The sequence below is a fragment of the Triticum aestivum genome, chromosome 7A (genome assembly GCF_018294505.1).
Source record: "Triticum aestivum cultivar Chinese Spring chromosome 7A, IWGSC CS RefSeq v2.1, whole genome shotgun sequence".
NCBI classification, from domain to species: Eukaryota; Viridiplantae; Streptophyta; class Magnoliopsida; order Poales; family Poaceae; genus Triticum; species Triticum aestivum.
Window position 1 is genome coordinate 386460339 of NC_057812.1, and position 144179 is coordinate 386604517.

Consider the following 144179-nt stretch of genomic DNA (forward strand, 5'->3'; position numbering starts at 1 on the left):
GACTCAGCTCTTCCACCTCGATATGCACCGAGGCCATCCTATGTGGCGCCTCACCCAACTCAGCAACGTGCTCCACCCAGGCCTATTAGTGGACCACTTGCCAATGTAGGTCCACGTCCTACCTCAGGAACTTGCTTCACCTACAGAGAACCAGGGCACTATGCACGTGACTGCCCTCAGTCCAGTTATACCCCACCCCAGTCTGAGAGGTCTGTTGGCCGTGAAAAGCCATCAGTCAAGATGATCAGTACCAATCCAGCCTCCATTGAACGAGCATGTGTGCACCATGTCTCAGCTACAGAAGTCCAAGATAATCCCGACGTCGTACTAGGTACGCTTCTTGTCAATTGTCACCAAGCTTCAGTTCTGTTCGATACTGGAGCATCCCACTCCTTCATATCCGAAGGTTATGCTCGGTTGCACGACATGTCATTTTGTGATATGCCAACTCCACTAATAATCCAGACTCCCGGTTCCAAAAGGCAAACCTCCAAGGTAAGCCATGGTAATGAAATCCTTGTTGACAGACTGGTATTCCTTGCTTATTTGATATCTCTCAAGTCTTCAGATATTAACATCATCTTGGGTATGGACTGGATGACAGCTCATCATGCCAAGATCGATTATTACACCAGATCTGTTCAACTTACACATCCATCTAGCAAAATAGTCATTGTCTCCACTAGAGTTGCAAGGCGTCAACTCTATTCTCTTAATGCCAGCCCTCTTCTAGACCTTGAAGATATTCCGGTAGTCCGTGACTTCCCGGATGTTTTTCCAGAAGAACTGCCAGGTGTCCCACCTGACAGAGATGTAGAGTTTGTCATAGAACTTATCCCAGGAACTGTTTCAATCTCTAGGAGACCATACAAGATGGCACCTTTGGAGTTAGCCGAGCTTAAGATACAACTTGATGAGTCCTTGCAAAAGGGTTTCATCTGTCCCAGTTCTTCTCCTTGGGCTTGTCCTGTCCTCTTCGTCAAGAAGAAGGATGGTACGGATCGGATGGTTGTAGATTATTGTCCCGTTAATTTGGTCACGATAAAGAACAAGTATCCGCTCCCCAGGATCAATGACCTGTATGATCAGCTCGCTGGATCCTCAGTCTTTTCCAAGATGGATTTGAGGTTAGGCTACCACCAAATCAAGATCAGAAACGGGGACATCCCCAAAACGGCCTTTGTTACTCGTTATGGTCAATACGAGTACACGGTGATGTCTTTCGGCCTAACCAATGCTCCAGCTACTTTCTCCCGCTTGATGAACTCGATCTTTATGGAGTACTTAGATAAGTTTGTTGTGGTTTATCTCGAGGATATTCTTATTTACTCGAAGAACGAGGAAGAGCATGCTGAACATCTTAGGCTTGTATTAGAAAAACTCAGAGTGCATCACCTTTATGCCAAGTTCTCCAAGTGTGAATTTTGGTTCCCAGAAGTGACCTATCTGGGCCACGTGATCTCTGGTAAGGGCATTGCTATCAATCCCGAGAGAGTCAAAGCCGTTCTCGATTGGACTCCACCCGAAACGGTCAAACAAGTTAGGAGTTTCCTTGGTCTAGCCAGTTATTGTCGCCGCTTCGTTGAAAACTTCTACAAAGTGGCCAAACCCCTCACGGAGCTTCTCAAGAAAGATAAAAGGTTTGAGTGGACCCCACAGTGTGAGCACAGTTTTCAGGAACTGAAAAGACGCCTGACTTCTGCGCCCATACTCGTGCCACCGGATTTCACTAAAGACTTTGTTATCTATTGCGACGCTTCCTGTCAAGGACTAGGTTGCATTCTTATGCAGGATCATCATGTGATTGCCTATGCATCTCGACAGTTGCATCCACATGAGGAGAATTGTCCTACACATGATCTAGAGCTTGCAGCCATAGTCTATGCACTTAAGACTTGGCGACATTACCTTCTTGGTAACCGTGAAATCTACACTGACCATCAGAGTCTCAAGTATATCTTCATCCAACCGGATCTGAATCTCAGACAGAGACGTTGGTTGGAGTTGATCTCGGATTACGACTTAGGAATCACCTACACCCCAGGCAAAGCCAATGTCATGGCTGATGCTTTAAGTCGTAAATCCTATTGCAACGACCTCATGTTGCAACAATGTCAACCACCCCTCCATGAGGAATTCTGTAACCTTAACCTTCACATAGGTCCTCGTGGTTCCCTTTCTACCTTGGTGGTGAAACCTACCCTTACGGATCAGATCATAGAGGCTCAGAAGCATGATACGAGAATTTCCCAAATCAAGAAGAATATTTCCAAGGGAGTTGCTGGCTATTTCTCTATGGATGAATGAGGTGTTGTTTACTTTGGTAACCGTTTGGTGGTTCCCAAATGTCAACAGATGCAGCAACTGATCCTTAAGGAGGCCCATGACTCCCCTCTCACCATTCATCCCGGTAGTACAAAGATGTATCAGGACCTACGCCAGAGGTTCTGGTGGACTAGGATGAAGAGAGAAATCGCTCAGTATATTGCCAACTGTGATGTTTGTCGTCGCGTTAAGGCAGAGCATCAGAGACCTGCTAGCACCCTTCAACCTTTAGCTATTCCTGAGTGGAAATGGGACAAAGTTGGTATGGACTTCATCACCGGCTTTTGCAGGAACAAGAAAGGAAATAATGCTATCTTCGTAGTCATTGACCATCTCTCCAAAGTGGCTCACTTCCTACCTGTTTGAGAGAGTATCACTGCTAGTCAGCTCGCTGACTTATATATCTCCCGAATAGTGTCACTCCATGGTGTTCCACTAGAGATCAATTCAGACCGTGGCAGTCCTTTCACCTCTCATTTCTGGGAAAGTTTCCAAACTTCCATGGGCACCCATCTTTCCTTCAGTACTGCTTTCCACCCCCAGACAAGTGGTCAGGTGGAAAGGGTCAACCAAATTCTCGAAGACGTGCTTAGAGCCTGCGTTATCTCATTTGGTATGGATTGGGAGAAATGTCTTCCCTTTGCCGAGTTTGCTTATAACAATAGCTACCAATCCAGTCTTAAGAAAGCACCCTTGGAGATTTTGTATGGACGAAGATGTCGAACACCTTTGGACTGGTCAGAAACCGGTGAAAGACAATTCTTTGGACCGGATATGATCCAAGAGGCAGAAGAGCAAGTTCGCATCATTCGTGAGAATTTGAAAACAGCCCAATCTCGTTAAAAGAGCCAGTATGACCGTCATCATAAGGAAGTGGCTTATGAAGTTGGCGACAAGGCTTACCTACGGGTTACTCCTTTGAAGGGTACCCATCGTTTCGGTATCAAGGGCAAGTTGGCTCCTCGTTACATTTGTCCTTTTCGCATTCTCCCTAAACGAGGAGAGGTTGCCTACCAGTTGGAACTACCCCCACATCTTTCTCGAGTTCATGATGTCTTCCACCTCTCTCAACTCAGGCGTTGCTTCTCGGATCCCATCCGCGGAGTGGACCACGAAACACTTGATCTCCAAGATAACCTCAATTATCAAGAGTACCCCGTTCGCATTCTGGATCAAGCAGAGCGTGTCACTCGACGTCATAATATCAAGTTTCTCAAGGTTCAGTGGTCTCATCATGCCGAGAGAGAAGCTACTTGGGAGCGAGAAGATCGTCTTTGACTTGAGTACCCCGCTTTCTTTCCTCCAACTCCTGAATCTCGGGACGAGATTTTTTTGAGTGGGGGCGAGTTGTCACATCCCTAGTTCTGGTATGGTCCTAGGCTTGCTTTGTGCATCATGTTTAAATTCAAATGAAATTGAAATGGGGATGTTGCAAACCCTAGCACCAAAGTTTTTTTCCCAATAGGTTCAACTTTAAAATGGATTTTCAATGAACCCAAAATGCTATTAAAAAATGTTCATGCTCTTTGGATAATGTTGGGAACAACAACCAGAGGTGATGCACATTTTTTCTACACATTTTGGATTTTTGAATCAATGCATAAATATTTGAATTGGAGCTGTTTAAATTATATAAATATTTTAATGGCTCCAAAAATGTTGGGAATTGGTGAGGGCCTCTGGAATATTATATCTAGATTCCATAAATATTTTCAGCATTTATGGAAGTGTTTTAACATTTCTTTTGGATTCAAAACAAATGTCAGAAATAGAAAAAGAAAACAGGAAATAACAAAACACTTACCTAGCGCTTACCTGGAGGCCCAACAGGACCGGCCCAGCTAGGCCCAACCCACCACCGCAGCTTCGCTGTCGTCTTCCTCCCTGGAGAGAAGGACGAGCGCGTGCTTGCCGCGCGCTGGCCACGCGCCTCGCCAACTCCTGCTTGCCGCTCCCCGTCGACGCCCTGGCCTTCTATGGAGACGCCACGCAAGCCCCGACCACCTCTCACTCTCCTTCGTGCTTCTCCTCTCCTCTGTCTCGCTCCCCCCCTCTGTTCCGAGTGCATCGGAGAGCACCGCCATGCGCCACCACGACCACTGCCTTCACCTCGCCTCTCAGACATGCCCAGAGCTCCGCCTCGCCGCCTGCTACGTCCTCAACGAGCCAGATGACCCGGGAAGCTCTGCATCGACGCCACCATCTTTGTTTCCATCACCGGCCGCCGGAGATCCTCCTCGTGGCCCCGCTCGCTCCGACACCTCCCCAGCCCCGCCGTCTGCACCGGAAGACTCGCCGTGAGAAACTGGACCGCTCCCCTCCGCCTTTTTCTTCACGCACGCCCCGTAGGAGCTGCCCCGCGAGCACCCGAAGCCACCGTCCGCCATGGCCGGCGAGCTCCGTGCCCCTGAGCCCCTCCGCTCCTGCTAGTTGCTCCGGTGGGCTCCTATTGCCCTTTAGGTGCTGCCTAGCACCCTCCGTTCGCTCGCCATGAGCTGCAGGACCCCGCCCGCGCATAGCTGAGCTCCGGTCGCCGCCGCAAGCCCTGCTCCGGCGAGCTCCGTCCACCCCACGGCCTCCCACCTGCTCTGTTAGATGCGCGCGAGGGCCAGCCACCCTCAGCACCCATCCGCGCGTTGAATGGACGCCGGGGCAGCGTTTCCGGTGAGCGTCCGCCGCGGTTTTTGTCGTCACCGACCGAACTCCGGCGAGGCTGATGTGGCGGCTCAATTAGCGCTAATCCAACAGCCTAATCCCCCCCTAAGACTGATAGTGGGCCCCAGAGCCAAGTCAAACCCTGGTCAGTGCGGGTTTGACCCGGGGTTAACCCCAGTGTCACTGACGTGTGGCCCCCACACGTCAGGTTTGACCTGGTCAACCTTGCCGACACCTCTGTGACGTAACGCTGACGCAGTAATTGATTTCTGGATTTTAAATAATTCAGAGAATTCCAGAAAATAGTTAAAACTTCTAAAATTCATAGTAATTCAACCGTAACTCCAAATCAAATAAATTATATATGAAAAATTATCAGAAAAATGCAAGGAATCCATTTATGCCAGTTTCATGCATGGAAAACCAACTTATACTTGCTGTATAAGTGAAAACATAATAATGGCATGTTATCAACTTAATTTGGGGTTTGCATATGAACCCTTGGTTCATATGGACTCCAACCAAATTGATGCTAGATGCATTAGGGAAAATCATAGCATCTTTGAAATGTCATCTTCATGCATCATATTGTCGCATATGGTTGTTTATTGATTGCCGGCAACTTCCCCTCTCGATAGGTTCTACTCCGGAAGGTGTCCCGAGTACCTGTCTGAGGAGCAGTGCTTCTTCGTCGATCTATCAGGCAAGCAACCCTCTTGAGCATTTAGATAAATCCCACTCTCTCGCTCCTGCTCCTTTTACTTCATTAGGACAACAGCGATTCAAACTGCTACTTTCTGCTGCGGTAGCTGAACCCATTCCTTTGCATGACCTGTCATTTCCACAGTAAATAGCTGAAACCCACTAGCATGAGTAGGAGTTGCTTGAGCCTTGATGTGCCTACTCATCCAAGCTTGATTTCTTTATGCCAGCTATGCTTAGAGTTGTGTCAGGTCTGATTTATCGGAAATGAATCGGAGTGGTGAACATGTCCTATCGATAAAGGCTAAGTGTGTGAACACGTTTTGGTAAAGGTAGCGATGAGAGGCCATGTAGGAGTACATGGTGGGTTGTCTCATTGGAACCGTCCCTAAGCATTGAGTTCTGTGTATGTTATCCAAGTCAAGTTACTAGCACACATTGGGTTCCGGTCATCCTGCCCCTCTCGGCTTATTAATCCACTTGATCTCTATACAGGAGTTGCAACTAGTTTCTGGCATTTGTAGGTAGTGCTACTTCTCTACCAGGTGGTGTTCGATGGGACGGGCTTGGGACAGACTAGGCATCATGGCACGGTGTACCAAGTGACACCTGGATGGTGGGCTTGGGAACCCTGCACACATCATTTGGGGCCATGAGCGACACCCCGGCCGGATCTCCTTGCGGATGGAACCTGAATAGGCGATAAACCTGGACGAGAGACTTGTGTGGTTAGTCAGGTCGTGGCCGACACCATCGCCCGGCTTCCGCTTGAAGGTTGTCGAGGTACATGATGTGTACATGGCTATAAGTGGCGAGAGCGTGTGTGAAGAAGTACACCCCTGTAGGGTCAACATTATCTATTCGAATAGCCATTTTCCTCGGATATGGAAACTTGAAGGACTTATGTAGTACATAGACAACTTGAAGTGGATACTCTAAAATCCGCAAGATAAGCGTGAGTGCTATGGATGGCCTTCTCGTAGGGAGACGGGAACGGATCCATAGTGGAGTATTGATATGGTGAATATGTGGACTCGTGTGCGCCTTCTCACCTCAAAGAAGTTTCTGATACTCGTAGTATAGGTTAGCCACTGAGTCAAAGCTTGCTTGCTGCTGTTCAAACTCCACCACCCCCCTTGTTGATAATGTCGCATATGTAGATAGTTCTGATATAAGACTAGCTGAGTACCTTCGTACTCACGTTTGCTTATTTATGTTTTGAAGTTGGTTAAACTAGTGACTTCGATGAGTAGCTTGTATCCCAGCTACGATCTCATACCCTTGGGAGGGTCGTGTATAGTCGGGCTTCTTAGTCTTTTCCTTTTGTAGTTGTCTATACTCAGACATGTAATGCTTCCGTTGCTTGTATGCTCTGAATGATGGGTCATGAGACCCATGTTTGTATTGATGCTATGTGGCTCTTCTGGGCCCTTATCTATATGAGTTTGAGTTATGTTGTGATGCCATGTTATACAGCACATACTTGCATGTTATGCGTACGTGTAACGTGTATTGCTATGTGTGGGATCCTTCAACCTAGTTGTTCACCTCTAGTAGCCCCTCTTATGGGGAAATGTAGTCTTGTGCTTCCATGTGCCATAGTAGTCCGCTACAGCCCGGTTCACCGGAGTCCTGCTAGCCCAGCACTACTGCTTCGGAACAGTTGACTGGCCGGCATGTGATTCACTTCATTCTAGTGTCTGTCCCTTCAGGGAATTGTCACGCGGTGACATCCGGAGTCCTGCCTAGCCTGCTACAGCCCGGGTTCGCGGAGTCCTCTTAGCCCAGTGCTACAGCCCGGATTCATACGCTGTTGACCGACATACTCGTGGTTAATTCATGTATGCCTGTCCCTGTAAGTTAGTGCCACTTTGGGTTCACGACTAGTCATGTCGGCCCGGGTTCTCTGTCATATGGATGCTAGTGACACTATCATATACGTGAGCCAAAAGGCGCAAATGGTCCCAGGCCAGGTAAGGTGGCACCCGTGGGAATACCGTGCGTGAGGCCGCAAAGTTATATGAAGTCTTACATGCTAGATTGGTGTGACTTAGGATCAGGGTCCCGACAGCGTTGGTATCAGACCCTGACTGACTGTAGGATTACCAAGCCAAACTGGTCGAAGTTGAGTCTAGAAATGCTTTAGTTATATAAGGGAATTGATTGTGGAAGGGAACGTAAGGCTCTTTTTACTCCGTTACCTCATGTCATTCTTTTTGAGTCAGCCTCTTCTGTTCTACGAGGATTAAGGCCTAGGCTTCTCCTCTATCTCTCAGGATGACGTGTTACTAAACCGTAAGGTCTTAGGATTGTTGGGTTGTGTCTCCGTACAGTTCTACTACTTCCGTGTGTCCTCAGTTTGACCCAGAACCTTGATATTATGATGCTGATTGATTATGCTATTCCTTTGATGAATGTCTCAAAAATCCTTTTGAGCATTTACAGCCGTTATGCTGCCGAAATTGTCCCAGGATTTCAAGAACTTCCAATGCTTTTGCATTACATTTCGCATCCTTATGTCGATGCTAATTCCATCCATGTTTCCTTGGTTTCTGTGCCAGGATGTCGTCTGCTAACCGAGGTTCAGTTGCTCATAGCAAGAACCACGGAGATGGTAGGGATGAGGATCGTCCTGACCAGCCTTTGATGACAGAGTTCTTGTTAGCATTCAAGAGGAACAAGCGTGAGACTAACCGCTTGCTAGCACAGATTGAGCAGAACACCGCACATCAGCGTAAGAAGTTGGTTTCCATCACCGACTTCATTGGTCTGAAACCACCCAACTTCCATCATTCCATTGAGCCACTCGATGTAGATGACTGGCTCCCAAGCATCACTCACAAGTTGTATTCTGTGAACGTAGCTGAAGGTGACAAGGTCACCTATGCTACCTATCTCCTGGAAGGTCCTGCTAGTATTTGGTGGCAGAGCTATGAGGCTATGCTTCCAGCTGGTCAGATTCCTACCTGGAGGGATTTCACCGAGGCTTTTCGTGAGCACCACATTCCTTAGGCTCTCATTGACCGCAAGAGGGAAGAGTTCTGTAGTTTTACCCAGGGTAAGCTGCCTGTTGATGCTTACAGTAGAGAGTTTGGAATCCTCGCCCGCTATGCTACAGAAGAAGTGTCCACGGACACTAAGAAGCAGGCTAGGTTCTGAAAGGGTCTCAACCCTAAGTTGCGTCGTGATCTCCACCTGCACCATTGTGATACTTTCCAGGCTCTTGTGAACAAGGCCATTAATGCAGAGATAGCTCAACTCACTTACGAGGTGTCTCGAAAGCACAACCGTGATCTGGGTTCTTCCTCCCGCTCTAGCTCTCAGAAGCGACGGATTTGGATTCCGAACTCAGCTCTTCCACCTCGATATGCACTGAGGCCATCCTATGTGGCGCCTCACCCAACTCAGCAACGTGCTCCACCCAGGCCTATTAGTGGACCACTTGCCAATGTAGGTCCACGTCCTACCTCAGGAACTTGCTTCACCTACAGAGAACCAAGGCACTATGCACGTGACTGCCCTCAGTCCAGTTATACCCCACCCCAGTCCGAGAGGTCTGTTGGCCGTGAAAAGCCATCAGTCAAGATGATCAGTACCAAGCCAGCCTCCATTGAACGAGCATGTGTGCACCATGTCTCAGCTACAGAAGTCCAAGATGATCCCGATGTCGTACTGGGTACGCTTCTTGTCAATTGTCACCAAGCTTCAGTTCTGTTCGATACTGGAGCATCCCACTCCTTCATATCCGGTTATGCTCGGTTGCACGACATGTCATTTTGTGATATGCCAACTCCACTAATAATCCAGACTCCCGGTTCCAAATGGCAAACCTCCAAGGTAAGCCATGGTAATGAAATCCTTGTTAACAGACTGGTATTCCTTGCTTCTTTGATATCTCTCAAGTCTTCAGATATTAACATCATCTTGGGTATGGACTGGATGACAGCTCATCATGCCAAGATCGGTTGTTACACCAGATCTGTTCAACTTACACATCCATCTAGCAAAATAGTCACTGTCTCCACTAGAGTTGCAAGGCGTCAACTCTATTCTCTTAATGCCAGCCCTCTTCCAGACCTTGAAGATATTCCGGTAGTCCGTGACTTCCCGGATGTTTTTCCAGAAGAACTGCCAGGTGTCCCACCTGACAGAGATGTAGAGTTTGTCATAGAACTTATCCCAGGAACTGTTCCAATCTCTAGGAGACCATACAAGATGGCACCTTTGGAGTTAGCCGAGCTTAAGATACAACTTGATGAGTCCTTGCAAAAGGGTTTCATCCGTCCCAGTTCTTCTCCTTGGGCTTGTCCTGTCCTCTTCGTCAAGAAGAAGGATGGTACGGATCGGATGGTTGTAGATTATTGTCCCGTTAATTTGGTCACGATAAAGAACAAGTATCCGCTCCCCAGGATCAATGACCTGTATGATCAGCTCGCTGGATCCTCAGTCTTTTCCAAGATGGATTTGAGGTTAGGCTACCACCAAATCAAGATCAGAAATGGGGACATCCCCAAAACGGCCTTTGTTACTCGTTATGGTCAATACGAGTACACTGTGATGTCTTTCGGCCTAACCAATGCTCCAGCTACTTTCTCCTGCTTGATGAACTCGATCTTTATGGAGTACTTAGATAAGTTCATTGTGGTTTATCTCGAGGATATTCTTATTTACTCGAAGAACGAGGAAGAGCATGCCAAACATCTTAGGCTTGTATTAGAAAAACTCAGAGTGCATCGCCTTTATGCCAAGTTCTCCAAGTGTGAATTTTGGTTGCCAGAAGTGACCTATCTGGGCCACGTGATCTCTGGTAAGGGCATTGCTATCAATCCCGAGAGAGTCAAAGCCGTTCTCGATTGGACTCCATCCGAAACGGTCAAACAAGTTAGGAGTTTCCTTGGTCTAGCCAGTTATTGTCGCCACTTCGTTGAAAACTTCTACAAAGTGGCCAAACCCCTCACGGAGCTTCTCAAGAAAGATAAAAGGTTTGAGTGGACCCCACAGTGTGAGCACAGTTTTCAGGAACTGAAAAGACGCCTGACTTCTGCGCCCATACTCGTGCCACCGGATTTCACTAAAGACTTTGTTATCTATTGCGACGCTTCGTGTCAAGGACTAGGTTGCATTCTTACGCAGGATCGTCATGTGATTGCCTATGCATCTCGACAGTTGCATCAACATGAGGAGAATTATCCTACACATGATCTAGAGCTTGCAGCCATAGTCTATGCACTTAAGACTTGGCGACATTACCTTCTTGGTAACCGTGAAATCTACACTGACCATCAAAGTCTCAAGTATATCTTCATCCAACCGGATCTGAATCTCAGACAGAGACGTTGGTTGGAGTTGATCTCGGATTACGACTTAGGAATCACCTACACCCCAAGCAAAGCCAATGTCATGGCTGATGCTTTAAGTCGTAAATCCTATTGCAACAACCTCATGTTGCAACAATGTCAACCACCCCTCCATGAGGAATTCTGTAAGCTTAACCTTCACATAGCTCCTCATGGTTCCCTTTCTACCTTGGTGGCGAAACCTACCCTTACGGATCAGATCATAGAGGCTCAGAAGCATGATACGGGAATTTCCCGAATCAAGAAGAATATTTCCAAGGGAGTTGCTGGCTGTTTCTCTATGGATGAATGAGGTGTTGTTTACTTTGGTAACCGTTTGGTGGTTCCCAAATGTCAACAGATGCAACAACTGATCCTTAAGGAGGCCCATGACTCCCCTCTCACCATTCATCCCAGTAGTACAAAGATGTATCAGGACCTACGCCAGAGGTTCTGGTGGACTAGGATGAAGAGAGAAATCGCTCAGTATATTGCCAACTGTGATGTTTGTCGTCGCGTTAAGGCAGAGCATCAGAGACCTGCTGGCACCCTTCAACCGTTAGCTATTCCCGAGTGGAAATGGGACAAAGTTGGTATGGACTTCATCACCGGCTTTCCCAGGACCAAGAAAGGAAATAATGCTATCTTCGTAGTCATTGACCGTCTCTCCAAAGTGGCTCGCTTCCTACCTGTTCGAGAGAGTATCACTGCTAGTTAGCTCGCTGACTTATATATCTCCCGAATAGTGTCACTCCATGGTGTTCCACTAGAGATCAATTCAGACCGTGGCAGTCCTTTCACCTCTCATTTCTGGGAAAGTTTCCAAACTTCCATGGGCACCCATCTTTCCTTCAGTACTGCTTTCCACCCCCAGACAAGTGGTCAGGTGGAAAGGGTCAACCAAATTCTCGAAGACATGCTTAGAGCTTGCGTTATCTCATTCGGTATGGATTGGGAGAAATGTCTTCCCTTTGCCGAGTTTGCTTATAACAATAGCTACCAATCCAGTCTTAAGAAAGCACCCTTGGAGATTCTGTATGGACGAAGATGTCGAACACCTTTGAACTGGTCAGAAACCGGTGAAAGACAATTCTTTGGACCGGATATGATCCAAGAGGCAGAAGAGCAAGTTCGCATCATTCGTGAGAATTTGAAAACAACCCAATCTCGTTAAAAGAGCCAGTATGACCGTCGTCATAAGGAAGTGGCTTATGAAGTTGGTGACAAGGCTTACCTTCGGGTTACTCCTTTGAAGGGTACCCATCGTTTCGGTATCAAGGGCAAGTTGGCTCCTCGTTACATTGGTCCTTTTCGCATTCTCGCTAAACGAGGAGAGGTTGCCTACCAGTTGGAACTACCCGCACATCTTTCTCGAGTTCATGATGTCTTCCACGTCTCTCAACTCAGGCGTTGCTTCTCGGATCCCATCCGCGGAGTGGACCACGAAACACTTGATCTCCAAGATAACCTCACTTATCGAGAGTACCCCGTTCGCATTCTGGATCAAGAAGAGCGTGTCACTCGATGTCATAACATCAAGTTTCTCAAGGTTCAGTGGTCTCATCATGCCGAGAGAGAAGCTACTTGGGAGCGAGAAGACCGTCTTCGACTTGAGTACCCCGCTTTCTTTCCTCCAACTCCTGAATCTCAGGACGAGATTTTTTTCGAGTGGGGGCGAGTTGTCACATCCCTAGTTCTGGTATGGTCCTAGGCTTGCTTTGTGCATCATGTTTAAATTCAAATGAAATTGAAATGGGGATGTTGCAAACCCTAGAACCAAAGTTTTTTTCCCAATAGGTTCAACTTTAAAATGGATTTTCAATGAACCCAAAATGCTATTCAAAAATGTTCATGCTCTTTGGATAATGTTGCGAACAACAACCAGAGGTGATGCACTTTGCTACACATTTTGGATTTTTGAATCAATGCATAAATATTTGATTTGGAGCTGTTTAAATTATATAAATATTTTAATGGCTCCAAAAATGTTGGGAATTGGTGAGGGCCTCTGGAATATTATATCTAGATGCCACAAATATTTTCAGCATTTATGGAAGTGTTTTAACATTTCTTTTGTATTCAAAACAAATGTCAGAAATAGAAAAAGAAAACAGGAAATAAGAAAACACTTACCTGGCGCATACCTGGTGGCCCAACAGGATCGGCCCAGCTAGGCCCAACCCACCACCGCAGCTTCGCTGTCGTCCTCCTCCCCGGACAGAAGGACGAGCGCGTGCTCGCCGTGCGCTGGCCACGCGCCTCGCCAGCTCCTGCTTGCCGCTCCCTGTCGATGCTCTGGCCTTCTATGGAGACGCCACGCAAGCCCCGACCCCCTCTCACTCCCCCCCGTGCTTCTCCTCTCCTCTGTCTTGCTCTCCCCCTCTGTTCCGAGCGCATCGGAGAGCACCACCGTGCGCCACCATGACCACTGCCTTCCCCTCGCCTCTCAGACGTGCACAGAGCTCTGCCTCGCCGCCTGCTACGTCCTCAACGAGCCAGATGACCCGGGAAGCTCTGCATCGATGCCACCGTCTTCGTTTCCATCGCCGGCCGCCGGAGATCCTCCTCATCGCCCCACTCGCTTTGACACCTCCCCGGCCCCGCCGTCTGCACCGGAAGACTCACCGTGAGCCACTGAATCGCTCCCCTCCGCCTTTTTCTTCACGCACGCCCCGTAGCCGCTGCCCCATGAGCACCCGAAGCAGCCATCCGCCATGGCCGGCGAGCTCCGTGCCCCTGAGCCCCTCCGCTCCTGCTAGTTGCTTTGGCGGGCTCCTGTTGCCCTTTAGGTGCTGCCTAGCACCCCCGTTCACTTGCCTCCAGCTGCAGCACCCCGCCCGCGCATAGCCGAGCTTCGGTCACCGCCGCGAGCCCTGCTCCGGCGAGCTTCGTCCACCCCATGGCCTCCCACCTTCTCTGTTAGATGCGCGTGAGCGCCAGCCACCCTCAGCACCCATCCGCGCGTCGAATGGACACCGGAGCAGCGTTTCCGATGAGCGTCCGCCGCGGTTTTGGTCGTCGCCGGCCGAACTCCGGCGAGGCTGACGTGGCGGCTCAATTAGCGCTAATCCCACAGCCTAATCCCCCCTGAGACTGACAGTGGGCCCCAGAGCCAAGTCAAACCCTGGTCAGTGCGGGTTTGACCTGGGGTTAACCCCAGTGTCACTGACGTGTGGCCCCCACACCTCAGGTTTGACATGGTCAGCCCTGCTGACGCCTCTGTGACATCACGCTAACACAGTAATTGATTTCTGGATTTTAAATAATTCAGAGAATTCCAGAAAATAGTTAAAACTTCTAAAATTCATAGTAATTCAACGGTAACTCCAAATGAAATAAATTATATATGAAAAATTATCAAAAAATGCAAGGAATCCATTTATGGCAGTTTCATGCATGAAAACCCAACTTATACTTGCTGTATAAGTGAAAACGTAATAATGGCATGTTATCTACTTAATTTGGGGTTTGCATATGAACCCTTGGTTCATATGGACTCCAACCAAATTGATGCTAGATGCATTAGGGCAAATCATAGCATCTTTGAAATGTCATCTTCATGCATCATATTGTCCCATATGGTTGTTTATTGATTGCCGGCATCGTCCCCTCTCAATAGGTTCTACTCCGGAAGGTGTCCCGAGTACCTGTCTGAGGAGCAATGCTTCTTTGTTGATCTATCAGGCAAGCAACCCTCTTGAGCATTTCAATAAATCCCACTCTCTCTCTCCTACTCCTTTTACTGCATTAGGACAACAATGATTCAAACTGCTACTTTCTGCTGCGGTATCTGAACCCATTCCTTTGCATGACCTGTCATTTCCACAGTAAATAGCTGAAACCCACTAGCATGAGTAGGAGTTGCTTGAGCCTTGATGTGCCTACTCATCCATGATTGATTTCTTTATGCCAGCTAAGCTTAGAGTTGTGTCAGGTCTGATTTATCGGAAATGAATCGGAGTGGTGAACATGTCCTACCAATAAAGGCTAAGTGTGTGAACACATTTTGGTAAAGGTAGAGATGAGAGGCCATGTAGGAGTACATGGTGGGTTGTCTCATTGGAACCGTCCCTAAGCACTAAGTTCTGTGTATGTTATCCATGTCCAGTTACTACCACACGTTGGGTTCCGGTCATCCGGCCCCTCTCGGCTTATTAATCCACTTGATCTCTATCCAGGAGTTGCAACTAGTTTCTGGCGTTTGCAGGTAGTGCTACTTGTCTACCAGGTGGTGTCCGACGGGACGGGCTTGGGACAGACTAGGCACCGTGGCATGGTGTACCAAGTGACACCCGGATGGTGGGCTTGGGAACCCTACACACATCGTTTGGGGCCGTGAGTGACACCCCGGGCGGATCTCCTTGCGGATGGAACCCGAATAGGCGATAAACCTGGATGAGAGACTTGTGTGGTTAGTCAGGTCATGGCCGACACCCTCGCCCGGCTTCCGCTTGAAGGTTGTCAAGGTACATGATGTGTACATGGCTATAAGTGGCGAGAGCGTGTGTGAAGAAGTACACCCCTGCAGGGTCAACATTATCTATTCAAATAGCCATTTTCCTCGGATATGGAAACTTGGAGGACTTATGTAGTACATAGACAACTTGAAGTGGATACTCTAAAATCCGCAAGATAAGCGTGAGTGCTATGGATGGCCTTCTCGTAGGGAGACGGGAACGGATCCATAGTGGAGTATTGATATGGTGAATATGTGGACTCGTGTGCGCCTTCTCACCTCAAAGAAGTTTCTGATACTCGTAGTATAGGTTAGCCACTAAGTCGAAGCTGGCTTGCTGCTGTTAAAACTCCACCACCCCCCTTGTTGATAATGTCGCATATGTAGATAGTTCTGATATAAGACTTGCTGAGTACCTTCGTACTCACGTTTGCTTATTTATGTTTTGCAGTTGGTTAAACTAGTAACTTTGATGAGTAGCTTGTATCCCAGCTACGATCCCATACCCTTGGGAGGGTCGTGTATAGTCAGCCTTCTTAGTCTTTTCCTTTTGTAGTTGTCTGTACTCAGACATGTAATGCTGTTGTTGCTTGTATGCTCTGAATGATGGGTCATGAGACCCCTGTTTGTATTGATGCTATGTGGCTCTTCTGGGCCCTTATCTATATGAGTTTGAGTTATGTTGTGATGCCATGTTGTACAACACATACTTGCATGTTATGCGTACGTGTAACATGTATTGCTATGTGTGGGATCCTTCAACCTAGTTGTTCACCTCTAGTAGCCTCTCTTATGGGGAAATGTAGTCTTGTGCTTCCATGTGCCATAGTAGTCCGCTATAGCCCGGTTCACCGGAGTCCTGCTAGCCCAGCACTACTGCTTCGGAACACTTGACTGGCCGGCATGTGATTCACTTCGTTCTTGTGTCTGTCCCTTCGGGGAATTGTCACGCGGTGACATCCTGAGTCCTGCCTAGCCTGCTATAGCCCGGGTTCGCGGAGTCCTGTTAGCCCAGTGCTACAGCTCGGATTCATATGCTGTTGACCGACATACTCGTGGTTGATTCATGTATGCCTGTCCCTGTAAGTTAGTGCCACTTTGGGTTCACGACTAGTCATGTCGGCCCGGGTTCTTTGTCATATGGATGCTAGCAACACTATCATATACGTGAGCCAAAAGGCGCAAACGGTCCCGGGCCAGGTAAGGTGGCACCCATGGGAATACCGTGCGTGAGGCCGCAAAGTGATATGAAGTGTTACATGCTAGATTGGTGTGACATAGGATCAGGGTCCCGACATCTTAGTTATTCTTTCAAAGCAAACATCGGTTGCTAACTACTTTTTGTGCAGTTTGCAGCTTCAAATCTGCCATCCCACTGCCACGGTCAACAATGTACTCATCATGCTTACAGTTTCCCCATTTTATGATGCCCACGATCAGCCTACGTGGTTCGTGTTGTAATAGCACTGCTCCACCCATCGAGCTAAACAAGCTTAGTTGTAGAAATTCAAATATGGTTTTATGCTGATATTAGTAAAACTGGGACATGTTTAATTGGTCAGCTAAATGTTACTACTTTAGTTTTGAAATGCATGTGAGCCACATATGGAGAGACCGGAAGGAATACTATTTCTCTATGCACTCTGGTTCATCATGGGTGGGCAATGGACATTGTTTAAAAACAATTGTAATATCTTCAATCTTCTTGCTCTTCTGCTTTTCTTTAACATGATCCTCTTCTCTTCTTTAATGAGTATGTTCCTTGTTGGGAAGAGTAGCAGAGACATTTGCGGTCGACTGGTCAGGTCGAGTTGTTCTCCCTTATTATATTTTGAATCTATCAGGCCATGTCAACTTGTTCTTCTTTACTATATGTTGAAGTTGTCATCTGCGAAGTATCATCACTTATGGAGCTCTCATATTTTGAGTAGTAGGCCACATTATATTAATGCACACACCAAATTACACATGCATGTCATCTCTAAGAAGAATTGCAGAGATAGCACAAAGGGGTTTACAGGGAGGTGATATTTGATTAGAATCACTTCTACATTACAAAGATAACCTGACTTGTTTTTATGTTTTCATGCATGCCAGGTATTGAACATGATCAAAATGAATATGATAATGGGCACATGAGAGGAATATTGCGGAACAATTCACTGGCTAACTAACTTGGCATGGTGGAGGATGGCCTATCTTATTCACCCATCAAGGTGCTTGCTCTAACATGGCAAGGTTGTATTGGTCGCACATATTTTGCATATGACCTCTTGCATCACTTCTACTTTGTTACACCACCATCTGCTCAGTTTAAGCATCATATATGAGTATATACCGTACCTATCCGTTTTCTGTACCTATTCCATGTGTCAACATACTTTGTTTTCCAGTCAAATGTTGTTCTTTCATAATATATTTCCAAAAGGAAGAGGGTGAGTGCAGATCCTCAAGGAGTACAAACTAAGTATTTGGAAAAGGTAGTGATACATGTTAAATCAGATAGATCATCATCCACAGAAAACACAGGCCCAACTGTACCACACTTTACCCCCTACTCCACTGGCCAAACCCCTATTAGAATTGCATAGAGCCCAACATCTGGTACTGTCTATGATATCAATTCAAAATTTGAACTCCTAAATTTCTGCATGTGCCTTACCTTCTCTCTTGTATGAAAACAAATTTCACATGAATCTCCTTGCTCAAAGGATCATAGGATCTCACAACAATACTGGGCACTGCATTACTCTTGTCAGTACCTCTGCCCTTTGTCAGCATACTTACCCTCATTGCTGTTTGATTATATAGCATCATTGTAAATGTTCGCTTCTTTATCCTCCCTTTGCTCAGAATTATAAGATTTATATTTACTCTTAGATACATGTAGAATTAACACAATGGTCATGAAGTTTTGTATTGCTCATGTAAGTACCTATTGTCATATACTCCCTCTATATCGAATTAATTGTTGCTCAATTGGATGTATTTAGAACTTAATAGTGCTAGATACATCCATTTGAGCGACAAGTAATAACAGACGGTGGTAGTATTAATGTACATGCATTGTGAGATAGTTAATTTTCTAGCATTATCCTGCATCTTATCTTCCCCGCCCTCAACTTTCCCCAAATTATCATATCTACATTTACTCTTACCAAAATGTTGAATAAAGCCAATGCCACTGCACATGTTGATGTCTGCATTCCTCTTGTCAGTACCTTTTTGCCTTGTAACGTTGTACTTAATTAATTGCTATTTGATTATGTATCATCACTCTGCACCTGAGCTTCATTATCCTCTATTTCTTCCAATATTATTTGATCTATATTTACTCTTTACAAAATGTAGAATAATGGCAACGCTTAAAAAGAAGTTTCATTGGGGAATTTATTGAATTATCCTTCCATCGACATGGAGAAGGGCTTTGTCCAGCCCGTGTTAACATGTAATGTAAGTTCATCCTTTTCAAGCCTTCAAAATTTGTTCCAGTATAGATTTGGATAGGCATCATTTCCTCCACTATTGTTTACTTTGGTGTTTACATCTGATTGGATGTTTGCAACAACTACCAGTTTTAAATTGTAGCTGTAAAAACATGTTCCTTATGCAGAACAGGTACATTTATTTGCTTATATAATTGTGAAACCTGTTACGTGTCTCCTTGTTTCTCTTTTAGAGTCGTATCTCTCATGCTAGGCAGAACTTTAGGGAAGATAGTGAGCCAAACCATCTTGAAGAGAGCGAGATGACCCCAAGGTCATGTCATGATGAAGACAGTGAGTTGAAGCTACTCACTAGCAGCTGTGATACAACCTCTGTGTAGTTCCTGCCTCAATCAGTTCGACTTCTTCAGTCTGAACTTAAAGCGGAAAGGCTTGCTTCAGCTCAACTCCGACTTGATGTCAATGATGCAAAGAAGATCTCAAAGGGTTGCCTTGCGGCCTCTGGTGCTATATGATACATCTCCAACGTATCTACTTTTCCAAACACTTTTAACCTTGTTTCTGGCATCATTGCCGGGGGAGCATAGCTCTATTCTTTGAGTCACTTAGGACTTATATCTGTTGATCACTATGAGGAACTTGAAAGATGAAAGAACCAAGATTTTTCCCTCAACTATGAGGGGAGGTAAGGAACTGCCTTCTAGCTCTGCACTTGATTCACCTTCTGTTTTGAGTAAACATGTGACACCTACTCCTACTATTGATTCTGATATGTCGCATGTTATTGATGATGTCATTTCTGCTATAGATTATGCTTATGATGAAACTACTTCTATGCTTGATAATACTGTGCCATTAGATGAATTTCTTGATGAACAACTTGCTAGGGTTAGAGAGAATGAAATTATTTAAACTGATAATATTGATGAAAGTGATGATGAAGATTCTCCCCTAGATACGAATTGCATGATGTGCATGAGGGTTATGTTATGGATGAAGAAACTTCTAGAGATCTTTTAGCTTGCAAAGGTAGATATGATCTTAAGAAACTGTTAGCTAAGCTAAAAGAAAAGTCTTTGAATGTCAGAATGAAATATGACCCTGCTTTTGCTACTTCACCTATCTGTATTTCTGATAAGGATTATGATTTCTCTGTCGATCCCGAGTTAATTACTTTGGCTGAATCTGATCCTTTTGGCTATGAATCTGAAACTGTTGTGGCACATCTTACTAAACTGAATGATATAGCCACCCTATTCACTCATGAGGAAAAAATTCGTTACTACTATATCCTTAGGTTATTTCCATTCTCATTAAAGGGTGATGCTAAAACATGGTTTAATTCTCTTGATCCTGGTTGTGTGCGTAGTCCCCAGGATATGATTTATTACTTCTCTGCTAAATATTTCCCCGCTCATAAGAAACAAGATGCCTTAAGGGAAATATATAATTTTGTGCAAATTGAATAAGGGAGTCTCCCACGAGCTTGGGGGAGGCTTCTCCGATTACTTAATGCTTTTCCTGATCATCCTCTCAAGAAAAATGAAATACTTGATATCTTTTATAATGGACTAATCGATGCTTCCAAAGACCACCTGGATAGCTGTGATGGTTGTGTTTTCAGGGAAAGAACTGTTGAGCAAGCCGAATTGCTATTGAATAATATATTGAGTAATGATAATGATTGGACACTTCCTAAACTAACTCCTAAGCCAACTCCAAAAAAAGGGGTATTCTATTTCTCAGTCCTGAAGAAATGCAAGAGGCAAAGAAATCTGTGAAAGAAAAAGGTATTAAAGATGAAGATGCTAAGAATTTACCACCTATTGAAGAATACATGGTCTTAATAACCCGACACAGGTAGTAAAGGTAAATTCTCTCTATAGATTTGATGAAGGTGATATTCCCCGTAATAAGTCTGCCAGCCAATGCTTGGATGAGTTTGATAATTTTATTGTTAAACAAGAAAACTTCAATGCTTATGTTGGTAGACAATGGAGACGCAATGCTTATATGATTGAACGCTTGAGTGATTATATGTCTAGAGTTAAAGGTGAACTTAAACTTATTTGTAAACATGCTTCTATGGTCACCACTCAAGTAGAACAAGTGCTTAAAGCACAAGATGATTTTCTCAATGAATTAAATAAAAACAAAAATGATAATGCTGTTAGAGTTGTGACTAGAGGGGTTAAAATGACTCTGGAACCTCTGTATCTTGAGGGCCACCCTAAGAGAGTTGAGCAAGATTCTCAGAGAACTAATGTTGATGCACCTAGTTCCTCTAAGAAGAAGAAAAAGGAAAATGATATGACTTTGCATGCTTCCAGTGAACCTGTTGTTGACACACCTGAGAATCCCAATGATATATCTGATGCTGAAACACAATCTGGTAATGAACATGAACCTAGTGATAATGTTAGTGATGATGTTCATGTTGATGCTCAACCTAGCAATAACAACGATGTAGAGATTGAACCTGCTGTTGATCTTGATAACCCACAATCAAAGAATCAACCTTATGATAAGAGAGACTTCGTTGCTAGGAAGCACAGTAAAAAAGAGAACCATGGGTTCAGAAACCCATGAATTTTCCTCCTAAACCATCCAAGAAAAAGGATGATGAGGATTTTGAGCACTTTGTTGAAATGATTAGACCTATCTTTTTGCGTATGCATTTGACTGATATGCTTAAAATGAATCCTTATGCTAAGTATATGAAAGATACTGTTGCAAATAAAAGAAAGATACCAGAAGCTGAAATTTCCACCATGCTTGCCAATTAGACTTTTAAAGGTGGAATACCAAAGAAACTAGGAGATCCAGGAGTACCAACTATACCATGCTCCATTAAAAGAAACTATGTTAATACTGCTTTATGTGATCTTGGAGCCGGTGTTAGTGTCATGCCTTTCTCTTTATATCATAGACTTGATTTCAATAAGTTGACACCTACTGAACTATCTTTGCAAATGGCTAATAAATCAACTGCTATACCTGTCGGTATTTGTGAGGACATGCCTGTTGTGGTTGCAAACGTTACTATTTTAACAGACCTTGTTATTCTTGATATTCCCGAGGATGATAGTATGTCGATTATCCTTGGTAGACCCTTTTTGAATATTGTAGGGGCTGTTATTGATTGCAACAAAGGCAATGTCACTTTTCATGTGAATGGTAATGAGCATATGGTACACTTTCCAAGGAAACAAATTCAAGTCCACAATATTAATTCTATTGGAAAAATTTCAGCGATAACTGTTGGAGGTTTTGAATTTCCTCTCCCTACTGTCAAGAAGAAATATGATATTCTTATTGTTGGGGACATGCATATCCCCGTTGAGGTAACTTAGTGTTATTAAAAAATTCTCCGGTTTCATGTTATTCGAAAAGAGTTTGTTAAAAAGACTTGATCAACCTTGTTAGTGGATTCCTTTTGATGAGCATGAGATGGATGAAATTAGAAAGCACAACTCTCTATACCTTCTTTTTACTTGTTGTTATTTAGATTAAATAAAGAAAAAATAGTATTTTTTGTCTGTTTTCTGAATTATCCTTGCAATAAAATAATACCTCGAAAATAAAAGTTCTCCAAATGTCCTAAAAATGAAGTATGAATTTTTGTAGAATATTTAAGAATATCTCACACTGAGAACACACCAGGGGGCCCCACCATCTGGCCACGAGGGTGAAGGGCGTGCCCACCCCCTAGGGCGCGCCCCCTACCTCGTGGACCCCACGTGGACCCCCTCCACTACTAGGAAAAGGGCTAAAGATAGGATTGACACTAATGGCGCACCAGAGAAGTGGTGCGCCACTACTATATTCTAATGGCGCACCAGGTAGAGATACACCATTAGTGTGGAAGACACTAATGGCGCACCAGGAAAAAGGTGCGCCACTAGTAAAACAAATTATTTTTTTTCATTTTTTCAAACATACTAATGGCGCATCCTGGCAAAGTGCGCCATTAGTAGTTAGAACTACTAATGGCGCACCGGCGAGAGAGTGCGCCAGTAAATTTTTGTTACTTTTTGGCAAAAAAACATTCTAATGGCGCACCGCTGCTGGGTGCGCCATTAGTAAGCCTCCCCCACACTCCACCTATTCCCCTCCCTCCCTTCCTCCCCACTCGACCTAACCGTACGCCCCCTCCGCCCCAACCGTACGCCGCCGCCGCGCCTGCACGCCCCCTCCGTCCCCTCCGTCCACTACCGCCGCCGCCCCGACCCCCGCCCCCGCGCCCCTCCGCCCCCTCCGTCCCCTCCGTCCCCTGTCGCCGCCACCCCGACCCCCGCGCCCCCACGCCCCCCACCACTGCAGCTCCCCCGCGCCGCCACCCCCATGCCCCGCGTCCCCCACCACTGCAGCTCCCCCGCGCCGCCGCCCCCACGCCCCCGTGCCCCCACCACTTCAGCTCCCCCGCGCCGTGTCTCATGTCTGCCTCTTCAATGCCACCACCGGCCAGCCCTTCATATCGACCCTCGAGCTCTGGCCGCTCAACGGGTCGCTGTACCGCACCAACGCGGAGGCCCGCGCCTTCCTCGCCCTCGCCGCCCGCATCAACTTCAGCGCCCCCTCGCCAGATCCAGTCAGGTCTGCCTCTTCTTTCTTTTCCCCCATTTCTTTATTCTTCTTCCTCTTCTGTTGATTTGAACATGTAATCATTCAGTTACTGGATTCGTACAGTATACGTCCATACCAAATGGTGAATTATTTTTTTAACCCGAATTTTGTCACCTCCAGCAAATTTAACCCGAATCAAGATAAGATTAATAGCCTACTCGTACTTAAGATTTGGAATGCCTAGGCCACCAGAATCCTTGCTCTTACAAACCATGCCCCAATTTGTCAAGTGATGTTTTTGGTTTACCATCCACATCCCCCCCCCAAATAAATATGACAAACATCACTTTTAACCACTGTATTCCCTCAAACACTTCAGTTTTAACCACTGTAAACTCCCTGTGGCATGAATTTCCCTAGCAGCGAGTTTCATAACAGACAGCAAGGAACAAGGGATTGAAAAACTGCTAGCCTGAAAAAGAACTCATATTTCTCATCTTTTCCTCAGAGAAAGGTTCCCTTTTAACCACTGTGACAACACAGAATTCACCATTTTTACTCCAAAAGATAGCCTGCAGAAGAATTCATCTCTGGATCAGAGAGCAGATAGAGTTTGTTTCTAAAAGGTTGAACCAAGATGGATGTTGGTCTTTCTTAGGGTCATAACCAAACAAACTCACCCATTTTCCCTTTTAACCGCTGTATAATTTATGTCGAGAAACCGGTAAGGGTTCAAACTTTTCCTTGTTCAACCCCAACCAAGGTTCCACCATCAGAATCTGTTTTTCCAAATCCTCTTAACACTCCAACTACACTGGAGGGATTTGATTTCTATGTAGGAAGTCACAAGCCTTTCTGTTTGTAATTATACTTATCCAGTTACCATCAGGCAGTTGGCTGGGATTCATCCATAACAGAAACATCAATATTGCCAGGCAGGGAAATCTCAGGGTGTTCATTACCAAAAGCAGCACTGTCTAGTTCACGTGCACCAAAACATCTTTTATTTTCATTTTTATGTTACCAAGCTGGTGGTGGCTGACCAAGGGCAAGAGATGGTGGTGGCTGACCAAGGGCAAGAGATGGTGGTGGCTGACCATGGGCAAGAGATGGAGGTGGCCGAGGATGACCTAGCGATGGTCGTGCCTGAAGGTGGCCTCGCGATGGTGGTGGTGCCTGACAATGACCACGCACCGGTGGTGGCACCGACGATCCCACAGCTGGGCGACATGACCACGCCAATTGATGTAGAATACTACATCCCACTTCCTCCACCGCCTCCACCGCCTCGCCACTCTTGGCGCATCAGGCTAAGGAAGGAGAAGGAGAAGAACAATGCATGAGAACTGAACTTTGTCAGGTATGTCAGATCTCCAAAATTATATATATATATATACTTAGTTACCTATGTTATCTCTAATATGCTTAGTTTCCTATAGGTTAGCTTCATTTTACCTAAGTTGGCTCTAATATGCTAACTTAGAGCTTATATGCTTAGTTTCCTACAGGTTAGCTCCAAAATAACTTATGTTAGCACAAAATGATCAAGTTTAAATAATAAGCTTATAGTCTTTTTCTTATTCTTCTTCTTTTCCAAAATGACATAGGTTAGCTTCATTTTACCTAAGTTGGCTCTAATATGCTAACTTAGAGCTTATATGCTTAGTTTCCTATAGGTTAGCTCCAAAATAACTTGTGTCAGCACAAAATGATCAAGTTTACATAATAAGCTTATAGTCTTTTTCTTATTCTTCTTCTTTTCCAAAATGACATAGGTTAGCTTCATTTTACCTAAGTTGGCTCTAATATACTAACTTAGAGCTTATATGCTTAGTTTCCTATAGGTTAGCTCCAAAATAACTTATGTTAGCACAAAATGATCAAGTTTACATAATAAGCTTATAGTCTTCTTCTTATTTCTTTTCCAAAATTCTTCTTATTCTTCTTCTAGTGTTATTCTTCTTCTAGTATTCTTCTAGTCTTCTTCTTTTTCTTCTTCTAACTTCTTGTTTATCATTTTGCAGATTTGATTTAATTCACGGAAGCTTGCATGGATGGAGTGCTTCTTTTCCATTTGTGTTTTTATTTTGTATCAATGTGAAACTTTTGTGAATTGATGGATAACGGTGTTGGATGAACAATGTGAAACTTTTGTAATATGTAACGATGGAACTATGTGTTGGCTATGTATGTATATATGATGGAACTTGTGTGTTGGCTATGTATGTATATATGATGGAACTTGTGTGTTGGCTATGATTGTTATATGGATTCTTGTTGTATATATATGTGTTGGATATCTCATAGGTGAAATAGTGACCTGAGATTAAGAAAAAAAATTAAAAAAAATGTTACTAATGGCACACTACCGTGTGGTGCGCCATTAGTATAGCAGACACTAGTGGCGCACCATGGGCAAAACTAATGGCGCACCACTGGTGCGCCATTAGTATACCAGATACTAATGGCGCACCACTGGTGCACCATTAGTAAAAAATTCTAGTGGCGTGATACTAATGGCGCACCAGTGATGCGCCATTAGTAGGCAAAACTGGTGCGCCATTAGTAGCCCTTTTCCTAGTAGTGCTCCACTTATTCCAGCACCCACACACTTCGTCTTCCTCCAGAAAAAATCCTCCCATAGCTCAAACACGTGTTCTAGCTCGTCTTGCTGCCATTTTCGATCTCCTTGCTCAAAGCCCCATTCACAAAACTGCTTTGGGGGATTGTTCTTCGGTATGTGACTCCTCCAATGGTCCAATTAGTTTTTATTCTAGTGCTTTATTTATTGCAAATTGTTGCTGCTTAGATGACCCTATTCTTGAGCTTGCATGTCAAATTTATATGGTCAAAAGTAGTTTTAATGCATGATATAGCCTGTAGGCACTTGTGGGAGTAGTTGCTATCAATCTTGTTGAGTTTGGTTCACCTTTATTTTGAGTCACTAAATTTTTTTCAGAAATTTTTCAGAGAAAGAAAATGTTTAGGAAAATGTACCAAGGTGGTTCCTCAAGGAAGCAAGGACCAAGGCTCGCAATACGTGTGCTGGACGATGAACCACCAAGGGAAGCACAAGTGTGGCCTTGTGATTGACCATCAGAGTTTATGGTCCAAGTAGGCATCAAGGATGAATTTGACGTGTATCTATGTAACACTGAGCTTGAGGGCTTTGTGTCAGATAAGTGCCCACAATACTACTATTTAACTGATTCCTTTGTGAGAAGGTTTAAATTTACACCCTCACGCAATTCCCACACTGTTTTATTTGATCTTTATGATAAATCATATACCATGGACCTAGAAGATTTTAACACTGCTTGTAAATTCCCGCACTGAGGCAATGTTAGTGAACCTTGCAAATCTGAATATAAAGACTTTCCTGCTAGTATCACTATGGGGGAATCTAGGGAAATCACACAAGCTACCATAGGGAGCATTCATTTCCCTTCGATACATTATTTTGCTCTCTTCATTGGTAGATGCATTAACGGTAAAGATGAGGTTTGTCACATGTGCGTTCCAGATCTTAGTGTCCTCAAGAGCGCGGTATTAGGTGATAAACAATATAACTTGGGGGGCATTGTTGCACGAAGGTTGTATCTTAATGGTATAAGTGGAGATTTGTTTGGTGGAATTTGTGCAACTCGTGTAGCTAATTATCTTAATATACCCATACATGGAAATGATATGGAGTCGCCTCCTGCTTATCTAGATTATGATGCTATGGTTCGCCATCAGCTTATTGAGAGGAATGAATAGTTCCTCCAGTACCGACTAATATTTTACAGACGGCCACTGTCCATGTTGCCCTCCCTACTCCTACTTTCTTTGACTTTCAGGCAAAAAGGAGATATGTTCTAACCAGGGAGGAAGCGAACGAATATGAGAGGAGGACGAAGGCAGCTCGCCTCCAAGCTACAGCTCGTCAGGCAGTAGCTGCTACATCTCAGTACGATCCTAGCTCCAACTTTGGATATCCATCAGGCCAACAGTGGCCATAGACCAACTTACGCCAAAAGCCTAAGCTTGGGGGAGTACGTATTTCTCACCGACATTACATTCATGTTCACACACTCATTTGAGTTGTCGATGCTCATACTTTTTCATTGTACTATCCATGCTAGTTTATTTTGCTTTTTAAGCCATCTTCTTGTGTGTTTGAAAAAGCATAAGAAAAACAAAAAAAATGAGTTGTAGCTTTTAGCTAGCTTACTTTCCATGCCTGTAGTAGTAGTAATTAAAGGGAAACCCAAAAAGATTTCTCGTTCCTCTTTTGCTTGTTGGGAGCTTTCTCGTGTAAATAGTTTCAATTCTTTTCTTTGGGGGTTGAGAGGAGAAGACCATGATGAAAATGTTGAGTGGCTCTCAGATGCCTTATTGTTGATCTAACTAATAGCCCATGTTACCTTGTCTTCTCCCTTGTATTAAATGCTTGCAGATTTCAGCTTAGTCCAATGCATGTGCACTATTATTATTATCCACACCGTTCGGTTGTGCAAGTGAAAGGCAATAATGATGATATATGATGGACCGATTGTGATGAGCAAAGCTGGTATGAACTCGACCAATCTTGTTTGCACATTTTTTCCAAGTGTTTGTTATCCTTGCTCCTTTTTAAGGAATCACTAGACGGTGCGACATTGGAGAGTGCCCATTTCGAGCTTCAAGACGACAAGTACTTGGTGAACGTCCACATCTACACAATGACCCCATCTCTTTCCCATGGTGATTTGGTATTCGATCCTAGGTCGGATCTTTCCCAAGGGGGGGGGGAGATGATGCGGAGCATCCTATGGACATCACCATGTCAAGAGTCCGTTTGGCGAGTGACACGTGCGACATCTACTTGACATACCCAAAGGTGAATCATCTCCTTTGCACATGCTCACTTGACCTCTTCGAGGATGGTATACTACTTGACACCACTCTCGTGTGCATGCATAGGTATTGTCGAAACACTACGGACGACAAGGAGGAGTGCAAGCACCAAGGAACAACTACACCAACTACGAGGGAAGCATGGAAGCGGTGATTGAAGAAGACAGAGACAGCTCCCAGGACCCGGACATCCGGCCCTGGCCCGGACATCTGGCCCCTAGAAGTGTCACCAGCAGCAAGGAGCCAACGGCTAAGTCTGCAGGGCCCGGACATCGGGCGACCAACCCGGACATCCGGGGCGTCCCGAGCCCCCGGACATCCGGCCTCCAGCCCGTAAATCCGGACCCCACCATTACAAGAAGCAACAAGGCTGGACCCTGCCAGCCCGGACATCCGGCCCCAGTGCCCGGACATCTGGCGTCTCGGGAAGGCCCGGACATCCGGCCCGACGGCCGGACATCCGCCCCCCTGCCTGCGTGCAGCGCATCTGGGCCGTGGCCCTGTACCCCTTCGCCCCTTAGACTCCCCCTCCACCTACGTTTTTAGGGTTAGCATTGTGATAACTGATTTTGGAGATAGAGCTTCGCTCATCCATATCAGATCTACTCCTCGAGAGAGACTGCCGGCGTTCTGGGAACGGGGGTCCCCAGACTTGCCTGCCTGCGGCCTGTGGCGTGGCTCAAGTGGGGGCCCAGCGCAGCCCATCTTCATAAGCTCAAGCTCAAGACCCTCACGAGGGGCCAAGCCTCGATGGGGCGGACGACCGGAAGCTTCTTCAGAGGCAGCCTCATTAGGCAGGCTCGCGAGGAGGCGGAGAGATCAAGGCGAGGATACCTCACGAGGAGCCCGTGACGCAAGCCATGACGATCGAGACCAGGCGGGCGCCGGCCTGCGCAGTGTCCTTGTTTCCCCTTCGGTGCAAAGGGGGCAAGCACAGGCCAGGGCACCGGGCAAAGGTTACCATTCCGGTGCAACGAGACCAAGACCAGCAGAGCGGCAGGACGGAGGTCACCGTGGAGCCCAAGACGGCGTCATCACCAGTACTTTTGGCAGCCGAAGACCACCTTTGGTCAGGATAACTTGTACTAGATGTTCCCCTTCAAAATGGCCAATTGTTGGTGCCCTTCCCTCTCATTATTTGGGGAGAGGCCCAAGGCCTCTATAAATAGAGCGAGCCACCACAGAGATAGAGAGGGAAGAAGGGACCGAAAAAGAGAGATAGAGAGAGAGAGAGGCGATTGAACTCATCAAAGTAGTTCATCGCACCAGCTCAAGAACACCTCTCGCGAGGCTGTTCTTCCCTTGTACTGTTCCTCATCAGCCCCTGAGGCAATCCACCACACCAAACACTGGAGTAGGGTATTACACCACAACGGTGGCCCGAACCAGTATAAACCTTGTGTCCCTCGTGTTGTTCGTTGTTTCCAGCTTAGAACATGCGAGGAGATTGGACGCAGATCGGTAGGGGAGGGATCTCCGCGTGCACCCTAGTGTTTGAACCTCAAGGGTCTGCCGGAACCCGAAATACGACATTTGGCACGCCAGGTAGGGGTGCGCCGGAATCTTTCTTCCGCTGTTCGCGTACGATCTTCTGTCGTGTCCATGGCTGACGCTCGTCCGGCTCGCGCCGAGCGCCAGGCTGCTCTCGCCACCCGCGTCTCCCAGACGGCGCCCGTCGGCGGACGTCGTCGTCGTTCCCCGTCGCCTGCCGCCAACGCCGCCACCGGCCCGTCGGGGAACGAGTAGCAGGCCTCCTTTCAGCATCCTTCGGTGCGGCGGGAGGGCCGCACCGCCACACCGTCGCTGACTCCAGCCGCTTTGTCGTCCCACGTCCGTCGCGCCCCCATGGATGCGCACGCCGTGCTGCTTGTCGCAAGAGAGCTCTTGCACTACCGCCCCGTCGACGACCTCTACAAGGACTGGCTCGCCCACATCACCGAGCTCGTCAGCGCCGCAGGGGGCTCCCCCTTGCCGTCCCTCTCGCTGCCTCGCCCTCCATTCCGTGCAGGAGGTGGGGATCAGGAGGCGCCTCCACCACCTCCTCCCCAAGAAGGCGCCCTGGCTTCAAGGCGTGCAGCCCCAGGGCGAGACCCTCAGCGTCCGGCTCCTGCGCAGCAAGAAAGGAGCTGCCAAGAGATCCCTCGTCCCCAAGAAGGTGCTCGCGCGCTCCCATCATCGACGCGCCAAGATCGCGTCCCCACACTTCCACGCCATGACCCTGCACTGCTCCAAGCGGTGGCGCGCGGTAATCCCCAAGGACAAGCCCAGCAGCATCAAAAGGCACCGGTGGCCACGGTAGGCTGCCGCGCCCTCACCCTTGAGCTACGCGGCATCGCATAGCCAGGCAAATTCAAGCCTGACCTGCCCCCTCGCTATGATGGCACGACGAACCCCTCTGAGTTCCTACAACTCTACGAGCTATGCATCGAAGCCGCCAACGGAGACGAAAGGGTCATGGTGAACTAGTTTCCCATGGCGCTCAAGGACGAGGCCCGAACCTGGCTCCTGAACCTGTCTCCTAGCACAATCTCCTCCTAGGACGAGATGCGCACTCGTTTCATCGCCAACTTCCAGGGCACTCGCGACCGGCCCCCGGCCGTGAGCGATCTGCGCCGCATCAAGCAGTAGCAAGGGGAAACCCTGCAGAAATACATCCAGCGCTACAATAATGCTCGCCTCAAGATCCCCAAGGTGACTGAAGAAGCCATCATCTTGGCTGTCAGGACCCCGATTCCAAGTCACATCGATCTAGCCGGTAACACGTCATATCACTTTGCGGCCTCACGCACAGTATTCCCATGGGTGTCGCCTTACCATGGCCCGGGACCGTTTGCGCCTTTTGGCTCACGTATATGATAGTGTCGCTAGCATCCATATGACAGGGAACCCGGGCCGACATTGCTAGTCGTGAACCCAAAGCGGCACTAACCTATGGGGATAGGCATACATGAATCACATCGAGCATGTCGGTCAGCAGCGTGTGAATCCGGGCTGTAGCACTGGGCTAACAGGACTCCGGGAACCCGGGCTGTAGCAGGCTAGGCAGGACTCCGGATGTCACCACGTGACATTTCCCCAAAGGGACAGACACAGGAACGAAGTGAAACACATGCCGGCCAGTCAAGTGTCCTAAGCAGTAGTGCTGGGCGAACAGGACTCCGGTGAACCGGGCTGTAGCGGACTACTATGGCTCATGGGAGCACTAGACTACATTTCCCCATAAGAGAGGCTGCCAAGGATAAACAACTAGATTGTCGGATCCCACACATATCAAGCATTTCAATCATACACACAATATGCTCGATACGTGTAAATACAACATGGCATCACAACATAACTCTACAACTCAAGTATTATTCATTAGGCTCCGAGGAGCGAGAAATACAAACATGGGTCTCATGACCCAACATTCAGAGCATACAAACCAAAGCACATGCGGAATCTTAACATGTCTGAGTACAGACATCTATAAATGAAAAAGGCTGAGAAGCCTGACTATCTACCAGATCCTGCCGAGGGCACAAGATCGAAGCTGAGGTATTAGGCTAAACGTCGAAGTCCGTGCGGAACTACTAGTGAGACTGAAATCTCTCTGCAAAACATAAATTAAGCAAACATGAGTAAAAAGGTACTCAGCAAGACTTACATCAGAACTAGCTACATATGTATCAGTATCAACAGGGGGGGTCTAGTTTAACTGCAGCAAGCCAACTTTGACTTAGTAGCTAACCTGAACTACGACTGCAAGCAACTCTTTTGAGGTGGCGCACACGAGTCCACATATTCACCATTCAATACACCACTATGGATCCGCTCCCGTCTCTCCACTCACACTTATCTTGCGAGTTTTAGAGTATCCACTTTCACTTGTCTATGAACTGTTATAGGCAAACTAGAAGTCCTTCACCGCGGACACGGCTATTCAAATAGATCATTTATAACCCTGCAGGGGTTTACTTCGTCACACATGTTTCCACCACTTAGCGTCTGCACACGACATGTGCTCGGCAGACTTCAAGCGATAGCCGACGTGGGTGTACACCACGACCTGACTAACGACACAAGTCTCTAGTCCAGGTTTATCGCCTATTCGGGTTCCATCCGCAAGGAAATCCGGCCTGGGTGTCCTCAACGGCCCCAAACGATGTGTACAGGGTCCCGAGACACCAAACGGGTGCCCGACATACCTGGCCATAGTGTATCTACTGCATCATAGCCCACCCCTAGGGTCAACGCTACGCACGGCCGCCAACACAAAACCTACAAACACCAGAAACTAGTTGAAACTCCTGGACAGAGGACGAGAGGGGTCAATAAGTCGAGCGGGGTCATATTTCAGGGCCCAATGTGTGCTAGTAGCTGTTTCATGGATCACAAACACAGAACTCAGTTCCTGAGGACGGTTTCAATGAGACAACCCACCATGTAATCCTACATGGCCTCTCACCGCTACCTTTACCAAATCGTGTTCACACACTTAGCTCACACACCGTAGGACATGTTTACACACCTCCGATTCATCCCCGATGAACCAGACCTGACACGACTCTATGTAATAGCAGGCATGACAAACAAGCATGAATGAGTAGGCACATCAGGGCTCAAACAACTCCTACTCATGCTAGTGGGTTTCATCTATTTACTGTGGCAATGACAGGTCATGCAGAGGAAAGGGGTTCAACTGCCGCAACATGTAATAGTTGAATCGTTGTTGTCCTAATGCAATAAAAGAGAGCAGGAGCGAGAGAGTGGGATTGTATTGGAATGAACAAGGGGTTTTTGCTTGCCTGGCAGTTCTGAAGATATCATTGGGTCTTCATCAGTGTCAACGATCACAGCGTCGGTACCACGTCTATCGAGAGGGGACAAATACCGGCAACAGAGAAAGAAACACAATCAATGCAATGCACAATATGCTGCATGATCATGACATGTCAATATGCCGCGGTTTGAGCTAATGCAACTAGCAACATGTTAAATGGAGTTGGTTTGAACCCTAGGTTTAATCAAACTCCATATGTGAGAGTTTAAATTGTATTTATGTGAATTGGCCTAAACAGCATCCATAAGTTGTTCTAACATGCATGAAAATGCCATAAACTGATTCCTTGAATTTTTCTGATATTCATATATAAATTATTTCATTTGGAGTTACGGTTTAATTTCTATGATTTTTTGAAGTTTAAGTCATTTTCTGGAATTCCTAGATTATTTTAAAATATAGAAAATCACTTACTACGTCAGCATGACGACAACACGACGTCAGCAAGGTCAATAGGGTCAAAACTGACCCGTGGGGTCCATTGACCAGTGAGTCAGACACTAATCCCGCGTTGACTTGGGCTTTGACCCGCTGCGACGACGAGCTCCGCTCGGGTGTGCTCGGGAGAGGGATTAGAGGGCGAGGGGGAGAGCAAAGAGTGAGGGAGAGGAGCGAGGGGCCACGGGGCGTCTCCGTGGCGTCACTAGAAGGCCCGGGGAGGAAGCAGGAGGTGGCCAAGGCAGCGTCAGCGCGCTCCAGCGAGCTGCTTCGTGCGCTGGCGCGGGGAAGAAGACGCCCGTGCCCCTGGTGGGCTGGCTGGGCCAGCTGGGCCGCCAGGTGGCGCCAGGTAAGGAAACTCTCTCTCTCCTTCTATTAGTTTTTCTGTTTTCTATTTATTTGATATGGTAGGAGTTAGTAATAATACTAACTCATTTCCATAAATCCTGGGATATATTTTGGGCTCTATTTGAAATATTTACGACTGCCCAAAATTGTTTCCAAGATTATTCGAGCATTTAAAATGTTTATATTGATTAAATGCCCAAATTCAAATACCTAGTGATTTAATTCAAAGCCCAAATGTGTCCAGCAAAAATGCAAATCATCTTGGGTAGATGCTTCCACCTTAAACCAGAGATGATGAACATTTTTAAAAGGAATCTTGAGTTCATTGAAAATATTTTTATTTGAAACTATTTGAATTGCATTTGTGCTAGGGCTTGACCATCCCCATTTCAGAGTTTCATAAAACTTAAACATGATGACATGATGATCATGCAAGGTCAAGCAAAGGCTAAGGCTAGGGCTGTGACAACTCACCCCTACTAAACAAGAATCTCGTCCCGAGATTCAAGCCGTGAGGTAAGAAGACAGAGGGACACAAGCTAACACAATCTTCACAATCCAGATGTCTTTCTCGAGGATGTTGATTCATTGCATCACCTTGATCTCGACGTCTTGCTTTGAGAACTACATCCAACATGACAACGAGTAGAAAGGGAGAATTTAAGAAGAATCGACCTTCCTGAGATTCAAGCAACTTAGGATCATCTTAATGATCACAAGATCAACTAATGGAATGAGACATAGTAACATCTCTCGAGCTGAGACACGAAGCATACACCTAAAGGGATGGAGTGAAACGGTTGGCGAAGGTTCACTAGGTAGGCAACCATTCCATACTCGAATAAGATGGAGCATGAATTTCAAAGTAGCAAGGAGATATTTGCCATGATTTCGTAACGTGATACCTCAGAGAAGGTGACTCGTAGAATTATTCCCTTAAGTGGCAAAAATAATTACTTTTGATTCGGAGATCATTGAAACTCTTTATACCAGCCTAAGGCAATCACAATCGATCATTTCAAGGAGTTCGAAAGAATGACATACTCGGACTAGAATGGATGATGTGGACTACCTTGTTGAAGACAACACAATGGATGATTTTTGCTTATCACCGGAAATGGATGGGACCCATGACAAGTCCACTTTTGAAGATGATCCTGAACAACAACTACTAAGGTGCAAGCTGGGAACAAAATGCAAATGTTGGGAATGATTCTGGTAACTGGGGAAGAACTCAACAGTCGAGAGTGAGTCCACTGTTTGAAAAGGTTATAGCATAACCGAGGAAACTGGAAGAAAATCCCAGTTAACGTCAATGGTAAAACCTGGTGCTTGCGCATGCCCTCAAGAACTTGAGCATCTCCATATTCATCAAGGTTTTACAAATATCCGTGTCAAGGATCCCGGCAACACAACATACCACCATGATGAATGGTGATGGGTGATGCAGATGCAAAGGAAGATAACACTTTCTCAGATTTCACCTTAGCGAGGCCAAGGGAACAAAATCTGGATGATCGACCGAGAGACATATAGCACTCCGCTTCTAATGTTATCCTTGATGTGCTAGTGTATCCCATTCAGAGATATGGTTTGATATATAGAACATCAAGTAAAAGATCGGACTTCGGGAGCACAAGAATCCATAAGCATTAACTATAGAGATAAATCCTACGAAATCCTCATGGGAAGGTGGCCAACTTTCTTCAATCGAGATACTACAATAATAGGTCTTCCGGCTGGATGTGTTGGCCACGACATCCACTTTACCGGTTATCGAGAGACCAATATTATAGTTCTTGGAAAATGCTCCAACCATCATATCTGCTAAGATTCAGATCTGGTTGGTGTCAGGATATTCCAGACTCATCAAGTCTAGAAAGGAAAATGAAGGTTTGCAACACAAATCGACGAGACGACGTTGCGAGATTCTCGGGGGAATGAACTACGGTAGTAAGCTCCAAAACATGAGCCAATTCTGCAACAAGCATGTGAACACGCTGTCCTAGACAAGCATGGTCACCTGGTAGTCTTAAAATGAAACACTGCCGAGTTCAGGGGGAACCATCAACGAGGATATTGAAGTCCTTGCGTAGGTCTAACTCTTAAGAAGAAACTTCTTCTCCTTGTACAAATCAATCAGTGGCTTGGTGTGCTAGGGATACATATAGAATGTAGATGATCAGTCTATCAGACCATAGAATACTTCGCACATGCATGACTGACTTGGGATGATTCCAGAGGAAGCGAAAACAAACTTTCTCGAATTCACGGCGGCAACTTACATCAGATGCACATGAATTAGAGGAAGTCACATCTTTCAACCGGACATATGCTTCATGATCGGGACATGAGGGCAATGCTTACAAAGTTTCCAACACTAGTGTAATGTTCAACGTGAATCATGGGGGAGACAAAATGCTGCTGATGGGCTCAACAGCAACTCATCGGAATCTCCATATCACTGGACTTCCACCATCATGTGAACACGATGATAGCATTGGTCAGACCAAAAGATGTAATGGTGTATGCTCGAGGGATCAACCAAGAGTAAGACAACATTACGAACATCGTTGGTTCTGATTTGATTTGATGATAGCCCACACTCAAATCAAGGGATTGATAAGGCAATAGCGCCGACAATTGATCACGTGGATCAATCGATGAAGATATTATCTTTCTTCAACACAGATACAAGATATCCCTTAGGGATGAGCGTGGTAGGACAAGCTTTTATCTTCTAACTCTCCAAGTTGTGGTTAAGCTTAACCAACTAGCTCAGGGGTATCCAACACAGATTCCTAGAGAAGAGGGTGGCTACAAGAAACCAACTTGATCACGAACTCAACATAGCGATCAGGTGACAGCCGGGTGATACCTCCGAGAAGATATTCGGAAAATCACGAACCACCGATATGTTATTAAGCTCAAGAACAATCTTGCTTTTCAGGGCAAGACGATATGATCAAGGAGCGAGGGATTATCACAGTCCTAACTCATTGGTCGATGAGTGCACCTGGAAATATGGACTGGGTAGCACGATCAATCTTAGGATGGTGATTTAGTTACCAGCACGCTAAGAATGAGACTATTGTCCATTAACTACCAAGCAACAGAGTTGCTAGGAATATTGCTTTCACACATCACGGTTCACTTGTCGGCATTCCGGTTATAATAACACGGAACTGAGGAATGAACAATGATGGCAAGAAGTATTACTGCGTCAAGAATTCATAAGAGGTGGTGCAATTCTCATGACAGTCCTGACATAAAAGGGGTAATACTCTAGGGTAGAACAGAGCAAAAGCTCGATGGCATTTGATCTGCAGAACACAACTACTTTGACCCAATCCTGGATATGGATGAGGTACTGGAGTTTGTTTCTCCTAGTCATTCTAAAATAGAATGGCTTGACGGACCACAAGAATAATAGGCATCGATGAACACGAATGCACAACTATTCCTGACTAACAATTTATAGATGATCGTCGGAATACAACTGAGAATGGACAACTCAAGGAGCATATAACATTTTGAGTTGTGGATTTATGGGTTAGTATGTCGAACGAGTTCAACATTTTTCTTCCGGATAACCCATGCAGAAAGGTAGAACTGGCAGAATCACAATTATGAATGGAGAACTCCTCAGGAGTACTCTAATAGTGATCTTTTGGTTCAAAGAACTTCTGCCTTAATGGTTCATGGTATTTGGAAGAAGGAAATACCACGGACCTCGAGGTCTATCGCCAAGGTTACTAATATCTTAAGGGAACTAGAAAATACTAACGACATGAAGTAGGGTGAATCTCGGGTTCAAAAACCGAGGAATAGAATATCTACTACTAAATGGCATCCCGGGATGCTTTCAAGAATGATGGCCAGAATCATCACACTGGGGATACAAAGCATTGCTAGATTACTAGGTGACTCCCTAGAACACCTACGGTCATAATAATAGCTCCGGCATATATGTCGAGAAAATAAATTACCTCAACGCACCGGTTAGTGTGCTTATTCTGACCATAAAGGACATCGGGAACGGAAAGAAAGGATTGCAAATGCATCAGATTATCTAGAAACCTGGGATGACTCGGACAACATAACGGTTGTAAATGCTCAAAAGATTTGAGACATCCTTCAAAATTGTGGCATAACCACTCAACAACACAATATCAAGGTTCTGAGGCCAGCTATGAGCATATGGAAGTAGTAGGAACTGAACTGAGGCTTGAAACTATCAATTATATAATTCTATGGATTAGTAACATGTCATCCTGATAGATAGATGAGAAGGCCTAGTTCTTAATCCCGGTAGAAAAGAAGAGGTTGACTCAGATCAGAAGGCATAGGGTAAAGGAGTAAACAGAGCCTTACCTTCCCTTCCACAATCAATTCCCTTACATAACTAAAGAATTTCTAGACTCGACTTCGACTAGTTTGGCTTGGTAATCCTACAGGCAGTCAGGCTCTGATACCAACGCTGTCAGGACCCCGATTCCAAGTCACATCGATCTAGCCGGTAACACGTCATATCACTTTGCAGCCTCACGCACGGTATTCCCATGGGTGTCGCCTTACCATGGCCCGGGACCGTTTGCGCCTTTTGGCTCACGTATATGATAGTGTCGCTAGCATCCATATGACAGGGAACCCGGGCTGACATGGCTAGTCGTGAACCCAAAGCGGCACTAACCTATGGGGACAGGCATACATGAATCACATCGAGCATGTCGGTCAGCAGCGTGTGAATCTGTGCTGTAGCACTGGGCTAACATGACTCCAGGAACCCGGGCTGTAGCAGGCTAGGTAGGACTCCGGATGTCACCGCGTGACATTTCCTCGAAGGGACAGACACAAGAACGAAGTGAAACACATGCCGGCCAGTCAAGTGTCCTGAGCAGTTGTGCTGGGTTAACAGGACTCCGGTGAACCGGGTTGTAGCGGACTACTATGGCTCATGGAAGCACTAGACTACATTTCCCCATAAGAGAGGCTGCCAAGGATAAACAACTATATTGTCGGATCCCACACATACCAAGCATTTCAGTCATACACACAATATGCTCGATATGTGTAAATACAACATGGCATCACAACATAACTCTACAACTCAAGTATTATTCATTAGGCTCCGAGGAGCGAGAAATACAAACATGGGTCTCATGACCCAACATTCAGAGCATACAAACCAAAGCACATGCGGAAGCTTAACATGTCTGAGTACAGACATCTATAAATGAAAAAGGCTGAGAAGCCTGACTATCTACCAGATCCTGCCGAGGGCACAAGATCGAAGATGAGGTATCAGGCTAAACATCGAAGTCCACGCGGAACTACTAGCGATATTGAAATCTCTCTGCAAAACATAAATTAAGCAAACGTGAGTACAAAGGTACTCAGCAAGACTTACATCAGAACTAACCAGCTTTGACTTAGTAGCTAACCTGAACTATGACTGCAAGAAACTCTTTTGAGGTGGCGCACACGAGTCCACATATTCACCATTCAATACACCACTATGGATCCGCTCCCGTCTCCCTACGAGAAGGCCATCCATAGAACTCACACTTATCTTGCGAGTTTTAGAGTATCCACTTTCACTTGTCTATGAACTGTTATAGGCAACCCAGAAGTCCTTCACCGCGGACACGGCTATTCAAATAGATCATTTATAACCCTGCAGGGGTGTACTTCGTCACACATGTTTCCACCACTTAGCGTCTGCACATGACATGTGCTCGGCAGACTTCAAGCGAAAGCCGACGTGGGTGTAGACCATGACCTGACTAACCACACAAGTCTCTAGTCCAGGTTTATCCCCTATTCGGGTTCCATCCACAAGGAAATTCGGCCGGGGTGTCCTCAACGGCCCCAAACGATGTCTATAGGGTCCCGAGACACCAAACGGGCGCCCGACATACCCGGCCACAGTGTATCTACCGCATCATAGCCCACCCCTAGGGTCAGCGCTACGCACGGCCGCCAACACATAACCTACAAACACCAGAAACTAGTTGCAACTCTTGGACAGAGGACGAGAGGGGTCAATAAGTCAAGCGGGGTCATATTTCAGGGCCCAATGTGTGGTAGTAGCTGTTTCATGGATCACAAACACAGAACTCAGTTCCTGAGGAAGGTTTCAGTGAGACAACCCACCATGTACTCCTACATGGCCTCTCACCGCTACCTTTACCAAATCGTGTTCACACACTTAGATCACACACCGTAGGACATGTTTACACACCTCCGATTCATCCCCGATGAACTAGATCTGACACGACTCTATGCAATAGCAGGCATGACAAACAAGCATGAATGAGTAACCACATAAGGGCTCAAACAACTCCTACTCAGGCTAGTGGGTTTCATCTATTTACTGTGGCAATGACAGGTCATGTAGAGGAAAGGGGTTCAACTACCGCAACATGTAACGGTTGAATCGTTGTTGTCCTAATGCAGTAAAAGAGAGTAGGAGCGAGAGAGTGGGATTGTATCGGAATGAACAAGGGGTTTTTGCTTGCCTGGCACTTCTGAAGATATCATTGGGTCTTCATCAGTGTCAACGATCACAGCGTCGGTACAACGTCTATCGAGAGGGGACAAATACCGGCAACAAAGAAAGAAACACAATCAATGCAATGCACAATATGATGCATGATCATGACATGTCAATATGCTGTGGTTTGAGCTAATGCAACTAGCAACATGTTAAATGGAGTTGGTTTGAACCCTAGGTTCAATCAAACTCCATATGTGAGACTTTAAATTCTATTTATGTGAATTGGCCTAAACAGCAGCCATAAGTTGTTCTAACATGCATGAAAATTCCATAAACAGATTCCTTGAATTTTTCTGATAATTTTTCATATATAAATTATTTCATTTGGAGTTACGGTTTAATTTCTATGACTTTTTGAAGTTTAAGTCATATTCTAGAATTCCTGGATTATTTTAAAATCCAGAAAATCACTTACTGCGTCAGCATGATGACAGCACGATGTCAGCAAGGTCAATAGGGTCAAAACTCCCCCGAGGGGTCCATTGGCCAGTGAGTCAGACACTAATCCCGCGTTGACTTGGGCTTTGACCCGCTGCGGGGCCCGTTATCAACGTCTAAAAGTGGTTTAGCTGGCGGTGATTAGCACTAATTACGCAGACAAGTCAGCACGCCGGAGTTTGGCCGGCGGCGACCTCAAGCCGCGGCGGAGTCCACTCGGAGTTGAGCTACGGGCGACGGTTTCGGGCGAGGTTTGCGGCTATGGGTTGCTGGCACACACGCGCATCCAGTGGTGGCAGCGACTGGAGCTGCGGTGGCCTGTAGCGGCGACAGCGGTGAGTTGGGCGGCGGTCGGAGTTCGGCCGGCAATCGTTTGGGCGATGCCGAGCAAGGGAGGAGCCGTGGTTAGTCGTGTTCGACTCACGGAAGTGCGGTGAGTGCAATGGTGAGCTCGAACGCCAGGTTGCACGGCCGTAGCTACGATGGCGACATGGCCGGCGGCGGGGAGCTTCGGGCTCGATCGGAAGACGGGGCTAGGGAATAGGAACGGAGGGGGAGAGCGAGCCGGAAACAACAGGAGGTCACAGGGAGGTCAAAGAATGGCTCAGCGGTCTTGGGGACGTCCTCGGTGGTGCGAATCGACTGGCGGTGACCCACGGGTCCGAGGAGGAAGAAGAGCTCGGGGTCGTCGTCACGGAGCTCCTGGCGGTGCCTGGATTGGTGCAGAGGACGCGGGGGTCGAGGCGGTTCCTCTAGACCCATCGGGGAGGCATGGGATGGACGGTGGCCATGGTAAATTGCCTCGGCGATGACGAGCTCCGCTCGGGTGTGCTCGGGAGAGGGAGAAGAGGGCGAGGGGGAGAGCAGAGAGTGAGGGAGAGGAGCGACGGGCCACGGGGCGTCTCCGTGGCGTCGCTAGGAGGCCCGGGGAGGAAGCAAGAGGTGGCCAAGGCGGCGTCGGCGCGCTCCAGCGAGCTGCTTCATGCGCTGGCGCGGGGAAGAAGACGACCGTGCCCCTGGTGGGCTGGCTGGACCAGCTGGGCCGCCAGGTGGCGCCAGGTAAGGAAACTATCTCTCTCCTTCTATTAGTTTTTCTGTTTTCTATTTATTTGATATGTTAGGAGTTAGTAATAATACTAACTCATTTCGATAAATCCTGGGATATATTTTGGGCTCTATTTGAAATATTTACGACTGCCCAAAATTGTTTCCAGGATTATTCGAGCATTTAAAATATTTATATTGATTAAATGCCCAAATTCAAATACCTAGTGATTTAATTCAAAGCCCAAATGTGTCCAGCAAAAATGCAAATCATCTTGGGTAGATGCTTCCACCTTAAACCAAAGATGATGAACATTTTTAAAAGGCATCTTGAGTTCATTGAAAATATTTTTATTTGAAACTATTTGAATTGCATTTGTGCTAGGGCTTGACCATCCCCATTTCAGAGTTTCATAAAACTTAAGCATGATGACATGATGATCATGCAAGGTCAATCAAAGGCTAAGGCTAGGGTTGTGACATCGGCCTTCTCCAATGGCGTACGCGACATCAAGATGAAGGAGGAGCTAGCAATCCATGAAGACCTGTGCACATCCCTGGAGCTGTTCAACTTGGTGACCAAGTGCGCCAGGGCTGAGGAAGGGCACCTTTCCCTCCTCGAACTCCCGGCTGCCGACCCAGAAGAGAACAAGCCCAAGGCCAAGGACATGAAGCGCAAGGGGGCTTCCGTGCTTGCAGCTGAACTAGACACCAAGCGAGGCATGGATCAGCCTGAGTCATCCAAGGGCAGCCGGTACTGCGTGTACCATGACCTCCACACCCACAACACCAACGAATGTCAAGAGCTCAGGCCCGTGAGAGATGGACTTGTCGGCCGACGCCCCGAGCGCAACGACAGGGGCTATGGCCGAGGAGGAGGAAGAGGTGGCAGACGATGGGAAGACCTTGGCCCTCGGCAAGGGTGGCGTGACCGACCTCGCGAGGATCGCTGGCAGGACCAGCCTCGCAAGGGAGGCTAGAGAGATCAGCCTCGTGAGGATCACCCATACGGCAATGCATGCCTTCCTCCTCTGCCGCCACCGCCAAGGAGGAACGAAGACCAACATCAAGACAAGGGGGCTGGGGGCTTCCAGGAGCCGTGCACGATCACTTGCATCTTGGGTGGCGCGCAGGCCGCAGCCTCACAGCGCATCCTCAAGAAGTTTGCTCGCGAGGTGAATGCAGTCCTCCCCAAGCTTGAGGCCACACGCCCTCTCAGGTGGTCTGCGTGCGCTATCACATTCAGCTCAGCGGATCAGCTCAAGTGCGCGGCAACGGCCAGAGTCCTCCCGATGCTTTGCTCCCCAGTCATCAGCAACGTGCAGGTCACCAGGACCCTCATTGACGGCGGAGCAGGACTCAACGTCCTGTCCGTCGAGACGTTCGGCAATCTCCAAGTGATGTATGATCAGCTCCAGCCGACCAAGCCCTTCTCCTGTGTCACTGATGGTTCCACTGTTCCCATAGGGTAGGTTCGCCTTCCAGTCACCTTCGGATAGCACAACAACTACCGCACGGAGCTCATCGACTTCGACGTCGCCCACATCCGTCTGCCATACAACGCCATTCTCGGGTACCCAGCCCAGGCCAAGTTCATGGCGGTGACTCACCATGGATACAATGTCCTCAAGATGTCAGGAAGCGGTGGAGTCATCACCGTACCCTGTGAAGAAAGGGACGCAATGTGTTCACTTGAGCGCGCGTTCCAAGCCGCAGCAATCAAAGACCCGGACCACAGGAACGGAAGGCTTCCCGAGGTGACCCTTAAGAAGAAGGTTTCGCCTGACCCAAGCCATAAGGAGGCAGGCGCCTCCGGAGGTGTTGCATCAGGATCTATGCCCAATCAGGGAGCGCCACCCTCTCTCGCATAGGAAGGCGCGCCCGGCTCCCTCCTCAGGCAGGGCTCGGGGGCCCTTTCTTGGAGATCCACGGACCTTGCTGAGGTCGCGAGGGAGGCGCTCGGGCACCACTTGGAGGGGTACTTCCAGGCACATTTCCCTCAGGAAGGTACAAAGCAAGGAAAACCAAACCCTCAGGAGTTCATCGCAAGAAACACCCAGGAGCTACAGGAATCGAGAGTTATGCGCGGCAACCGCCGCCTGCCCACCATAACCCCACATCCAGGCGAGGATGGTGGGCTGCGCGTCTACATTGACGTGCCAGGGCTCAACCGAGCCGCATCTCTGGAGCACCTCTGGCCTTCGCGCGCGGGGAGTTGCGAGTGTCCCCCTCATAGCTATGTTCGCATGCCTTTCGGCCTGCCGAACGTGGTCGCCGCTCATCAGCGCTTGCTGAGGAGCATTCTGGAGGCTCAGGAGGTCAGGCATCGTGCGTCTTGGCAGAGGTGGAGATGGCCCTCGGGAACCCACCTGTGCCCCTGGAGCCTCCCGAGGCTCCTGGGCCTGGGGGCTCGTGAGGATCGACGTCTTCATCGCGCATCGCCTGCTTCTTCGGCATCACTTCATCTTCAACGGCACCAGGTGACATCTTTCTAAGTCCAGTTTTTAGCTGGGAGCGCCCACAGGGCCGCATCATTCCCAGGTCGCGTGGGTCCGTCCCTGCGGCATGTATCCGTTTTTCCTATGCTCTTTACTTACCTTGTTGGGGGCGCCCCTCGGGCTGCATCATCCCCGAGCTGGTCGGGCCTGGCCCAGTGGCGTTTGCTTTTCCCGCGTCTACTTAAAATGAATTTGCTCTTTCGCACTTAATTGTCACCTGTTGCTTATCGCGGACTTCTCTGCCTTCATGCAAAGCGCTTGCACGTTAAAAGGGGGGTACCTGAGCATCGCGACTCATGGGCTCCTACTGGCTCTCCAGCCCTCACCCCCTGGCCTTGACCGACGGCATCGCAACCTATCATACCAGCGACGGCTGAGCTAGCTCGAGGGCCGGGACCTGAGGACGTAGAGCATTTGCATTCTAACCACCCTGTAGGAACACACCATTGATAAAGGCCCGGAGCCAGGCGCAACCCGCCTCGAGGTAGGGCCTCGTGAGTCCCACGCTGGCTCACGAGTGACCAAATACACCTCTCCTAGCCCTACCGTGACGGCCACGTGTCAGGGTGGGGCTGTACACGCCCCGAGGGCTCCTCCCGGAGGGGAGCCCCCTCCCACGTACCAGTAGAAGCACCATGCTCCGTGCTGGCTGACGACGCTGCCGAGGAGCGGCTATGCCCGTACACATACGGAAGCGCTATGCTCCGCGCTGGTGATAAACAACTGAGGGCGGCCTACGGCCGTACCAACCTCAGGGAGCCCAGAGCTCAGTGTCCGGCACCATTACAATGCCTCCCCTCGGGAGCGCCGCGCGAGGGGGCTGGACACGGGGGCTACACCCGGGTCTTGCCCGAGCACACGCCACCCAGCCAGGTCCCTCGGACCTGGTCGTCACGCGCCCCTCCCCGAGCGGATCCAAGGTATGGAAACCCGTTTGAACGTCAAGGGGGACTCCTGAGCATCGCGACTCAGGAGCCTAACTTGCCTCGTAGCCCCTCACTCCTTAGTCCCGTCCTGGTTTCTGGTCGGGGCTAACACTGGGTGAGGTATGCGCGGGGCCGGGCCCTGCCGACGCAGAACGATCAATCTGCTCCTCGTTCCCCCCTTTCCTACTTGTTGCTCTTGCGTCAAGGGGGACTCCTGAGCATCGCGACTCGGGAGCCTAACTTGCCACGTAGCCCCTCACTCCTTAGTCCCGTCCTGATTTCCGGTAGGGGCAAACGCTGGGTGAGGTACACGCGGTGCCGGGCCCTGCCGACGTAGAGCGCGAGCAAGTAGCGGAGAAAATGCAAATTCTAGGAAATTCAAAGCAAATATTACAAGCCATAGATTGTTTCACGACGTCAAACACAAGTTTAAACGCCTCCGTGAGGCATGGTGCATGTTGCAGGAATAAAAACATGACATAAGCCGCGAAGGGATCACTCTCTAGTGGCGCCGCCTCCTGTGGTGGAGTCGCGCTGGGCGACCCCACCTCCTGGGGCTGCGGAGCTAGCGGCACCGCGCCCGGGCAATATGCTAAAGCCGCGGACCCTCCCGAGCAGAGCTTCAGATCGGCCTTTCACGGCCTCAGCGGCAGCGGCGGCAATGTCGCCGCTCACGGGTTCTAGCAGGCTATCGAAGTCGACGTCGGGGTCGTGCAGGTAGACGTGGATGAGGACATGCGTCAGTGCCGTAGAAGACAGGGCACGCGCCTCGGCCTAGGCCTTGGAGCCAAGGCCATCTACGACATCTTCAAGCGCACGGACCAGGAAGGGAAGCAGCTCGGCGGGGACGTCTTCTGCACCGGCTAGCGGCTCCTCCAAGCCGCTCTCGTAAAGCGTCTTCAGCACGGCACGAGCCCTCTTCTCCATCTTCGCGAAGGCCACCCGATCCTCCGCCAGGACCTTCGTGTTGGCGTCTAGCTCGGTCCTCTCCGCCTTCAGCGACCGCTCCAGCGTCTCCAACCGGCCGTGACGGTCATCAAGCTTGACGTCCCGGTCGTTGACGGCAGCCTCCCGAGCCTTCATCTCCTTCTCTTTATCCTGGCGGTTGTGGACCTCCTTGGCGAGCTCGTCGCGCAGGCCTTGCAGCTCGGTCTCCAGCGCCTCGCAGCGAGCCTTGGCAGCCTCGGCATCGCCCAGGGCAGCGTCGCGAGCGGCCTTGGCTTGGTTGGCGGCCTGTTTCACCCCCTCGGAGGCCGCCACGGCCTGGCTCAGCGCTGCTCGGAAGAAGGCAGCGGAACGGGCCCAGCCAGAAGCTAACTCCAGGCGCCCGGCCACTAGGCGGGGGTCCGTGCTCAGAAGATCCTCCCACAACTGGCTTAGTTCGATGGTGACCTGGTCCAGGACGGTGGCAGAGGGAACAGAAGAAGCGGGAACCGGCGGAGCAGGCGAAGAAGACGGCTGCGTGAGCACGGCTTGGCAGGAAGGGACCCCCTGGGCCTTGGCTGCCCCGGCTGCAGCATCGAGCGCAGTCGACTCCAGGGTCAGCCTCCAGGGCTGACTCCTCGCCGAGGCGTCCCAGTCGGCCTCGCGAGGATCACCAGGCAGGGGAGGCGCGAGCCGTGCCGTCTTTCCCCTCAATGGACGAAGGCGCCATCCCGGCAGGTGGACTCGCCCCAAGCTGGGCCACAAAAGCCCCTTTCAATCTCTTCGCCGCAGGAACCAGCCTGACAAAAGAATATGGACGTCAAGCATCGGCGGCAAAACCAAGCAAAGCACGAATCGAGCACTTACTGGTCGTCGCTCACGGACCTAAGCAACCTCCGGCCGAACTTGAAGCCCAAGAGCCTGCTGCTGGGGTCAGCCTCGGGAGGCTCGGAAGCAGAAGGCACGTCAGGAGGGCTGGAGCTGGCCTCGGATCGCTCAGGGACCAGAGAAGACCCTGGGGGAACCAGCCTCGACCTGCTCTTCCTCCCGACCAAGGGAGAGTCCTCCCCTCCTTTCCTGGCGCCGGCCTCGTCGTCGTCCGGCATGGAGCGGAGGACCTGGGACCTGCGTCAAGGGAAAGACTCCCTCGACTCCTCGCCAGTCGACTCAGAGTCAGACTCTTCTTCCTCCGCCTCTCCTTCCCCCTCGCTCTCGCTGGAGCTGTCGGAGGACACGTTCACCATCGCCAACACCGCAAGACCCTCGGGAGCTTCCATGGGCACCAGCCCATCGCCATTAAAGGTGGGCATGGCGTTCACCACCTGCTCCCAGTCGTTGCGAAGGAACAAGGGGACGGGGGCGCCCACCGGCTTCGCCACGTCTCCCCCAACCAAGGAATGGAGGGCCGCGACCAGATTCTCATTGGTCAGGGCCTCAGAGCTTAGGCGCAAGGCGGCGTCCGCTTCACCAAGCCTCCACAACGGGAGCGAGTGCTCCTGGAGTGGAGCCACCCGGTGCTCCAAGAACTCCCTCAGGAGCGTGGCTCCAATCAGCTTCGCCGTCCCCAAGTTGCTCGGCCTTAGGTCCGCGTTCATCCTCTTCAACACCGCCCTCGTGTGGGGGTCGGCGAGCTCCTCACGGGACCACGCGTCAACAGCCTTGGGCTGCCCCGTAGGCAACACCAGACGGGGGTGGAGGCGCCCGACGTCCACCATGACCCACTTGCTCCGGAAGCCTTCGATTCTCTTCCCAGGCTTCGAGATAGCATTGGAATTGGAGTATGCGTTGAAGCTCGCACATGCGGAGACATGGTCACCAGAAACCCGGAGGAAAAAATAGTGGCGCAACAAAGCCACCGAGGGCTTTACCCCGACATGGGCCTCACAGTAGTAAGCAAAAATCGCCAGGAGGAGAACAGAGTTGGGGTGGAGATGCAGAGCCTGCAAGTTGTACTGGCGGAGAACAGCAAAGAAGAACTCAGAGAAAGGAGGCACCAGACCGGCAAAGATGGCGCTCACAAAAGGCGGATAGAAGGTGCTCCCCCTACTTTCAGGCTGGTCGGAGCCGGCCTTGAGCACAGTTGCCCCCTTGCTGCCCTGCGCCACCGTCATCAGGCGCGTCAGGGCGCGGTTCTTCTCTGGCAAGTTCGGGGAATCCAAGGCCGGCGAGTACCAGAACTCGGTCAGGGACTTGCGAGGCGCCATGGCATGCCGGGCGAGAAGGATTGAGACAGATCTGGAGGATTTTGGAAGCAAGAAGAAGGAGAGCGAGAAAGGGGATCTGGGGCAAGGCGTACGAGAACAAAGCAGGTAAGTCTGGCCCGGGCACCTCTTTTGTCAGATGGACAGTTGGCGAAGCATCGTGGGAAGCGCAGATGCCCACGTCCAATCAATCACCACACGACACCCAAGGCCGCAGGCTATTAGGGCCCGCTAGGCCAAGCCCGGGTGCGCCTTGGGCCCGGGGGCTACTGTCGGCATTCTGGGAATGGCGGTCCCTAGACTTGCCTGCCTGTGGCCTGCGGCGTGGCTCAAGTGGGGGGCCAGCGCGGCCCATCTTCATCAGCTCAAGCTCAAGACCCTCACGAGGGGCCAAGCCTCGCGGGGCGGACGACCGGAAGCTTCCTCAGAGGCAGCCTCATCAGGCAGGCTCGTGAGGAGGCGGAGAGATCAAGGCGGGGATACCTCACGAGGAGCCTGTGATGCAAGCCATGACGATCGAGACAAGGCTGGCGCCAGGCGGGCACCGACCTGCGCAGTGTCCTTGTTTCCCCTTTGGTGCAAAGGGGGCAAGCACAGGACAGGGCACCGGACAAAGGTTACCATTCCGGTGAAACGAGACCAAGACCAGCAGAGCGGCAGGACGGAGGTCACCGTGGAGCCCAAGATGGCGTCATCACAAGTACTTTTGGCAGCCGAAGACCACCTTTGGTCAGGATAACTTGTACTAGATGTTCCCCTTCAAAATGGCCAATTGTTGGCGCCCTTCCCGCTCATTATTTGGGGAGAGGCCCAGGGCCTCTATAAATAGAGCTAGCCACCACAGAGATAGAGAGGGAAGAAGGGACCGAAAAAGAGAGATAGAGAGAGAGAGGCGATTGAACTCACCAAAGCAGTTCATCGCACCAGCTCAAGAACATCTCTCGCGAGGCTGTTCTTCCCTTGTACTGTTCCTCATCAGCCCCTGAGGCAATCCACCACACCACACACTGGAGTAGGGTATTACACCACAACGGTGGCCCGAACCAGTATAAACCTTGTGTCCCTCGTGTTGTTCATTGTTTCCAACTTAGATCACGCGAGGAGATTGGACGCAGATTGGTAGGGGAGAGATCTCCGCACGCACCCCAGTGTTCGAACCTCAAGGGTCTGCCGGAACCCGAAATCCGACAGAGACCGTGGCCCCTCTATGGAGAAGAGCCACCTTGGATTCAAGACCCCTCACGGGAAGATCCCCTCGTGGATTCAAGACCTCCTCACGGAGAAGAACCGGCTACCCTTTCTATCGTCCGTTGTTGATCATGGATCTTGTATCTCCCTTTGTATTCATGGAACTAGTGCATGTGCGATCATTCTTGTTGGTTTTAGTGTTTCTCTCGTGTTTCCCCTTGTTTTCCCCTCGTGTTCTTCGTGTTCTTCGCGGGATCCGCTCCTTTCGTGAAAGATCGGCCGTATAGGGTTCCAGCCTACATCAGCGCCCCCTGGGCTCACCTAGAGGGCTTGTGGGCCCCCTGGACCTCCTCTAACCTCAACTCCAACTCTAAATAAACCTATTTGGGGAGGAAAATCAAGGAGAAGGATTCATCGTGTTTTATGATATGGAGACGTTGCCGCCTCCTATTCTTCATCGGGAGGGCTGATCTGGAGTCCGTTCGTGGCTCCAGAGAGGGGGATTCGTTGCCATCATCATCACCAACCTTCCTCCATCACCAATTTCATGATGCTCACCGTCAGCAGTGAGTAACTACATTGTAGGCTTGCTGGACGGTGATGGGTTGGATGAGATTTACCATGTAATTGAGTTAGTTTTGTTAGGGTTTGATCCCTAGTATCCACTATGTTCCTAGATTGATGTTGCTATGACTTTTCTATGCTTAATGCTTGTCACTAGGGCCCAAGTGCCATGATTTCAGATCCGAACCTATTATGTTTTCATGAATATATTTGTGTTCTTGATCCTATCTTGCAAGTTGTAGACACCTATTACGAGTTAGGATCTGCATACCCCAAGGTGACAATAATTGGGATTCTTTCCGGTGATTACCTTAGTTTGAGGAGTTCATGTATTCCCTAAGTGCTAATGCTTTGGTCCGGTTCTCTATTAAAACGAGGCCTTAATATCCCTTAGTTTCCATTAGGACCCCGCTACCACGGGGAGGGCAGGACAAAATATGTCATGCAAGTTCTTTTCCATAAGCATGTACAACTATATACGGAATACATGCCTACATCATATAGATGAATTGCAGCTAGTTCTATGTCACCCTAGGTTAGGACTGCTACATGATGAATATCATCCAACATGATTATCATTGCCGATACATTACGTACGATCTTTTCACATATTGATCTTTGCTAAGTTACTTTCGTTACTACTGCTATTACAATCACTAGAAAACTGCTACTGTTACTTTTGCCACCATTACCGTTACTTCCATATTACTTTGCTGGTAAACACTTTGCTGCAGATATTAAGTCTTTCAGGTGTGGTTGAATTGACAACTCAGCTGCAAATACTCATGAATATTCTTTGGCTCCCCTTGTGTCGAATCAATAAATTTGGGTTGAATACTCTACCCTCAGAAACTGTTGCGATCCCCTATACTTGCGGGTTATCGTACCTGATGAGGGCATCAATACCATTGTTACACCCATAGCCCCTACTGCTACATATACTGGACCAATTACTAGAGCTCGCGGATGCCAATTAAATTATTAGGTACTTCCGTTTCTTGGTAATGATTCTAATGTTCATGAGAATATGATGATGTCTAAATTGGATACATTTATTTTGCTTACAAATGAAGGGCCTAGCATGGATAAGAGGGATGAACACTAGAGCAAGACCAAGCATGGAGATGATGGCATGCACAAGGGGAACAAGAACGGAGTTACAAGTGATGATTTCAGGACTTTGAAGCCACCATAAGGAGTGCATGAAGCCTTGGAAGAAATATACAAGATCCCACTCTTTCCAGAGGCTATTCTAGGTGCGCGTCACCTTATTTTTGGGCCAGGCCCATGTAATTTCGAAATACTTGATTATAGGTTGTTTTCAGAGTCCGTATATGTGGGGAAACAAGAGTTAGGGTTGGTTTCGGACCCCTCCTCCAAGGGCCACAAAATTCCCCCCTCTTTCCTCCATAAATACAGCCCTTAGGGCATCGTTTAGACTTTGGGTTTTGTTTAGATTAAAAGTTCTCCATAGCTACAACTTCGCGTACTTCGTTTGTGTTCAACGACCAGACCAAGATGTCACAGAACCCCACCTTGATCAATAAAGCTTTCATCTTATATTCGCAATATCCAGATTGCAATCTTAGTTTCTTGCTTGTTCTTTGTTTGCTTGCACGAAATAGACCCTCATGGTCAGGTTGATCATGCTCCGGCGTGGTCAATAACCCCTCGGAAGTTGGTTTAGTGATTGCTAAGGCACGACGTCTCGCACGTTCGTAGTCGGATCGTCAAGGTCGACTCCCATAGAAAATGATAGCTACCATCTCATCGAAACATTAGGACACCTTCGCCTCTATCAATACCCCTGGCCGCAGCGGCAGAGGGCGGTGACGACCCGTCTCCTCGAGCCGCTTGACAACACACCCTTGTACCAGCGGGCGCTGGTAGCATCACCCCGCCCGAGTGCGGGGCCACCACTCCTGGTGCGACGAGTAGCTTGCAGAGTCTAAGGTCGGTGATCCCCGGGCCACATGCCCCTGCGAGGAGGGCCTGGCCGGAGAGCGGCGCGAGCACACTGCCAGTGGCGCTGAAGAAGAGGAAATAGGTCACCATGGACGAGTAAGCGCCTTGCCCACCTCGCCTCCAACGCGGCAAGCATCGCTAAGCTATTTCTCCTTGCAGGTCCTCTTTGGGCAAGAAGGTGAAGGAGCCCCCGAGCCGAGCGGCCGTCTCCTTGCAGCTCGCTGTGACCGTGGGGTGCGACGAAGGTGTGGCCCACCAGGGCACCGCGATCACGCCCGGGCAAAGGGCGGCTTCTCCGCCGCCCGCTGGAGGGGCGGTACGTTGGATGACCGCGTGCTCCTTGACCCCGTAGGCGACCCTGTGTACGTGGGGGTGACAGTGGTTCTTCCCAGGGATCCTTCGGCGAGCTGCTCCCTGGCCTCCCGGGCGTCCACCGTCTAGACAAGCACTGAGCCGGCGAAGGCGGGGCTGTCGGCTACTGCGCCCGCCCGCGCTGGCGCCCAGGGAAACCATGGGCTGACAACCGCCTGCGAGAAGGCACCAGGCTTGCGGGGTGCGTCACCCCGCCCAAGAGGGATAGAAGTGGCGTCGACCAGCTTTTAGCTTGCGACGGGCACAAACAGGGCTTATCGCGCCGCGGCGGCGGGAGAGGGCGCAGGGCTCAGCCCAGGCCAGGCCTTGGTGCTCGCCAGCGGGAGGGCCGGAGTCAGGCCTGATCTTTTGTAGAACGTGAAGGGCGCGCTGAACCAGATCGAGGCGGAGCATCATGATGTTGACGTGTGCCTTGCGGATGAGCACCTGCACCTGGCGCGCTGGTGGCACCAACTTGTGGTTGTTGTTAAGTTCGGCCACCTGCAGCATGATCCTCCCGCTCAAAGGACGAGGAGTCCAAAGCAAGCTTGTGAGTGCACTATCCAGGAGGCCAAGGCAACGCACCAGTGACGTGAGGCGGCGGAGGCTCGTGAGCAAGAGCTGCTGGCCTCAAACGCCATCCTGGAGCAGCAAATGCAAGCATGTAGAGACGCCCTCTCTCCTTTTCATGGAAGGGCTGGTGATGCAAGAGGTGAACCTCAAGGCCCTCGAGCAGGAGCTAGCGCTGACTTCGTCCGAGCAGAGTCCGGAGCGCAAGCAACTGGAGGTGCTGGACTGCCAGGTGGCAGCCGCTGAAGCTTCTCTAGATCAACACGTGGAGAAGGATAATACCTCCCCGGCATCCAAGAAAGTGATGATCTAGGCCGAGGCTAACAAGAAGATTGCGGACACCAGTCGGGCTCTCACCAAGGAGCACCACAGGAAGCTGAAGCTTCAGGAAACCCGCTTCTATGCCCAGTGCGGGTAGCTAAAGGGCGCGATAGATGACCTCAGGAAGAAGCGGGCTGAAGCAGACGAGCAGTGAGAAACCATGCTGGGTCCTCAAGCCGTCGCTGAGGCTGAGCTAGCATCGCTCAAGGAGCAGGCGGGGGCATTATGTCCCTTGTGGAACGGGCGTCGAGTGAAGCGAATCAGGCTTGGGGGCTGCAGCACACGCGCTCCGAGATGTTCTAGGACCTCGAGCTGAGGGCTCGCCGTGCGTTGGGCTCCATCTGCAAGAAGAACGTCCCCAGCCCGCTCGTGCCTGATGTCGTCGGCTACCTTGCCTTTTTCACCAAGGTCGTGGAGCAGCTCGAAGGGAGCATGAAGAAGGTGGGTAAACTCATTGAAGAGGAAAGTCGTGACCTCCTTGCCCAGGCGTTGATGTGCGTCTTCAGCCATCTCTTTCGCTCCGACCCCTGCTTCGACTTCGAGACCATGATAGCCCCCATCCCAGAGGTTATCCGCGATGCCCTTGCAGAGTGGGTGGAGGATCACCTGGATGTGCTGAGCTCATGGTTCGCCCCTAATAGTCGCAAAGACCGATGTGGAGCTGAGGAACACGAGGGCGATGATGGCGACGACAGCGGCGTCACGTCTCCTTAGGCTGCCCCTCTTTCTTACCTGCTGATACTTAATTGTGATCACGTGGGGGCATGAGGAACCTTTGATGGAATCCTTAATGATGTATCAAACCACATTTGTGTTCTCATGGGGCTTGTTTTTCCTTCACACTTTACTTTTGTGCCTTATGTCGTTAGAACACAACCCCCAAGCGGGGCTCGACCAGCGCTGGTATGCCATGCCGCGATGCCTGGGAAAGGCCAGGAGGTGAGAGCGCCAGGGCCAACGAGTGCTTCTGAGGCAAAAAGCCCGGGGGGCAACGTGCGCTCATGTGAGCAGGCCCGCAGCGCAGAGCCCGACCGCTTGGGCTCTTAATGCTGTCGCGACTGACCCAAGCGTAAGCACCATACCCAGACCCTCCTCACGTGAGGCTCATGAGGGAGCCCATGATCGTGCATGGATCATGAAAAGAATGAAACCAGCAAAAACACTGCAAAGAAAACTAAATTCTTTTCTTGGAGAAGGTGCAAAAACTACAGTCTTTACTTACAGAGGCCGCAACTCATTTACAAGCAGAAAACGAAAATGGCTACCGTGTCCGGCACCATCATTTATACTCCCACCAGCACGGAGCATGGGGCTTCCACTTGGGCGTGGGCATGATCGTTGTTTGATCATTCTGCTAGCACGGACCATGGGGCTTTCACTTGGGCGTGGGTGGGAGCTCCCACAAGGCCGTGGGGCAGCGCATCGGGAGGCTTCGGGGCGTGTGAAACCCCACCACATTCTTACGTGAGAGGGTCATGGGTAGAACTTGTGGAGGTGCTCGATGTTCCAAGAATTTTGCACGGGCACTCCATCCTCCGTCTCCAAGCGTGCAGTGCTTGGCCTAGAGATGTGGGAGACCCTGAAAGTGCCTTCCCACATGGGCAAGAGCTTGTGGAGGCCCTACCTAGAGAGGATCCACCGTAGGACGAGGTCGCCGACCTCGAGAGTGCGAGGGCGGATATTACGGCTATGGTAGCGCCGTAAGGCCTGCTGGTACCTTGCGACACGAAGGGAGGCCTAGCGGCAGGCCTCCTCTAGGAGCACTAGGTCGGCTCCTCGTCAAATGCCTGGACTCACGGGGAACCATGCTTGAGCTCTGAGGGGAGGACTGCCTCGGCTCCGTAGACGAGGAAGAAGGGGATCTCTCCGATGGGCTTCATCACGGTTGTGCGGATGGACCAGAGCATGAACTATAGGTCATCCAACTAGCCCTTGCCGCGTGCCTCAAGCTTCTTCTTGAAGCTCCTGGTCTTGAGGCCCTTGAGGACCTCAGTAGTGGCATGCTCGCCCTGACCGTTGCTTAGTGGGTGCTCCATCGAAGCATTGCATATCTACGTTCCAAGGTTACCATAGTATGATCTGACGAGGACGCTCGTAAACTGGGAGTCATTCTCAGTGATGATACGGTTGGGGATGCCAAATCGTCTCACGAGGCCCTTGATGAACTTGACGGCTAAGCCCGCTGAGATAGTGCGTACGGGTTCCACCTCCGCCCACTTGGTGAACTTCTCGATGGCGATGTAGAGGTAGCGGTAAACACCAACCACTCGGGGGAAGGGGCGCGTATGTCCAGCCCCAATACCGCGAAGGGCCACGAGAGTGGGATTGTCTGGTGTCCTTGAATGGGCTGATGGATTTTCTTGGCATGGAACTGGTGGGCTTCGCATGACTAGAGCAGCTCGGTGGCATCGCTGAGCGCCATGGGCCAGTAGAACTCACTATGGAACACCTTACCCGCGAGGGTGCGCGATGAGGAGTGGTGCCCGTAGTCTCCTCCATGGACGTCATCTAGCAACTCGTGCCCTTGCTTCTCCAAAATGCACCGTAGCAAGACGCCATCGGGGCTCTTGCGGTACAGCTCACTGTCTCATAAGCAATAAGCGGCGGCCTGCCGGGCCACATGCTCTGCTTCTGCATCTTCTTCCGGAAGGGTGCCCTGGAGCAGGTAGGCCTTGAACTCCACGACCCAGCTATCCTCTGGAGGCTCCAGTGCCAACAGCGGGCGGGTCCCACAGGTCGGGCCACAGTTGGGTGCACCCACGGATGGTGCGAGCGGGAGTTCCTTGAGGAGCAGCGTTATGCCAGAAGTGGGGGGCATGGCTGATGGCCTGAAGAGCCTTTCTTCGAAGATGCTAGGGCTTTGCGGATCGCGACAGGACGCTCGCTTGGTGATGTCATCAGCTTCCTTGTTGATGCCGCATAGCATATGCTACAACTCTAAACCTAGAAAATGCTTCTCGACCTTACGTACCTCTTCTAGATATGCCACCATGTGCTCGTCTTTTCGCTTGTACTTTTTGTTGGAGAAGTTAACGAGGAGCCGAGAATCGCCCTTGATGGTGAGGCACTTGACTCCCAAGGCTGTAGTGTCCTTGAGGCCAGTGATCAATCCCTCATACTCTGCGATGTTGTTGGAGACCTTCTCGCCATGCTAGAAGCATAGTTGGACAACGTAGTAAAGTTTTTCCTCCGCTGGGGACATGAGCACGACTCCAGGCCCCGCGCCCTACCTGGAGAAGGCACCATCAAAGTGCATGATCCACCTGGCAGGCGCCTCATCTCCAGGTAGGAGGGACTCGTCCTTACACTACAAAAAAGACACATCTGTGACATTTTGGGCTGAATGAATTTTTTTCCTGTCATGCTTATGACACTTCTATGATGATAATTATGACAAAACCCGGTATCATCAAAGATGTGGTGGGCTCCTACTTCTATGACAGAAAATCATGAAAAAATGGGATTTTCGTCCTGGGCGGGCCGGAGACGCAGCTGCATGACATTCTTTGCGTCGTCCATGACGGAAAAAACATGGTAGAAGCAAGGGCGAGGAAATTATCAGGGAGTTCCCGATTACGGTGGGTGGTCGAGGCCGAGCGATGCACGGAGGTTTGCGCGTTTCTCTCATACAAGTACGCACGTGTGTGTGAGGCGTTGCGCTCTAACTGAAACAGAGCGAGGCGTTGGGCTCTAACGGAACCGGAGCGATTGCACTAGCTACGTTACTGAACCCTGATCAATCCCTTGCTGTTAACTGAACCCGAGTGATTCCTTCACTATTGCTGCTAACTTAAGCCGATCGAACCCGCTGCCTCCTTCCCTTAAGGAATAGTGAGTGTTGTTAGGGGGGCTGGATGAACAGTTCCTGGGGGGTGGATGAACAGGACCCAGTGGTAGTAGAGGCCATTGCCGCTGGATGAATAGGACCCTGTGGAGGGATGGATGAACAGGACGACCCCGTGGAGGGCTGGTTGAACGGTAGCCGGTGGAGGGTTGGATGAGCAGTAACCTTTGGAGGGTTGGTTGAATAGGACACCATGGAGAGGGCTGGTTGAACAGTAGCCGGTGGAGGAGAAGTGGAGGCTGGATGAACAGTGGCTGGTGGAGGCAGGAGGGAAGACACCATGGATGAACAGTCGCAGGTGGAGGCTGGAGGAGGTCGACGGTGGATCAACAGTAGCCCGTGGAGTCAGTTGACGTTGGAGATGAACAATTGCCCGTGGAGTCCTGTTTTGTGCTACGCCACACCCCTCCAGAGGAACAGGACCCCCGTTTCGACCGTATTGAACTATACAAGTCAGATCTCGAGGAGAGTTACAATCACTTCAAGACCAGAAAGTGGATCCGAAGATATTGGGCTGAACAGTGGTTCAATTATAACTTTGTCACTCCTAAATATGGTGAAAAGAATGCTATCAAGTGCCCATGGGGCGATATTCTTTACAAGAATCTGCAACCCGAGTCGAAGCCTGAAGCTATTGCCCAAGGCTTCTATCCTTGCATGGTCCGAGAACCTCAGCCAAAAAATGCTGACCAATCGTCTCTTCTATGGTGTCGTGATGACAATAGCTTCAATCGCAACTTTCAGTTCACAAAGGAGTCGGCAGCCAAGAACTGGAAGGAACTTGGACTACACTTCAACCTTGATACGTCTGCTCCAAGGCCTGATGGCACGTGTGACACCAATCCTAATGTCATCAGCCCCTTCAACAGCTTCGATGGGATCCTCTCCCACATTGCTACTCAGAGGGCCACGGTGGAAAATCTGCTGATGATGCAGACTCTAAAGATGCATCTGCACCACCGAAGCAGAAGAAGAAGTCAAAAGCTTTAAAGCCCTTTGCCGCACAAAAAGCTTTGACTGTGAAGCCATTGAAGATTGCACCTCCTGAACTAGTGTGCAGTCTGAAGACTTGTCTCATGTCTCCAAGAAGACCAAGAAGCCCAAGAAGATTTCTGGGCATGATCTGACTCCTGCTGCCGTTCTGCGCAATGAGGAAAACACCATTGATCTGTCAAGTGATGAAGATCAAGGATATGAAGCTCTGGAGATGTTGATCAAGAGCAAGCAAGAGGCTGAGATCTTCCATGATCTGCCTCTCTTCGATGCTGATATTCTGAACAACTTCATTGATGAATGGTTTCTGGGCCAAGGCATGTTCATTGGCATTGGCTCCGTGAAATGTGATGCTGATGTCCACAGGTAGTGATATTCTGAACAATATTTCACGGAGCCATTGCCAATGAACATGCCTTGGCCCAGAAAATTGTTGAGCTCAAGAAGAAGATTGATTATGAGAAGGAACATTTCTTTACGTAATAGTAAAGCAAATTGCATTTCTTTCGTCCATCATGGCATTTTTCAAAAAAGTCCCTTTATTTCAGAGAATTCAACCCGCAGTCCTGTTTTAAGTTAAAATGAATCGTTGTTTTCGTATTTTACACAAAAGTCCCTTTCTTTTCTTGAAATCAACCTGCCGTCCAGATTTAAGTCACACCCGAACCGTTATTTTACATTTTTCGAACCCCCCCTGATGTTTTATGTAATTCATCCGCGGATCATATTGTAACATCCCAAATTTTCAATTTGGAATGTTATACATTAGATATCACTGAATATCATACTTTTATCTTCTTTTGGCCTGATCCAGAAATTCTAAGCAACTCAAGGACCCACAGGGAGAGTTGGGGATTTCATTATTTTCATATTTGGGCTTTCTCAAATTTTGAAAATAGGATCATTTGATTTTATTGTCGATGCTGAAGGTGGGCCGTACCAGGCCGTTGGTGGAGCCACGTCGTGGGCCGCAAGCAGGCAAGTATGGGTACCCCCGTTCCCAGAATGCCGACAAGGTCATGTGGGCATGCGAAATCATGATAAGCATAAAGCGGATCATATCCATAGTGTTAAAGATGTTACATTTGACAATGATAGACTTTGTAGTGCTTGTCAAGCAGGAAAACAAGTTGAAGGAACTCATCCCATGAAAAACATTATGACCATAATAAGACCGCTCGATCTACTTCATATGGATCTTTTTTGTCCCAACGCCTACAAGAGTCTCGGTGGTAACTCGTTCGGATTGGTCATTGCTGATGATTTTTCAAGATTTATGTATGTGTTCTTTCTTGATGATAAATCTTAGGTGAAAAAGATCTTCAAGAACTTCTCTAGGAAGGCCCAAAATCAATTTGAAGTGAATATCAAGAAGGTTTGTAGCGACAAAGCAATAGAGTTCAAGAACGCCAATGTGGATACCTTTCTTGATGAAGAAGGGATCTCACATGAGTTCTCGGCTACGTACACGCCTCAATAAAACGGAGTTATTGAGAGGAAGAACCGGACATTTATTGAGATGGCAAGGACGATGCTTGATGAATACAAGACGCCAAAACACATTTGGGTGGAAGCGGTTCAGACAGCTTGTCATGCAACAAGTCGACTATATCTCCACAAGCTTATCGGCAAGACAACATCTGAGCTTATTACCGGTAACAAACCCCAAGTTGGATACTTTCGACTATTTGGCTCAAAGTGCTACATTCTTGAGAAGCATCGTCATTCGAAATTTGACCCTAAATCTCATGAAGGTTTCCTACTCGGTAATGGCTCAAACTCTAACACTTACCATGTCTACAACATTTTCAATCGAATGGTTGAAGAGACGGTAGTTGTGAAGTTTGATGAATCTAACGGCTCAAAAGTAGAGCAATTGAGAATTAATGTAGGAGATAAAGATACCTCAGAAGCAATTCAAGACTTGTCTATTGGCAAGATTCGCCCAACAGAGGTGAAGGAGAGTACCTCGTCTGTTGAAGTGGAAGCCTCAACTTCACACCAAGGTGAACCACAAGTTGACACGGAGGCATCCACAAGTGCAACATGTCAAGACGAAGGAAACGAGGAAGTACAACAAGATGAACTTCATCGACCTCCTTCTCCACCTCCACAAAACAACAACAACAACACCAACAACAATGAAGAAAGACAAGAGGAAGAACAAGACAATGAAGAGGATGTTCCACCCCGACCCAAACAAAAGCTCTCACGAGTTAGAGCAAGAGTCTCAAGAGATCATCTCGTCGAACAAATCTTTGATGATATTCAAAACGGGAGAATTAGTCGCTCTAAAACTCGTTTGGCTAACTTTTGTGAACATTACTCATTCATTTCTAGTATTCAACCTATGAAGGTTGAAGAAGCTCTTGATGATCCGGGTTGGGTGAACTCTATGCATGAAGAGCTACACATTTCGAGAGGAATAAAGTGTGGACTTTAGTAGAAAAGCCGTACGACAAAACAAAATGTCATTGGAACCAAGTGGGTGTTTCATTATAAGCAAGATGAGGATGGACAAGTTATACACAACAAGGCCCATCTCGTCACCTAAGGATACACTCAAGTCGAAGGTATGGACTATGTGAAAAGTTTGGAAGGCTAATGTCGCAGAAGTTTGAGATGTCTATGATTAGTGAACTCAAGTTCTTTCTTGGTTTGCAAATCAAGCAAACTAAGGAGGGTATCATTGTTTCCCAAACAAAGTATACCAAGGAGTTATTAAAGATGTTCAACATGCAAGAAAGCAAAGGTATGAAAACACCCAGGCCTACTAGTGTACATCTTGACTTGACTAAGGATGGAAAACCATTGACCAAAAGGTTTACCGCTCTATGATTGGTTCATTGTTATATCTATGTGCCTCCTGTCCTGATATTATGCTATGTGTGTGCATGTGTGTATGATATCATGTGGCCCCTAAAGAATGTCATCTTAAGGTTGTGAAAAGGATAGTGAGATAGTTAACTCATACAACAAAAATTTGGCATTTGGTATCCTAAGTGGTCTTCTTTTCATCTTGTTGGCTACTCTGACTCGGACTATGCCGGTGACAAGGTTGATAGAAAGTCCACTTCGGGTACTTGTCAATTTCTTGGTAGATCTCTTGTATCTTGGTCCTCCAAGAAAAAAAAACTCGGTATCCTTATCTACCATCGAAGCGGCATACATTGCTGCCGGATCATGTTGTGCTCAGTTACTTTGGATGACCCAAACCCTTAAGGATTATGGGATATATGTGAAACATGTTCCATTGCTTTGAGATAAGGAAAGTGCTATTAAATTGCCGACAATCCCGTGCAACGTTCTCGGACTAAGAATATTGAAGTTCGTCCTCATTTTTGTCAGATTCGGGATTCCGCAGACCCTTGAAAGGTTCAAACTCTGGGGTGCATGCGAAGAACTCGTCCTCCCCAGTCTGCTTGCCCACCGATCCCACAGCCTAGCTCGACGGACCTAATGGACAAGAGACACATCAGTTTACCCAGGTTCGGGCCACCCTGCAGTGTAAAACCCTACTCCTGCTTTGTGGTGGATTGGCCTCGAGGGGCTGCGGATGAACAAGTACAAGGGAAGAACAGCCCGAGGAGGTGAGGTGTTCTTGTGCTCGATGAGCTTGTGGGTGAGAGGATGATCTCAATGCTCCGTGCTCCTCTATGGTGGTGGCTAAGTCCTATTTATAGTGGCCTTGGTCCTCTTCCCAAATGCCCGGTGTTGGTGTACAAAAGCAGGGGCCCTTATGTACCCCTTTACTTGTGCACGGGCAGTCATAGCCATGCCTGCGGTTGGGCTCGGCAGGGCAGTGGAAGCGAAGATACAAGGCCGCCGAAGTAGCACCCAAGAAAAAAGCATAAAGAGCGAAGAGACAAGATGGGCTTCCCCCGGCAAGAGCCTTGTCGGGGCCTCCCACATGGCCCTCGCAAGAGCCTTGCCGGGGCAACTTGCCCAACACCAGCATGACCGCCACCCTTGAGGTTGAGAGTCATGATGTTGTTGACAACGTCAAGACCGAGGCTCAGGAGCGCCTGCACGGTGGCATGCAGATCGTTGCGGAAACCAAAGGCCTCCAAGCCTAGGTGAGCACCAGAAGACGAAAGCCCCCGGCAAGATCTTGCCCGGGACGACTGAAGACCCCTGGCAAGACCCTTGTCGGGGACGCTCGCAAGCCCCCGCCAAGACCCTTGCCGGGGATGCCCACGAGATCCCGGCAAGGGCCTTGCCGGGGGCATATACGGAGCCAAAGCCAGGCCCTCACTTACCAAAGCTTCGCTTCCCCGCACCCGTTCTCACGTGGCAACCAACCTACCAACTAGGCACACACCCATGTGGTAGCATGTGGCCTCTAGGCCATCCAGCCAAGCACCTGCGTGGTGGCATGCAGATTTTCATGAAGACCCTGCCACCGCACCAGCTCAGCAGCCAGCCAGCATGGCGCTGCATGCCTCGTCACTTGGGACGCTCGTCGAAGCAAGGCGAGGAGGCAATGGACGGGACGGGCCTCTTTACCATTCTCGATAAAGCAAGAGGACACATAGGCGGCGCATTAAATGCGTTTGTCCTAGGCTGTCTGGAGATAAACTTGTACATTGTACATACTTTCCAGCTCCTGTGTGCCACTGTGGCGACCCCTTTGGAATGTAAAAGGAGGCCCGAGGCGTACTAATGGAGGATTCAAAAATTTTGGACTGGGCATGCACGACAGCTATTCAAGAACTCAAGAACACTAAATACACACAAAGCAAGACTAGGGTTTTACGCATCGCTTGCAGCCCGATCCTGGGTAAAAATCCCACCGAGTTGATCTTCTAGACCCGCTCTTTGCGCAGACCCATGCCCCACAAGCGTACAAGGGATTCCGTCGAGGGATCCCATAGGTGTCGTTCTAGAACACCGACATCTTTGGCGCGCCAGGTAGGGGGCAACTGAAGCTGTGAAAATCTGGTTTAGAAGTTAGCGCATCGACTTCATCATCGCCCTAGCCCCCAAGAAGAAGGGGATCACAACAATCGGATCGTCCGGAGCCGGCCCATCCGCGCCAGCGCGGGCAAGTGATGGGGTGGCCGCGGATGGTGTCGGAGGCACGGCCCGTGAGCATCCACAACACTCTGCCAATCGGAGCCAGGGAAGCGGCATTGTTTGGATCCAAGACGACGAGCCACATGCCGCTGGGTCCGGGGGCGGGGCCGTGCTACAAATAGGTTGCGCGGCAGCCTCTATAACACCCTAGCCGGTGCCCGCGCCATGGATTTCCCTGGCCGCGCGCGATTAGCAACACCGAGACATTGATGCCCCGGGGTGCCGCCGCGGGAAGAGCCATTTGCTTCACTCCCAGGACGCACCGGGCCGGCGTGCGCACCAAGACGCTGGCGGAAGCGGCGTGCGACCAAGAGACCGTGATAGAGCTCCTTCAAACATGGTTAGGATTCGCAGAGCGTCATGGTCCACACAGCTTTCACCGCCACCCACGCCAGCAGAAGCGTTGGCGCGCGTGCAATTGCTCCTCGACTTCCCTCCTGCTGCGAAGAAGCTCAACGAGTGGAGGGCCACCATCCGGAGCCTCATCAGCTTTTCCAACAAAGATGAATCGAGGTGCACGCCGGAGGAGGGAGCACTGGGGGTGCTGCGACCACCATGCACTCCCCTCCCCCACACCAACAACAGCAGCCGCCGGCTTGTCGGGCCGACGCTTGTGACAGCATTTTAATAGCGTCGTCCGACCCGCGGGCCCGCTGCGACCAACATCAAGCCCTTCGAGAGCGAGCTCACGAGGATGCTCGGACTACCATCGAGCACCGGCGGGAAACGCGCCATCAGTCAGATAGGCGTGTGGGGTCCACTATGGTTGACCTAGCGCCGGGGGATTCCGACGACCTACCTTACGAGGTGGGTTGTCTGGCCTTTACCCGTGAGCTGCGGCAGTTCCAGTGGCCCTCCCACAGCACGTTCAAGCCTGATGTTGGGGAAAAGTACAATGGCAAGACTCACCCGTGGGAGTTCCTCAGCGTCTACACCATCGCGATGCAGGCCACCGGGGCTCGCGACGACAAGGTGCTTGCCAATTACTTTCTGTTGGCACTTAAGCCCAACGTCATGTCATGTTTGATGCACCTGCTAGTGGATTCCATCTCTTCTTGGTTGGATTTGTGTCACGAGTTTGTTGGCGCCTTTACTGGAGGCCACCAAGCTCCTGGCCAGGCGAGTGATTTACATGTCATCCCCTAGAAGGACGGCGAGTCCCTGCGCAAGTACATACAGAGGTTCAACTGTGTGCAGTACAACATCCCAGATGTTCATCCCGCCGTTGTCATCAATGCATTGCATCAGAATTTGCGCAATTGCGAGATGCGGGAGGAGCTAGCAATGGAAAAGGTTAAGGATGTGGCCGAGCTGTATGTCCTGGCCGATAGGTGCGCTCGGGCTGAAGAAGGAAGGAAGTACCCCGGCGAATATGCCGGTGCGGAAACCTACTCCAGAGATGAAGACGTTGTCCCCCCAGCAAAGAAGGGCCGACGCCGCAACAGGAAGTGTAAGGGCCAGACCGTGCTTGCCGTTAAGGGCTTCGGCGACCCCGACACTGCCAAGAAGGCCAAGGTTGACGACCCCGGTAAGGAAGTTGCTGGTTGCATTGCCTGCCGAGCCTTGGCAGCTGTCGAAAAGCCAGGAGGCTCCGACAAGCAGTACTGCAAGATCCACCACACCAAAGGCCATGACCTCCAGAATTAGCGGCAAGTTGAGCTGCTTGCAGAGAAGCAGAAAGCTGAATATGAAAGGTGCGACAAGGAGAAGGGCTAGGATGGTGCTGAGGGGTCCGACAAGAAGCGTGGCAGACGAGGAAGCCGCTGCGACAAGGACAATCAACAAGAGAGGCCCGCTTGGGGCCGCGACAAGAAGGAGGAAGATTATGGTCATGATGAGGATGACGAGTCCCGCGAGCACGAGTTCCAGAAAGCTACGAAGGCCATGTGCGTCGACGGTGGTGCCTTGCTGCATACCTCTCAACGTCAATTGAAGCAGTGGGCATGAGAAGTCACTGCAGCAGAATCATTGTTCGGCGCCCAGAGGCCACTGAAGTGGTCCAGCACGCCTATTATTTTTGCCACCGAGGATAACCCTGACCACACAACTGCGGTCGGGTGTTTGCCGTTGTTGGTTTCCCCAACAATGTGCATCCTCAAGGTGACGAAGATACTAGTTGACGGCGGGGCCGGTCTGAACTTGATCTCGCCCGCTGTGATCGAAAGTCTACAGATCCCTGATGGAGAACTCGAGGAGACGAGCATGTTTCAAGGGGTCAATCCAGGGAGGAGTCAACCGAAGGGAAAAGTCACGTTGCCCGTCATGTTTGGGGGCGAGCTGAACTATTGGACAATAAGATCTTTTTTGATGTTGCTAAGATCCCCTTGCCATATAATGGGATCCTCGGCCGCCCACCACTGGCCAAGTTTATGGCGGCATCACATTACGCTTACAACATGTTAAGATGCCTGGGCCAATGAGCATCATCACTATCCCGTCGACAAGAAGCACGTGCTTATCTGCGCCAACCAACTCTACCGGGAGGCAGTTGCAGCGGCTGCCACCAAGACGCATGTTCCTGCCGCTGAGGCCCAAGGCGGGAAGAAAACTAGCAAGGCCCCTTCCGGCAAGGCTTCCTACCCCCGCAAGGACTCCTACACCTCGTCCGGCAAACGTGCCTCTTCGGACCGCCGCATTAACATTGAGGACTTTGCCAGAGGGTTCTGCCAGCGGGGGCAAGAGGTCCAAGGCGGCCCCGCCAGAAACCAAGAAGGTGCCCGTCAAGGAGGATGGCACGGGTGGAGCTTTTACCATAAGCTCCACCCTCGACAGCAAATAGGAAACGGCGCTCGTCGCCTTCCTGTGGGCGAATGTCGACGTGTTTGCATGGCAAGCATCCGACATCCCCGGTGTTCCCAGGGACGTGATTGAGCACCACCTTGCTGTATGTCCCCATGCACAGCCCATCAAGCAGAAGGTCAGAAAGCAAGCTTTGGAGTGACAAGAGTTCATCATTGAAGAGATCAGGAAGTTGGAGGCGGAAGGCTTGGTCAGAGGAGTGCTCCACCCCACGTGGTTGGCCAATCTAGTGGTAGTGCGTAAGGCAAATGGGAATTGGAGGTTGTGTATTGACTACACATATATCAATAAGGCTTGTCCAAAGGATCCTTTCCCTTTGCCACGCATTGACTAGATCATGGACTCCACTACCGGGTGTGACCTCCTGTCATTCCTCGACGCCTACTTAGGATACCACCAGGTCTTCATGCTGAAGGAAGACGAAGAGAAGACTGCGTTCATCACCCCATGTGGTACGTACTATTTCATAAGGATGCCTTTCAGGTTGAAGAGCGCAACTTCGACATTTTCCCGAGCAGTCCAAATTGGTTTTGAGCCTCAGCTGCATAGAAATATGGAAGCCTATATGGATGGTATAGTAATGAAAACCAAAGACAAGGCCACGCTCGTGCAAGATTTAGACGAGACATTCGCCAACCTACGCAAGATCAACCTCAAGCTCAACCTAGAGAAGTGTGTGTTTGGAGTTCCATCCAGCAAACTTCTCGGGTTGTTTATGTCTCAACGTGGAATCGAAGCTAATCCCGACAAGATCAAGGCAATTGAGCAGATTGAGGTGCCAAGATGTGTCAAAGATGTTCGTAGGCTTGCCGGCTGTGTTGCTGCTCTAAGTAGGTTCATCTCCAAATCTGCTGAGCACGTCGTCCCCTTCTTCAAAGTTTTGAAGTAGGCGGGTCCAATGAAATGGACTCTAGAGGCAGAGGCAGCGCTGCAATATTTTAAGAGGTACCTCTCCTCCACGCCAATACTATTCGCACTTAAACCGCAAGAGCCGTTACTGCTATACCTAGCGGCAACGAATCAAGTGGTTAGTGCTGCGCTAGTGGCATAGAGGGAATTTGATGGAGAAGCAGCGGTAGTAGCAGAGCCTTTGGATGATAGCCAGAGTTCTCCCCGGTAGGGCCTGATGCCGGCAAGGCTGAACCCCTAGCGGAACCTAGTCCTGGCAAGATGGAGTCCACGCAAGCGGGCGAAGTCAAATAGAACAAGAAGGTGGTGAAGCACCCGATTTATTTTGTCAGTTCCCTTTTACAGGGGGCTAGATCAAGGCATTCTGGCATACAAAGGCTACTTTTCGGCCTTCTTATGGCCTCGAGAAAGCCGCGTCACTACTTCCAAGCCCACGAGATCACCGTCGTCACCTGCCTCCCTTTGCAACGAATCTCGCACAACCCAGATGCGACTGGGAGGATTGTGGAATGGGCATTGGAGCTGCCGAGTTTTGGCCTCAAGTTTGAAAGTACTTCAGAAATCAAGAGCTGAGCATTGGCGGAGTTCATAGAAAAATGGACCTCAACGCTTAATGAGGAGATTCAAGAGACCACGTTCCTCGGCAAGGAGACAAGCCGTGATTGGATCCTGTACTTCGATGGGGCTTTCTCGCTGCAAGGTGCTGGTGCCGGCGTGCTACTCATCGCACTCACCGGAGAGCGCCTCAAGTACATGGTCCAGATGCACTTTCCCCGGGAAAAGTCAACAAACAACAGGGCAGAGTACGAGGGATTGCTTGCCGGTCTTAGGATCACGGCAGACCTCAGAATAAGGAAGCTCATCATCAGAGGTGATTCGTAGCTGGTCGTCAAGCAAGTTAACAAGGATTACCAGAGCGTGTTGATGGAGGCCTATGTGTATGAGGTGAGGAAGTTGGAGGAGCATTTTGAAGGTCTACAAGCAGAGAATGTTCCCCGAGCGGCGAACAACATTGCCGACGACTTGTCAAAATGCGCTGAACTCAAGTTGCCTGTGGAACCAGGTACCTTTGTGCTTCAATTGACCTAGCCATCCGTTGAGCCATCAACAGGACATAACAAAACAAAGGAAAGCAGGCCCCGGCAAGTACTTTCCTGCTGAGCTCCCAGGAGCCGCCGGCAAGGATGCTACCAGGTGCCCCAAGCTTGCCGAAAGGCAGCAACCTACGGCAGGACCCCGAGCCCTGGCCGTAGAGGCAGCTGCCCCTGCGGCCGAATATGAGGCTTTTGTCCTTGTCGTCAAGCCCCAGGCTCCAGCAAGGGCGCAGCACACCGTCCGTTTCCTCCAAACAGGGGAACTCCTTGAGGAACGGGAAGAAGCAGAGAAAGTAGCCTGTCGGTGTAGCATGTACCAGTTTGTGGATGATGCCCTATATAGAAGGAGATCGAACATCGTGAAATTGAAGTGCATTCCTCGGGAAGACGGACTGGAGTTGTTGGCAGAAATACATGGAGGCATGTGTGGCTCCCACAGAGGGTTGAGAGCCCTTGTCGGCAAAGTGTTCCAGCAAGGTTTCTTATGGCCCACCGCTCTCCAGGATGCAACTGCACTAGTAAGCAAGTGTGAAGCATGCCAGTTCCATTCAAAGAAGCTTCATCAACCAACCCAAGCTCTTCAGACAATCCCTCTTTCTGGGCCATTTTCGGTTTGGGGGCTCGACATACTGGGCCCCTTTCCCCGTGTTGTCGGGGGCTTTGAGTACTTGTACGTCGCGATCGACAAGTTCACAAAGTGGTCAGAAGTAGAACCAGTGAGAAAGGTGATAGCACAATCAGCTGTCAAGTTCTTCAAGGGGCTAGTCTGCCGTTTTGGTGTACCGAACAGAGTCATCACTGACAACGGCACGCAGTTCATGAGCCACACCTTTATGCAGTATATCCGAGACCTCAGCAGCAAGGTTTGTTTTGCTTCTGTCGCTCATCCCAGAAGCAATGGCCAAGCCGAGAGAGTAAACGCAGAGGTGTTGCGAGGCCTCAAGACCAGGACTTTTGACAGGCTATACAAGTGCGAAAGATGCTGGGTTGATGAGTTGCCAACGGTTATATGGTCGATGAGAATGACGCCAAATAGAGCCACTGGCCAGACACCCTTTGCCCTAGTATACGGGGCAGAAGCAGATCTCCCCATGTAACTCATATACGGGTCAACTCGATTGCTCGCTTATGATAAGCATGAGTAAGAGAAGTTGCCCCAAGATGATGTGACGCTCCTTAAGGAAGATCGTCTTCGGGCTACTGTGTGAGCTGCTCACTACCAGCAATCCTTGTGCCGCTACCATAGCCACAAGGTTCATACCCGAAGCCTTGAGGAAGGCGCCCTTGTTCTTCGGCAAGTTCAATTCGCCAAGAATTTCAATAAGTTGAAGCCAACATAGGAAGGCCCTAATTGGGTAATACGAGTCACTAGGCCCGGCGCAGTCTGCCTGGAGACCGAAGATGTTATTCCAGTGAGCAACTCCTGGAACATCGAACATCTTCATAAGTTTTACCCATAAGGCGCGGTTGCCCGGCCTCCCGGCAGACCACTTTTTGTACAAGCCTTGCCGGCAAGGCATGTAACCCTTTGTACAAAGCAAGGCGCAGACCCTAAGCATTAGATAAATAAATGAAGTGCTGGAGGCCTAGAATTAGCATGCATGCTAGGCCGAGTCTCTTTGTTAGGATCAGTGCATGTCTTTCTGTGTCTTCCAGTCTGTTCTTGGTTCGCAGGCTGCACAGGCGCTTCTGCAGAGCTATTTGGAGGAAAGAAGGAGGATTGACACCCCCGACCTCGGCAAGCCGAGGTTGCCGAGGCTGCGAATTCAGATAAGTTTTCGCTCACCCGCTGTGCGTTTCTGTATGAAGCTTGAACGTATGAAACTTCGTTCATTCCGGTGCCACTGTACTCCCTCCTGCCTATAACTGAAATCCCTTTCAGGCTGGAATTTGGTTGTAGTTGCGGTGGAAGGTAAGCAAGCGAAGGGCCCGATCCTGCTTTACCGCTACTCCTACCAAGGGCGTGGTTATGACCATGGTATAATGCGGGGGGATGGCAAGGTTTGTTGCCGGGCGACGTCGTTTGTTTCAAATGACAAGGACTCGCTCCTTAGTGTGGGCCTCGCTCACGCACAAAAGAACCCATCAAACACCCTTTTTCATTAATACGTTGTTGAACAAGTACAATTCATACGAAGTGTAAACATGAGCAAGGGGTTACAAACTCTAAATTCGACAAGTGCCCGCTGGCTTAAGATAAAAAAAGAGATCAGATGCCTGTAATCCCTTTCTTGTCCCTCTGCTCAGGAAGCAGATCGGGATAACAAGAGGGCAAAAGGAGTGCCTAGATGAGGTACGAGCAGCAGAAGAGACCAAGAGAACATCCTGGCGGCCGCCTAGAGTGGGGGCCGGTGATGATGTTGCCGGTGAAGAAGCCAGAAGATGAGGTAGCAGGCCAGCAATACGATACAAAGGCGTCGATGCCATCGTACTCTGACTTGACGGCCCACCACCCGCCTTCCTCGTCTTCTCCGGCCTTCCAGCGCCGGCCGCCAGAAGCGACGACCCCAAGAAGTTCAAGGAGCTGGATCGAGGAGCCGCCGCCAAGAACTACCCCCCCCCCTCCCGGGCAAATCACTATACCAGGGAGAAGGCCAGGTGTAAATGGTGCCGCTGCCGACGTCACCTAGGGACGGGGCGTCCAACATCTAGTCAGACCCGTCCCCGTCATCCTCCCAACCGGTCCCCTCATCATCATCGTCGCTCGAGGAGGAGCTCTCGTCGTCAGTCGAGCTCTCCACGCAGCATCCTAACCTGTGTCCCGAGCACCCAAAGACCTTGACAGAGAGCAAGTCGCCCTCAACTAATTTGAAGAGGAGAATGTGCCCCTTCATCAAGTAGTGGGCGCGCGCGAAGGTTTTCCAACCCCGATGAAGGAGCATTACATGAGGGGCGGGGAACCTTGTGTTCACCCACATGTCGCCATTACAACACCCCTTCATGTGAAGCCTCAGCCTCGGCGGCTGGTCGATCTCCAGCACCCTAGCGAATGCCTCGGGAAGGAGAAGGCGGCTACGCGGCGACTCGTGCAACTGCAGGATGAACTCCAGCGCCGTGTCTCCGACATGGCCGCTCGACGAAGCAGGAGGAGATGGTGGCGGGGATGGTGATGGTGACGACACGCGTGTCCCCTTTTCGCGCCCACCTATGCCTCGACCGCCTCGCCCACTGCGGCCCCGTCCAGCGCCCCCGCCTCGAGCGTGGCCTTCGCCTTGGGCGACGGGCTCTTCCGTAACCACCACGACTGTCTGGCGAGAGGAGGACCTAGTCGCCGCTGCAGAAGGACGGTAGAGGCCATGCCCTCTCGGCATGGAAGTGGGTGTAGAATGGGGACGAAGGGGAGGGGCGAGAGAAGGCCTCTCATCCTCCTCCTGAGTTCCCTCTTTATAGCCAAGCAGGGAAGGCTGGAAACCGGCTCTCTGCGTCCAAAGATCCCTTTCATGTCCGGCTCATTAAGTTGGCAATGAGCATGGTCATCGACAGCCCTCCCCGTGCCAATCAAAGGCGCATGGGTATCGGCATTGCGCGTCTGCCCATATCCCGCATGTCCGTCACCTACCCCGCGCCATGCGTGCGGCGTACATGGCGAAAAAGGAGGGCATGGTAGGAAATATGGGATGGCGGTTCCAAGGTTAAGAGAGGCGAGGAGAGTAAATGAGCAGTGGGGTTTCCCCCTTTTCTTATGGGGAAGACGCGGGTCGCCTCTTTACTATACCGCGGGATGACACAAGCATGCTGCGGTCATTCGTGGCACGACCACCACATCACGCACTCAATGCGGATCGTGGGGAAGCGCAACTGGCGATGGAATTACTGTGGTTAAAACTCTACCATGCGTGCCTGCGCACCGTTCTGGGCCTCGCCCAACAACGCTCCACGCTTATGTGTGGCCCAGGCCCGGGGGCTCCTGTTGGTGTACAAAAGGAGGGGCCCTTCTATATCCCTTTACTTGTGCACGGGCAGTCGTAGCCACGCCTGTGGCCGGGCTCGTCAGGGCAGAGGAAGCAAAGATACAAGGCCGTCGAGGTAGCACCCAAGCCAGAAGCATAAAGAGAAAAGATACTAGATGGGCTTCCCCCGGCAAGACCCTTGCCGTGGAGGCCTACATGGCCCTAGCTAGAGCGTTACCGGGGCAACTTTCCCAGTGCCAGCAATACCGCCACCCTTGAGCTTGAGAGTCATGATGCTGTTGACAATGTCAAGGCCGAGGCTCGGGAGCGCCTGCATGGTGGCATGCAGATCTTTGTGGAAACCAAAGGCCTGCAAGCCTAGGTGAGCACCAGAAGACGAAAGCCCCTGGCAAGATCTTGCCGGGGACGACTGAAGACCCCCGCCAAGGTATTGCCAGGGATGCTCGTGAGCTCCCGGCAAGACCCTTGCCGGGGAGGCCCACGAGATACCGGCAAGGGCCTTGCCGGGGGCGTCTACGGAGCCAAAGCCAGGCCCGCACTTACCAAAGCTTCACTGCCCCATTTCCGTTCCAACGTGGCAACCAGCCTACCAACTAGGCAAGCACCTGCGTGGCAGCATGCAACCTCTAGGCCAACCAGCCAAGCACCTGTGTGGTGGCATGCAGATCTTCATGAAGACCCTGCCACCGCACCAGCTCAGCAGCCCGCCAGCCAGCGTGGCGCTGCATGCCTCGTCACCTGGGACGCGCGTCGAAGCAAGGCGAGGCGGCAATGGACGAGACGGGCCTCTTTACCGTCCCTGATAAAGCAAGAGGACACATAGGTGGCGCATTAAATGCGTTTGTCCTACGATGTGAGGAGATAAACTTGTACACTATACATACTTTCCACCTCTTGTGTGCCACTGTGGCGACCCCTTTGGAATAGAAAAGGAGGCCTGAGGCTTACTATTGGAGGATTCAGACTTTTTCGACTGGGCATGCAGGGAAGCTAGTTCAAGAACTCAAGAACACAAAATACACACAAAGCAGGACTAGGGTTTTATGCATCGTTTGCGGCCCGAACCTGGGTAAAAATCCAACCGAGTTGATCTTCCAGACCCGCTCTTTGCGCAGCCCCACGCCCCGCAACCGTAGAAGGGATTCCGTGGCCTTGCCGGCAAGGCATGTAACCCTTTGTACAAAGCCAGGTGCAGATCCTGAGCATCAGATAAATAAATGAAGTGCTAGCGCCGTAGAATTTAGCATGCATGCTAGGTCGAGTCTCTCTTTGTTTGGATCGATCCTGCTTAGCGGCAACTGATCCCTAGCATAGAGATCATGTGCATGTATTTCTGTCTCTTCCATTCTGTTCTTGGTTCGCAGGCTGCACAAGCGCTTCTGCAGAGCCATTTGGAGGAAAGAAGGTGGATCGACACCCCCGACCTCGGCATGCCGAGGCTTCTGGGGCTGCAAATTCAGATAAGTTTTTTCTCCCCCGTTGTGCATTTCCGTATTAAGCTTGAACGTACGAAACTTCGTTCGTTCCAGTGCCACTGTGCTCCCTCCTTCCTATGCCCAAAATCCCTTTCAAGCTGGAATTTGGTTGTAGTTGGGGTGGAAGGGAAGCTAGCGAAGGGCCTGATCCTGCTTTACAGCTACTCCTGCTAAGGGCGTGGTTATGACTGTGGTATAATGCGAGGGGATGGCAAGGTTTGTTGCCGGGCGACGTTGTTTGTTTAAATTGACAAGGACTCGCGAGCTTAGTTATTGGAAGTTGCAGCCGAGAAAATTTGGGCAAATTGACTCAGTTATATTTTCCGATAAAAGGTTTCCCCCGAGCCCCCTTCCAAAAGGAATAGAAGGCGAAAGCTAGACCTAGCCGGGGAATGTGTCAAGGCGGCGAACAACAACAAGACAACTAACTACATTTGCTTTTTCCCTCCATGAGATGAGCCAGTGCATTGGACCGATGGATAATAGAACTGAGCTAGCCAAACGCTTGGAAGTGGAAGGGCCACTATCTAAGCTATTAGTGGGCTGGTTTGAACTATTGATTTACTGAATCGAGTGAAGCTGTGTTGCGTAACATATAGGTCGCTCCTTAGTGTGGGCCTCGCCCACGCACAAAAGAACCCGGCAAACACCCTTTTTCATTAATACGTTGTTGAACAAGTATAATTCATACGGAGTGTAAACATGAGCAAGGGGTTACAAAGTCTAAATTTGACAAGTGCCCACTGGCTTAAGATAAAAAAAGAGATAAGATGCTGCAATCCATTTCTTGTCCCTCTCCTCAGGAAGCAGATCGGGATAACAGGAGGGCAAAAGGAGTGCCTAGATGAGGTACGAGGAGAAGAAGACACCAAGAGAACGTCCCGGCGGCCGCCCAGAGTGGGGGCCGGTGATGATGGTGCCGTGGAAGAAGCTGGAAGATGAGGTAGCAGGCCGGCAATACGAGATGAAGGCGTCGATGCCATCATACTCTGACTTGACGGCCCGCCACCCGCCTTCCTCGTCTTCTCCGGCCTTCCAGCGCCGACCACCAGAAGCGACGACCCCGAGAAGTTCAAGGAGCTGGATTGAGGAGCCGCCGCCAAGAACTACCCCCCCTCCGGGGCAAATCACTCTGCCGGGGAGAAGGCCAGGTGTAAATGGTGCTGCTGCAGGCGTCGCCTAGGGACGGGGCATCCGACGTCTAGTCAGACCCGTCCCTGTCATAGTCCCCACCGGTCCCCTCATCATCACCGTTGCTCGAGGAGGAGCTCTCGTCGTTGGTCAAGCTCTCCGCACATCACCCTAACCTGTGTCCCAAGCGCCTGAAGACCTTGACAGAGAGCAGGTCGCTCTCCACTAATTTGAAGATAAGAACGTGCCCCTTCATCAAGCAATGGACGTGTGCGAAGGTTTTCCAACCCCGACAAAGGAGCATTACATGAGGGGCGGGGAACCTTGTGTTCACCCACATGTCGCCATTACAACACCCCTTCATGTGAAGCCTCAGCCTGGTGGCTGGTCGATCTGCAGCACTCTTGCGAACGCCTCTGGAAGGCGAAGCGGCTACACTGCACCTTGTGCAACTGCAGGATGAACTCCAGCACCGTGTCCCCGACATGGCCGCTCGACAAAGCAGGAGGAAATGGTGGCGGGGATGGTGATGGTCATGACGCGGGTGTCCCCTTTTCGCGCCCACCTCTGCCTCGACCGCTTCGCCCACCATGGCCCCGTCCAGCGCCCCCGCCTCGAGCGTGGCCTTCGCCTTGGGCGTCGGGCTCTTCCATAACCACCACAGCTCTCTGGCGAGAGGAGGACGTAGTCGCCGCTGTAGAAGGACGGCCGTGGCCACGCCCTCTCGGCATGGCAGTGGGTGGAGAATGGGGACGAAGGGGAGCGGAGAGAGAATGCCTCTCGTCCTCCTCCTGAGTTCCCTCTTTATAGCCAAGCAGGGAAGGCTGGAGACCGGCTCTATTCCTCCGAAGATCACTTTCAAGTCTGGCTCATTAAGTTGGCAATGAGCAAGGTCATCGACCGCCCTCCCCGTGCCAATCAAAGGCGCATTGGTATCGGCATGGCGCGCCTTCCTATATCCACGCGTCTGTCACCTACCCCGCGCCATGCATGCGGCGTACGTGGCAAAAAAGGTGGGCGTGGTGGGAAACGTGGAATGGCGGTTCCAAGGTTAAGAGAGGTGGGGAGAGTAAATGAGCAGCGGCCCAATGGTTTCCCCCTTTTCTTATGGGGAAGACGCGGGCTGCCTCTTTACTACACCGCGAGATGACACAAGCATGCTGCGGTCATTCGCCGCATGACCCCCACATCACGCACTCAATGCGGATGGTGGGGAAGCGCAACTGGTGACGGAATTACTGCTGTTAAAACTCTACCACGCGTGCCCGCGCACCGTTCTGGGCCTCGCCCAACAATGCTCCGCGCTTATGTGTGGCTCAGGCCCGAGGGCTCCTGTTGGTGTACAAAAGGAGGGGCCCTTCTATATCCCTTTACTTGTGCACGGGCAATCGTAGCCACGCCTACGGCCGGGCTCGTCAGGGCAGAGGAAGCAAAGATACAAGCCTGTCGAGGCAGCACCCAAGCCAGAAGCATAAAGAGCAAAGTGACAAGATAGGCTTCCCCCGGAAAGAGCCTTGCCGTGGAGGCCTACATGGCCCCAGCAAGAGCCTTGCTGGGGCAACTTTCCCAACACCAGCAAGACTGCCACCCTTGAGCTTGAGAGTCATGACGCTGTTGACAACGTCAAGGCCGAAGCTCGGGAGCGCCTGCATGGTGGCATGCAGATCTTTGTGGAAACCAAAGGCCTGCAAGCCTAGGTGAGCACTAGAAGACGAAAGCCCCCGGCAAGATCTTGCCGGGGACGACTGAAGACCCCCGCCAAGGTCTTGCCAGGGACGCTCGCGAGCTCCCAGCAAGACCCTTCCCGGGGAGGCCCACGAGATACCGGCAAGGGCCTTGCCGGGGAAGTCTACGGAGCCAAAGCCAGGCCCGCACTTACCAAAGGTTCACTACCCCATGTCCGTTCCGACGTGTCAACCAGCATACCAACTAGGCACGCCCCCGTGTGGTAGCATACAGCCTCTAGGCCAACTAGCCAAGCACCTACGTGGTGGCATACAGATCTTCATGAAGACCCTGCCACCGCACCAGCTCAGCAGCCACCTAGCCAGTGTGGCGCTGCATGCCTCGTCACCTGGGACGCGTGTCGAAGCAAGGCGAGGTGGCATTGGACTGAACGGGCCTCTTTACCGTCCCTGATAAAGCAAGAGGACATATAGGTGGTGCATTAAATGCGTTTGTCCTAGGATGTTAGGAGATAAACTTGTACACTGTACATACTTTCTACCACCTGTGTGCCACTGTGGTGACCCCTTTGGAATATAAAAGGAGGCCTCAGGCTTACTAAGGGGGGATTCAGACTTTTTGGACTGGGCATGCACGGCGGCTAGTTCAAGAACTCAAGAACACTAAATACACACAAAGCATGACTAGGGTTTTACGCATCGCTTGTGGCCCGAACCTGGGTAAAAATCCCACCAAGTTGATCTTCCAGACCCGCTCTTTGCGCAGCCCCATGCCCCGTAACCGTAGAAGGGATTCCGTGGAGGGATCCCATAGGTGTCATTCAAGAACCCCGACACCAGACGGGAAGGGATCCCACAATGGCCAATTTTGAAGGGAGACAACTAGTACATGCTATCGTGACAATAGTAGTGTTTGCCTGCACAAGCTCCTGGTGTGACTATTAAGTGGGTGGTGTGTTGGATGTAAAATTCCCCGCTCTCAGCCCCTACTCTAGGCTGGGCATGGTTTGGAGGTGACGCTTCTGTAATGGCGAGGGATCGCATTAAGTCCAAGGACACGTTTAATAGTGAAGGACGGACAGGGGACCGAGGACTTGCAGGGCCAAGCATGACAGATTCTAGTTTTGCCCACCAGATGCGGGCCTCGAGAGTTTGGAGTTTGCATCCTTAGGCGGGTTCGGCTATCCGATGATCGGTAGAGTCCTATTTGACTCCAGGCTCGCCGAAGAGATAGCTGCCTCCGGGTCTCCAAAGAAAAGTTCCATAATGGGAGAGGGTACGGTGGGTTTTAGATACCCATCTTCGGAAGAAGTAATCTTCCTTCAATCTAATGCCGGGGCAGGGATGATAGTTGGTCCTTGAGCGGTGCTTGATGACGAGTACGATGAGTTTCCCTGTTGGAACAGAGGAGCAATGGTCGAAGCCGTGAACCCTTCTAAGATCAAGTCTCCTCGGACATCGGCGATGTAATTCAGGCTCCCGAATCTGATCTGATGACCAGGGGTGTAGCTATCAATATGTTTGAGGTGACCAATTGAATTGGCACGCAGAGCGAAGCCGCCGAGCACAAAAAGTTGACTGACGATTGATGGAGCTGTCATCATGCATAGTAGATCGGACAGGTTTAAAGTGTCTAGGGGCTTGATGGCCGATGAGGTGTTCGGCCTAGGGAGGCCGCTCTGCACTTCAGCCACGAGGGGCCGTGGTATGCTCCACGGTTCGGAGGGAGCGCTCCGTGTTTCCATTGACTGTGATAACACCGTGGGGACCGGGCATTTTGAGCTTTAAGTAAGCATAATGCAGGACCGCATTAAAGCGGGCGAAGGCGGTTCCTCTGTGAAGTGCATGATAACCACTATAGAAAGGGATGACATCGAAGATCTAGTCTTCGCTTCGGAAGTTATCTGTTGAACCGAAGACTACTCACTACAAAAAAAAGACACATCCGTGACATTTTGGGCCGAATGAAATTTTTTTGTCATACTTATGACACTTCTATGACGATAATTGTGACAAAACCCGGTATCATCATAGATGTGGTGGGGTACTACTTCTATGACTGAAAATCATGACAGAAAATAGGCTTTTCATCCTGGGCGGGCCGGAGATGCAGCTACATGACATTCTTTGGGCCGGACATGATGGAAAAAAGTGTGGTAGAAGTGAGGGCGAGGATAATATCGGGGAGTTCCCGGTTACGGTGGGTGGTCAGGGGCCGAGCGATGTGTATTTCTCTCGTACGTACGCGCATGTGTGTGAGGCGTTGGGCTCTAACTGAACCCGAGCGACTGCACTGCAGACTACGCGTTATTGAACCCGACCGATCGATCGATCCCTTGCTGTTAATTGAATCCGAGTGTGATTCCTTCGCTACTTGTCGGGGATATACCCCGTGGTATGACCCGGCTAGGCCTTGGTAAACCGGCGGATGGTAAACCGGCGGAGAGTTAAGACAGAGAGTCAAGACATATGGCTAAGAAAGACGGTAAACCGGCGAGTGTTAAACCGGCAGAGTTAAGACAGATGGTAGCACTGACAGGTGTTAAGACAATGTTAAACCGGCAGACAATGTTAAATCGGCAGACAATGTTAAACCGCCAGACGTTAAGAAGCCCATGAAGAGAAGTCATAACAGTTAAGTCTTAAGTTCGAGTTGGACTCTACATGTAATCCGCCCCTTCAACATATATAAGGAGGGGCAGGGCTCCCCAAAGAGGGAGGAGGGAGAGGGAAACAATATTAGGGCTAGACACAAAGAGGAGAGCCGGTTTACGGCGACTCCCTCGTGATGATAATGAGACCTAGCCTCAAACAGCATGTAGGGCTGTTACCGGATGATGTTTCCCGGGGCCCGAAGCTGTCTAAATCCCTGTCTTGTGTGTTGATCTGTTGCACGTCTCTCGATTCCTCTCAACCTCTCTCAAGCTACCACATAGATGCGTTGGCCTCACGACTAAGTCCTCACACTAGGACTTCTGTCGTGACAATTCCACGACAGTTGGCACCCACCGTGGGGCTCGCGCATGGTGGAGTTGAGTTCTTGAAGGGATCTTTCACAGGTATTCGAGAAGTTCGTAATTTTCAGATGAAACAAGCCGGATTGCATCTATGTGCACCGTCAAATGCATCCAAGCGATCCGTCGTGACCGAATCACTTTCCATTGCATCGTCGCGAGAAGCCAAGCGCACAAAGGGGATTTCATCAGTATGGATTATGACCATCAAATTACTGTTGTTTTTGTCTGATTCGCCGAGTCACCGTCACCATCGCACGTGAAGGTTCAAGACATCAAGTGGAGTACCACTTTGACTCAAATCAGACTCCTGGCTCAAAAGGAAAGAAAAAAGGGTTACTAGGACACGAGAGATATATCAGGAGGAATATTACTTAATTGATGAGACACTAGAGCTAAAAGTTAAAAGTGAGCCAATCTGATTCTAGTACGATTTAGATTTTTAATTCCGTCTGTGACCGAGAGCAGGTATCCGAGTCAATCGGGAAGAGTTCAAGTACTACTACGGGATCATCAACATGGAGAAAAATCGCATACGGCCAACACATGACCTAGCACTCCAAATCTCAAGACCACAGCCTCAGGAGCCACGCTTCACGAACAGGATGCCCATGCATGTGTTGAAGCGTTTTGCAGCTTAGCAATAAAAAAATAAAGGAGGACCATGACCCGGACGGGCGTGAGTTATCCACGGCCACTACAATTGGGTCAAACCCACCTGGGTCGACCGGGCCGCTCCCCCGCTGCTGCAGCTCTATCATGGCCGACCAGTCGCCCACTCCTCTGCCTCCTACTGCCGCTCCGCTGCGGCTCCGCCTCGTTCCGCCGGCCTGTCAAGCCGCCCCTGCCGGAGCCTCTGCTACAGGCTGGTATCAATGAGCTAAGCTACTACCGCAGCCACAACCTGACAACAATCCGAGTCATCGCCGTGAGTCGCCTTCGACAAGTCGCTGCTCGCCTCCACTGCATTGCTTCAATCGGAACGCTTCTAACCCGCCGGCCTTGCTTCTCGGTCAGCTTTAAACCACCGCCATCTCTGCCTCATTGGTTTATCAGTACAAGCACGGCTCGGAGGAAGACTGGGCTCTTTTCCCCCCGAGCGCCAAATTCACAACTCGTCGGCTATTGTCTAAACCACTGTTCCCACGGCCTCATCTCTGCCGCGGGCTACCGATGTACCTGTCTGCCCGCCGCCGGCTCGCAGGTCGCCCTGATTAAATCACCTCGCTGCAAGAACAGATCAATTTCTAGTTTCCAAAGCTACAAGGCAAAAGTTGCGGAGTGCTCAGCACCGGCAAGCCGGGGACTCGGTCTCCGTTTCCAGCCCCAAGTCGTCACCGCATCTTTGCTCCCTCTCCATGGAGTCATCGTCCTCCAACGCCAGCACCTGCTTCGCCGGACTATACCCGCGCCTGCTCTGGTCATCGAGCGCCCGCCGGCGATTAGCTCGAGACTTGTCATCTGGATCAAGATATGACCACCGCAAGCCGCCGGCTGCGGTTGTGCCTAGGTTGCCTGCTGAGCCGGGTCAAAACGGCCCCCGCCTCTGCGCCATGGCTCACTTCGTCGAGCCACCTCTGAGCCGTTTCAAGCTGCTGCATCACTCAGACCCAGACTCTGCTTTGTTGACAAGTCACCCGCAGTGCACAAACCGCCGTTGCCTAAGACGCCTTCTGAAGATGTCTTGCCGGGTCAATTGTACTCCGAGCCGCCGCCTCTTGCGATTTAGGCCTCTACCTCACCACTTACGCTGAACTGACCATGGCCTCCTGTTACCAACCCGCTGTTGCAGGCGCGCGTTGAGCCGCCGCCGCTCGACTTCTGTCACCGGTCGATCCCGCCCTGTTTCCATGGCAGTTGAGCCGCCTCCGCCGTTTCCTCATCAAGCCCGCCTTGAGCCGTGGCCATCACTTGCTTCGTCAATCCCGCCTCGATTTGGTTGAAGGACAGAACCGCCTTGAGCTGCAACCGTCACTCGCCTCAGTGGCCTACGGTAACCCGCCGCGGCCTCGACCCGGCTGCGCCGTCGCCTCTAACTCGCCAGAGCCTCCTGGCACCTCCCTATGGCCTCGGAGCGACGCGCCCCTTATTTAAGCCATGAATCACCGCCGCTGAGCCGGCCAGCTTGTCAAATCACGTACCAAAGCACCGTTGCCCGACTACATCGCCGCAAAACCGCCAACACAGCAAGTCGCCGCTCCACCTCCGACTGCGTGTGTGCCGCTCCGCTCGCTGGTCGGCTACCGCTTTCACCTCAACTCGCCTCGAGCCACCTTGAATCGCCGGTTCTCCTCCATAGTCTTGATGCACCATCCACCTTCAAGCCATTGCCCCCGGCGTCAAGTCTCCCCGTGCCTCCGTTGCAGGGCTGCACTTCTATTATGTTCCAGGTTATTTCCACCACGAATCCATCAGCGGTGCCTGATTACTAGTTCACTGCGCCTGGCTCTCTCCAGATGCATCTTATGGTTGCGTTGGTTGCCCCATTGGAGGAAAAGTAGAGTACGAAAAAAAAGAAAAAAAACAATCTGATGACTACTGGCGAGTTACATGCACGGTTGTAGACTGTTGTTATTGTTGACCAATCAAACACAGCTGCAATATTTATCAAAAGCTCAGCGAGATATCAAGGATGAGAACTGTGGCAGCATTTGGCAAGGTCCTCGAGGTGATCAGTACAAATTCCTTCGGATGCATATAAGGATCAAACGGGATTCGGCAACAGTACTAAAAGGTTATTTACGGATGCCACATACAGATCATCTGTTGTATGAACAAACCAGGTAAGATTATTGTTATGCTGCGGGTATAAAGCATGCACTGGCAACGTTCTACAAACCGGTGTTTTTTCCTCTGTGTCACATTACCTGATGAACGGACGGTCGGTTCACGCGTCTGAACCGATTTACAATGCGGAGGACAACTAGCCCGTCCGCACCGGCCTATAATATCGCGGCTGACTCATCTGTCTGCTCCTACGGTGGATTCACCCATGATTGATTTCTGCTTCACCATGGTGGTCATCAACTCCGTGGTGGATAACTACTGGCCTGGCGTATCAGGTGAAATCCATCCAGTATATTTTTATATTATATATTGCTTTCTTTAAAAGAGCAGCTGCTCCGGCTTGCAAAGTTATCTAATGCAGGACCCTACACCGCCATATTGGTGCAAATTTAAAGGTCGTGAAGAAAATTTCCGGCTTAAAAAGAAGGACTCTGGTTTAAAATCTGGCTCAAGGCAAAACTGTCTACCACAAAGCTTTGAAGCTCTCAGTATCCGGTTTAACAATTTCCGGTTCAACAAAGAGTAAATCTCTCGCAAGTTTGAGTTTTCAGGAAAAATTAAAGGGACCAAAGAGAGTCTGCTGCACCGCACAGCTCAAACATAGGCACCCCTTGAGCACAGCTCACCGTATCATTTGGGGGCTTGGTCGTATTCGAACCATAGCTACACCTCTTGATCCTGCTATCAAGCCAATATTATCATAAGAGCAAAGCTCTGGTTATTTACGTAATCCGGCTATCAAGCCAATATATCATAAGGGGCCAAAGAGAGTCTGTTGCACAACACAACTCAAACATGGGTATCCCTTGAGCACAGCTCACAATATCACTTGGGGGCTATGTTCGAACCATAGTCACACCTCTTGATAGGCTTAAGGCCACCAGGGAAATCACTTGGGGGCTCTGGTCGTATCCGAACCATAGCTTATACCCTCTTGATAAGCATAAGGGCACCAGGGAAATCATTTGGGGGCTTGGTCGTATCCGAACCATAGCTACACCTCTTGATAGGCATAAGGCCACCAAGGAAGTCACTTGGGGGCTATGGGTTCGAACCATAGTTACACCTCTTGATAGGCATAAGGGCACCAGGGAAATCACTTGGGGGCTTGATCGTATTCGAACCATAGCTACACCTCTTTATCAGTGCAATGCCACAAATATGACTACATGGGGGCTCTGGTCGTATCCGAACCATAGCTTAAACCCTCTTGATCATACATATACATCATCATATATTACATCATATACCATCATTACGTCATCATAGCATGTACCATATGTGCATGGATATACCGGTTTATATGGCAGAAATCGGTTTGCAAACCAGGTTATATTATTCAAAATCTTTAATAGCCAACACGGCTGGGTTTTAATTATGGTTATCAATAACCAGTATTATGATTAAGGTTTTCAAAGTCGCTTTAGCGCAATGGCTATCATATTATCAATGGATATGATTTATTCTACAATGGAAGGAATAGTCCCGAGTCGCTGCAAGCTTACGACCCGACACTTGGGGGCTACATTATTCAAGTTGGGACTGCATCAAATACACAAGTCTCATGTCGCTGCAAGCATGCACCATGACACTTGGGGGCTAATGCAAAGTCATTGTTTGCTCACCTTATTCAAGAACCGACTCATCACATCGTAATGAGCCGGCCCTTGGGGGCTACCAATTGCTCCTGTCAACAATTCAAGGTACAAAGCTTTTAATCCATTATATTGAAGGGTCCACTGCTCAGTTGGTAAAGCACAAGGCTCTCAACCTTGTGGACGTGGATTCAAGCCCCATGATGGGGGTTACATCATATGATGTTATTTTCATTCAAGAATATATCAAGTCCCAGCTCAATATTATCTTATTGAGCCGGCCCTTGCGGGCTACACATTGCTGCTCAAGTTTACATGACCATATTTACAAAGTCCCTGCTTGTTATTGCATAATAACTCAGCCCTTGGGGGCTACACTGGTTGAAGTTTTTATGAGCATAAGGCAATTTCAAGTCCCAGGTTGCTGCAAGCATGACAACCCGACACTTGGGGGCTACATATGTGGAATACTCAGTTCTGACGGGTGATTGAGATGAACAACCTGGATTTCTTCAAGCTTGTGACATTCATATTGAAGCAAGTCTTAAGCTGTTGCAATGCTACCTTGTTAAGACTTGGGGGCTACAAGTGATAGGCATATAAGAGGTATATTTTCAAGCTTGATGTTAACTACAATTATGACCTGGTGCCATCAATATTTGTAAACCGGCAATGATAAACCGACAAGATCAAGTCTTAAACCGGCAAGTTCTACATTCTTAAACCGGCTGAAGATCAAATGAGTATTTCAAAGGCCAATATTTTTATTAAGCATTGGGAGCTGAAGTCAAAGGAGTTATTCTTCACAATATTTCTCCGTGACAAACCAATGTCAGCAAATTGATTATGAAGCTGGTCCATTGACTCGGATTTTATAGAAGAGGGAAGTGACAAGGACTTAAGGATGCTCAGGATCAGTTTAACATGGATAAATCCAAATTAAACTGGGGGCTAATGTCGGGGATATACCCCGTGGTATGACCCGGCTGGGCCTTGGTAAACCGGCGGATGGTAAACCGGCGGAGAGTTAAGACAGAGAGTCAAGACAGATGGCTAAGAAAGACGGTAAACCGGCGAGTGTTAAACTGGCAGAGTTAAGACAGATGGTAGCACCGATAGGTGTTAAGACAATGTTAAACCGGCAGACAATGTTAAACCGGCAGACGTTAAGAAGCCCATGAAGAGAAGTCATAATAGTTAAGTCTTAAGTTCGAGTTGGACTCTACATGTAACCCGCCCCTTCAACATATATAAGGAGGGGCAGGGCTCCCCAAAGAGGGAGGAGGGAGAGGGAAACAATCTTAGGGCTAGACACAAAGAGGAGAGTCAGTTTACGGCGACTCCCTCGTGATGATAATGAGACCTAGCCTCAAACAGCATGTAGGGTTGTTACCGGATGATGTTTCCCGGGGCCCGAAGCTGTCTAAATCCTTGTCTTCTGTGTTGATCCATTGCACATCTCTCGATTCCGCTCAACCTCTCTCAAGCTACCACATAGATGCGTTGGACTCACGAGTGAGTCCTCACACTAGGACATCTGCTGTGACAATTCCACGACACTACTGCTGATAACCGAAGCTGATCGATGCTGCCTCTGGATGAACAGTGAGCGTTGTTGAGGGGGTTTGGATGAACAGTTCTTGGTGGGGGGTTGCATGAACAGGACCCCGTGGTAGTAGAGGCCGTTGCCCTGGATGAACAGTGCCCCGATCGATCGAGGTGGTGGATGAACAGGACCCTGTGGAGGGCTGGATGAACAGGACCCCATGGAGGGTTGGATGAACAGGAGCGCGTGGAGGGCTGGTTGAATAGTAGCCGATGGAGGCTGGATGAACAGTAGCCCGTGGAGGGGTGGTTGAAGAGGACCCCGTGGAGAGGGCGGGTGGAATAGTAGCCGGTGGAGGAGTGCACGATGGAGGCTGGATAAATAGGAGCCCGTGGATGAATAGTCGCAGGTGGAGGGTGGAGGAGGTCGACGGTGGATGAACAGTAGTCCGTGGAGGTTGGAGGAGGTCGACGGTGGAGATGAACAGTATCCTGTAGAGTCCCATTTTGCAGTATGCCACATCCCTCCCAATCAATAGGACCCCCGTTTCGACCGTAGTGCTCCAACACAAGTCTGTTTCCTCCATTTTGCGGTACGCCAGACCCCTCCTGATCAACAGGACCCCGTTTCCACTGTAGAAGGTCTGTTTCCTCCGTTTTGCGGTATGCCAGACCACTCCCGATGAACAAGATCCTGTTTCGACCGTGGCTAGTAGAACACAAGGCCATTTCCTCCGTTCTGCGGTACGCCAGGCCTCGTTTCCATCGCCTCTTCCGCCCAAGCTGGTTGGCTCCCGATGAACACGACGACGACACAGTTTCTTCATTCTGACCCAGCCATGTACACAAGCCCTGGATGTACGTATGCGCGAGTAGGCGTTTGATGCCCCACCCATATGTACGTACGTGGCTGTATTTACTTTCTTGCAACATGGGCGTTGTACGTATGTGTACATGCTACGTGCGTGCCTTTACTACGACACGTGCACGCCTCTAGTACGACACGTGCCCTTCCTTACACGGGCACGGTTCATTGCTGCAGCCTGTAGACAGACCAATCGTATGTACGTACACGCTCACGACCAGATTGATAAAGCTTTGACCAGGTGGGTCCTGACTGTCGGCACTTCCTTGTATGCGAAGATGTAGCTGGTGGGTCCCAGTAGGCAGGGGGCGAATCATTTTTTTTGCCCATAATATGGATGCGCTTCCTTGCGTGCGAAGATGTAGCTGGTGGGTCCCAGCAATCAGGGTGAGAAAACATTATTTTTCAGGGTACAAAGGATGCAGTTGAATGCATGCGTCCATGGGCATGGTGCGTCCCCACTGTCAGCCTCTCACGTACAGTCATCTTCCGATGACTCTCGGTTGTTGACCATGTTGACCACACCGAGCCGAGTGCACCAAGTCCGATGGACAACGGCGAGGCCCCAGACTGGAATGATCCAGAGATGGGGAAGACGCGGCAGTGGAGTCGCAGATGGAGAGGAGTGGGAAACTTGACTGGTTCGGGTGCGCGGGAGCATTGCCGCCCACGGGAGACAGGAGCACGAATAGAGGTTGAAGAAGGAGCACGTCTGTTGGATTAACATCTAACGGTCCAGCTGCTAGAATCATTTGTTGATTAAGTTGACAAAGCCGTGCATTCATGTCTGCTTAGTAGGCCCACAAGTTAGCCTCCAAATCTGTCGGGTCCTAGCTATCATCAGAAGGAATGGTTTTTTTCGCATAACAAGGAGGCACTTCCTTCCATGCAAAGATACAGCTGGTGGGTCCCAGCTGTCATGGGGAGGAAATGGCTTAATAAGGAGGAACTTTCCTTGCGTGCGACCATGGACCTCATGGGTCCCAGCCGTTAGGCTCTCCAAGTATAGTCCTCTTCCGATGACTCTCGTTTGTTGACCACGTCGCGCCGAGCACAGCGAGGCGATCGACGAAGGCGAGGTCCCAGACTGGAACGACCCGGAGATGGGGAAGACGCGGCAGTGGAGTCACAAACGGAGAGGAGTGGGAAACTTGACTGGTTCGGGTGCGGGGTGGGCCTACACTCGGCAGAGAATAACAGGAGGTGCGGAGTGGAGGGATGGCCTAGCGGTCGGCGGGGTACCGTTTCGCTGAGGCGTGCAAAACAACGCCGCTGGATGCTGGAGGCTAGAGCAGGCAGTCCCAGCTGCGCTACGGGAAGAAGACCAGATATTGAAGAAGAATGTTGGCTATTGGATGTAAATACAACGCCTTGTTAGGCTTCGAACTACTGGCCCACATGTCAGCTAGTCCATTTGTTTTTTAGTCCATTTGGTGGGCTGGGTGAAACAATGATGTAGCATCTATGTAGCCCGTTTATATATATGGTAGAATTTAAAGCCCATTGGTATTTTTCTTGAAATCCATGGACTTGCAGGGCTGGGTGAAAATATCATGTTGGGCAGGACGGGGAAATGTTATAAAAACAAAAACACATGATTGCACTTGTATTACTGCATTGGTCAGTAAAATGTTTCAAGCTTTTGTACGCAATCACTAGGAGTTAACTTGCCAAGTTATATATAAACAATTATTAGTATTATTTTGTAAGAACTTTCAACTTACAAAATAAAATATCATTTTAATTTGATGAGTTAATAGGACGTGGGGTATCATTATTTTTTAGGCTAGACGTGGGACAGTTGAGTTGGTTCTAGGGAAAAGTACTGGGAGAAAACTCAGTTTACATCAAAAAATAAAGTGGGAGAAAATTCAGATATAGGATTAATGAAAACGAAAAATAAAGGAAGTGGGAAGGTCTACAAAATGTTGGACGAATGACAGGTTTAATGGAACCTTATGTTCAGTTTTGCATTCTTATAGAAAACATAGGTTTAGTTTTGCATTCTTATAGAAAAATAGAACCGAGCTGTGCGTCGTCTTGAAAAAACAAACATAACTTGGGCTACTGATGTTATAGACAAGATAGGTTGGGAGGCCCATAGGCCACTTGATACCTGCTGGATCCAAAAAATGTTAAAACATGTCGTGTGCTGCCCATGTTAAACAACAAAACCTAGGCCATGGACCTAGTGGGCCCGGTACTATCAGCCTCTCGATGAACAGTTGTCTCCCGATTCCTCTTGTTTTGCCGACCATGTTGGGAACGACAGACGGATGCGCTGCGGCAAGAGCACCAAGGCGGAGGACGATGTCGTGACCTCGGACTGAACGAACCAGAGCGGGGGAAGACGCAGGCGGAGGGGAGTATGAGGGTTGACTTGTTCGGGAGCAGGGTGGGCCGGAGGAGGTACTGCCGCTGGACAATGTGTGGGAATATAGGGATGGCCAGCTGTTGCATAGGAAGGACGAAAGATTGAACAAAATAAAGAACTACAAATGGATAGGTGGTTGGTCCCATATGTCTGTGTACGAGACCTGTTGGGTCCACCTGAGAAGGTGAATAGGTTGGTAGGAAGGAGATTCAAAGCACGGCACGCGAGTGAACTAGCTTTTTTTTAAACGGACAAGTGAACTAATTACATACATGAGCAAATAGCCACTAAAAAGAAAACAGGTTAATGTGTTCTTAAAAGAAATATTTCGGACAAAACAGATAATTACCACACATAGGCTAATGCATGAGACACTCAGATGATAAAGGTGCTTATAAATAGATAAAGTACAACATCTAGACCTTCCTGGCACGCTTGATCATGATGTTGCGGTTGTCCGTGTACTCATCGGTTACGGGAAGCAGACATGTCCAAGATCTGGCTATACATGTCGTAGCATGTGTATGTGTCCTTTGCCACGTAGGTTATGTAGGCTAGATTCAGAGGTACCTCCACGTGTTCAGGTCCTTGGTATCGTTGTCTTCTTTCAAGTTGGCGTATCAGGGGTCGATGATGGTCTCGGCGAGGCCAACCACAGAGTCCTTCTCCCGCCTGTTGCCGATGATCTTGTATTGCTTCTAGATGTCGACAAGCTTGTTGCACCAAATGGTCGAATCATCGTGTTCTTCCTTCTCTCCACTATAGCGAAGGTGCAGCCGGCACTGCTGATAAAACGGGCGAATTCTCCAGAACCTCTGATGGCCCTACAACAGTGGTGGACGAGAACCTCGTCCCGCACACATACCTGGGCGACAGCGATCCGCTGGTCCCTGTCAGGAGACGAATGGATGGGCACAAGGTCTAAATCCTGCGACCTTGTGCTTTCTCATCCTGTAGGTACTGCTTGAACTTAGCAAGGCAGAGCTTCACCGAGTCTGGATCGTTGGTGTACATCACATTCAGCTTGGTGCAACCATCGGACTGAATGGCGAACTCAAAGGGGAACTCCTTGCTGAAGTCGATATCCAGCAGGCTGACCCCTCGGATCGCCATTGGAGTATCTTCAAGTGAACGAGTGGCTAGGCGGCGGCAGCAGTTCGTTTCTTTGCTCTTGGGAGCTGGATTCAACAGTAAACTGAGTGTGTACAGGCGACAATAGTTACTATCCATCCCTCGCCTGCTGCACTCCCGGCAAAAGATGCACCCTCGGCGCATTCAAACACCTCCATTAAGAAACCTACTCCGGCCACACGTCGGTTCACGAGCGGGTCTGTATTGGCACTTTCACACAGATAATACTACCAGGTTTGAACTGTTTGTTATGGTTGTTGTCCTCTGCATCATCATGCCATGTTTCCCAGCTTGCAAGATTCAAAACCCACAAATAAGATCCAAATAATAAGTACAACAAAGATGCCTACACATCTCACTGATTCCCAGCTTGCAAAATTCATAACCAACAAATAAGATTCAAATCATAAGTACAACCAATATGCCTACACATCTCATTGATTCCCAGCTTGCAAGATTCAGAACCAACCCACTAGAGCCTTTTGATAAAGTGAATATCGGGATTAAACCCATCTTGGCTAGCCGTGTCATACAACTGAAGAACTTGGCAAATGCTCTTGACCGTCACAACATCTGTAGTTGAGTATTACTGTTTGCACAGCACAAATAAGAAGAGCCTGATTACTATAATTGTGGCACTCCTTGAACTCAACCTGCAGCTCCACTCAGACCAGGCCTTCCTGGACTTCCATGATTCAATTCATGTGCCTTTTTCTGCATGTCGGTGTACAAAAGTAGGGGCTCTCCTTTTGACCCCTTTACTTGTGCACAGGCAGTCAAAGCCACGCGCCGCGGCCACACTTAACAGGGCAGAGGAGGGAAGCCAGAGAAAAGCCAAGGCACAAGACGACCAAGGCGATGCCAAGACCGGAAGCACAGGAGGGTAAGAGGGCGAAGTGGACTCCCTCGGCAAGATCCTTGCTAGGGAGGCCCTCCACAGCCCCAGCTAGAGCCTTGTCGGGGCAACTTGCCTGATGCCAGGGGAGTGAACCACCCTTGAGCCCACCGACTCCAACCTAACCAGCTGCATTGGAACCAGGGCTCGGGAGGCGCCTCTGTGGTGGCATGCAAATCTTCGTCAAACTCGTAAATATATGAGTTCAGATGAGGAGTAGAAGACGGCAACCCTCGGTAGGATCCTAGCCGAGTATATCCACAAGACCCCCCCGGCAAGACCCTTGACGGGGATGACAGCAATGCCACGACAAGACCCTTGTCGCGCCCCGGCAAGACCCTTGCCTAGGGCGTCAGCAGGGCCCTTGCCAGGCCCACACCAGCCAAGACTCCGCTGCCGTTCGCATGCAGCTGCCAGCCCAACCACCTGGGCAGGCACCTGCGTGGCAACATGCAGCTTCCAGGCCAACTCAGCAAGCACCTGTGTGGCGGCATGCAGATCTTCCTAAAGGCCCTATCACCGCGCCATCTCATCTTCCTGCCTACCTACATGGCGCTGCATGCATCGCTAGCCTGGGCGGATGTCGAAGCGAGGCGAAGCGACGACGGACGGGACGGGCCTCGTTCCCGTCCCTGATAAAGCTAATGGACACCTACGTAGCGCATTTAATGCGCTTTGTCCCGTAATGTCATGCGATAAGCTCACGCACTGTAGGCCTTTCCACCTCCTGTGTGCCACTGTGGCAGCCCCTTTTTCCTATAAAAGGAGGCCCGAGGTGACCAGGAGAAGGATTCGGCTTTTTGGAACAGGGCGGCCACCGTAGCTAGTTCAGAAAGCACAAGAACACTCAATACATCCACCAAAGCAGGACTAGTGTTTTACGCATCCTCGCAGCCCAAACCTGGGTTAACGATCCGTGTGCTTGCGCTTAGACCTGCTCTTCTCATGACCCCGCGCCCGCCAATCGTAGAAGGGATCCCAGGGATCCCATAGGTGTCGTTCCCACCGATATCTTTGGCGCGCCAGGTAGGGGGTGCAGTTGTGAGAATCTGGTCTAGCGGCTGTCTTAGCAGTTCCTCGTGGCCATGGTTTCTGGAGAAGAAGATAGCCAAGGGAACGACACCGCCTTCAAGCGCGAAGGACACCGGTGCGGCGACAGGAAAGCTAAGTCATACGAAACCGTAAGCAATTTCCTTTTTATATATGAGGTTATTGTCCTCGAAGGTCCTGCCCTATGTATGAAAGCCTGCACGCAAAGGGGCCCTTCTGCAATTGGCAAGACCCTTGTTTTATTTCGAGTCCGCTCGACAGCTCAGGCAGCCGCGCCGAGAGTGGCAGGGTAGCCTTCCGCAATTGGCAACGCTCTCGATTCTGACTCCAGTCAAGCTCGACAGTTCGAGCGGCCGTGTTGAGAACGGTAAGGTGGTTCGCTCGGCAGCAAGCACACCCGACAGGCCATTGGGGATCCGTCCTCAAGGTGCCGCCCTGGGTTTACGCACCAGCAAGCCTACCCGCTTAACGTAGCGTAAACATACAAAGGGAAGATCGAACAGGAAAATAACATGCATTGTACCAAAAGTGCTGCAGAGTTATATTACATCAATTGTTGTTGCGGTTCTACCTAAGATAAAAACTGTCTTGGTCATGAACCTGCAGTGGTAGTGGGAGACAGGGTGCCTAATCTCGGCGCTGACCCTCCACCCTCTCAATTTCACCGATGTGGGTGATGATGGGCTTGATACGCTCCTTGAGCGCCGCGAGGTCCACACCCGACGGCAAGCTGTCCAGCGCACCATCAAAGTCGAGGTTGGGGTTCCAGTACGCCATCTTGGTGAGAACCTTGGTCATGGCACCTTGGCAAAGCCTCCGGGCTTCATTGGCCAGCGAGGATGCCCGGTTGGCACGAAGCCGCTCCAAGGCACTGACAACCCTCTCAAAGAATAGGGTCAGGCTGTAGTTGGCGTTCAAGTTTGGCTCCGGGGCGTACCTCACATCCGGTATCCCCATGGCAGCCAGCTGCGTGGTGGCCTTGTCGGCAACAGCGGTGAGGCGATTGAGCCAGTGGTTCTTGCCCTCCACGTGTTCCTTGTGGGCAAGGGCATCGTCCTTCCGCATCCGCTTCTCAGTCTCCAGGTTCTTGGTCAGGGTCTCCTCCCGGGCCTTGCTCTCCGACAACATCCCCCCGAGACCCTCCAGCTTCAACCTGAGGTATTTGATGGAGTTGTTGGCCTTGGAGAGCTCCCCAGCCCTATTGAGGATTGCGCCCTGCGCCTCCGTCAGAGTGCTGTTGAGCGTGTCCTTCTCCTTGGACAACGCCAGGACCTGGTTTTTCAGCCCATCCCGCTGCACCTCGAGCTCCTTCATCTTGTCGGCGTGAACCCGGGCTTGGGCATTGAGTGCCTCCCTTTGCCTCTGCTCCAGCCCCTGGGTCCGCTCGATGAGCTTCTCCACCTCCTCATCCTTGCCGTGGACCGTTGCGGCAAGCTTCTCCTCACGCGCGGCAAGGTCCTCCTCCTGGGAGTTCAGCACGGCCTGGTGCTGGGCTCGAGCTGCCTCGGCTGCGTCGGCTAAGCTCTCCCCCGTCTTCTGGGCCTTCTCAATGTGGGCATGCTTCATGGTGAGCTCCACCTCGCGCTTGGCCAGCTCGCCCTGGACGACCTTCAGCTCCTCATGAGCTTGGGGGAACCAAGTCTTCGTCTCGGCAACGCGTACCTTGAGGTCCACCTCCGCCTGTCCACCGTTGCCGCCTTGAACTTGGCCTTGTCCAGGCAGGCGTGGTGGAGCGCCTGGAGCTTCTGGAAGTTGGCACCCATGGCCTGGAGAAGCTGCTCCTCCTGAGAACCATCGCCACCGGCACTCGGCTCGTCAACAACCTCGAGTCCGGCAGCGGCAAGCACCTCTTCGTCGAAAACCTCTCCCTCGATGGGCGCCCTGGAGCTCGACGACCCTGGGAGGTGGACGAAGAGGTTGTCACTCACCCTCAGGTACCTGCCGGAGCCAGAGGCAGTAGAGGAGGAATGCTGGTGATCAGTCCCCTCCTCCTCGGCAATGGGCTCGCCGGCCTCCCCACCTCGATGACGGTATCCAGGTCCTCCCGGTCTGCCAGGAGAGGATCTGGGTATCGGAAGGGGGTTTGCAGTGAAGCCAAGACTAGGATTCAAGAAGAACAAAGGAGAAGGGATGGAAGGCGAGTGGCTTACCCGTGTGGGGATGGGAAGCATCAGGCGCCGAGATTCGACTGCCGGTGCCCAAGCTTGCCTCCTCCTCCTCCGTGTGCATGGGCTCGGTTCTTGGCACCCATGCTGGGGACGCCCCTCGGGGTAGCATGGTTGACGGAGGCATCATGTTGGGGGTAGCCCTCAGTGGATCCTCCTGCTGTTGTCCTCCTCCTGCGACCACTTCAAGGTCAGCACCAAGGATCATGCCCTGTGCACACGTCGACGGGGAGTGAGTGGCGAACTTACGCAGGGGGCTGCCCCGGGGGCTACTGTTCGGACTGCTCACCACCACTAGTGGTGCCTTAGAGGTGCCCATCGGGGGCTGCCCGCCCGCCGAAGACCTGGCCCTCTTCATCCTCTGGGCCAGTGTATCCATATCCCTGCCAAGATGAAAACAAGTCAAGATAAGAAGCACAATCAGTGGAGCAGAAAATGACGAAAGGAAACAGCACTTACTCCTCCTCCTCCTCCTCCTCTTCTGTTGCCTTCCTCTTCCTCCTCGGGCTGAGAGACCCGAGGTCAAAGAAGAACTTTGTGTCGTTGCCTGCGAGAGGAGGGGAAGCGGGTGGGGGAGGGGAAGCAGGCGGAGTTGGGGGATGCTTGGACGAAGAAGCAATTGTTTTCTTCTTCGCCACCGCGGCCTTCACCAACTTCTTCGCCGCCAGGGCCCTCGCTTGGCGAGCAGACGTCTCCTAGGTTTGCCAGGGTGGCATGGCACTGCCGGGACGAACCAGCTCGCCGGAGGTGGCCCATCGTAGGACTCGCCTTTTCCCCGCGGCTGGGGGTCGGCAGCCTCAACCTCCTCCTCGGATGGCTCGTCGTCGTCGTCTTCAATAAGAGAAGCCCCGGTGCTGGCGCTGCTAGCCTCCCCAGCAGACTCCACCCACTGGGCAAGCTCCTTCTCCTTTGCAGCCGCCGCGGCTTTGTCCTCCACGCCGCCGACACTGCCAGCCTCCCTGGCAAGCTCCACCTCGGCCGCCCTGGCGGCGATGTAGTCTAGCTCCGCCTGGGTGGTGTCCTGGATGAGTCATGGTTCCTCGCAGGTGTACATCTCCGCCAGGGTGTAAAAAAACCCCTGCACCTGCTCCTCTGGCTACGCGACCCAATTTAGGACGAGGCCATGCGCGTTGCAGTCCGACATCACGGCGATGATGTCGGTTTGGCACGAGTTGTTGCTCAGCGGGACCACCCCCGCCAGCAACACTAAAAAGGGCCCCTTGACGACCTTGCCAGCATTCGCAGCCTTGCCGGACCTCTTGGCCCTGCCGCCGCGTTCGTGAAGAGCCAGGACGGCCTCCCCTTGTTATGCAGTGGATCAATTCGGCGGCGGAGGAAATCGGCCCCGATCATCTCAAGGGTGAGCTCGGCCTTAGTGAGGCGAAGAATCCTGGTGGTGGCAACCATGAGCTTCGAGTCGTCGGGATCGACACTGCTTCAATCATTGCCGTGAACCGGTGGCGCCTGGCGAACCCGGCAGAACTCTTGTGGATCCTCCTCTTCAATCCAACACCACCGGCCCCGCCACTCCTCCCACCTCTCCTTCTGAGCGCCCTCCGCATATGTCCCCTTGGACCTCGGGATCCAGGCGACACAACCAGAGATGGCACCTCCCTTCTGGATCTGAGGGAAGAAGTAGTGGCAGAAGAGCGCCGTGTTGGGGTGCACATCGGCGAAGCCCTCGTAGTGATGGGCGAAGAGAGCCATGCACGCCACGGCGTTTGGGGTAAAATCCAGGAGGTAGAAGCCGAAGGTATGCATGATGTCATGGAAGAAGTCGGAGAAGGGTGGCCAAAGGACATAGGAGAAGTAATTGACGAAGAACGGATACCGATTCAGGGCGGCCTCGCCGTAGTTGGTGGGGATGACGCGTGTGGCAGGATGCCCCATCGTCTCTCCCCCCGTCTTGACCCCCCACAGCGGCCTGAAGTTGTCCCAAAGGTGGGCCGCGTCGACCATCGAAGGAAAGTAGGCGAGCTCCGTCCGCCGCGCCGCCGACTCCTTCTCCGGCGGCTCCGCTCCTCCGGTGTTCTTGGCCACTTCCTTGTCCTTGCCAGTCTTGGGTGCCATGGCTGCTGCGAGCAGTGGAAGGGAAAGGGCAGCGAGAGTGCCGTGGCGGCGAGCAGGGGCTTGTGGAAGAAGGAAGGAATGGCGGCTGTGAGTTTGGAGAAGACACAGAGGGTAAATGAGCAGCGTGCTCGCGACCGTTTCCTTTTTTACGAGGAAGGCGCGAGCCGCCTCTTTACCATGATGTGACGCATGCGTGCGGGAACCGCCCCACGCATGACCCCCACGTCACGCACGACCCTACACGTCGCGCGTTCAGTGCGGGTCGTGGGAAGCGCAGTGGACGAGAAATTACAACGGTAAAATCCGCCCCACCTGCCAACGCACCATTCTAGGCCTCGCCAAACAATGTGTTGCGCTTATGTATGGCCCAGGCCTGGGGGATCCTGTCGGTGTACAAAAGTAGGGGCTCTCCTTTTGACCCCTTTACTTGTGCACGGGCAGTCAGAGCCACGCGCCGCGGCCACACTTAACAGGGAAGAGGAGGGAAGCCGGAGAGAAGCCAAGGCACAAGAAGACCAAGGCGAGGCCAAGACTGGAAGCACAAGAGGGCAAGAGGGCGAGGTGGACTCCCTCAGCAAGATCCTTGACGGGGCGGCCCCCCACAGCCTCGGCTAGAGCCTTGCCGGATCAACTTGCCCGATGCCAGCGGAGTGAACCACCCTTGAGCCCACTGGCTCCAAGCTAGCCAGCTGCGTTGGAACCAGGGCTTGGGAGGCGCCTCTGTGGTGGCATGCAAATCTTTGTCAAACTCATAAATATATGGATTCAGATGAGGACTACAAGACGGCGACCATCAGCAGGATCCTAGCCAAGGAAATCCATAAGACCCCCGGCAAAACCTTTGCCGGGGATGACAGCAACGCCACGGCAAGACCCTTGCCGAGTGCGTAAGTAGGGCCACTGCCAGGCCCGCACCGGCCAAGACTCCACCGCCGTTCGCATGCAGCTGCCAGCCCAACCAGCTGGGCAGGCACCTGCGTGGCAACATGCAGCTTCCAGGCCAACTCAGCAAGCACCTGCATGGCGGCATGCAGATCTTCCTAAAGGCCCTACCACCATGCCACCTCAACTGCCTGCCTGCCTATATGGCGCTGCATGCATCGCCATCCTGGGCGCGTGTCGAAGCAAGGCGAAGCAGCGATGGACGGGATGGGCCTCGTTCCCGTCCCCGATAAAGCTAATGGACACCTACGTAGCGCATTTAATGCGCTTTGTCACGTAATGCCGTGTGATAAGCTCGCGCACTATAGGCCTTTCCACCTCCTGTGTGCCACTGTGGGAGCCCCTTTTTCCTATAAAAGGAGGCTCGAGGCGACTAGGAGAAGGATTTTTCTTTTTGGAATGGGGCGGCCACTATAGCTAGTTCAGAAAGCTCAAGAACACTCAATACATCCACCAAAGCAGGACTAGGGTTTTACGCATCCTCGCGGCCTGAACCTGGCTGAACGATCCATCTGCTTGCTCTTAGACCTGCTCTTCCCACGACCCCGCGCCTGCCTACCGTAGAAGGGATCCCAGGGATCCCATAGGTGTCGTTCCCACCGACACTGCAGTTCACCTAAAATGAAGCAAAGATTGCATCATTCAACTAGCAAGAAGTACTTACTCTCGTGAGCTGGCAGGGTCCTTAGTAGTTGCACTAAAATTGAGGAACATTAAGGCTGGCTGTCCTGCTCATGTAAGGTGCAAATATAATTTGCTAATCCTTTTGTGCAGTTCCACTAAAATAAAGTGCCATTGTGGTGACAGTGACGGCTCATCTTCCAAAGGCTAATAAAATGTTGCACGAGATTACCAACAGAATTTGACGGAGATTTTGGAAACTCCAATCACCATTTTGTGCAGTTCCAACAAAATTGAGAGATGTTGCCCACGTGACATTTTGGTTGAACTGCACAAGACACTCATTCCAAAAAAGAGTGTTTTGTGCAGTTCACCAAAAGGTCACAATAGCAACAAGGTGAAATGGATATCCCTATCTGCACAAAAAGATAGAAAGTAAACAGTTGTTGGTCAATAAGAATATACGAAACATACACGAAATGAAAAGAAGCATCTTAATTATGTTCATGGCAATCATGCAAGGACAGTAGAAATTTTAAAACATCAACAATCCTTCATCTTACCGGAAGCATTACGATCAACATTGATATTCGTCAAATATGGGATTACTTTAATGGTGGCATTACTTGTTTACCAGATACAATAAATCAACAGCAGCTAAAGAGTTGGTTTAAGGGCATGGGACCGTGGGGACACCAAGACACTTAGCAGCGTAAAGGAGCAATTTACTTATCAATACTGGGAAAACAGCAGGAGTACCATTTGTAACACAGTTTAATTGCATCATATCACTTGAGGCATTAGATTAACAATAACACTAGTTAGATATGTCCCTAAGGTAACAGTGTGATCGCTTCATTTTACATGTGCCCTTACTTTAACAACAGCAAAAGGTTGGTATAAGGACATGCGACAGTGGACACATCAGCACAATGTACCTACAAGGAGGCATAAAGTGGTGATGCCAAGTTTGTTCATGCTTTGTGAGGGCAGCAAATCTAATCCTAGAGACCATTTAATATGTGAGCGTAGCAAATCTAATCCTAGAGACCTTTAACCATGTGACGGCAGCAAATCTAATCCTCGAGACCTTTTACTATGTGAGGGCAGCAAATCTAGTCCTGGAGACCTTTTACAATGTGAGGGCAGCAATTCTAATCTTGGAGAGCTTTTACTCTGTGAGGGCAGCAAATCTAATCCTGGAGACCTTTTACTATGTGAGGGCAGCAATTCTAATCCTGGAGACCTTTTACTATGTGAGGGCAACAAATATAATCCTGGACATACTCTGTTGATTTGTCCACCAGCCGCCACTTTCTATCCTTTTTTCAACCAATAATAGATCTATTCCTTAACCAGTTTGTATTGCATTTTCCCACTATTTCCCTTTTCAACCAAGAGAAAGTTGGGTATTCGGTCTCTACTACTTTCATCATATTATTTCCTCTTTGAATCAAGTCCTAGATTCATGCTACAACTTTCCCACTTTCTTCGTTGTTTGAACCAAGTCCTCGATTCAAATGCATGAAGTAGCTTTACCTCTAATAATACTAAAAATTTAGGTGGCTCTGGAAGAGCTGATGGGAGTAGAAAAAGATGCACATGCAGACACGTGGGGAGCTAGGGCAGTAGAGCAAGGCCGCTTTCGAAGAACTTATACCTAAGGGTCGTCGGGATGATGGCGGCGGCAGGTCGGATCTGCGCACAATACGGCAGGGAGGAAGAAGGGTCGGAGGATCTCCCGAGCCGGCGCTGTGTCGGAGAGAATGGCACGGGCAGAGGATCAGGCCCCTCCGGCAGCTGTTGGTTTCCTCCCTCGCCGATGATGACCGCGTGAACGATGCACCTAGTCCTCTAGACACACCAGCCGAAGGGATCTGGCCGGATCTGTGACCAGCAGTGAGTAGAGAGAAAATGTCGCTACCGCTGTTTTGTTTAGATCTGGAGAGGACGAGAGAATAAAGAGATCAGCCCTAGTAAAGCAAGTGCTCAGGCCCCGGCATACATATATAGTGGAGTGATTATATTTTTCTCTCCACAACAAGAGTTTCAGGATGTGTTTAATTCTAGGGATACTTTTTGTGGTTGTGGGTATCCCCATCCAACAGCCTAGGGATAGCCATTTTTTCTGTTTGGTTTGCTTGGATGTGTGGAGCCATAGATTTGTTTGGTTAGAAGGATAAAACGGGGTTGGGAGGACTCATTTGCTGTAGTTTTAAAACGTGATTGCTGTTGAGTTACAGTGGTGCATTCAGGGCTAATTTCTAACCCACCTGAGAGATAAAATTAGCACAAGAGAAATAAAATTAGCACTTCACTTGCAAGATAGAGAGATAAAATTAACATAAAATGCATACACGTCACAAATTCACAACCCACCTGAGGCAGAACACATACACAACTCGCCGGACCAGAGCAGAAGCCAGCAAACATCGAGTGATGAGCCAGCAACAACCAACAGCGTTGGCTTATGTGCCTTCCCCATCTTGCTGTGAGTAGGTCCCTATCAAAATAGCAGGCCACTGCCACGGCAGAGAAGTGAAAGGAGAGACAAGGGAGGAGAAAGGGCATGACAAGAAGGAACATAAGGAAGGAGAAAGCCAGGCCACCACACACTCAATTCTGCTGCCGCGCTTTGATCTGCAGTGGCCGCCGCCACAGGAGACAAGCGCAAGGAGATGGAAAGGGGAGAAAGAGATAAGGTTCCATGTGGTAGAAAAATGTTTCGCAATGCGCACGCGAGTGATTCCCATATCCGTCACTTTCTGGCGGACGTGCGGAGCCCGATTTTAAGGGAATATTTGAAGTATCTAGCTGGCCTCATCCCTACTCGCCCACGAACCAAATGGGTGATAGCCATCCGAAAACAGGCTATCCCGGTCCCATAGAGGGATAGCCAAGCAACCAAATGCATCCTCAATTTGTGTACGTGGCATTAAAGGAAAAAAACTCTCTATTTAAGGTGAGTAACTGTACGACTCCTACTTACTACTACTACTACCTCCATCCTGGTTTATAGGTCACCTTTGTAGTTCATGCCAAATTTTGACCAAATATTTAGCTAAGAAAATGTTAATGCATGCCAACAAAAATTTTATCGTTGGATTTGTATTTCAACATAGTTATCAATGATATAATTTTTGGTAACACGCATGAACATTTTGTTAGTTCAATCTATAGTCAAATTTTGACACAATATACAATGGGGACCAATAAACTAGGACGGAGGTAGTAGTAGTAGTAGTAGTAGTAGTATTGTTCACTTGTGCTCCCCGGCCCTCCATTAATTCACCAACCCCACATGTGAATAAGCATATAGTACCAGTATTTATATAGAACGAACAAGCTCGAACTATTTTCACATAGTAAAAGTTGAGGGCGTGGCTTTTCCCGGGTAGTATGTGCAGCAGTTTTCGCCTAAGCGGTTTGGCAGAGAGGCGAGGACAGTGAGGGAGTAGCGGATTCAACTTACTTACTGCTTGAAACGTCGGGATGTCCGATTTGATGGTGTTTTACTGCTGGAAAGACTTGTGATATGACTACTCACTATAGTCATGAATTACTGGCGGTATAACCGGGGTGATGCCCCCCTTCCATTCCGCACTCTAATCCGGTGCATGACACATCGACCCGGATGCTGGCTCTCCCACATGTCAATGAAGTACGTAGGAGGAGTGCGAACCACGGTAGCCCAGTGAATCAGCAGTAGAAAACAATGTGCTCATATGGCACAAAAAAACAATGTGCTACGGTCCAGACTGTAGCATGTACAGTACTACTCCTTTTGTTTGGATGCCTGAGTTAGAGCTAGTTTGGGTTGAAATATCCTCAAATTATCCAAATAGGAGGGGTTAGTTTGAGCTAGTTTTCTCTAACCCAGCTAAAAAACAAGGGACTAGGGACTTTTTAGTTGGGACTAGAAAAAGTCGTAGGACTTATGAACCAAACAGGGCCTCAAGCACCTATGGAGGCGACTACCGCTCGCGTCTATCGCGTGTCAGGAGACGTTCCCATTGACGATGAGGTGCCTATGGTGCCTATTGTGTACCGCGACCAAGGCGGAGAGGAAAACGAGAGAACTACACATTTATTTACGGTGTAGATTCACTTAGTTTGCTCCATATGTACTCCGTCTTGGTGTAGTCTAGTCACTTGCTGAAATCTCTAGAAAGGCAAATACTCCTTTCTGGTTTACAGGGATATACTAGCAAGTAATAGTGGGCTCACATAGCAATTTTGTCTCATCCAAGAGTCTGGCTATATGCGTGCTCCAAGGTTCAAAACTGCCACGTTCGGGTTGTGGTTTGCTCCTCGCCTCTTTGAGAAGACGAACAATGATGTTACTACCACTGCTTCTACAGTATCGAATCCACTGTTGCATGTCCGTCCACCGCGAGCGGGAGGGATAGCTTGTTGTAGTACTACTATAAGCAAAAGCCTGTCATCGTTTGTAAGCCACCGCGTGCATGGGCGAGGGAGAAGGCGAGTAGAAAAATCAAGCTTCTCATCATTGTACGAGTTGATATACATGCAGTGTACAATACTCCATTTGCTGCAACCTCTAACATACCCCACCATAAATTAAAATATATATTCCTGTCTTGACCAGATTAGCGTGCAAACTATAATCACTAGGATGAGAGGTAGGGCCAGGATATTATTTTAATAAAAAGGCATGGAGCTGACCCCAATGATTTCAAAGCTTAAAGGCACAGTACAAGCTATCCTAGACTACTCTACGCATGAAACTACACACGAGCGTTCGGGCTGCGCTTGGCTCTTCGCCTCTTCGGGAAGTCGAACAGTGATGGAGTACTACTGTAGTGGAGGAGTACTAGAGCATGTTTCTGGCCATCTGACACCGATTAAATTGCTGCATGGCCACCACGTGCGGGAGGGAGAGCGTGTAGTGAACGAAAGCTTCTCCTAGTCCTGCCAGCCACCATGCTCATTGGCGACGGAGGGACGCAGCTTCATTGACTTACTGCTCCTGCCTTTGCGTCTATGACAGGTGGGCGCAATAGGAGGGTGGCCCAGATGTCATGCAGCCAAAGGCGTTGTAGTAATCAAACTTCTCGGTCTTTTACGAGTTGACGCGACACATCAAAGCACTGCACATGATATATTTCAATAATTTGCGTTTACCAATGCATTAATTACAACACATGCATGCATGCCGTGACTCTCCTTTTGATACTTGCATGTGTTGATTTAATGCATCTTGAAGTAGTATGAATAGGTGATGGTAAAGCTTTGTAATGCCCCGACCCTAATAAAGCGAGAGATGGTTGTGCACGAGGAGGGTGGGATTCCGAGGAGGTTGAGATCATGCAGACGAAACAGGACCCGACGATGGAGCTCTCTATGGTCTCAATGGACATCACATTGCTCCACTGCCCCTTGTGCCTCTCTGTTCAGGGCGAACTGCCGCGTCGAGCGCCCCGGGAACCAGCAGTAGTGCCAGAAGTGTGAGCGCGGCAGTGGCTTCGATGTGCGGAACACGGTAATGGACGCCGTCCTCTCCTCGGTGAGGGTGGACTGCCCACGCAAAGACTGTGGGCTCTGCGTCACTTACCACAAGCTCGCCAATCACCAGAGCGTGTGTCCGCTTGCGCCCTGCAAATGCCCTGTGCCCGTCTGCGGCTATGAAGGCCCGCCGCCGGCACTCTCCCACCACATCAGCATCGTGCATCCTATGCTCGTGCATAGGATCCAGTACAGCAAGGTGCTCTAGTTGCAAGTGCCACTGTCAGAGCCACGGCTCTTGCTGTTCGCGGAGGAGGACTACTGCGCGTTTTTCTTGGTCGCCGGCATGCTTGACATTGGCACGCCTATCGCCGTGTCGGTCGTCTGCGTCAGAGCGGGGTAGTCCCCACTTCCGCACTACGTAGCCAAGCTATGGGCGAACGGCCCGCCAGGGGAGCCCAAAGGTAGGACCGTCGCCGTCAAGGTGGAAATGGAGGTGACAAGTAGCAAGGATCTCGACAACGTCACCGTGCACGAGCTGACCTTCTTCACAGTTCCACCCAAGCTGCTGGCCGGGGCTAAGATGGTGTCCCTCCACATTCAGATTGACAAGCTCACGTCCTAAATGATTCTATAGTGCCTTATGTTTATCTTAGTAATATGCTAATATAGTGGTTAGCTCGGTCTACTTTAGCTTAAGAGATGGTGGGATTTGGTGACGATGCAGCAATTACTTCGACATCTGATCAGCAGTTAAAGTAATTTTCAACAGTCGAACAGATATTTTGTGTCTATTGGATATAAAGATCCTTTGGGTAAGAAGTATAACTAATTATAAGAAGTAGGTATAATAGCTTATATGCTTATTTGTTCAGGAAGTGTTGCATACTTGTGCGAGTTGACGCGACACATCAAAGTAGTACTACTGCTAGTACTCCCTCCAATCCTAATTTCTCTATGCATGAGGCTGGTCATAGTGGGAGTAACATAGGTAGTAACATAGATGCCACATAAGCAAAAATGATGAGGTGGCAAGTAATTAACGAGGAGAGAGGCAAATAGAGAGTGGGGAGTAACTTAGACTAGTGTTATGCATATGACACTAGTCTAAGTTATTACCTTCATAATGCAAAGTAACATAATAGTAGTATCATTGATGGCTTCATTTATCTTATCTTGGAAAGCGCTATGTTATAGTAACATATTATGTTACCACCTCTTATTAATTACTTGCCACATAAGCATAATTTTCTTGAAGTGCGCTATGTTACTACTCCCTCCGTCTAGGTGTATAAGACTAGTCACAGTGGGGAGTAACTTAGAGTAGTAACATGCATATGTTACTAGTGTATGTGACTAGCTCCACAGTGGGTAGTAACATATGTGTTGTGTCATGCATCACTTCATTTATTAGGTTGTAGACTCATCTTTTCTTGATATGTGTGATGTTATTGTAACTAGCTATGTTACCACATGCCTCTCTTTCTTCATTAATTACATGCCACATCATCTATTTTGTCTAGATAAGTGTGATGTTACGATCTATGTTACTCCTAGTGTGGGTAGTCTAAGTCATCTTAGGTTGTGCACCATGACCAAGATGGAGGGACAAATGAGAGAACTTAATGTATTGTTGCTACTTAATAGCATTGCATGCAATGAACTAACTACTGCATGTCATGTTTGTTAGTCTCAAGTCATTAAAAGCATGCACGGCCCACATCTCTTATTGGTTGATACGTCATGAAATAAGAAACGAGAAGGGATTTAATTACCGTGCCTAAGTGTTTTGGGTTTATTTCATTTTCGTAAGGTGACTTACACACCTAGACGAAGGGAGTAGTTAAGTTACTCCCACTATGACTAGCCTAATATGTTACCATCACATAGCGTTTCCAATGCAAAATGAGTCTACATAGTAATAAATGAAGACATGTAGTACTATGTTATCACATATATGACACTACCCACTATGAAGGTACTAGTAACATAGACTAGTAACTAGTCTATGTTACTCTCCACTATGACTAGCCAAAGTCGAGGCGCAGGTACCAACAAGGGCCTGGTTGTGTCTATACTTAGACAAATCACCCGACTGCATGTGCACCAGGCAGACGAAGCTCGTGTCGTGTTGGTGCCGTGTGCGGCCCGCACATTAACCAAAACCTCGCGCCTCCATCTTAGCCTCCGTGTTTTAAACTTCTCACTCTCAAGGCCAAGGAGCAACCTGAAACCTATGATAGAGCCAATCGGATGGTTCAGAACACTACAATTCGTAGCTACAGATGCGTGTGTGAGAGAGGACGAGTGCGTGTGTGCACCTCTTCTCTTCCTGTATAACGTACTAAACTTAGAGTACAAGTGTGTGTGGGTGGCATTGACCTAGGGAGCAGTGATGGTGCGTGCAAGAAGTCCCGAGAGATACGTGTAATGCATCTGAAAAAAGACTAGTCTATAGCTTGCCACGAGCTATTGCTGTCGAACGCCAAGCGTAAGATATGTATCCGACGGTGCCTGTTTTTCCACGTACACGGCAGTAGAAAAAGAACTAGCACCATGGCATATGCTACACCACGGCCGAGAACACGTGCCCACATTACGCCATTCGAGAATAGTGTCGCACTTCAAAGCAAGAACCGTCACTAAATTTTGAGCGTGTCTCATCACATTCCAAATTACTACTACTAGCATGCTATATTTAATTGCAAACATGTTCACACAGATCACAACCTAAACGGTTTCCCAGTTAGGAGCGTATTAGTAGTACTCGGTTATAAATACTACTATGCCAAGACGACTGCACGCGATCAAGTCATTCAAGCCATGGCCAGCGTGAGTTCTGGGTCAAGAGATTTCCACCAGGGAGAGGCGAGCATGGAAGAGGAAGCACGAGAGATGTCCCGCCTCGCCATGAAAGCAGCCAACATGTCCAGCCGCGCAGCAGTAGCAGCACAGAGGTCCCGTCGCGCCCCCGAAGCAGTACGGAGGACCCGCCACCCCGTCGATGTAGCAGACTGGTCCGGCCATGCCACGAAAGCAGCATAGACGTCCCGCCGCGCTGCCAAAGCAGCACGGAGGTCCCGGCGCACCGTGGCGGCCTGGGAAAATTTCTCGCGGGCAGGCGAGGACGCTTATAGGCGCATGCATGTGATGGTCCATAGCTAGATGGATTATATCTCTGGCTGGGCAAGGTTACAGGACGATGCTACAAGCGTCATCCGGCAACTAGGGGAGCGCAATGAGAAGCTTCGGGGCGAGCGCGACCTGCTGAGGGCGAAGATCGCCGGAAGGGCGAAGCAGGAGGAGGAGACCGCTGACTTGTTGTAGAGGACGGGCATCATCATCAAGAAACTTATGGACGAGAATGCGATGCTCTGCATCGAGCGCAACAGGCTGGTGGAGGAATCCATGGATGCTGCCAAGCAACGTATTAAGGACATGAAACTGATGAAAGAGATCATCGCCTGCCGCGAGAACTAGTCTCCGTGACCTGCAGTGCATAAAGAAAGTAGAGATCAGCGAGTCAGATTGGTGTATGCGTCTTCCTTCTTATTTTGCCCTTGTGTATTTCAGGCGTAGCCGCATGTGGCTTTTTTAATTATCTTCCTAATTATGTAAGACAATTATTATCCACTCTTGTCGTCCTTATATATATTCATCAGTCTTGCTATAAGTCGTAGTAGATGCTATATAGGTCCGTCGGATCTTACATCAAGATCCGTGCAAAATTTTCTTTTCAGATTTTCTTTTTTCTATCTTAAATCTCAGTCGAGTGAGACATTGCCACGCCATTAAACAGAGGCTCGGGCGCCATTAATGGAGACCTTGGGAGAGAGGTGGATGTTAGATGGAGGTTAAAGGGCTCTCCTCCCGATAAGCACGCGCAGGGGTCTGATCGCACGCCTCCCGTACTCAAATAACTACCCCGCACGATGCCTCCTAGCTAATAAAAAAAGGGACGTGTGGCGGCATGTAAATGGTAAATAGAACGCCCATTGTTTCAACAATACTTGTGTTTCGTATTGTAACGTGATAACACTTGTTCCAAAATGACTTTGTCGATTCTTATTGTGTGCGCCTTCGCAAATCAGACAGCAAAATTACCACATCATGTTCGTGCCATGTCATGCCACCTAGCGAAGTTTCATGATTTTCATGCATGTTTCGGATTTACAAGAATAAAAAACCAAGTTTCTCAATGTTTCCAGCCGAGCAATGACGCCCAGATGTTTGAATTTCATTCCCTTTTCTTTTATGGGACCTAGAAATTTACCCAAGGACACACATGTGATTTTTCAACCAGCATTGGTGCACTTGAGCATGTGCTTGTATTTAAAATTTGAATTATGCACACAAAGGTGACATGTTCCCTCTCAGAACCACGGGCCTTCTTGAGAGAAGCTCCGGTTTGCAAGAAACTTATACCAAAACTTGTTCCTATTCTGCCAATTTTTTTACCACAACATGGTAGTACCATCACATGACACCATGCCAAGTTTCATGGTTTTCATGCGTTTTTTGGATTAACAAGAATTTTAAAACCAAGCTTCTCAATGTTCTCGGTAGAGCCACGATGCCCAGATGTTTGAATTTCATTCCCATTTCTTGCATGGGACCTACAAATTCACCCTAGGACACACATGCGATTTTTCAACCAACTTTGGTGCACGAGAGCATGTGCTTGTAGTTCAAATTTGAATTATGCACATTAAATGACCAGAAACTCAATTAATGTATAAAAAAGGCCAAACGAACCCAAAATAATTCCAAAATTTAACAAGGCACTCATGTAGTTCTATGTTGCCTCTATAAAGAAACTCAAGGGTGGCAGCGTATATTGTTTCGCACTCAAAGGTGACACGTTCCCTCTCAGTACCATGAGCCTTCTTGAGAGAAGCTCCGGTTTGCAAGAAGCTTATACCAAAATTTGTTCCCATTCGGCCATTTTTTTATCAGGGCATGGTAGTACCATGACATGACACCATGCCAAGTTTCATGATTTTCAAGCGTGTTTTGGATTTACAAGAATTTTAAAACCAAGTTTCTCAATGTTCTCGGCCGAGCCACGATGCCCAGATGTTTGAATTTCATTCCCTTTTCTTGCATGGGACCTAGAAATTCACCCGAGGACACAAATCTGATTGTTCAAGAAACTTTGGTGCACGGGAGCATGTGTTTGTAGTTCATATTTAAATTATGCACATTGAATGACCAAAAACTCAAGTAATGTATAAAAAAGGCCAAACGAACCCGGAATAATTCCAACATTTAATAGGGCACTCATGTAGTTCTATGTTGCCTCTATAAAGAAACTCTAGGGGGGCAGCGTATATTGTTTCACACTCAAAGGTGACACGTTCCCTCTCAGAACCACGAGCCTAATTGAGAGAAGCTCCGGTTTGCAAGAAGCTTATACCAAATCTTGTTCCAAATTGGCGCAATTTTTTACCATAGCATGTTAGTGCCATGGCATGACACCATGCCAAGTTTCATGATTTCTAGGCGAGTTTTGGATTTACATGAATTTAAAAACCAGGTTTCTCGATGTTCTTGGCCGAGTCACGACGTCAAGATGTTTGAATTTCATTCCCATTTCTTGCATGGGACCTAGAAATTCACCCAAGGACACACATGTGATTTTTCAACCAACTTTGGTGCACCAAAACATGTTCTTGCAGCTCAAATTTGGATTATGCACTTTAAATGTCTAGAAACTCAATTAATGTATAAAAAAGGCCAAACGAACCCGAAATAATTCCAAAATTTAATAGGGAACTCATATAGTTCTCTGTTGCCTCTGTAAAGAAAATCTGGGGGAGGCAGTGTATATTGTTTCGCACACAAAGGTGGCACGTTCCCTCTCGGAACCACAAGCCTTGTTGAGAGAATCTCTGGTTTTGCAAGAAGCTTATACCAAAACTTGTCCCAATTCAGCCAAGAATTATATACATATGAAAACAGGGTTTAGATTATCCCAAACATCTCGCCACCTAGACCAATGTGCTCTGATTTGAATTCAACATAAAATGAATACAAATATTTGAATTGGAGATCGTATGTTACATGTAGTTTATAGTGAAATATGATTACTGCTATATGCATGTTATTTGTTATCAAGATAACATTTAAATGGTTGTATAACTTGACAAAAATCATATTCAAATAAGGAAAATTGATTCAAATTTAGTCCATTTGGTAGACGACAATATATATGTTCATAGGGTGGAGTAAAATGTTTATATATGATGGAAGATCAAAATGTTGGACTACATCCATTATAAACCGCAAGGTCACCTAACGATATATTCCAATTCAACATAACACGGATTCAAAAATTGAAATTCGAGATCCTGGCATGCGTAATCATATAAAAAGGGACATGACTCTTTCTTTTGGTGGGAATTGATTTGTTTTTTGTTGTTGTTGAGGGAAGTGCGAATCGATTTGGTACTCTACAGGGTAATCTTGTTCTCCCTATTTTTTATACATTTTTCTTGTAGTTTTTTCAATGACATTTATAGCAATATAGTAAAAGGGGACGGGACATGACTCTCTTGTGCCTTGTATGAATTGAATTTTTTGTAGATGTTAAGTTTGTTCTACCGAACAAGGAATCTGCGCCTTGTTATCCCGAAATTTTAAGCTCGAGTATATTCTATCTCATCTGCTTCGAAACTCCCGCCTCTTCAACCGGCGCCACGCCCTGTTATCCCGAAATTTCGACCCGCGTGAAATCTCCCTCCTCATCGGAAATCGGTCCCGCAGCCCAGACACGCGAAATCCCCCTTCTACCCCTCAGCCGAAAATGCCGGCTCGACGTCGCGGTGTCAAAACCGGTGGGGGTACGCTGGTCAGTTACCCTACATTTCGGACAAGCGCGTCCCTAAGCCATAGCTCCCCCTACCATCCCCTTTGCCACCCCCATTCGTACACCAAGGCTGCCAAAACCTAGGAAACCCCACTCTCCTCAGTCGGCCTGCTGACCGCCGCCCAGCCAAAGACTCTTCCCCAACGACGTCATCCACCGCAACAGCTCGCCGTCCCTCATCCACCGTACCGGATGAGGATCCTTCGTCAATCTCGTTGTCCCGTCAGATCAGCTGCCCCATCCTCCACCTCCAAGGAGCTGCCTTGATGTTCGCCTCATCTATTGTGCGACCTCCATCCCCACAGCGTCATCTTGACCTGCCCCACTGGCACCGCAGCACCCTCACCAATTCCTCCGATGAAGCCGAGGCCAACTCGGTGCCACCAAGGAGGTTCTACACTCATTGCTATATTTTATCTTTTATTTGATCTCATGGGGCTGCCGGTGCTCGATACCGAGCAGCCATGGTGGGTCTCCATCGACGACGTCGTCGCCTGCCACTTCATCCACAGCATCTGTCGGTTGTGCTGCTGCTCCGCTCTTGCTCTCGTTCGTGCTGCTACTCTGCTCTTGCTCTCGTTCGCGCTGCTTTAGCACTCGCTCATGGTTCTGCTACACGACTGGCTCTCTGCTAGTGTGTTCCCTGCTCAAGCGTCTGCTGATTTAGATTGCTGCTTCTCTGCTACTAGTGCTCGAATGCCCTAAACATATATTGCGATGCTCTTCTACTAGTTCAATTAGTTTCGACAGTAAAATTCAGTTTCAATTGTAAAGTTCAGTTTCTTCAGTTAAGTTCAGAGTAAACACTATTTACAACATCTGTGGGAGTGGCCGTGGCGCGGCTCATGCGTTTTACATCTGGCACTTTTTGGTGATGTATTTTACATCATCTATTGCAGATGATATTAGTCCCACATCAGATTAATGTTGTCTGTCTTGTCCTGCTTCAGCCTCGACGCCGTACACCTCACCAAAGGTACTCCAACGATGGAACCGTCCATCACAGCGGAGCAGTCTTGGGGACATCGACCAAGTTTGCCAGCCATTGGCTACCGCACCTCCCGAATGACACCAGCTTCTTGTAGTTTGCGTGTTTCGTGGACGATGAAAAACTGCTTCTCCGTGGACCGCCGCCGCGCCTTCTGCTTCGCCGGGTGCACATTGAGGCACACCCTCAGGTGGTGCTAGATTATCCCCCTCGGGTTCCCAACCAGATCCTTGGCTTCCCAGGCGAACACCTCTTTTTTCTTGTGTAGGAAGTTCACCAGCGGCCCCTCTTGATCCAGGGGAGGCCGTCGCCTATGGTGAAGATCGCGCCCAACGCCCCAACCTCGTCCACCAGCATCTTCTTTGTCTTAGCGTGGTCTTGGGAGAAAAACTTCTTCTTCTTTACTGGCCCAGCCCCTGGAGCCCCAGGGGCTCCTTCCTCCTTTGGCCGCACGGCTGCCGCAACCCTAAAGGCGAGCTTGAGGGCCGCCAACGCCTCCTTGGTGTCCCCGGCCATGATGAGGACGTCGCTGCTCCCCGGCATCTTCATGAGGTTGTACCCAGGATGAGTTGCCGCCATGAACTTGGCCAAGGTTGGGTACCCGAGGTTGGCGTTGTACGGGAGAATGATCCGGGCGATGTCGAAGTCAATGAGCTCGGTCCGGTAGTTGTCGTGGGTGCCGAAGGTGACGGAGAGGCGGATCTGCCCTAGGGGCAGGTGGAGCCGTTGATGACTCCCTAGAAGGGCTTGGTGGGGTGGAGCCGGCCGTGTGGCACGTGAAGCAAGCCAAAAGCTTCCACGGAGAGCTTGTTGAGGTCGGCCCCGCCACTGATGAGGTTCTTGGTGACCGACACATGGCAGATGGTGGGGGTGCAGAGCATCCGGAGTGCTCCGGTGCCCGCGGTTGTCATGGGGTGGTCTCCTGAGTCGATGGTGAGGTCAGCCTTGGGTGCCTCCCATCCCGGAGGATCTCCCTGATGCACGTGAGCGGCGCCCACCTGACGGAAGAACTGCTTGACATGAGGGTCCGAGGGCGGTGCCTGCGAGCCACCGAGGAGTGCTACAACAGCGTAGGGTGCTGGTGCCGCGAAGCACGCTATGAAGAGGACGCGGGGTTCCTCCCATGATGCCACAGAAGACTCCGGCAAGTTGACAAGCCGGGCGTGCGGTGCGCCCACCAGGGCCATGGGGAGCCAGTTCACCATGACCTTGCCATCGCGGCCGACCTCCCAGACAGCCTCCTCGTACGCTTGGAGAAAGGCTGCCGCGGCCGCCGTGCCGTCATATTTGGGCGGCAATCCGGCCTGAACTTGTGCAGCCACTGCACCCGCCGAAGGGCGGGGGTGAAGGCTCGAAGGCCCTCGGCTCCTCTAAGGGGACGCGTCGTTCAAGTCGATGGAGAAGAGTCAGCCATGAGAGACGAAAAGCAGACTGTGGCAGATGGAGTGGCGGATCTCCGACGCACCCCTACCTGGCGCGCCAAATGTCGGATTCAGGGTTCCACAGATCCTTGAAAGGTTCAAACTCTGGGGTGCGTGTGAAGAACTCGCCCTCCCTAGTCGGCCTGCCCACCGATCCCACGGCCTAGCTCGATGAACCTAATGGGCAAGAGACACAGCAATTTACCCAGGTTTTGGCCACCTTGCGGTTTAAAACCCTACTCCTGCTTTGTGGTGGATTGGCCTGGAGGGGCTGCAGATGAACTAGTACAAGGGAAGAACAGCCTAAGGAGGTGAGGTGTTCTTGTGCTCGATGAGGTGTGGGTGAGAGGATGATCTCGATGATCCGTGCTCCCCTATGGTGGTGGCTAAGTCCTATTTATAGTGGCCTTAGTCCTCTTCCCAAATGCCAGGCGGGAAGGGATCCCACGACGGCCAATTTTGAAGGGAGACAACTAGTACATGCTATCGTGACAAAAGTAGTGTTCGCCTGCAAAAGCTCCTGGTCGTGACGCTCGGTGGGCTCCGTCATAACCTCCGTCCGGCCATCCTCGTTGTCTTGATCTTGTTGCATCGGAATGGAAACCTTTAGCTGATTCCTCGGGACTCCGCGCCTGCACATGCCTCCTGAGCACCAAAGAGGAAACTGGTACATTGCACCCGCTGGCGCCCACCAGGCCTTGGTCATCATGGCTCACATCATCCGAACCTCGCGAGGCGCACCTTGCATAGATATCTCCGATCCTCAGGAGCCAGTCTGGGGAAGCCGCCCCCAGGGAGGTCTTGGTTTCATCCGCCTCACGAGGCTTGACCCGTCGCGAGGGTCTTGAGTTATTGATGTTGAAGCTGCACTACTGCAGGATGCTACTAATGTGACACTACGATCAGAGACCCTTCGAGGAAACTATGTGTGAGGCCATAATCGCAAACGGTGGTGTAGGAAACCCGTCAAAAAAGGTACAAAACATTTGCGATGGAGGATGCATCAAACATGGTTCATATTTTAGTTGCTTGTGCAATTCAGGTCATACAATTCAACTCAATTAACTGTTTGCAATGAGGAGGAACAACACAGACGATTATTGCTAACAAGCCGTGTGTGTTTTGAACAAACGGTTGCTGGTATACAATTGTGAGTGATTGATGAAAACATCACCAACGGGTTCCATTGTTTAGTCTATGTGCGATGTGATTTTCTTTGTTTGCACAACATCTACGCTCTGTCTATAGTGCATCAACATATATACTTAAAAAGACAAGTGGTTACACACATAACATTTCCATACACCAAAGTAAGCAATTACATGCTTACTAAAGTAGGAAAAACAAGGATCTAATCATCTAATTATTGTTGCGATGACACTTGCCATTGCTCTGCTTCTGGCTGGATCCCTGGCCGTTTTGGGGAAGGAGGCACTTCCTCATGTCAACGATCTGCCTGTACATGTCGCAGCTCGTGTACGCCTCCTTAGCCGCGTACAAGGCGTGAGCTTTGTGTCAGGCACACTTGTCCTAGTTGCACAAATCCTTCAGGTCTCTGTAGTAGGGGGTCGATGATGGCCCCGACGAGGTGAACCAGTGAGTCCTTCTTATCCTACTTGCTGCCCCAGATCTTGTATTGGCCCTGGATGTCCACAAGATTCTGGAAGGTGATGCACGAATTCTCGAGCGCCTTTACATCGTTGGTGATGTCCACCATAGAAAACATGTAGTGGGGGATGTTGGCAAACCTAGCGAAATTCTTGCAAGGCCTTGTGTCCAGGCAATAGTGGTAGACGAGGACGTGGTGGCCGTGGTGGCACACGCACATCTGGGTGACGACGACCTTGGGATGAGACCCGGCACAAGCGCACGTGTACTCGAGATCGAACCCGACCACCTTGTACTTCTCCTTGGCAAGCAACAGCTCCATGATCTGGATGGAGTGCTCCACCCAGACCGGGTCATTGGTGTACACCACCGAGAGGTCCGTGAACCTTCTGTGGGTGTCCACCACGGCACGCATGGTGCACTGCTGCTTGTTGTCGGCAGCCGCTCGAAGTGCCATTGGAGCCGTGCATGATACCCTCTAAGAATTGTTCATGGTCGGTGTGCTTCTTGTAATGGTGCGGCGCGATCAAAATGTTGGTCGCTGTAATAAATGGGGGCCGGCCGGCCAGTAATCATCATATCTTGTCACAGCGTTCATAGTGGAGGATTCTAGTGCACACTTGACAATACCGCACCGCATGCGTGGGCTCGAAGAGGTGCCAAATGTATCGTCGGTGAGCCTGTTCCCGCACTACGGCGCAGTTTATCACGCAAGGTTCCCGCTTGGCTAGTTTGGCCATGCGTCGGCTAAAAGAGGGACAAATAGTGGGTGTTTATTGGCAAAAAGCTTTGTAAAAATGAAGTGTGTGGAACGACTTCAGTCAGAAGTTTACCCGCGGGTGATAAGGTCAAAGTTACACAGAAGGGTGATGATGGACACTTGAGTGCGATAATTAATGATGTGCTCTACAAGGCACACGGTGGAAGAAACCAATTGTGTGCAATAATGTCGAAGATCGTAGTCGAGTTAGCTATACAGATCGTGTGCTATGAGAACGACAAGGTAAACCTATTCAAGAATGGTTAATAAAATCTAAGACCGTTGCATATTAAGGTCAAAATAGTGCTACCAATATACGAGTCTCATACGATGCCATTTCAACGATTCTACCACAAAAGCTCGAAATATTACAAGTTCAAATTCCAGAGTTATATGGCTCAAATTTGAAGATTACAAGGTTCAAACTGATATTAGAAATGAAATACAGCTCATCAGCTGCAAACGCTTGTGCTGATCCACTGAACATGGATATCAGAGAGGTTAAAACTAATAATACCACTTCTACGTATGGTTTCGAAACCTCACATTTTTTGCAAAGGGGTTAGCCACTGAGAAGTCATGTATGGGGTTGACACGATGACGTCTGATTGCTCTGTCATCTAAAGTTCAAAAATGAAATTCAGCATTTTTGGAGCCTATTCCATTCTACCGCAGGCGCCGGCACTGATCAACAAACCATTCATTTCCTCGAAATAAATGTAGGGCAAACCCCATTTCCTTCAGCACCCTTGATCTAAGAACAAAGAACCGGCCGAATATAATTCCCGGTAAGGTCCCTCGGTAGGAGTTCAAAGTAATTCCTGAGAGATGAAGATCTAGGCATTCTGCATGATTGTTATATTGTATCACACTATTCACCACTGGGCATAATCTTATCTGCAAAAGAAGAAAAAGTGTTAGCGCCTACATGCAGTTTTGAACATTACTACATGCCTTTTTGGAGTGCAGGATTTGTAAAATGCACTAACATGCCATCTTTGATCTGACATGATTAACATGGGCATTTCATTACATTCTAGAAAAATGTAGCCTAGTTCACAAGAGGTTGGAGTGGATGAAAAGTTCCCTAAGAAAACTAGTATAGATGAATCCAAAGGACAAATGCTTATTGATTGTAACCATATGGATCAAGCAACCAATATGGGGGTGTGGAACATGTATGTATTGAAATCCTCCAGAAGAATCCTTCAGAAATCGTAGTACATTGTCATTGCAAACTTGGAATAAGGTGTCACAAATTGAACTACCTTATGGTTAACATTTAATAGGAAAGGAACATCACCTCGATGTTGGGGAACGTAGTATTTCAAAAAAATTACCTATGATCACACAAGATCTATCTAGGAGATGCATAGCAATGAGACGAGAGAGTGTGTCCACGTACCCTCATAGACCGAAAGCGGAAGCGTTTACTGACGTGGTTGATGTAGTCGAACGTCAGCACATGTTCAGCACGATGACGTCCCTCGAGCTTTTGATCCAGTTGAGGACGAGGGAGAGTTCCGTCAGCATGACGGCGTGGCAACGGTGATGATGAAGTTACCGGCGCAGGGCTTCGCCTAAGCACTACGACAATGTGACCGAGGTGGTAAACTGTGGAGAGGGGCACCGCACGCGACTAACAGATGTCTGTTGTGCCTTTGGGGTGCCCCCTCGCCTCCGTATATAAAGGGGGAGGAGGATGTGGCCGGCCCAGGGGGCACGCCATAAGGGGGAGTCCTACTTGGACTCTTAGTCCATGTAGGATTCGGCCCCCCCTCCTTCCTTCCACCTGAGAGGGAAAAGGGGAAGGGAGAGATAGGGAGAAGGAAAGAGGGGATCCGGCCCCCTCCCCTAGTACAATTCAGTTTGGGCAAAGGGGCGCCCCTCACACGTGGACTTTCTCCTCTCCTCCAATAAGGCCCAATAGGCCCAATACTTCTCCCGGGGGGTTCCGGTAACCTTCCGGTACTCCGGAATAATGCCTGAACCACTCGGAACCATTCCGATGTTGAAATGCAGCCTTCCAATATATGAATCTTTACCCCTCGACCATTTCGACACTCCTCGTCATGTCCGTGATCTCATCCGGGACTCCGAACAAACTTCGGTCATCAAATCACATAACTCATAATACAAATCGTCATTGAACATTAAGCGTACGGACCCTACGGGTTTGAGAACCATGTAGACATGACCGAGACACATCTCTGGTCAATAACCAATAGTGGAACCTGAATGCTCATATAGGTTCCTACATATTCTACGAAGATCTTTATCGGTCAAAGCGCATCACAACATACGTTATTCCCTTTGTCACTGGTATGTTACTTGCCCGAGATTCGACCATCAGTATCATCATACCTAGTTCAATCTCATTACTGGAAAGTCTCTTTACTCATTCCGTAATGCATCATCCCGCAACTAAGTCATTAGTCACATTGCTTGCAAGGCTCATAGTGATGTACATTACCGAAAGGGCCCAGAGATACCTCTCCGATACTCGGAGTGACAAATCCTAATCTCAATCTATGCCAACCCAACAAACACCTTCAGAGACACCTGTAGAGCATCTTTATAATCACCCAGTTACGTTGTGATGTTTGATAGCACACAAGATGTTCCTTTGGTATTCGGGAGTTTCATAATCTCATAGTCAAAGGAATTTGTATATGTCATGAAGAAAGCAATAGCAATAAAACTTAGCAATCATTATGCTAAGCTAATGGATGGGTCTTGTCCATCACATCATTCTCCTAATGATGTGATGCCGTTATCAAATGAAAACTCATGTACATGGTTAGGAAACTTAACCATCTTTGATTAACGAGCTAGTCTAGTAGAGGCTTACTAGGGACATGGTATTTTGTCTATGTATCCACACATGTATCAAGTTTCCGGTTAATACAATTCTAGCCTGAATAATAAACATTTATCATGATATAAGGAAATATAAAATAACAACTTTATTATTGCCTCTAGGGCATATTTCCTTCAGTCTCCCACTTGCACTAGAGTCAATAATCTAGATTACACAGTAATGATTCTAACACCCATGATTCTAACACCCACTAGAGTCAATGGGTCTGCTACATTCAGACCTGTGTGTATCTTGCAAATATCTATGTCTCCAACCTGGACTAGATCCCAGATGGAATTGAAGCGTCTCTTGATGTGCTTGGTTCTCTTGTGAAATCTGGATTCCGTTGCCAAGGCAATTGCACCAGTATTGTCACAAAAGATTTTCATTGGACCCGATGCACTAGGTATGACACCTAGATCGGATATGAACTCCTTCATCCAGACTCCTTCATTTGCTGCTTCCGAAGCAGCTATGTATTCCGCTTCACACGTAGATCCCGCCACGACGCTCTGTTTAGAACTGCACCAACTGAGAGCTCCACCGTTTAATGTAAACACATATCCAGTTTGCGATTTAGAATCATCTGGATCAGTGTCAAAGCTTGCATCAACGTAACCGTTTACGATGAGCTCTTTGTCACCTCCATATACGAGAAACATATCCTTAGTCCTTTTCAGGTACTTCAGGATGTTCTTGACCGCTGTCCAGTGATCCACTCCTGGATTACTTTGGTACCTCCCTGCTAGACTTATAGCAAGGCACACATCAGGTCTGGTACACAGCATTGCATACATGATAGAGCCTATGGCTGACGCATAGGGAACATCTTTCATTTTCTCTCTATCTTCTGCAGTGGTGGGGCATTGAGTCTGACTCAACTTCACACCTTGTAACACAGGCAAGAACCCTTTCTTTGCTTGATCTATTTTGAACTTCTTCAAAATCTTGTCAAGGTATGTGCTTTGTGAAAGTCCAATTAAGCGTCTTGATCTATCTCTATAGATCTTTATGCCTAATATGTAAGCAGCTTCACCGAGGTCTTTCATTGAAAAAACTCTTATTCAAGTATCCCTTTATGCTATCCAGAAATTCTATATCATTTCCAATCAGTAATATGTCATCCACATATAATATCAGAAATGCTATAGAGCTCCCACTCACTTTCTTGTAAATACAGGCTTCTCCAAAGGTCAGTATAAAACCAAATGCTTTGATCACACTATCAAAGCGTTTATTCCAACTCCGAGAGGCTTGCACCAGTCCATAAATGGATCGCTGGAGCTTGCACACTTTGTTAGCTCCCTTTGGATCGACAAAACCTTCCGGTTGCATCATATACAACTCTTCTTCCAGAAATCCATTCAGGAATGTAGTTTTGACATCCATCTGCCAAATTTCATGATCATAAAATGCAGCAATTGCTAACATGATTCGGACAGACTTAAGCATCGCTATGGGTGAGAAGGTCTCATCGTAGTCAACCCCTTGAACTTGTCGAAAACCTTTTGCGACAAGTCGAGCTTTGTAGACAGTAATATTACCGTCAGCGTCAGTCTTCTTCTTGAAGATCCATTTATTCTCAATTCCTTGCCAATCATCGGGCAAGTCAACCAAAGTCCATACTTTGTTCTCATACATGGATCCCATCTCAGATTTCATGGCTTCAAGCCATTTTGCGGAATCTGGGCTCACCATCGCTTCTTCATAGTTCGTAGGTTCATCATGATCTAGTAGCATGACTTCCAGAATAGGATTACCGTACCACTCTGGCGCGGATCTCGCTCTGGTTGATCTATGAGGTTCAGTAGTATCTTGTTCTGAAGTTTCATGATCATCATCATTAGCTTCCTCACTAACTGGTGTAGGTGTCATAGAAACAGTTTTCTGTGATGCACTACTTTCGAATAAGGGAGCAGGTACAGTTACCTCGTCAAGTTCTACTTTCCTCCCACTCACTTCTTTCGAGAGAAACTCCTTCTCTAGAAAGGATCCATTCTTAGCAACGAATGTCTTGCCTTCGGATCTGTGATAGAAGGTGTACCCAACAGTATCCTTTGGGTATCCTATGAAGACACATTTCTCCGATTTGGGTTCGAGCTTATCAGGTTGAAGCTTTTTCACATAAGCATCGCAGCCCCAAACTTTAAGAAATGACAACTTTGGTTTCTTGCCAAACCATAGATCATAAGGTGTCGTCTCAGCGGATTTTGATGGTGCCCTATTTAACGTGAATGCGGCCATCTCTAAAGCATAACCCCAAAATGATAGCGGTAAATTTGTAAGAGACATCATAGATCGCACCATATCAAGTAAAGTACGATTACGACGTTCGGACACACCATTACGCTGAGGTGTTCCGGGTGGCGTGAGTTGCGAAACTATTCCGCATTGTTTCAGATGTAGACCAAACTCGTAACTCAAATATTCTCCTCCACGATCAGATTGCAGAAACTTTATTTTCTTGTTACGATGATTTTCAACTTCACTTTGAAATTCTTTGAACTTTTCAAATGTTTCAGACTTATGCTTCATTAAGTAGATATACCCATATCTTCTTAAATCATCTGTGAACGTGAGAAAATAACGATATCCGCCACGAGCCTCAACATTCATCGGACCACATACATCTGTATGTATGATTTCCAACAAATCTGTTGCTCTCTCCATTGTACCGGAGAATGGTGTTTTAGTCATCTTGCCCATAAGGCACGGTTCGCAAGTACCAAATCATTCATAATCAAGAGGTTGCAAAAGTCCATCGGTATGGAGTTTCTTCATGCTCTTTACACCGATATGACCTAAACGGCAGTGCCACAAATAAGTTGCACTATCATTATCAACTCTATATCTTTTGGCTTCAACATTATGAATATGTGTGTTACTACTATCGAGATTCATCAAAAATAGACCACTCTTCAAAGGTGCATGACCATAAAAGATATTACTCATATAAATAGAACAACCATTATTCTCTGATTTAAATGAATAACCGTCTCGCATTAAACAAGATCCAGATATAATGTTCATGCTCAACGCTGGCACCAAATAATAATTATTTAGGTCTAATATTAATCCCCAAGGTAGATGTAGAGGTAGCGTGCCGACCGCGATCACATCGACTTTATAAACATTTCCCATGCGCATCGTCACCTCATCCTTTGCCAGTGTTCGCTTAATCTGTAGTCCCTATTTCGAGTTGCAAATATTAGCAACAGAACCAGTATCAAATACCCAGGTGCTACTGCGAGCTCTAGTAAGGTACACATCAATAACATGTATATCACATATACCTTTGTTCACCTTGCCATCCTTCTTATCCGCCAAATACTTGGGGCAGTTCCACTTCCAGTGACCAGTCTTCTTGCAGTAGAAGCACTCAGTTTCAGGCTTAGGTCCAGACTTGGGTTTCTTCTCCTGATCAGCAACTTGCTTGCTTTTCTTTTTGAAGTTCCCCTTCTTCTTTCCTTTGCCCTTTTTCTTGAAACTAGTGGTCTTGTTGACCATCAACACTTGATGCTCCTTCTTGATTTCTACCTCAGCAGCTTTCAGCATTGCGAAGAGCTCGGGAATAGTCTTATTCATCCCTTGCATATTATAGTTCATCATAAAGCTCTTGTAGCTTGGTGGCAGTGATTGGAGAATTCTGTCAATGACGCAATCATCTGGAAGATTAACTCCCATCTGAATCAAGTGATTATTATACCTAGACATTTTGAGTATATGCTCACTGACAGAACTGTTCTCCTCCATCTTGCAGCTATAGAACTTATTGGAGACTTCATATCTCTCAATCCGGGCATTTTCTTGAAATATTAACTTCAACTCATGGAACATCTCATATGCTCCATGATGATCAAAACGTCGTTGAAGTATCGATTCTAAGCCGTAAAGCATGGCGCACTGAACTATCGAGTAGTCATCAGCTTTGCTCTGCCACACGTTCATAACATCTGGTGTTGCTCTAGCAGCAGGCCTGGCACCCAGCGGTGCTTCCAGGACGTAATTCTTCTGTGCAGCAATGAGGATAATCCTCAAGTTACGGACCCAGTCCCTGTAATTGCTACCATCATCTTTCAACTTCGCTTTCTCAAGGAACGCATTAAAATTCAACTGAACAACAGCACGAGCCATCTATCTACAATCAAGCATAAACAAGCAAGATACTATCAGGTACTAAGTTCATGATAAATTTAAGTTCAATTAATCATATTACTCAAGAACTCCCACTTAGATAGACATCCCTCTAATCATCTAAGTGATCACGTGATCCAAATCAACTAAACCATAACCGATCATCACGTGAAATGGAGTAGTTTTCAATGGTGAACATCGCTATGTTTGATCATATCTACTATATGATTCACGCTCGATCTTTCGATCTCAGTGTTCCGAGGCCATATCTGCATATGCTAGGCTCGTCAAGTTTAACCTGAGTATTCTGCGTGTGCCTGCACCCGTTGTAGATGGACGTAGAGCTTATCACACCCGATCATCACATGGTGTCTGGGCACGACAAACTTTGGCAACGGTGCATACTCAGGGAGAACACTTTTATCTTGAAATTTAGTGAGAGATCATCTTATAATGCTACCGTCAATCAAAGCAAGATAAGATGCATAAAAGATAAACATCACATGCAATCAATATAAGTGATATGATATGGCCATCATCTTGTGCTTGTGATCTCCATCCTTGAAGCACCATCGTGATCACCATCGTCACCGGCGCGACACCTTGATCTCCATCGTAGCATCGTTGTCGTCTCGCCAATCTTATGCTTCTACGACTATCGCTACCTCTTAGTGATAAAGTAAAGCATTACAGGGCGATTGCATTGCATACAATAAAGCGACAACCATATGGCTCCTGCCGGTTGCCGATAACTCGGTTACAATAAAATTTAGCATCATGTCTTGACCATATCACATCACAACATGCCCTGCAAAAACAAGTTAGATGTCCCCTACTTTGTTGTTGCAAGTTTTACGTGGCTGCTACGGGCTTAAGCAAGAACCAATCTTACCTACGCATCAAAACCACAACGATAGTTTGTCAAGTTGGTGTTGTTTTAACCTTCGCAAGGATCGGGCGTAGCCACACTCGGTTCAACTAAAGTTGGAGAAACTGTCACCCGCAAGCCACCTATGTGCAAAGCACGTCGGGAGAACCGGTCTCGCGTAAGCGTACGCGTAATGTCGGTCCGGGCCGCTTCGTCCAACAATACCGCCGAACCAAAGTATGACATGTTGGTAAGCAGTATGACTTATATCGCCCACAACTCACTTGTGTTCTACTCATGCATATAACATCAACATATAAAACCTAGGCTCGGATGCCACTGTTGGGGAACGTAGTAATTTCAAAAATTTCCTACGCACACGCAAGATCATGGTGATGCATAGCAACGAGAGGGGGAGAGTGTGATCTACGTACCCTTGTAGATCGACAACGGAAGCGTTTGGTTGATGTAGTCGTACGTCTTCACGGCCCGACCGATCAAGCACTGAAACTACGGCACCTCCGAGTTCTAGCACACGTTTAGCTCGATGATGATCCCCGGACTCCGATCCAGCAAAGTGTCGGGGAAGAGTTCCGTCAGCACGACGGCGTGGTGACGATCTTGATGCACTACCGTCGCAGGGCTTCGCCTAAGCACCGCTACAATATTATTGAGGACTATGGTGGAAGGGGGCACTGCACATGGCTAAGAATATGATCACGTGGATCAACTTGTGTCTCTAGGGGTGCCCCCTGCCCCTGTATATAAAGGAGCAAGGGGAGGAGGCCGGCCGTCCCTATAGGCGCGCCAAGGAAGAGTCCTCCTCCTAGTAGGAGTAGGACTCCTACTAGGAGGGGGAATGAAGTGGGGAGGGAAATGGAAGGGGGGGGGGCGCCGCCCCCCTCTCCTAGTCCAATTCGGACCAGGGGGGAGGAGGCGCGCGGCCCACCTTTGGATGCCCCTCTCTCTCTCTCTCCACTAAGGCCCATATGGCCCATTACTTCTCCCGGGGGGTTCTGGTAACCCTCCGGCTCTCCACTTTTCTCCAAAATCACCCGGAACACTTCCGGTGTCCGAATATAGTCGTCCAATATATCAACCTTTATGTCTCGACCATTTCGAGACTCCTCGTCATGTACGTGATCACATCCGGGACTCCGAACTAACTTCGGTACATCAAAACTCATAAACTCATAATATAACTGTCATCGAAACCTTAAGCGTGCGGACCCTACGGGTTCGAGAACAATGTAGACATGACCGAGACACGTCTCTGGTCAATAACCAATAGCGGAACCTGGATGCTCATATTGGCTCCTACATATTCTACGAAGATCTTTATCGGTCAGACCGCATAACAACATATGTTGTTCCCTTTGTCATCGGTATGTTACTTGCCCGAGATTCGATCGTCGGTCTCCCATACCTAGTTCAATCTCGTTACCGGCAAGTCTCTTTACTCGTTCCATAATACATCATCTCACAACTAACTCATTAGTTGCAATGCTTGCAAGGCTTATGTGATGTGCATTACCGAGAGGGCCCAGAGATACCTCTCCGACAATCAGAGTGACAAATCCTAATCTCGAAATACGCCAACCCAACATGTACCTTTGGAGACACCTGTAGAGCTCCTTTATAATCACCCAGTTACGTTGTGACGTTTGGTAGCACACAAAGTGTTCCTCCGGCAAACGGGAGTTGCATAATCTCATAGTCATGGGAACATGTATAAGTCATGAAGAAAGCAATAGCAACATACTAAACGATCGGGTGCTAAGCTAATGGAATGGGTCATGTCAATCAGATCATTCATCTAATGATGTGATCCTGTTAATCAAATGACAACTCTTTGTCCATGGTTAGGAAACATAACCATCTTTGATTAACAAGCTAGTCTATTAGAGGCATACTAGTGACACTCTGTTTGTGTATGTATTCTAGCATGAATATTAAACTTTTATCATGATACATTAGGAAATAAATAATAACTTTATCATTGCCTCTAGGGCATATTTCCTTCAGGGTCCCACCAGTCGGCGGGCGTACGGAAGACGGCGAGAGCGCCACCAGTCGGCCCAGTTGGGAGTTGGCCCCCAGGAGTCGGCCGGCCTCTCCCACGGGCCCCACGCGCCATTAACCAGACGCGACAGGGAGTGACCACAGTGATCGCCCGCCAGACGGCGGAGCTGTCGCCACGACCCCATGTCCGAGCCTACGTCATTAGAGGCACAACTACAGTAATCTACAGCCAGCCAGACTCGCCCGTGGTGGACGCGGCCTGTCGGCTCCGTACCGAGCTAGTGGGCGGGGCCCACCAGTCGGCCGGCCCTAGGAGATTGCGGATAAGACGGCGGCCAGAGAGACTGACGGCTGGGCCCGCATCCAGCCGGATTACCATTGTACCCCTGGGGGGTAGGCCTATATAAACCCCCAGGGCACCCATGCAAAGGGTTGGAATCAATTAGCACTAGACCAGATCATATAGGAATGAGAGAGCTAGCCTTGCCTTCTCCTACCTCAAGGAAATAGCTCAAGGAGCAATCGCGTACACATTTTGCCATAGTGATCATGCGGAGACCCCGCAGAGCAGCAGTAGGGGTATTATCTCCACGGAGAGCCCCGAAGCTGGGTAAGATTCGCCGGCGTGCATGCCTTCGCCTTATCCTGTTTCCAGGCACTGGCGACGTTCTACTCGCCCCCACCATGATAAGCCATCCTTTGGCATATGTCGCACCTAACCCCCGACATTTGGCACCCACCGTGGGGCCTGGTGCACCATCGTCCGGAGACCTGCTCTGGACGGGAACCCTTTTCCTCCTTGGCGATCGCAGCCAGCCCAGCACGCCGGACGGAGTTTGCACCGACGCGCTGCATGGCGCTAAGATCGCTTGCGCAGCCAGCTGCCTCGCCGATCTTGTCGGCGAGGTTCGCCTCTCTGACGAGTCTGCATCCGACGCAGGCACGGGCGGCCCCGAGAGCCTCCTTGCGGGCCTCCTTGACCAACTCCACGTCGCCGGTGAGCCTGCCGTGGACTTGGAGTCTGTAGGCTCCACCGACCCGATGCTGGTCGACTCTGACACCTTGTCGCTCGACGCGTTCCCCACCAACGTGGTGGTCTACGATGAGCCGCTCCCTCGCGCGGAGAGTGACGGAAGCACCGTCACAGAGGTGCTCGTCATCGGTCATGACGAGCCTCCCGGCGGAGGAGCGCATGGCCCACTTGGCGCGGCACTACAAGACTTGACCGCGCCCATTTCGGAAGACGCTGAAGCAAAGACATTGGAGGCGCACCGCCTTCAGCTCGTCGAATGCGCGAAGAAGCTGGCTAGCATGAGACGCTTGTCAGAAGCCTACCAGCGTGAGATTGATCGCGTTGTAGGTGGCTCGCCAGCCCCAACTGGGCCCAGCCGCCTATGCGTGGTCCAGCAGCGTGGCGTGGCCATCGCCAACCTATTCGGGGAAAATCGCCCTATGTACGCCACGCCTGCGGAGAACATTCGAGCCGCCCAGCCGGCGGCGGACGAGCTGGACAACTACGAGGGCGAAGAGCGCCGCCTGATGGCGGAGCGAGTCGAGCGGCTCCTCGACGCGGCTGCCGCGCAGAACGAGGCCGGCTGCCGCACAGAGGCGCTGCAGCGACAAAACGATGACCCGCCTCCACGCCGAGACCAAGGCGCGACGTCTCGGACGCCGACTGGCGGCGCCCAAGGATGGAAAGACAAGGATCCGGCTATCAGCCGCAGTCAGACTAGCATTACCATAGTGCGCGACCAAGACGGCCGCCCAAGAGCAGTAGAACGACGGGACGACTGTCCGCCTCCTCCTCCTCGCAAGGAAAGGCGAGTCTCCCCGCCGCCTGTTGACCATCCGACTCTCGGCGACCGCATTGGCCGTCGAGAGGGAGTCGGAGAAAATGACGTCCGCCACCGGATCGACCGACTTCACTGATCCCTGGCGCTGGAAGAAGAAGACGAGTTGGGTCCGCCTTGTTTCGGGCCCCGCATTCAAGACGAGCCCTTTCCCAAAGGGTTCACGCTCCCAAGAGACACAGCCAAGTACACCGGCTCCATGAAGCCAGAGGACTGGCTGGTTGACTACTCCACGGCCGTCAACATAGCGAACGGCAACAAGCCTGTTGCCGTAAAATATGTTCCGCTCATGCTCCAGGGCACGGCCCGGACGTGGCTGAACAGCCTGAAGCCCTGCAGCGTCAACAACTAGGTCGATTTCACCGATGCATTTGTCCGCAACTTCACAAGCACGTACAAGCGTCCTCCCAAGCCTCATTAGCTTTCCTTGTGCATGCAAGGCCCCAACGAGTCGACTCGCGACTACCTCACGCGTTGGGCGGAGCTTCAGAACTCCTGCGAGGGCATGCACGAGGTGCAGGCTATCGAGTAATTCACCGCCGGGTGCAGAGAAGGCACCCTCCTCAAGCACAAGTTCCTTTGCGACGAGCCAGAAACCCTCGACGAGCTGCTGATCATAGCAGACAAGTATGCCACGGCCGACTCCTCCATGAAGGCGGAGATTCTAGTTAGTGCGACTGGAAAAGTGGCCCCTCAGGCTCCTAGAACTCTGGATGGAGGCACTAGTCGGCGACAACAGCAGAGCGACCACAAGCGCAAGGCCCCACAGCCGGCTTCCAGCAGCCGGCAGGTGGCGACAGTCGAAGACCAGCAGCCGGAAGGGTAGCCTCCACCCAAGCAACAGAAAGGCGGCAAGCCCAATTGGTTACCGGCTTTCTCATACGAGCAGACTCTGGATGGTCCTTGCAAGTTCCACAGCGACGCGAAGCCGTCGAATCACACCACCCGGAAGTGCCACTGGCTCACCAGGATCGCCAAAGGAGATGGCCTCCTGCCTCCCCCACCTGCTGGGCAGCAGCCTCCGCCTCTGCCCCAGCAGCCGGCTACAGAGCCTACATGGTATTTACCAGTGTGGCTGATGATCGACGCAGCAGGCGGCAGTAGCAGCAAGAGGTGAATGTAGTAGCATCAGAGACACCAGAATTCATGCACTGGTCCGAGAAGCCTATCAGCTGGAGCAGAGCTGATCACCCAGAGGTGATGCCGAGTCCTGGCTCCTATGCCTTGGTCTTGGATGCCACCTTTGCCACAGATAGAAGAGTTGCTCGTTTCTCGTGAGTTCTGATAGACGGAGGTAGCAACATCAACATCCTCTACAAGGACACCATGGAGAAGTTGGGAATCAAGCAAAGACAACTTCAGAACAACCAGACTGTGTTCCACGGCATTGTTCCTCGCCTTTCCTGCTCACCAATTGGCAAGATCCTGATTGACGTCCTCTTTGGAGACAAAGATCACTTCCGCCGAGAGTCAGTTTGGTTTGAGGTGGTGGATCTCGAGAGCCCATACCATGCATTGCTTACCCGACCCGCCTTGGCCAAGTTCATGGCGGTCCCCCACTACGCCTACCTCAAGATGAAGATGCCTAGTTCCAAGGGGATTCCGACCATAGTCGGCGACTACCGGAAGTCGTCTGCCTATGCGGCTGAAAGTAGTCTGTTGGCCGAGTCCCTGGTGATCGCGGCCGAGAAGCAGCTCCTTAACCGGGTTGTGGCGATGGCCGGCAAGCAGCTAGAGGTGTCGCCTAACCCCAAGAAGTCGGAGGCTGAGGGTTCGTTCAAGCCGGCCAAAGAGATAAAGAAGATACCCTTGGATCTGGAGCACCCAGAGAGGTACGCTGTCTTAGGCGCAAACCTCCACAGCAAATAGGAAGGCGAGCTCATCGATTTCCTCCGTGAGAATCGGGACATCTTCGCATGGTCCCCCAAAGACATGCCAGGTGTACCGACGGAAGTCGCCGAGCACAAGTTACATGTCCGATCTGATGCAAAGCCAGTCAGGCAGCCCTTGCGCCGCCTGTCAGAAGAAAAGAGAAGAGTTCTCGGAGAAGAGATAACCCGACTCCTAGCAGCCGGCTTCATTATAGAAGTATTCTTTCCAGAGTGGCTAGCCAACCCGGTCCTGGTACGGAAGAAGAACAAGCAGTGGCGAATGCGTATTGACTACACAATCCTCAACAAGGCTTGCCCCAAGGACCCGTTTGCTTTGCCAAGAATTGATCAGGTGATAGACTCCACAGCCGGATGCGAGCTGTTGAGCTTCTTGGATGCATATTCGGGATATCACCAGATCAAGCTGAACCCGGCTGACAGACTGAAGACCACCTTCATCACACCGTTTGGAGCCTTCTGCTACCTAACCATGACGTTCGGCTTGAGGAATGCCGACGCCACCTTTCAGCGTTGCATGCAGAAATGCCTCCTCAAGCAACTCGGCAGAAACGCCCACGTTTACGTGGACGATGTAGTGGTGAAGACGGAGAAGCGTGGAACACTGCTGGAAGACCTAAAGGAGACCTTTGAGAACCTGCGCCGATTCCAGATCAAGCTCAACCCTGAGAAGTGCGTCTTCGGAGTACCAGCCGGCCAACTCCTTGGCTTCCTGGTCTCTGAACGTGGCATAGAGTGCAACCCTGTAAAGATCAAGGCCATTAAGAGGATGGAGGTACCCAACCGACTGCTGGACATGCAAAAATTCACTGGCTGCTTGGCATCCATCAACCGATTCATCAGTCGGCTGGGCAAGAAAGCTCTCCCCTTATATCAGCTCATGAAGAAGACCACTTTTTTCGAGTGGAACCACAAGGCGGACGAAGCTTTTCTCCAGAAGAAGATGTTGACTACTCCACCCGTTCTGGCGGCTCTGACTCCTAAGGAGCCAATGCTCCTATACATCGCCGCCACTAGCCGGGTAGTCAGCACAATCATTGTAGTGGAACGCAAGGAGGAAGGCAAGGCACTACCTGTCCAGAGACCGGTATATTACCTAAGCGAAGTGCTGTCAACCTCCAAGCAGAACTACCCCCACTACCAGAAGATGTGCTATGGCGTGCACTTTGCCGCCAAGAAGTTGAAGCCTTACTTTCAAGAGCATCCAATCACTATGGTATACACAGCCCCACTTGCCGAGATCATCAGAAGGCGAGATACTTCTGGCCGAGTGGCCAAATGGGTCATAGAGCTGGCTCCCTACACCATCCACTACCAGCCCCGCACTGCCATCAAGTCACAAGCACTGGCCGACTTCCTCGTCGACTGGGCCGAGACCCAGTACCTACCACCAGCGCCCGACTCCACCCATTGGCGGATGCATTTCGACGGCTACAAGATGCGCACCGGCTTGGGAGCCGGCGTTGTCCTCACTTCTCCTAAAGGCGACAAGCTCAAATACGCACTACAAATCCACTTTTCCGCCTCCAACAACATCGCCGAATACGAAGCACTCATTCACGGGCTCCGGCTTGCCAAAGAACTTGGCATTCGCCGGATCCTGTGTTATGGCCACTCGGACTTAGTGGTCCAGTAGTCGTCTGGCGACTGGGACGCCAAAGATGCAAACATGGCAAGTTACCGTTTCCTCGTGCAGCAACTCAGTGGATATTTCGAGGGGTGCGAGTTCCTCCATGTGGCAACAAATGACAACGACCAAGCAGACGCCCTGACACGAATCGGCTCTACCCGCCAAGCAATACCATCCAACGTCCCCCTTCAGCGCCTCCTCAAGCCATCTGTTAAGCCTTCACCGGAATCAGACTCCATCTTTGTGCCGGCTCCCCCCGAAGAAGTCGGATCCGACTCTAGAGCTGCGGCAGACGGTACGAGGATTTTGGCAGATGGCTCCAAAGCCGCCACAGTCGAAGCCGGCCCAGGGACTGCAGAACCCAGCCCGGGGACTGCGGCGGCCAGCCCGAAGACTCCAGAACTCGGCCCGAGGGCTGCACCAGTCGGCCCGGGGACTTCATTAATCCAGCAAGCGGTTGCTGACTCCAGCCCGGCGCCTCCCAGCCCAGCCGCCCTCGTCCAAGTCACAGTTCTGGCAGTCGAAGAAATAGCAGCACCCTCATGGGCCTAGCCCATCCTAAAATACCTGGTGAGCAAAGAGCTGCCGACTGATGAGATCTTAGCTCGGCAAGTACAACACCGAGCGGCAGCCTACACCATAGTCAACAGAGAGCTGGTCAGGCGCAGCGTCACTAGTGTCTACCAGCGCTGCGTAGAGCCAGAGCAAGGCCAAGCAATTCTCAAAGACATCCATCAAGGCGAGTGCGGCCACCATGCGGCTTCAAGAGCACTCGTCGCCAAAGCCTTCCGACACGGTTTCTTTTGGCCAACGGCCTTAGAAGGGGCCAAGGAATTGGTCAAAAAATGAAAAGGGTCCCAGAAGTTCCACTCCAAGCCGCATCAGCCGGCTTCTGCACTCAAGACCATACCCATTGCCTGGCCCTTCGCAGTTTGGGGCCTAGACATGGTGGGACCATTCAAGTCGGCACGAGGTGGCTTAACTCACTTACTTGTCGCAGTGGACAAGTTCACCAAGTGGATAGAAGCGAAGCCAATCAAGAAACTGAATGGTCCGACTGCCATGACTTTCATCTCTGACATCACAATTCGGTACGGCGTACCACACAGCATCATCACCGACAACGACACGAATTTTTCCAAAGGTGCCTTGGCCCGTTTCTGCGCGTCACAGGGCATCCGACTGGACCTAGCGTCCGTCGCCCATCCACAGTCAAACGGTCAGGTGCAGCGAGCAAACGGCCTCATCCTGTCCGGCATCAAGCCCTGACAGGTTGAGCCTCTGGAGCGCTCGGCTGGCTGCTGGCTCGATGAGTTGCCAGCCGTCCTCTGGAGTCTGCGCACGAATCCAAACAAGTCAACTGGCTTCACGCCTTTCTTCCTCGTCTATGGTGCTGAAGCCGTCATCCCAACGGACATAGAGTTCGATTCCCCGCGAGTTACCATGTACACCGAGGAAGAAGCAGAAGAAGCATGTCAAGACGGCGTTGATCTGCTGGAAGAGGGCCGGCTGTTGGCACTCAGCCAGTCCAGCATCTACCAGCAGAGCCTGCGTAGATACTACAACAGGAAGGTCAGGCCGAGATCTTTCCAAGAGGGCGACCTTGTGCTCCGATTGATCCAGCGAATAGCCGACCAGCACAAGTTGTCGGCGCCTTTGGAAGGCCCCTTCATCATCAGCAAAGTGCTGGGCAACGACTCCTACTACCTGATCGACGCTCAGAAGCCCCAAGCACGCAAGAGGGATGACTCCGGCAAAGAGACAGAGCGGCCGTCGAATCCAAATCTCCTCCGAAAATTTTACAGTTAAATGCAGTATGTACCACGCTACCTTTTGTATTAAAAGTACCAAGACATCGGGCCCCCCCGAGAAGAGCTCGGGGACTGCCCTCTTTTATCTATATGATAAGAATTATGCCTTCGAGTATATTACTCTTTGTTATGCCACTTGGCACCGGGTTTAACTAGTCGGCCCGGGGACTTGCCGCCCTGCGCTATGAACTGCTTCCTGCAGCCGGACAAGTAGTGTGTGGCGCCTAAGCCATCTCCTGTCAGAAGCCGCAGCTCGCAAAGTGACTGTCCGGTGGGCAGGAGTAAGGAAGAATGGGCGTCCACATGAAAAATGGCTAGGGACTCAAAGCATAAGCATAGCTTAAAGCCGGCTTCCAGCCTTTTTTCCAAACCGACTCTTGAACAGTCGGCTTGCCGCCTTCTATCCAACTTGCTAAACAACTCTAAAAACGGCTAAGTACTTGCCTTCCCAAAGTGACCAAGAATTTGATCCAGTAGTAGTCCGCAGAGCGGCTGTCCGACTGACAAAGACGGCAACTAAGGGAAGGCGGCAAAGGAAAAAGCCAAAAGAGCAATGAGCAAGAAAAGATAGAAGTTGGATGAATATTTACATAACAAAGGCCCTTGGCTGAATCTTCGAGCAGAATTTCAAATGCACCCCGCGGGTGGAATTGTGAGAATTAACAAGTTCTTCAAAGACTATTAAAACAGATAAAACAAAGATAAGGTGGCAGCCTAGGAGGCGGCAGACGAGTTCGGAGGATCGGAGGAGACGGCGGTGTTGGATGTTGGGGCCGCCGACTGGGCAGTCTCGGCTTGATCACCTTTGGCGGCAGGCGGCTCGGGCGGGCACGGCTCGTTGTTGGAGGCGCGGTCGAGCTGAGGCTGGCCGTCCGCTCCGTCTTCTGGTGCCTTCGTCTCGCTTCCGTCCTCCGCCTCGTCTTCCTCCTCGACGCTGGAGCCGATCACCTCCGCCGAGTCCTCGTCGTAGTCTGGGTTCATCCCAAACCACTCCGGCGGTACCTCCCCGCCGTCTTTAGCCTGCTCGCCGACAAAGATGCTGGTGTCGGTGTACTCGGCGATTGCCGCCGCATGCTTGACAAGGGCATCTTCTGCGGCTGCCAGCTCCGGCTGGGCCTCTGACCGGAGTGTGGCCAGCCGGTCTAGGTACAGCCCCGGATACCACGCCTTGACGAATTCCAAGGCTCGGCGCGCTCCAGCCCGGGACGAGGAACCCTTCCAGGCCTCAAGACGGCTAGCCGCGACATCCAGCCAGTCAGCAGTCCAACTGGGGGTGCGCGGAGCCTGCACGTCTGGCCACAGGGCGGCGATCGCTTGGGCACCAACACATTGAAGCCAGCCAAGCATCCACTGGGCCGGCCGCAGACGAGCCCCAATGGTCATAATATGCTCGTCAAGGGTCCGGGGGCATCGGCAGCGATCTTCGCGCCATCCGCCCTCCACTCCTCGCGGTCTGCCTCGATAGCTTGAATGGCGGGCTACGAGTGGCCGGGGAAGAAGTCTCCCAAGACAGAAATAATGAAGAACAAGTCAAAAAACTAGGAGTCGGCTCGACCTATAGTCGGCGGCTCGAAGAAGAAAAGCAAAGAAGCTCACCGTCGACGAGGTCCTCGATCTCGTGGAAGCCGGAGGCCAGCATTGCCTCCTTGTCAGTCCAGGAGGAGCGCTCGCTCTTGAACTCGGCCAGGAGGGTGGCCTCTTCCTCTTCTGCCTCCTTCTGCGTCTTCTTAAGCAGCTCCTTCTGCTCTGCCAATTGTGCGGCCAGCAGATTGCGCTCTGCGGCAAGCTTGCTGCACTCCTCCCCCTTGGCGCGCAACGCGGTGTTGGCTTTTCTCAGCTGCTGTTGAAGAGTGGCGTTGGCCTCTAAAGAGAAAGAAGAAGGAGGGCGTTAAGTCATCAAGAAAGAAGGTCGCCAGGGAGATCCGGCCCGACTGCTCAGCAGTCGACCTGAATCTCGGGGACTACAGCCCGCGGGTGCGCCAGCGCGCCCCCGCAAAGAAGAAAAAGGACTCACTCCGGCTCTCCGACAAGTCGGCGGTCCGCTTGCCCAGCTCTTCAACGTTGCGGTTGAAGGCGCTGACACGGAGGTTGTGATAGTCCTGTGACAAGTATTACAGACAAAAGTTAGTAGCTAGAACTCGCCAATTGGAGTTCCGGGCCGCCTGCTCAGCAGCCGGCCCGAAACTCGGGGACTAAACCCAGTGGGTGCGCTGGCGCACCCCCACAGAGAGGAACAAGAAAACAAAGATAAAGGAGAAAGCATACCCGGATGGCTGCCCACGACGCCAGGTGCGCCTTGGTGCAATTTTGGATAGCGTCGCTCTCAGCTCGCAGCTTTGTCTGGACATCCAGAAGCGCCTGGTTCAGCGGGCCCGTGCCGCCTCCTCGCACCTGCCCAATCGGCGCGGCGCTCATCGCTTCGGCGTCTGGGATCGTCTAGCTGGTGGTGCCGGTCTCCAAGGGGCATGGCGCCGAAGTCGCCTTCTCAAGACGGTGATGCATTGGCGAGACGACTTGAAGGAGTAGCCTTGCAACGGCCTCATCTTTAGTCGGCGGCAAGGGCGGGTCTGCCGGCTGTTTGCCTTGCGCGGTCCTAGACGGCGGCGGGGGCGGCGGTGGCGGCACGACCGCGACTGGCATGGAGGCATCGCCTCCGCCCCTCTCCACGATCGGGAACTCGCCGCCAGCTTCCCCGGACTGCCCTGTGAGCTCCGGGGGCGGCGGCGCAGAGTTCAGAGGGGTGACGAACACCGTTGGCCGCCGATGCGTGACTTCCTTAGCCTGCCGCCTTGCTGCGATGGCGGCCTCGGCCTCCTCCAGCTTTTTCAGGGCGGAGGTCTCCGCCTTCTCGGCCTCCGCTTTCTCCTGGCGGGCGGCCTCTTCCTCCTCGCACTGCGTCGCCTCCCGGAGGTCGGTGGTGGGGTCAATCCGCCGAGTAGTGGCAGACGTCTCCACCGACCCCATAATGGAGGCGGCATGTTCCGAGGCCATATCTGCATATGCTAGGCTCGTCAAGTTTAACCCGAGTATTCTGCACGTGCAAAACCGGCTTACACCCGTTGTATGTGAACTTAGATCTTATCATACCTGATCATCACGTGGTGTCTTGTCACAACGAACTATAGCAACGGTGCATACTCAGGGAGAACACTTATACCTTGAAATTTAGTGAGGGATCATCTTATAATGCTACCGCAGTACAGAGCAAAATAAGATACATAAAGGATAAACATCACATGGAATTAAAATATGTTACGTGATATGGCCATCATCATCTTGTTCCCTTGATCTCCATCTCCAAAGAACCATCATGATCTCCATCGTCACCGGCTTGACACCTTGATCTCCATCGTAGCATCTGCCATCTCGCCAACTATTGCTTCCACGACGATCGCTACCGCTTAGTGATAAAGTAAAGCAATTACATGGCCATTACATTTCATACAATAAAGCGACAACCATAAGGCTCCTGCCAGTTGCCGATAAATTTTACAAAACATGATCATCTCATACAACAATTTATATCTCATCACGTCTTGGCCATATCACATCACAACATGCCCTGCAAAAACAAGTTAGACGTCCTGTACTTTGTTGTTGCAAGTTTTACGTGGCTGCTACGGGCTTCTTGCAAGAACCGTTCTTACCTACGCATTAAAACCACAACAATTTTTCGTCAAGTGTGCCGTTTTAACCTCCAGAAGGACCGGCCGTAGTCAAATGCGATTCAACTAAAGTTGGAGAAACAGACACCTGCCAGCCACCTGTGTGCAAAGCATGTCAGTAGAACCAGTCTCATGAATGCAGTCATTTAATGTCGGTCTGGGCCGCTTCATCCAACAATACCGCCGAATCAAAGTAAGACGTTGGTGGTAAGCAGTATGACTATTATTGCCCACAACTCTTTGTGTTCTACTCGTGCATATATCATCTATGCATAGAGCTGGATCGGATGCCACTGTTGGGGAACGTAGTATTTCAAAAAATTTACCTATGATCATGCAAGGTCTATCTAGGAGATGCATAGCAATGAGACAGGAGAGTGTGTCCACGTACCCTCGTAGACCAAAAGTGGAAGCTTTAGTGACACGGTTGATGTAGTCAAACGTCTTCATGATCCAAGTACCGAACGTACGGCACTTCCGTGTTTAGCACACGTTCATCATGATGACGTCCCTCGAGCTCTTGATCTAGTTGAGGACGAGGAAGAGTTCCATCAGAACGACGGCGTGGCGGCGGTGATGATGAAGTTACCGGCGTAGGGCTTCGCCTAAGCACTATGACAACGTGACCGAGGTGGTAAACTGTGGAGGGGGCACCGCACATGGCTAAGAGATGTCTGTTGTGCCTTTGGGGTGCCCCCGCCTCCATATATAAAGGGGGGAGGAGGATGAGGCCGGCCTAGGGGGTGCGCCATAAGGGGGGAGTCCTACATGGACTCCTAGTCCTAGTAGGATTCCCCCCCCCCTCGTTCCTTCCACCGGAGAGGGAAAAGGGGAAGGGAGAGAGAGGGAGAAGGAAAGAGGGGGCCAGCCCCCTCCCCTAGTCCAATTCGGTTTGGGCAAGCGGGGGCACGCCCCTCTCACGTGGCCTTTCTCCTCTCCTCCAATAAGGCCCAATAGGATCAATACTTCTCCCGGGGGGTTTCGGTAACCTCCCGATACTCAAGAAAAATGCCCGAACGACTCGGAACCATTTCGATGTTCAAATTCAACCTTCCAATATATGGATCTTCACCTCTCAACCATTTCGAGACTCCTCGTCATGTCCATGATATTGTACGGGACTCCAAACAAACTTTGGTCATCAAATCACATAACTTATAATACAAATCATCATTGAACGTTAAGCGTGCGGACCCTACGGGTTTGAGCACCATGTAGAAATGACCAAGACACATCTCCGATCAATAACTGCTACCTCTTCAGCACTGCGTTGGTTTTACCTTGAAGAGGAAAGGGTGATGCAGCAAAGTAGCCTAAGTATTTCCCTCAGTTTTTGAGATCCAAGGTATCAATCCAGTAGGAGGCTACGCGTGAGTCCCTCGCACCTGCACAAAACAAATAAATCCTCGCAACCAATGCAATAAGGGGTTGTCAATCCCTACATGGTCACTTACGAGAGTGAGATCTGATAGATATGATAAGATAATATTTTTGGTATTTTTATGATAAAGATGCAAAGTAAAATAAAAGGCAATGAAAATAACTAAGTGTTGGAAGATTAATATGATGGAAGATAGACCCGGGGCCATAGGTTTCACTAGTGGCTTCTCTCAAGAGCATAGGTATTTTACGGTGGGCGAACAAATTACTGTTGAGCAATTGACAGAATTGAGCATAGTTATGAGAATATCTAGGTATGTTCATTTATATAGGCATCACGTCCAAGACAAGTAGACCGACTCTTGCCTACACCTACTACTATTACTCCACACATCGACCGCTATCAAGCATGCATCTAGAGTATTAAGTTCATAAGAACAGAGTAACGCCTTAAGCAAGATGACATGATGTAGACGGATAAATTCATGCAATATGATAAAAACCTCATCTGGTTATCCTCGATGGCAACAATACAATATGTGCCTTGCTGCCCCTACTGTCACTGAGAAAGGACACCGCAAGATTGAACCCGAAGCTAAGCACTTCTCCCATTGCAAGAAAGATCAATCTAGTAGGCCAAACCAAACTGATAATTTGAAGAGACTTGCAAAGGTAACCACTCATACATAAAAGAATTCAGAGAAGATTCAAATATTGTTCATAGATAAACTTGATCATAAACCCACAATTCACCGGTCTCAACAAGCACACCGCAAAAGAAGATTACATCGAATAGATCTCCATAAGAGAGGGGGAGAACTTTGTATTGAGATCCAAAAAGAGAGAAGAAGCCATCTAGCTAATAACTGTGGACCCGTAGGTCTGAGGTAAACTACTCACACTTCATCGGAGAGGCTATGGTGTTGATGTAGAAGCCCTCGGTGATCGATGCCCCCTCCGGTGGAGCTCCGGAACAAGCCCCAAGATGGGATCTAGTGGATACAGAAAGTTACAGCGGTGGAACTAGGGTTTTGGCTCTGTATCTGATCGTTTGGGGGTACGTAGGTATATATAGGAGGAAGAAGTATGTCGGTGGAGCAACAGGGGGTCCACGGGGGTGGAGGGCGCGCCTGGGGGGGGGGGGGGGGGTAGGCGCGCCCCCTACCTCGCGGCCTCCCTGTTGGTTGCTTGACGTAGGGTCCAAGTCTCCTGCATCATGTTCGGTGAGAAAATCACGTTCCCGAAGGTTTCATATCGTTTGGACTCCGTTTGATATTCCTTTTCTTCAAAACCCTAAAATAGGAAGAAAAAAAACACCAATTCTGGGGTGGGCCACCGGTCAATAGGTTAGTCCCAAGAATAATATAAAAGTGTATAGTAAAGTCCAATAATGTCCAAAACAGTAGATAATATAGCATGGAGGAATAAAAAATTATAGATATGTTGGAGACGTATCAAGCATCCCCAACCTTAATTCCTGCTCGTCCTTGAGTAGGTAAATGATAAAAACAGAATTTTTGATGTGGAATTCTACTTGGTATAATTTCAATGTAATTCTTCTTAATTGTGGCACGAATATTCACATCCGAAAGATTCAAGATAAAAGTTTAATATTGACATAGAAATAATAATACTTCAAGCATACTAACTAAGCATACTTCAAAATAACATGGCCAAAGAAAGTTCATCCCTACAAAATCATATAGTTTAGTCATGCTCCATTTTCATCACACAAGAATGCTCTCATCATGCACAACCCCTATGACAAGACAAGCAATTGTTTCATACTTTAGTAATCTCAAACTTTATAGACCTTCACGCAATACATGAGCATGAGCCATGGATATAGCACTATGGGTGGAATAGAGTATAATGATGGGGGTTATGTGGAGAAGACAAAAAATGAGAAAGTCTCACATCAACGAGGCTAATCAATGGGCTATGGAGATGCTCATCGATTGATGTTAATTCAAGGAGTAGGGACCGTGCAACGGATGCACTAGAGCTATAAATGTATGAACGCTCAACAAAAGAAACTAGTGGGTGTGCATCCAACTTGCTTGCTCACGAAGACCTAGGGCACTTGAGGAGGCCCATTGTTGGAATATACAAGCCAAGTTGTATAATGAAAAATTCCCACTAGGATATGAAAGTGACGAAACAAGAGACTCTCTATCATGAAGATCATGGTGCTACTTTGAAGCACAAGTGTGGAAAAAGGATAGTAGCATTGTCCCTTTTTATTTCTTTTTTTTGGTCCTTCATTTTTTTATTTGGACTTTTTTATTGTGACAATGCTCTTTTAAATAATAATCATCACACTTCTATTTATTTACAACTCAATGGTTACAACTCGATACTTGAACAAGGTATGACTCTATATGAATGCCTCCGGCGGTGTACCAGGATATGCAATGAATCAAGTGTGACATGTATGAAAAATTATGAATGGTGGCTTTGCCACAAATACGATGTCAACTACATGATCATGCAAAGCAATATGGCATTGATGAACGTGTCATGATAAACGAAATGGTGGAAAGTTGCATGGCAATATATCTCGGAATGGCTATGGAAATGGCATAATAGGTAGGTATGGTGGCTGTTTTGAGGAAGATATAAGGAGGTTTATGTGTGAAAGAGTGTATCATATCACGGGGTTTGGATGCACCGGCGATGTTTGCACCAACTCTCAATGTGAGAAAGGGCAATGCACGGTACCGAAGAGGCTAGCAATGATGGAAGGGTGAGAGTGCGTATAATTCCATGGACTCAACATTAGTCATAAAGAACTCACATACTTATTGCAAAAATCTACAAGTCATCACTAACCAAGCACTACGTGCATGCTCCTAGGGGGGTAGATTGGTAGGAAAAGACCATTGCTCATCCCTGACTGCCACTCATAAGGAGGATAATCAAAGAACACCTCATGTTTCAAATTTGTTACATAACATTTACCATACGTGCATGCTATGGGACTTGCAAACTTCAACACAAGTATTTCTCAATTTCACAACTACTCAACTAGCACAACTTTAATATCACTACCTCCATATCTCAAAACAATCATCGAGCATCGAACTTCTCTTAATATTCAACACACTCATAAGAGAATTTTAGCATTAATCTTGTATACCTAGCATATTAGGATTATTTAAGAAAATTACCATGCTATTTAAGACTCTCAAAATAATCTAAGTGAATCATGAGAGATCAATAGTTTCTATAAAACAAATCTACCACCGTGCTCTAAAAGATATAAGTGAAATACTAGAGCAAAACTATATAACTCAAAAGATATAAGTGAAGCACATAGAGTATTCTTGATAATTTCTGAGTCATGTGTGTTTCTCTCAAAAGGTGTGTACAGAAAAGATGATTGTGGTAAACTAAAAATCAAAGACTCAAATCATACAAGACGCTCCAAGCAAAACACATATCAAGTGGTGAATAAAAATATAGCTCCAAGTAAAGTTACCGATAGAAGTAAACGAAAGAGGGGATGCCTTTCAGGGCATCCCAAAGCTTTGGCTTCTAGGTGTACTTAGATTATCTTGGGGGTGCCATGGGAATACCCAAGATTAGTCTCTTGCCACTCCTTGTTCCATAATCCATCAAATCTTTACCCAAAACTTGAAAACTTCACAACACAAAACTTAAAGTAGAAAATCTCGTGAGCTCCGTTAGCGAAAGAAAACAAAAGACCACTTCAAGGTACTGTAATGAACTCATTCATTATTTATTTTGGTGTTAAAACTACATTATTCCAACTTCTCTATGGTTTATAAACTATTTTACTAGCCATAGATTCATCAAAATAAGCAAACAACACACGAAAAAAAGAATCTGTCAAAAACAGAACAGTCTGTAGTAATCTGCAGCTAGCGCAAGATCTGGAACCCCAAAAATTCTAAAATAAATTGCTGGACTTGATGAATTTATCTATTAATCATCTTAAAAATAATTAACTAAATATCACTTTCCAAATAAAAATGGCAGCAGTTCTCGTGAGCGCTAAAGTTTCTATTTTTTACAGCAAGATGAACAAGACTTTCCCCAAGTCTTCCCAATGGTTCTACTTGGCACAAACACTAATTAAACACAAAACACACATCCAAAACAGAGGCTAGCTAAATTATTTATTACTAAACAGGAGCAAAAAAGCAAGGAATAAAAATAAAATTGGGTTGCCTCCCAACAAGCGCTATCGTTTAACGCCCCTAGCTAGGCATAGAAAGCAAGGATAGATCTAAGTATTGCCATCTTTGGTAGGCAATCCATAAGTGGCTCTCATAATAGATTAATTATTATTCTCAATCAAAGTAGACAAAGGCATATCATTAGGATCATAAGAAACACTTTTATTAGCAAATAATTTCATAAGTTCATCCATCTTTCCACTCAAAACATTAATTTCTTCTATCGCATGCAGTTTCTTATTATTAGATCTTTCAGTGTGCCATTGAGAATAATTAACCATAATATTATCTAGGAGGCTAGTAGCTTCTCCTAAAGTGATTTCCATAAAAGTGCCTCCCGCGGCCGAATCTAAAAGATTTCTAGAAGCAAAAATCAATCCGGCATAAAAAATTTGTATAATCATCCACAAATTCAAACCATGAGTAGGGCAATTGTGTATCATTAATGTCATCCTCTCCCAAGCTTGTGCAACATGTTCATGATCAAGTTGCTTAAAATTTATAATATCGTTTCTAAGAGAGATGATCTTAGCGGGAGGAAAATACTTAGAGATAAAAGCATCTTTGCACTTATTCCATGAATCAATACTATTTTTAGGCAAAGACGAAAACCAAGCTTTAGCACGATCTCTAAGCGAAAAAGTAAATAGCTTCAACTTAACAATATCATTATCCACATCTTTCTTCTTTTGCATATCGCACAAATCAATGAAGCTATTTAGATGGGTAGCGACGTCTTCACTAGGAAGGCCGGAAAATGGATCTTTCATGACAAGATTCAGCAAGGCAGCATTAATTTCACAAGATTCAACATCGGTAAGAGGATAAATCAGAGTGCTAATAAAATCATTGTTGTTGGTATTGGTAAAGTCACACAATTTAGTGTTATCTTAGCCATCGTGACAAGCAAGCACTCCAACACACAAACAAACAAGAAACAGGCAAAAAGAGGCAAATAGAGAAAGAGAGGGAGGATAGAGAGAGAGGGCGAATAAAACGGCAAGGGTGAAGTGGGGGAGAGGAAAACGAGAGGCAAATGGAAAATAACGTAATGCGGGAGATAAGGGTTTGTGATGGGTACTTGGTATGTTGACTTTTGTGTAGACCTCCCAGGCAACGGCGCCAGAACTCCTTCTTGCTACCTCTTGAGCATTGCGTTGGTTTTCCCTTCAAGAGGAAAGGGTGATGCAGCAAAGTAGCGTAAGTATTTCCCTATTTTTTTGACAACCAAGGTATCAATCCAGTAGGAGGCTACGCGCGAGTCCCTCGCACCTGCACAAAACAAATAAATCCTCGCAACCAACGCGATAAGGGGTTGTCAATTCCTACACGGTCACTTACGAGAGTGAGATCTGATAGATATGATAAGATAATATTTTTGGTATTTTTATGATAAAGATGCAAAGTAAAATGAAAGGCAATGAAAATAACTAAGTGTTGGAAGAATAATATGATGGAAGATAGACCCAGGGGCCATAGGTTTCACTAGTGGCATCTCTCAAGAGCATAGGTATTTTACGGTGGGTGAACAAATTACTATTGAGCAATTGACAGAATTGAGCATAGTTATGAGAATATCTAGGTATGATCATGTATATAGGCATCACGTCCAAGACAAGTAGACCGACTCCTACCTGCATCTACTGCTATTACTCCACACATCGACCGCTATCCAGCATGCATCTAGAGTATTAAGTTCATAAGAACATAGTAACGCCTTAAGCAAGATGACATCATGTAGATGGATAAATTCATGCAATATGATTAAAACCCCATCTTGTTATCCTCGATGGCAACAATACAATACGTGCCTTGCTGCCCCTACTATCACTGGGAAAGGACACCGCAAGATTGAACCCAAAGCTAAGCACTTCTCTCGAAGGTTTCATTCCGTTTGGATTCTATTTGATACTCCTTTTCTTTGAAACCCTAAAATTGGCAAAAAAAACATCAATTCTGGGCTGGGCCTCCGGTTAATAGGTTAGTCCCAAAAATAATATAAAAGTGTATAATAAAGCGCAATAATGTCCAAAACATTAGATAATATAGCATGGAGAATCAAAAATTATAGATACGTTGGAGACGTATCAATAACCAATAGCGGAACCTAGATGCTCATATTGGTTCTTACATATTCTACGAAGATCTTTATCGGTCAACCCGCATAACGACATACATTATTCCGTTAATCCATTTGTCATCGATATGTTACTTGCCTGAGATTCGATCGTCGGTGTCATCATACCTAGTTCAATCTCGTTACCAGGAAGTCTCTTTAATTGTTCCGTAATGCATCATCCCGCAACTAACTCATTAGTCATATTGCTTGCAAGGCTCATAGTGATGTACATTACCGAGAGGGCCCAGAGATACCTCTCCGATACTCGAAGTGACAAATCCTAATCTCGATCTACGCCAACCCAACAAACACCATCAGAGACACCTGTAGAGCATCTTTATAATCACCCAGTTACGTTGTGACGTTTGATAGCACACAAGGTGTTCCTCCGGTATTCGGGAGTTGCATAATCTCATAGTCAAAGGAATATGTATACGTCATGAAGAAAGCAATAGCAATAAAACTTAACGATCATTATGCTAAGCTAACGGATGGGTCTTGTCCATCACATCATTCTCCTAATGATGTGATCTCGTTATCAAATGACAACTCATGTCCATGGTTAGGAAACTGAACCATCTTTGATTAACGAGCTAGTCTTGTAGAGGCTTACTAGGGACATGGTGTTTTTTCTATCTATCCACACATGTATCAAGTTTCCGGTTAATACGATTCTAGCATGAATAGTAAAAATTTATCATGATATAAGGAAATATAAAATAACAAATTGATTATTGCCTCTAGGGAATATTTCCTTCACGTGATATATATCTTCTCCAGGCACGGAAAGCATCTCAGGAAACTGACAACTTGCTCCAGGTTGGGGCCGATCGATTCTAGTGCCAAGACCTTCAATGTGTGCAGTTTCGGGGTCAATCTTGTCAGAATCACTTTCTGAAGGACAGACGAACAAACATATTCAAATTAGAAATAATGTTAATTTGTAGAAGGAGAGGTAGAAGGCAGTAGTTGTACCTGAACGGGTGTGGATCCAATAACAAGTTCGGAGTATTTGTCAGACGAGTAGCCCACCACTATCAATATCGGCGCAGAAATGACATTGATTCTTGTTGGACCTTCTTGATCAACTACAAGTAATCTCCCAAGTGCAGGTGTGTCCTCAGTGACCATACCGTGGTACACATC